The sequence below is a fragment of the Bufo gargarizans genome, chromosome 2 (genome assembly GCF_014858855.1).
Source record: "Bufo gargarizans isolate SCDJY-AF-19 chromosome 2, ASM1485885v1, whole genome shotgun sequence".
Taxonomy (NCBI): domain Eukaryota; kingdom Metazoa; phylum Chordata; class Amphibia; order Anura; family Bufonidae; genus Bufo; species Bufo gargarizans.
Window position 1 is genome coordinate 526,341,032 of NC_058081.1, and position 144,179 is coordinate 526,485,210.

Below are 144,179 nucleotides of genomic sequence, written 5' to 3' on the forward strand. Positions count from 1 at the left end.
TATGGGTACTGCAGGTGGTCCCGCCGCCTGGACACCAAGTGACGAGTGCCCATTACATAGCTAGCATTACACTGCCCCCATGACGCTCTTTGCCTTCTCTATTACAGGTGTGTCCTGGAGGTGTGGAAAGTGCAGGGGAAGAGTCCATATCTGCCAAACGCTGCCCCCTACAGTCAAGAAATGGTGCTGCTTGATAGATGGTGAGGCTATGCTGTGCGTGTCATCCGCTGCGTCAAAGAATGCCAAGCCCCACACTGGACAGCAGAGACACAGAGGATTAACATGATTGATAATGCTCTGTGCCTCTCTGTGATCTTTTTACTACAAAATCACGGTGACAACTTTATCTCCCTGTCATTTTGTAGTAAAAAGATCTCAGAGAGGCACGGAGCGTTATCAATCATGTTACTGCTCCGTGTCTTTGCTGTCCGGAACGGGGCTTGGCTGTCTTTCACACATCATTTTACTCATTTTGAGCTAAAAATATATTTTTCAATTGGTCCTTATTAAAAATTTTGAACCACTGTCTTTGTGCAGCCTTGAGTTTATCTAGTATCAGGAACTGAATTTTCACTCTGTTCTGTCAGGCAGGTCAGCTGACAGGCTCCTTATCTCTGCTCTCTGGCATTATAAACATTCATTATAGCTCAGTTCTAGCTAACTGATAAGAATGTGGCTTAAATAAGTGTTTATGACCTTTTAGTAATTTAGAGATAAGGTTTATTAGATGACCGGCACAAAGTAAAAGTACATTCACATAGTAAGGCCTCATGCACATGACCGTTGTTTCATTCCGTGTCCGTTGTTCCGTTTTTCGTGATTTTCTGCGGACCCATTGACTTTCAATGGGGCCGTTGAAAACGTAGCTAATGCACCGTTTGTTATCCGTGTCTGTGATCCGTGGTTCCAGTCCCTCAAAAAAATATAACCTTTCCTATTTTCTTCACGGAAAACGGTTCGCGGACCCATTCAAGTCAATGGGTCTGTGAAAAAAAGCGGAGGCACACAATATTGTCATCCGCGTCTGCGCGTCTGTTTTTTTCCTATCATTTGCATGGCAAACTTGACTTAGACTTTTTTTTACTTTTCTTCATGTCTGGTGATCCTCCAAAAATAGAGGAAGACACACGGAAACAAAAACAGAAAATGGATCACGGAACAACGGAACCCCATTTTGCGGAACGGAACACAACAACGGTCGTGTGCATGAGGCCTTAGACAGTTAATCCTTTGTAACAGAACCGCTCAATATTTTTTTATAAAGAACAATTGAAAAAAAAGTTTTTTAGCCCAAAATGAGTAAAATTCAATCACAAAAAACTTCCCCCAAAGGTGTACATAACTTTTATATTGTGAGCCCCATTGGGGACAGCGTGATGCTAATATCTGTAAAGCGCTGGGGGATATGTCAGTGCTATATAAGTGGGCAAAATAAGTAAAAATAAGAAAATGTTAAACATATACAACGTGTCAATCCGCAAACAAAAGTTGCCACTGATTGAGCAAAGATCTTATTCTGAACCACGATGTGGGGACCTCTTAGGCTACTTTCACACTTGCGTTCGGAGCGGATCCGTCTGGTGTCTGCACAGACGGATCCGCTTCTATAATGCAAACGATGGGATCCGTTAGGAATGGATCCGTCTGCATTATATTTCTGAAAAAAATCTACGTCTAGAAAGTTAGTCAGACGGATCCGTCCTGACTTTGCATTGAAAGTCAATGGGGGGCGGATCCGTTTGAAATTGCACCATATTGTGTCAATGTCAAACGGATCCGTCCCCATTGACTTACATTGTAAGTCTGGACGGATCCGTTTGGCTCCGCACGGCCAGGCGGACATGAAAACGCTGCAAGCTGCGTTCAGGTGTCCGCCTGCTGAGCGGAGCGGAGGACAAACGGTGCCAGACTGATGCAGTCTAAGCGGATCCGCATCCACTCAGAATGCATTGGGGCTGGATGGATCCGTTCGGGGCCGCTTGTGAGAGCGTAAGTCAGTGGTGTAACTAGAACTGATTGGGCCCCACAGCATATTTTTGAACGGGCCCCCCCCCAAAAAAAAAAAAACTTCTTTTCAACACCCTCCTCCCATACAGCCCCCACTACGGCGGTGGAGCGATGTGTAAACATGGCACCCACTCGCAAGTGCAGCGGGCGCCATGCCCGGCAGATCTCTGCTGCTAATTACCGTGACCGTCAATAATGCAGATTGCGGTAATTAAAGGCTTTAGACGCCGTGATCAAGCGAGATAAAAAAATGTTAAAAAATATATTTTTTTACATATTTTTTTCCGTATAATTAAAAAATAAATACCTAAATACCAATAAATATAAAAATCATGGGTATCATCGCGACCGAAAACGCCCATACTATTAAAATATTTTTAAAAAATTCCAATATGGGAATGGTGTAACGGAAAAAGGGGTCAAAATGGCCAATTTGCCATTTTTTCATTGCTTCTCTTACCCCAAAAAATGTAATCAAATATGATCAAAAAGTCACGCACATTCCAAAATGGTATCAATAAAAACTACAGATTGTTCTGCAAAAAATGAGCCCCTAAACAGCTCAGTAGACAAAAGTATAAAAAAGTTATGGGGGTTAGAATATGGTGATGTAAAAAAAAATTAAAAAAAATTCTCAAAGTTTACATTTATTTTTACACTATTTGGACATAAGAAACCGACACATATGGGGTATCGTTGTAATCGTACTGACCCAGAGAATAAAGGGCATGGGTCAGTTTAGCCTTAAACGAACCCGTAAAATGGTGGAGGAATTGCGTTTTTTTTTCCAATTCCACCCCATTTGGATTTTGTTTACTGCTTCCCACTACATTTTATGCCATAATTAATGCAAAAAAAATATGCAAAAATAATGCAAAAAATAAGCCCTCATGCAGCTATGTGACCAGAAATATAAAAAGGTTGTGGCTCAAGGAAAATAGGGAAGAAAAGTGAAAATGCAAAAACCTCCAGTAGCCTAAGGGTTAAAGGGGTTTTCCAACCCCTATAATGACCCCCCAAATGCTTAGGCCCCTCAGATAGGTTATACTTACCCCGCTTCCCGGCACCCGTGTCACTCTGGATCCCCGCACGGGCCGCCGCTGCATCTCCGCGATGCTAGGGAGGCTGCTATTTGGCTTCTCCCCCATTGCCGGGTGTTTTGATCTGCACGATGGGGAGATGCAGTGGTGGCCATGCGGAGATCAGAAGCGATGCGTGTGCCGAGGAGCGGGGTAAGTATAACCTATCTGAGGGGCCTGGGCATTATGGGGGTTGGATAACCCCTTTAAGATTGCTCTCTCAGGCGAGGCTGCTCCATCCATTTCTTACAGTGTCACTGTATATAAGGTCATTGTATAGTATCTTTTAGTTCTCCCCCTGGGTGGGCCCCTTCTGAGTGCGGGCCCCAAAACAGCAGCTTCCCCTATAGCTCCGCCCCTGCTCATAGTCTATATTACAGAATACACACAGCGTTATCACAGACTGAATCTGACAACCCCTCCCTACAGTATGGGTACTGCAGGTGGTCCCGCCGCCTGGACACCAAGTGACGAGTGCCCATTACATAGCTAGCATTACACTGCCCCCATGACGCTCTTTGCCTTCTCTATTACAGGTGTGTCCTGGAGGTGTGGAAAGTGCAGGGGAAGAGTCCATATCTGCCAAACGCTGCCCCCTACAGTCAAGAAATGGTGCTGCTTGATAGATGGTGAGGCTATAAGCCACAGAAATCATTTAAAGGGGTTGTCGTGCAGGAAGCTGACCAGGTATCTCCTGCATGTAGCGTTGGGTAATGGCCATTCTGCCTCCTAGGAAACTGTTACCGCTATGGACAACCCCTGTAAAGTATAATGCATGGGAGGCACTGACGCTCTAAAGTGAATGTGTCTGGATTACAGTTACTGATGGTTTAGCGCCATTGTAGTCCCTTCATGCTAGATATCTACTGGGGTCCCAGTCCTCCTGGTCCATAGGAGGGGGAGAATGAGGTCAGGGCCCAGTGCTGGTCATTTTATTTCCCTGCAATGGAGGGAATACCGGCAAATAAAATGTGGGATCTTTTTCTTCTGCCCTTGAACCGCACAATGGCTGCTATCTGCAATGTGGGGATTGTGGCTATTCACACACCATGTAAGGCCCAGTTCACACCTCAGTTATTTCCATCAGTTATTTCCATCAGTTATTGTGAGCCAAAACCAGGTGCGGGTCAAAACCCCAGAACAGGAGCGGATCTTTCCCTTATACCTGATCTCTGAGTAGCCTCCACTCACAACGGCCTAATGCACACGACTGTTGGGCTTCCGTGGTGTTTCTTTCCATGGTTCCGCCGGGCAAAAAAATATGACATACCACGGACCCATTCAAGTTGAATGGGTCCGGCCCGCTGCACGGATGTTGCAATTGCGGTCCCCAATGCACGGAACGGCCGTGTGCATGAGGCCTAAAACTGATGGAAATAACTGACCAGATAACTGATATGTGGACTTTTGTCTCTCCCAGTTGGGGGGAGGTGGGTGTGGGCAGTCGGTGTTTACCCTCTTCAGCATTTGTTTGCCGCCACACCCATCTCTTTGTAGAGGCCATTATTGTAATGTAGATAAGATGCCATACTGATACCATACGAGCAGGGGGATAACTACCTGGATAGCAGATATAGCACCTACTATGGGACCCAAAACATAAAGACGTCCCACCAAAAAGTGCAGGTAGTAATGCCTATGGACGATGGAAGGGGGTGTGGGGTAGTTTTACGCTGGAGCCCCACGGTTACCCCTGCTGAATTTATCATTACTTTTTGCATTAGCCATGTAGTGTGACATCATTGTGTGCATTATCATTTTACTGTGACATCACTGTGTGCATTGCTCCGATACTGTGACTTCACTGCATGCATTATCCCAGTTCTGTGACATCACTGTGTGCATTATCTCTGAACTGAGATAACTCTGGGTATTATCTCTGTACTGTGACATCACTGTGTGCATTATCTCTGAACTGAGATAACTCTGGGTATTATCTCTGTACTGTGACATCACTGTGTGCATTATCCCTGTATGATAACATTACTGCATGCATTATCCCTGCACTGCGACATCCTTGCGTGCCTTACCTCTGCACTGTGACATTACTGTGTGCATTATCCCTGTACTGTGACATTACTGTGTGCATTATCCCTGTACTGTGACATCACTGTGTGCATTATCCCTGTACTGCGACATCCTTGTGTGCATTATCCCTGTACTGTGACATCACTGTGTGCATTATCCCTGTACTGTGACATCACTGTGTGCATTATCCCTGTACTGACATCACTGTGTGCATTATCCCTGTACTGACATCACTGTGTGCATTATACCTGTACTGCGACATCCTTGTGTGCATTATCCCTGCACTGTGACATCACTGTGTGCATTATCCTTGCACTGTGACATCACTGTGTGCATTATCCCTGTACTGTGACATCACTGTGTGCATTATCCCTGTACTGTGACATCACTGTGTGCATTATATCTGTACTGCGACATCCTTGTGTGCATTATCCCTGCACTGTGACATCACTGTGTGCATTATCCTTGCACTGTGACATCACTGTGTGCATTATCCATGTACTGTGACATCACTGTGTGCATTATCCCTGTACTGTGACATCACGGTGTGCATTATCCCTGTACTGTGACATCACTGTGTGCATTATCCCTGTACTATGGCATCACTGTCCCCTTCATCCCACCACTGTAACATCACTGGGTACAGTATCCGTGTACTGTGACATCACTGGGTACAGTATCCTTGTACTGTGACATCACTGGGTACAGTATCCTTGTACTGTGACATCACTATAGTCCTAGTGGAGTTTGGGGTCCCATGGTTACTTGTGTACAAGGATGGCTGGCACACACGGGCACTACCAGGCAGCATCTTGGACCAATTCAGAATTCCTGCATCAAGCAGGTCCCGCTGAAAGGGTTAACACGTCACCTTAGCAATAGCCAATGGCGGGCGAGGCCGGGGAGAGGGCGTTGCAGGAAAACACACGTTAGGTGACAGCAGCTCTCTCCTCCCACTCCCTCTATCACAGCAGCACTGTAGGGGGAAGCCTGCGATCATGGCAGAGGGCGACTAGGATCGGCACCAGCCCAGGATCGCCTGGTTCCCCGGCTGGCACTGCCCTCACACCGTTCTCTGCCCGCTCCGGCCATTTTGCCTCTTTCCCCCGGGATAGCATTGTGCTTTGATGAGAAGAAGCGAGGGAGGCAGGGTGTCTGCAAGATCCTGGCATGAGGTGGACATGGAGGAAAGAGCCTGGCCCCTCCAGCCTGAGAGGTGAGGGGGCATGCAGTAGGCATCACTGATCCCTGTGTGTGACTCTGCCCTGGCTGGTGCCTCCATTGTGCTCTGCTGGAGGAGATCGGCTCTGCATTAGCAGCCATGCTGCCCGGGGTCGGGGTGTTTGGCACCAGCCTCACCTCCAGGGTCATCATCCCTTTGCTGAAAGACGAGGGCTTCTCCGTGAAGGCTCTATGGGGCAGGACGCAGGAGGAGGCTGAGGAGCTGGCCAAGGAGATGAGTGTCCCCTTCTATACCAACCGCATCGACGACGTCCTGCTGCACCAAGATGTGGACCTGGTGTGCATCAACCTGCCCCCTCCTCTCACCAAGCAGATCGCCGTCAAAACCCTAGGTGAGTCCTGTGCCCACAGCGGCTGGCACCCCTGCACCTGATACCACAGTGCAGGCCTTATTGCTGGAAGACTGGCATCATGGTTGGGTTTATTGTAAGGGCGTGAACCAACTGAGTATTAGTCCTGCCAATGGGGGTTTTTGCAGGGTAGTTTAGGACGCCTTCACACACTGCAGATTTTGTTGCAGAAAATTCTGCCACTGAAAATCCGTTCAATTTTCTGCGGCGTGTGAAGGCGCCCCTTATAGTTACTGGCACTTGTCACATGACATGATAATTGTGCCTTGTGTGTAGTGTTTATATTGTATTGGGCTGTAGTTTATACCAGCTCTGGAGACATGGATGACCGCATACTCCACTACTTTTAGTCACTTACCTGTGATCAGGTGAAATCCACAGAAAATATGTATATAACTGGTGCAGACTTTTCTGCCGATTTGTGGTGGAGTTTTCTGCCGCAGATTACATTGTGTGTGCACATTCGTTAAAGACGACTTAGGGTACTTTCACACTAGCGTTTTTGTTTTCCGGCATTGAGTTCCGTCCTAGGGGCTCAATACCGAAAAAGAACTGATCAGTTTTATCCTAATGCCTTGTGAATGGAGAGCATTCCGTTTAGGATGCATCAGTTCAGTCACTGTACGGTTTTTGGCCGGAGAAAATACCACAGCATGCTGCAGTTTTCTCTCCGGCCAAAAATCCTGAACACTTGCCGGAATGCCGGATCCGGCATTAATTTTAATTGAAATGCAAAACGGATCCGTTCTTTCCGTCCGCGCATGCTCAGACCATTAAATCTGTGGAAAAATAACTACCGTATCCGTTTTTCCAGATGACAACCGGAAAGACGGATCCGGTATTACAATGCATTTGTGAGACGGATCCGCATCCGGATCTGTCTCACAAATGCATCTGTTTGCGTCCAGACTGCCTGCCGGAATCCTCTGCCGCAAGCGTGAAAGTATTTCAAAAAGTGTTTAGAGCAATTTACACAAAGAGTTATTGCTGTTTAAGGCTACATGCACGCAAACGTTGTTTGTTTCCGTGTCCGTTTTGTTTTTTTGCGGATAAGATGCGGACCTATTCATTTCAATGGGTCGGCAAAAATGCGGACAGCACACTGTGTGCTGTCCGCATCAGTATGTCCGTTCCGTAGCCCCGCAAAAAAAAATAGAACTATGTCCTATTCTTGTCCGTTTTTTTCAGGCATTGTTACAATGGATCCGCCAAAAAAACGGATGGCATACGGATGTCAGCAGGTTTTTTTTGCTCTATCTTTTTGCAGAACGGAGGGATTGCGGACCCATTCAAGTGAATGAAGCCACGATCCCTATGCGGCTGCCACACGGCAGGTGCCCGTGCTTAGCGGACCGCAATTTGCGGTCCACAGCACGGGCACGGGCTTCACACGGTCATGATCTATATTCAGAATAGGTTATCAGTATCTGATCAGTGGGTGTCTGACTCCCGGCATCCCTCTTGTTTGAAGAGGCCATGGCGCTTCAGTAAATGCTGTGGCCTCTTCCTAGGCCATGTGACGTCACGTTTGTTAGTCACATGGCCTAGGCGCAGCTCACAACCATTCAGATGGATGGGACTGAGCTGCAATACCAAGCACAACCGCTATCCAATGGACTGCACTGTGCTTGGTAAGTTGCGATGAGGCCACGTCGTTCACCAAAGCATGGGGCCTCCTCAAACTACTGGTCCGACTCCTGGCACTCCTGTAATTCAGATACTGATGAGGTATCCTAAGAATAGATCATCAGTGTAAAACATTTGGAAAACCCCTTTAAGACCCCATCACCTAAACTCATTCACACCCCAGCCCTAAAATTCAGACCCCTAAGCAGACAGAAAAAAAATGAAAAGATATACACCTGGGACTGTGTGTGCATTAGTTCCTCTCTTGACAGTGGACCTGCTGTCATTTTTGCATTGGAGAAGACATTGCCCTCCCCTAATTCCTGTATGGCATGAAGCCTCGTCTGGACAACTAGCATCCTTACTTCAGATGCACGGTCTGCCAGTTGAGGACCACTGTTGAATCTGGCCTTTACAGAGAGAGTTGTTTCCATTGGTTTGTGATGGTCATCTGGAAGTTTCGACTTCAGGAGACTATATGCAAATGGTGGACATCTTGGTGTACAAACACAATAATGCAGAAGCCTGAAGGCCCAAATCTTCAAAAGGCAGGAGCTTTGAAGTCACAGATAAAAAAAACCGCTTTGTTATTAATTAAATGAGTTTGAGTATTCTTCTAACCTGAGACGGTTCTCCAACCGGTCTGAATCCAGCCTTCATCTTCCAGACTTCAACGCTGGAGCTCTGGTTGGTTGATATGAACAAGGACACGTTCTCTGAGACGGTTTACAGCATGTGACCAGGGTGCCACACACCGGTAGACCTCTGTCGTTACACCTGTGGCAAGAAGCCAACACTCAAAACCATTTTAGTAAAAAGCTGTAAATCTATGCCAACAAATGCCATCCTGGTTTCACCTGGGCACAACGAACGTCAATTCAGTGGTCAGTAATGAGGAACACAGTGAGAAGTTGCTTATGGCGGTGATACATGTTGTAACGCTGGACGGTTATTTCAGTAGTGTGACTAAATGTGGCACTTACTGTACTGTCTGGGCGTCACGTACAAGACTCACTGGGCTGCAAAATAGCAATGGCAGTGATGGTATTGTGACTGTAATACATATTAGCAGGTCATAAGCTGGCACACATGGTATGATTCCTAAGGTTTCAAGTCATTCAGGTAACTGTGGTGACTTTTTTATCATTTGCTTTGATTCTGTCTAAAGTTGGCCAAATATTGTACATTAGCTTGACTTCAGTCGGACCAGACATCCATATTATGTTGCCCCCCCCCCCCCCCCTCAACTGTTTCCGGGAGATGTCAGGGAAGAGGACATTGGATTTTAACCTTCATGAGGTTCACACCGCGGTAATTCACAGACGTGTGCTGTACCCATTCATTTTAATACGTGTATCTGTGATTTCAGCACAAAAGATTGCTCTATTTTGTCCGTGTTTACGGATCCATCACGCCCATTATAGTTTGAGTCTGAAAAAAACTGACCCAACACAGACGCCATCCGCGTTTCATCCACGTTTCACAGACCATTTATAGGAGATGCTCTGAAAATGAATTTTCAGCTGTGCAGTGTCTGTGGTACACGGATGACACACGGGCCAAACACGAATTCTTCACAGAAATGTTCACGGATGAATCACTGACCAACTTATCACGGATTTGAACGGATGGACACGGATGTGTAAAAAAGGCCTGATCCTTTTGTTGTCAGAGGAGATAAGCCACCGCTAGAAGTGTCTGGCAGCGGCTCACTCCCCACTCCTTAGTGAGAAGACATGCCTGCTCTGCTCAGTTCTGTAATGTGTATGGCCGGCCTAGCATCTATGTTATGGTGCCCACTGTTCTCCAGGGAAAAAGATTGAAATTATGATATCAGACTCCAACCAACATCATTCCACCTGCATGGCACAGTCACGTTGCGATGCAACTGCGCTGCAGGGGAGGACAGCGCTGGTAGTTGGTCCGCATTGTTAAAGGGTGCGCTGTATTGCGGGTGCTGCGCAGCGATTAACAGTACAGACTGATTAGTTCAAGGGGTATTCCCATCACATACAATGGGGGCATATCGCTAGGATATGCCCCCATTGTCTGATAGGTGCTGGTCCCACCTCTGGGACCCGCACCTACAACGAGAACGGAGCAGGGAGAGCTGTAGCTGGTGGATCCCGGATTTCCCGAGGGTCCGTCCACCACTAATCGCTGCTCCCTGCTGCTCCCATAGAAGTGAATGGGAGCGCACCGCGCACGCGCGGCCCCTGCTCCCGTTCATTTCTATGGGGCAGACGGAAATAGCCGAGCCACCATTTGGCTATTTTCGGCGGCCCCATAGAAATGAATGAAGGGCGGCTGCGCATGCGCAGTGCGCCCTCCGTTCATTTCCTCGCTCTGTTCTCATTATAGGGGCGGTTCCCAGAGGTGGGACCTGCACCTATCAGACAATGGGGGCATATCCTAGCGATGGTAAAACCCCTTTAATTGGAAATGGCTTGGGTTCGTGTGGTGTTTCTGTACTGAACCGCAGCGCAGCCGCAGCGCGCCGTGTCCTCTTTGTTCTCTTCGAAATCTCGTTTACATTTTTAATCTCTCAAGGACACAGCTGCTTTGATCCTTGAGGTGACAGATTTAGATTTTTGAATGGCACTATTTTGCGGTATGTAGAGTGTATAGTGGCAGTTATCTTTATTACACAGGTAATCGTTGATACGATTGTTCATCCCCATGCAGTTTTCACTTGCTTATGCATTAAACATGCGACCACTTGACAAATGAGCATCAGTTTGTGGGGTGTCTGCAGGTTTACACAGCGCAGTGACCTGGGGAGTGTTCGTCCCGATCATCGTACTATAAGGGCCCTTAGAAATGGTAGTGACTGCACAGGGTGGGATAGTTCGACAGGAACTGCAGTGACAGGAAATGAGCATGACAGGACAGGGACTCGCAGGGACTGTGTTCTATGTGGTGCTTTACATTAAAGGAAGTCTATCACTGGGAGATTCACTGTTACACCAGGCACAACGCCTTGTAGGGCTAGCTGTCATGATACCTAACTTAGCAATCAATTGCTCCATTCTGGAGGAAAAGTACTAAGCCATATGCAAATGAGAAGTTAAGTGCACTGAGGGCAGGTCCAAGCCACTCAGTGCACCCTGAATCCTCCTGCTTCCTCTGACAGGGTTTTCCTCTCCTTGATTGACAGGGCCAGGTTCCTGTATAGTCATCTTACCTAGCACTGTCAATCAAGAAGGAGATGGCGGGGCTAGCAGAGAAAGCAGAAGGAGCAAGGGTGCACAGAGTGGCTTAGGCCCGCCCTCAGTGCGCCTGATTTTTGATGCGTTTTTTTGTTCACTTCAGTACAAAGCTGCATTTTCAGCTTAAGTTTTGGAAGCAAATATGCGCCAAAAAGCATGTGGAAAACGCACAAAAAATACATGGACTTACATGGAGCATTTTTTTTTAGCTTTCTATTCATTTCAATGGGAGATTTATGCCCCAAGATAGGACATGCTGCTTCTTTTTTCTACAAGTGCTTCTTCCCATTGAAATGAATGGGAGGCTGTTCTGTGCTGATTTTGAGACAGAAACGCACCAAAATCAGCGCCAAAAGAATTCTATGTGAACTGGCCCTTACACAAAATAAACCTACTGGAACCTATACCAGTCTGTCATATACAATACGACCATTGATTTCATTAGCGCCAGGGAATCTGGGTTAAATAAATAATACATGCAGCCAGTCCATATGAAGGAGTTGCTATGCATGCGATTTTCCTCCGATGTAAAAGAATGGAGGTCAGTAAAGCAATATACACAGTGCTACTCTATTGAACCATGTACTGCAGGTGGAAGCACAATAATCCCTTGAAGGGGTATTCCATATTGCTATGATATGCTGCTATTTAGTGATGGGTGGGGGTCCGACCGCTACGTACAGTTATTAGGCTCAGAATAGGACCACCAAAACCATTACAATTATGTAACTGGCAGGACGACAAGATGTATACTGAAGATACGTAGTCGTATATCTATATCCCTTCCCCTGTATGTATACACCTGTAGCATTAGTTCATTCACTTGTCCATTGTCTCCTTCTGCATCACATGAGGCGATACCCTGCCGAGACCCTCCATATGCCAGGCTTCTATTATATGAGATACAGACCCTCTCCTCCCTGGAGCTTTGTGCAGATTACTTCCATTGAGGTGGAGAACACAGGATTTAGCCGTGGCTCGTGGCTCTACACATGGCAGGCAGCAGCTTTGTGTGAGATCTTCCGTCACCAGAAATTCCAGCTTTTCCACATTGCTTCCAGGCGATGGTGACTTGTGACCTAGTGCAGTGATTCGGTAGGTGTTTACTTTTGCATATGACCTTTTTGTGGTTATTTGTCTTTAGTCAGTCGCTAGTACTGTGAACTATTGGAAATGCTTAGATTGCCTCCTATTAGTCCTGCCTTCAAGAAGAAGATGGACCCTTGTAACCAAGACAGTCCTTGATTTAGTACAGCCAGTTGTCAAAGATATCAGGACCACCTAAAACTCCCACCACCATTGGTGAGCTTTAGAGGTCATCCCACCTTCTGCATTTTAGAATTATTGTTGTCTTCTGTCAGGGGTATAAAAAGTAACCGCAGGGTCCCATAGAAAAGCATGAAATGGGACAACAATCCACCACGAGCACCTTCACAGCGAGTTCAGAGTATGGAAAGTTTCATTATTATTTTGGTCTTTAAAAGTGATGTCTCAGTACAGGGATAATGTCTATAAGGCCTTTTTTTCCGTTCCATTTTTTGCGTTCTGTATACGGAACCATTCATTTCAGTGGATCCGCAAAAAAAAACGGAAGGTACTCCACATGCCTTCCGTTTCCATAATTTCAGTTTTTCCGTTACGTTCAAAGATAGAACATGTCCTATTAGGGCTCGTTCACAACAGACGTGTGCTGCCCGTTCTGCAATACACGGGCCCCGTTCCTTGTGCATTCCGCATCACGGATGCGGACCCATTCATTTCAATTGGTCCGCAAATCTGGAGATGCGAAACGGAGGCACGGAACACTACGGAAGCACTGCGGAGTGCTTCCTGGGGTTCTGTTCCATGCCTCAGCACCGCAAAAACATAGAAAATGCTCTATCTTTTTGCGGAACAGAGGGATCGCGGACCCATTCAAGTGAATGGGCCCACGATCCCCATGCGGCTAGGCCACGGTTGGAGCCCGTGCATTGTGGTCGTGTGAATTAGCCCTTATTGTCCGCATAACGGACAAGGATAGTACTGTTCTATCAGGGGTCAGCTGTTCTGTTCCGCAAAATACTGAAAGAGCCATATGGTCGTGTGCATGAGGTCTAAGGCCCGTGGCCGTGCTGCAGCCCGCAAGTTGCAGGCCACAATGCACAAACACCGACAGTTTGGCAGCCGCAGCGGATCGCATACCCATTCACTTTAATGGTTCCGCAATCCGCCCATTCAGCAAAAAGATAGTACATGTTCTATCTTTTTGCGGAACGGAAGTATGGGACAAAACCCCACGGAAGCACTCCGTAGTGCTTCCGTGGCTTTCCGTTCTGTGCTTCCGTTCCGCACCGTTCTGCATTTCTGGATTTGCGGACTCATTGAAGTGAATGGGTCCACATTTGTGATGCGGAATGGCGCCCATGTATTGCTGATCCGCAAATGTGGTCTGCAATACGGCCATGGGGCACACGTTCTTGTGCAGGAGGCCTAAGGGTCCATTCACACGGCTGTAGAATGTGTCCGGATCCGTTCTGCAACATTCTCTATAAGGCCGGAAGAGATGCGGACAGCACACAGTGTGCTATGTATACAATATATCGATCGGCACTGCGGGAAATAGAGTGGTGGTGCTCGTGTCCGAGGGCAGGCGTCCCATGTAGATAATAGGAAGAACGGACCGGCACTCGATGTTAGTATATAATCTTGTGATTTATTGTCACATTCCAGTGACGGCGTTTCGGCATACAATCTGCCTTTATCAAACTGTCACAGTTTGATAAAGGCAGATTGTATGCCGAAACGCTGTCACTGGAATGTGACAATAAATCACTAGAATCTAGATTATATACTAACATCGAGTGCCGGTCCGTTCTTCCTTTTAGCTCACAGTGTGCTGTCTGCATCCACATTTCCGGAGCGCGGCCCCAATCTTCCGGTCCGTGGCTCCTGAAAAAAATAAAACATGTTCTATTCTTGTCCCCAATTGCGGACAAGAATAGGCAGTTCTATGGGGGGACATTAATGATGTCACAGTACAGGGATAATGTCTGTAATGGTCTATAATGATGTCACAGTACAGGGATGATGTCTATGATGGTCTATAATGATGTCACAGTACAGGGATGATGTCTATGATGGTCTATAATGATGTCACAGTACAGGGATAATGTCTATAATGATGTCACAGTACAGGGATAATGTCTATAGTGATGTTACAATACAGGGATAATGTCTATGATGGTCTATAATGTTGTCACAGTGCAGAGATAATGTCTATAATGATGTCACAGAACAGAGATAATGTCTGTGATGGTATAATGATGTCACAATACAGGGATAATGTCTGTAATGATGTCACAGTACAGAGATAACGTCTATGATGATGTCACAGTACAGAGATAACGTCTATAATGATGTCACAGTACAGGGATAATGTCTATGATGATGTCACAGTACAGAGATAATGTCTATGATGATGTCACAGTACAGAGATAATGTCTATGACGGTCTTAATGATGTCACAGTACAGGGATAATGTCTATAATGATGTCACCATACAGGGATAATGTCTATGATGATGTCACAGTACAGAGATAATGTCTATGACGGTCTTAGTGATGTCATAGTACAGGGATAATGTCTATAATGATGTCACCATATAGGGATAATGTCTATGATGATGTCACAGTACAGAGATAATGTCTATAATGATGTCACAGTACAGAGATAATGTCTATAATGATGTCACAGTACAGGGATAATGTCTAGGATGGTCTATAATGATGTCACAGTACAGGGATAATGTCTATTATGATGTCACAGTACAGAGATAATGTCTATTATGATGTCACAGTACAGAGATAATGTCTATGATGATGTCACAGTACAGAGATAATGTCACAGTACAGAGATAATGTCTATGATGATGTCACAGTACAGAGATAATGTCTATAATGATGTCACAGTACAGGGATAATGTCTATAATGATGTCACAGTACAGGGATAATGTCTAGGATGGTCTATAATAATGATGTCACAGTACAGAGATAATGTCTATAATGATGTCACAGTACAGGGATAATGTCTAGGATGGTCTATAATGATGTCACAGTACAGGGATAATGTATATTATGATGTCACAGTACAGAGATAATGTCTATTATGATGTCACAGTACAGAGATAATGTCTATTATGATGTCACAGTACAGGGATAATGTCTATAATGATGTCACAGTACAGAGATAATGTCTATAATGATGTCACAGTACAGAGATAATGTCTATTATGATGTCACAGTACAAGGATAATGTCTATAATGATGTCACAGTACAGAGATAATGTCTATAATGATGTCACAGTACAGAGATAATGTCTATTATGATGTCACAGTACAAGGATAATGTCTATAATGATGTCACAGTACAGAGATAATGTCTATAATGATGTCACAGTACAGAGATAATGTCTATAGCGATGTTTCCTCCCTGGAGTTGGATCATTTTGCTATCTGTAGTTTGAACACTTCCTGTAGAATTGACCTTCTGGTGAATGTCACTAGCTTTATACAGAACATTAGCCATTTCCTTTTTTCTGATTTTGGTGGGACCAGCTGACCATTCAATGTTTGAGGACCTCCCGACGGCAGATGTTAGGGAAGAGAAGGATCGGGCAGGTGACAGCGACTTGCCCCCGTCTCCCCATTCAGAATACAAGCATGCTCTGCCAAATGAATGGCATTTTGACTTTTAAATTCATGCTGGTCCATAGAATAGTCCATAGAATAGTATAGACAGGCTACACCCAGCACGGCATTCATTTCCAATCATGCAGGTTGTAGACTAGAACGCTCTAGTCTAGTGAGGAGTGACTATGTAATCACACCCACCATGTTGTTAACATGAAGCTGAACTCCTGTACTCAGTATATACACAACCTTTTAGAAGCCCGCCGTCCATATTCTCTATATCTGTCCTTTTACATACTGATCAATTGGCCTGACCTGGTTTCCAAGAAAAGCTGGTTTGTGGTCTGTAACAACCAATCACAGTCCAAGTTTCATCGCCTTTCATTGTAGTTTAGAAAATGTGAATTGAGCTCTGGTTATTATGGGCATCAACGTAACTTTTCCTGTGACATGCTTCATCCATGAGACCCGTTTATGTATAGATTATCCACAAAAGTTACTCAACTTTTGTAAGGTCTGCAGCGTAACAAGGACAGTGAGGCCCTGAACTGAATCACCTTGCTGCCGCTACCTACTTGCAGTACAAGCCCTAAGCGGCAGGACCACAACTCGTCGATGTTCCCTACACTACTAAGTGCCGAGACAGACAAACAGACACGCAGACAGACAACACAATCAGGCAAACTCTAGAGAAAATGGCGCAAAACCAGACAAGCTACACGGTACTAAAATGTGAAGCAGAGAAGGGTCCAAGACAAGCTGAGGTCATAAACACAGGAAGCAATCAGGAACAAGGGTGTAATGGAATAAACGCTAGTGAGCCACAAGAGACTATCACTGGGAAGGGACACAGGCCTTTAAAGATCAAATGCAATAGGAGGTTTAAAAAGAGAGCCTGGTCCCCTGACCAGATTCTGGTCTGTGCGTGTCTCAGGGGTGCGTCTCATGTTCCCTCAGCAGCACAGGGGAGAAGGGAGCAGTCTCTCCCTCCCTCCTGTGCCGCTGCTGCCACCAATGAGGAGAGAGGGGCTTTAAGTTACCAGGCTACATAGAGCAGCGCCCAGGGATGTCCGTGTACTTACTATTATTCCTGGGCACCGCTCCGTTCGCCCACTGTGCCCCCATTACTGTCTCCTGCTCTGTATGCTAATTACTACTATCGGAGCAATGGGCTGGAGACATCAGCTTCTCTCCTGGGCGTTTCTTCTCCCTGGCTGTAGCGCTGTCCAATCGTAGCGCAGAACGTCATAGCAAGGAAGAAGGAACGCCCAGAAGAGAAGCTGATGTCTCCTGATTGCTCCAAAAGTAGTAATTAGCATACGGAACAGGAGACAGTAATGGGGGCACAGCGGGCGAACGGAGCGGCACCCAGGAATAATGGTAAGTGCAGGGAGATCCCTGGGCACCGCTCTATGTAGCCTGCTCATGAAAGCTCGTCTTTAACTTTTAATACAGGAGGCAGGTGCCGGCAGCTGAATCGCATAGCCGGCACCCTGCCTCTGACAGGAGGGTGGATCAACGGCAGTTAACCCCTCAGGTGCCGCACAGAAAAAATAAAAATAAAAACTGCGCGATTCGCCATTTTTTAAAATGCGGAATGCACGTGGCTTTTATGGTGTTTGTATTTTTTTCGCATGGTATCGAGTATCGCAATACTTTTTTATGGTATCAAAAATTTGGTATCACAGCAACTCTATGCTGGAGTAAAATGCACCAAATTTATGAAGGGACACAGGCCTTTAAAGAATGCTTAAAGCGTACCTGAGTTTTCAAAAAAAAAAATATTGCACAATGCCTGTGCTTCTTTGTACAATCATAATTGTGAAAGAGCAGTGATGGTTGGGCTTCCCTACTGTCTCTTTCAGCCATATTATTCCCTGTTTCAGGTGCACAGCTAGATGCATTTCACTCAGAAGCAGAGAGGCATCTCCTTTCTGCCCATGCTGTACTGCTATGACATCCTTTTCCTTACTTCCCACTATGTTTGTTTTCCGCAATGGAGCTAATAGAACAGATAAGGATATAGAAAGACAGAAGGCTCCTGTGATGTTCAGAAGCTGTGTAGAAGCAGTTTTACAAGGTCAGCTAGCTCTGACACGCTTCCTCTCAGCCGCCTTCTGTGTCACTGTTACTAGGGATGGATCTTGCCATGACTTTACAGTTTTTTTCCAGGTGGATCCAGGCATATTTTTTTAATTAAGTGATTAAGAGTCATTCTCTATTAAAATGAAAGGAAATTGTGTGAAAGTATAGTGACTCTTACACAGTAATATAATATTGTATATTCTACTAACATAAAACGCTAAATAGTGAAGATTGAAACTTTGGAATTGCTTGTAAAGCACAAGAGTGACTTTAGGATCATTACAAGCTGCCTTTGACGTTCACAAAGGACCGTCTGCCCTATGTAGTGAATGATGGTGACTAATGCCGGTATTTGTACTACGGTAATTCAGAGGTGGTAGTTTGCTCTACGTGTGGTTCTTCTGCCATTTCTACAGATTTATGATGGTTATCTTCACCTGTGCTCTACAAGGTTCATATGCTATACTCATACCGTGGGCTTAGGCTACTTTCACACTAGCGTTCGGGTGTCCGCTTGTGAGCTCCGTTTGAAGGGGCTCACAAGCGGCCCCGAACGCATCCGTACTGCCGTAATGCATTCTGAGTGGATGCGGATCCGCTCAGAATGCATCAGTCTGGCAGCGTTCAGCCTCCGCTCAGCAGGCGGACACCTGAACGCTGCTTGCAGCGCTCGGGTGTCCGCCTGGCCGTGCGGAGGCGTGCAGATCCGTCCAGACTTACAATGTAAGTCAATGGGGACGGATCCGTTTGAAGATGACACAATATGGCTCAATCTTCAAACGGATCCGTCCCCCATTGACTTTCAATGTAAAGTCTGGACGGATCCGTTCAGGCTACTTTCACACTTAGAATTTTTTTTACAATATAATGCAGACGGATCCGTTCTGAACGGAGCCACCGTCTGCATTATATGAGCGGATCCGTCTCAGACGGATCCGCTCTGAACGCAAGTGTGAAAGTAGCCTTAGTTCACAATTCAGTTATTTGCATCAGTTATTGTGAGCCATAACTAGTAGTGAAGGCACTCAATGATAAGGTATAATGGATAGCTTTCCTCCTGTTCTGGGTTTTTGACCCGCACCTGGTTTTGGCTCACAATAACTGACCAACTAACGGAAGTGTAAGAAAGCTTTCTCAAACTTTGAAGCACATGTCAACCTTTGAACAGCATTTATAGACTGTAGATAGTTATTTTTATTCTACATAAAAAGCTGGGTCACTATGCAAATTAATTGCATTACTTATCTTGTACCCATCATGAGTTACATTCTGCATTATACTCCAGAGCTGCACTCACTATTCTGCTTGGGGAAGGGGGTCACAGTGTACATACATTACATTACTTATACTGTACTGATCCTAAATTACAACCTGTATTATACTCCAGAGCTGCACTCACTATTCTGCTGGTGGAGTCACGGTGTGCAATAAATACATTACTTTTTCTGTACATCCTGTATAATACTCCAGAGCTGCACTCACTTTTCTACTGGTGGCGTCATTATGTACAGACATGACATTACTTATTCTGTACTAATTCTAAATTACATTCTATGTTATACTTCAGAGCTGCACGCAGTAGTCTGTTGGTGAATCACTGTATACATACATTACTTATCCTCTACTAATCCTAAATTATAGACTTTGTTATAGACCAGAGCTTCATTCATATTTCCTCAGGCTTTAGAACTGGCTCTCCAGCAATCTTTCCTGTATCACCGCCCCTTTCCTTAGGTGCTTTGCTAAGCTGTTAGTGATCTGTATGATGAGAAGTGTGCATTGTTTCCTATGACATCCAGCAGAATTGCGAATACAGCTCTGGACTATAATACAGGCCATAATTCAAGATAGTAAAAAACTTAATTTAGAATTACTTTACTTTCTTTGCTTACTTTACTACTTAGGATCGGCCATCGATATCTGATCGGGGAGAACTGCCCTCACCCCTGCCGATCAGGTATAGCTCTGTCGCTGGAAGCTGGAACTAACACAGCATAGTCATCCTTTTAGTAGAGGTAGCTTGTTTCTACAGTACTGCTGTTGGAACCCCACCGATCAGCTTATGATGGCCATCAATTAGTAAAGGCTGGACAACTTATTTAATATCGATTAAAACTATATGTGAAATTTTGTTTAAAGGGGTTGTCTCACTTCAGCAAACGGCATTTATCATATAGACAAAATTATAGGGGTTATGCCATGGCTAATGTAAAATCATCATATAGTACATGACAATACCTTTCTAACAAAGCTAGAACCAGCCTTGTATCTCACATGGATCCAGAGATCTCTCTAGTCATTGCTCTGCTAGATTTCTATCAAGCTGAAAGCTCAAGGTGAGTGTCTTTTCTACAGCAGCTAAGGAGGCGTGTCCATGCTCTCCTAATCACAGCTCAGGGGGCGTGTCTCAGCTCTCCCTATCACAGCTCAGGATGCGTGTCTCAGCTCTCCCTATCACAGCTCAAGAGGCAGTTGAAGGATGAAACTGAGCATGTGCGGCCTGCTCAGTGAGCCGGACAGAGGTATAAGAAAAAAATAAACTGCAGGTGGCGCTATATAGATACATTTTACTGAATAACTCAGATGCTATGCTACATTTTTAATTACATGCAATTACAAAAGTATTGAGATTCAGGTGGTGGTTTGAAAACTGTAGAATATTTTTCATTGGACAACCCCTTTAATACAAGACACTTACTAATGTATTGTGATTGTCCACATTGCCTCCTTTGCTGGCTTGATTAATTTTTTCCATCACATTATACACTGCTCGTTTCCATGGTGATGACCACCCTGCAGTCTAGCAGTGGTCATGCTTGCGCACTATAGGAAAAAGCACTGGCCTCTTTGGGAGCTTCCATCCCGGCCACCTTGTGCTGCAGCGGTGATCGTAACCCCTGGATATGTGCAATCTATAATGTGATGGAAAAATAAACCAAGCCAGCAAAGCGGGCAATATGGACAATCGCAATACATTAGTAATTAGTGCCTGGTATTCATGTTGTCTAAATGATTAATGTAATTTAACATAGTAACATAGTTTATAAGGCCAAAAAAGACACCTGTCCATCCAGTTCGGACTGTTATCCTGCAAGTTGATCCAGAGGAAGGCAAAAAAAACCTGTGAAGTAGAAGCCAATTTTCCTCACTTAAGGGGAAAAACATTCCTTCCTGACTCCAATCAGGCAATCAGAATAAATCCCTGGATCAACGACCCCTCTCTAGTAACTATAGCCTGTAATATTATTACGCTCCAGAAATACATCCAGGCCCCTCTTGAATTCCTTTATTGTACTCACCATCACCACCTCCTGAGACAGAGAGTTCCATAGTCTCACTGCTCTTACCGTAAAGAATCCTCTTCTATGTCTGTGTACAAACCTTCTTTCCTCCAGACGCAGAGGATGTCCCCTCGTCACAGTCCTCGGGATAAACAGATGATGGGATAGATCTCTGTACTGACCCCTGATATATTTATACATAGTAATTAGATCTCCCCTCAGTTGTCTTTTTTTCTAATGTGAGACACCTCCTTTAACTACCTCAGGACCGCTGTACGCAGGATTGCGTCCTGCCGGCGGTCCTGCTCTTCTGGGTGGACGCATATACGCGTCCTCCCGCGACAGCCGAGATTTCCTGTGAACGCGCGCGCACAGGCGCGCGCGCTCACAGGAACGGAAGGTAAGCGAGTGGATCTCCAGCCTGCCAGCGGCGATCGCTCGCTGGCAGGCTGGAGATCCGAATTTTTTAACCCCTAACAGGTATATTAGACGCTGTTTTCATAACAGCGTCTAATATACCTCCTACCTGGTCCTCTGGTGGTCCCTTTTGTTAGGATCGACCACCAGAGGACTCAGGTAGGTCAGTACAGTAGCACCAAACACCACACTACACTACACCCCCCCGTCACTTATTAACCCCTTATAAACCCCTGATCACCCATGATCACCCCATATAAACTCCCTGATCACCCCCCTGTCATTGATCACCGCCCTGTCATTGATCACCCCCCTGTCAGGCTCCGTTCAGACGTCCGTATGATTTTTACGGATCCACGGATACATGGATCGGATCCGCAAAAAGCATACGGACGTCTGAATGGAGCCTTACAGGGGGGTGATCAATGACAGGCGGGTGATCACCCATATACACTCCCTGATCACCCCCTGTCATTGATCACCCCCCTGTCATTGATCACTCCCCTGTAAGGCTCCATTCAGACGTCCGCATGATTTTTACGGATCCATGGATACATGGATCGGATCCGCAAAACACATGCGGACGTCTGAATGGAGCCTTACAGGGGGTGATCAATGACAGGCGGGTGATCACCCATATACACTCCCTGATCACCCCCCTGTCATTGATAACCCCCCTGTAAGGCTCCATTCAGACGTCCACATGCGTTTTGTGGATCCGATCCATGTATCCATGGATCCGTAAAAAATCATGCGGATGTCTGAATGGAGCCTTACAGGGGGGGTGATCAGTGACAGGGGGGTGATCACCCTGATTACCCTGATCACCCCCTGTCATTGATAACCCCCCTGTAAGGCTCCATTCAGACGTCTGCATGCGTTTTGTGGATCCGATCCATGTATCCATGGATCCGTAAAAAATCATGCGGATGTCTGAATGGAGCCTTACAGGGGGGGTGATCAGTGACAGGGGGGTGATCACCCTGATTACCCTGATCACCCCCTGTCATTGATAACCCCCCTGTAAGGCTCCATTCAGACGTCCGCATGCGTTCTGTGGATCCGATCCATGTATCCATGGATCCGTAAAAAATCATGCGGATGTCTGAATGGAGCCTTACAGGGGGGATGATCAGTGACAGGGGGGTGATCACCCTGATTACCCTGATCACCCCCTGTCATTGATAACCCCCCTGTAAGGCTGCATTCAGACGTCCGCATGCGTTTTGTGGATCCGATCCATGTATCCATGGATCCGTAAAAAATCATGCGGATGTCTGAATGGAGCCTTACAGGGGGGGTGATCAGTGACAGGGGGGTGATCACCCTGATTACCCTGATCACCCCCTGTCATTGATAACCCCCCTGTAAGGCTCCATTCAGACGTCCGCATGCGTTTTGTGGATCCGATCCATGTATCGATGGATCCGTAAAAAATCATGCGGATGTCTGAATGGAGCCTTACAGGGGGGGTGATCAGTGACAGGGGGGTGATCACCCTGATTACCCTGATCACCCCCTGTCATTGATAACCCCCCTGTAAGGCTCCATTCAGACGTCCGCATGTGTTCTGTGGATCCGATCCATGTATCCATGGATCCGTAAAAAATCATGCGGATGTCTGAATGGAGCCTTACAGGGGGGGTGATCAATGACAGGGGGGTGATCAGGGAGTCTATATGGGTGATCACCCCCCTGTCATTGATCACCCCCCTGTCATTGATCACCCCCCCCCCCCCCTGGTAAGGCTCCATTCAGACATTTTTTTGGGCACAAGTTAGCGGAAATTTTTTGTTTGTTTTTGTTTTTGTTTTTTCTTACTAAAGTCTCATATTCCTACTAACTTGTGTCAAAAAATAAAATCTCACATGGATGCACCATACCCCTCACGGAATCCAAATGCGTAAACATTTTTAGACATTTATATTCCAGACTTCTTCTCACGCTTTAGGGCCCCTAAAAAGCCAGGGCAGTATAAATACCCCACATGTGACCCCATTTCGGAAAGAAGACACCCCAAGGTATTCCGTGAGGGGCATATTGAGTCCATGAAAGATTGAAATTTTTGTCCTAAGTTAGCGGAAAGTGAGACTTTGTGAGAAAAAAACAAAAAAAAATCAATATCCGCTAACTTATGCAAAAAAAAATAAATTCTAGGAACTCGCCATGCCCCTCATTGAATACCTTGGGGTGTCTTCTTTCCAAAGTGGGGTCACATGTGGGGTATTTATACTGCCCTGGCTTTTTAGGGGCCTGAAAGTGTGAGAAGAAGTCTGGGATCCAAATGTCTAAAAATGCCCTCCTAAAAGGAATTTGGGCCCCTTTGCGCATCTAGGCTGCAAAAAAGTGTCACACATGTGGTATCGCCGCACTCAGGAGAAGTTGGGGAATGTGTTTTGGGGTGTCATTTTACATATACCCATGCTGGGTGAGAAAAATATCTTGGTCAAATGCCAACTTTGTATAAAAAAATGGGAAAGGTTGTCTTTTGCCAAGATATTTCTCTCACCCAGCATGGGTATATGTAAAATGACCCCCCAAAACACATTACCCAACTTCTCCTGAGTATGGCGATACCACATGTGTGACACTTTTTGCAGCCAAGGTGGGCAAAGGGGCACCTTTCGGATTTCGCAGGCCATTTTTTACACATTTTGATTGCAAGGTACTTCTTACACATTTGGGCCCCTAAATTGCCAGGGCAGTATAACTACGCCACAAGTGACCCCATTTTGGAAAGAAGACACCCCAAGGTATTCCGTGAGGGGCACAGCGAGTTCCTAGAATTTTTTATTTTTTGTCACAAGTTAGCGGAAAATGATGATTTTTCTTTTTTTTTCTTTTTTCCTTACAAAGTCTCATATTCCACTAACTTGCGACAAAAAATAAAAAATTCTAGGAACTCGCCATGCCCCTCACGGAATACCTTGGGGTGTCTTCTTTCCAAAATGGGGTCACTTGTGGCGTAGTTATACTGCCCTGGCAATTTAGGGGCCCAAATGTGTGAGAAGAACTTTGCAATCAAAATGTGTAAAAAATGCCCTGCAAAATCCGAAAGGTGCACTTTGGAATATGTGCCCCTTTGCCCACCTTGGCAGCAAAAAAGTGTGACACATCTGGTATCGCCGTACTCAGGAGAAGTTGGGGAATGTGTTTTGGGGTGTCATTTTACATATACCCATGCTGGATGAGAGAAATATCTTGGCAAAAGACAACTTTTCCCATTTTTTTATACAAAGTTGGCATTTGACCAAGATATTTTTCTCACCCAGCATGGGTATATGTAAAATGACACCCCAAAACACATTCCCCAACTTCTCCTGAGTACGGCGATACCAGATGTGTGACACTTTTTTGCTGCCAAGGTGGGCAAAGGGGCACATATTCCAAAGTGCACCTTTTGGATTTCACCGGTCATTTTTTACACATTTTAATTGCAAAGTTCTTCTCACACATTTGGGCCCCTAAATTGCCAGGGCAGTATAACTACGCCACAAGTGACCCCATTTTGGAAAGAAGACACCCCAAGGTATTCCGTGAGGGGCATGGCGAGTTTCTAGAATTTTTTATTTTTTGTCGCAAGTTAGTGGAATATGAGACTTTGTAAGAAAAAAATAAATAAATAAAATCATCATCATTTTCCGCTAACTTGTGACAAAAAATAAAAAGTTCTATGAACTCACTATGCCCATCAGCGAATACCTTAGGGTGTCTACTTTCCGAAATGGGGTCATTTGTGGGGGTTTTCTACTGTTTGGGCATTGTAGAACCTCAGGAAACATGACAGGTGCTCAGAAAGTCAGAGCTGTTTCAAAAAGCGGAAATTCACATTTTTGTACCATAGTTTGTAAACGCTATAACTTTTACCCAAACCATTTTTTTTTTGCCCAAACATTTTTTTTTTATCAAAGACATGTAGAACAATAAATTTGGCGAAAAATTTATATATGGATGTCGTTTTTTTTGCAAAATTTTACAGCTGAAAGTGAAAAATGTCATTTTTTTGCAAAAAAATCGTTACATTTTGATTAATAACAAAAAAAGTAAAAATGTCAGCAGCAATAAAATACCACCAAATGAAAGCTCCATTAGTGAGAAGAAAAGGAGGTAAAATTCATTTGGGTGGTAAGTTGCATGACCGAGTGATAAACGGTGAAAGGAGTGTAGTGCCGAAGTGTAAAAAGTGCTCTGGTCATGAAGGGGGTTTCACCTAGCGGGGCTGAAGTGGTTAAAGGTACTTTCACACTAGCGTTGTTCTTTTCCGGCACTGAGTTCCGTCAAAAGGGCTCAATGCCGGAAAAGAACTGATCAGTTATATCCCTATGCATTCTGAATGGAGAGTAAGGGTACTTTCACACTTGCGTTGTTTGATTCTGGCAGGCAGTTCCGTTGCCTGAACTGCCTGCCTGATCAGGCAAACTGTATGCAAATGCATGTCATTTTTCTGACTGATCAGGCATTTTTCAGACTGATCAGTATCCTGATCAGTCTGAAAAATGCCTGATCAGTCAGAAAAATGCATAGCAATACCGGATCCGTTTTTCCGGTGTCATCAGGCAAAACGGATCCGGTATTATTTTTTTTCCTCATTTTTAAAGGTCTGCGCATGCGCAAACCAAAAGGACGGATCCAGCATTCCGGTATTTTGAATGTCGGATCCGGCACTAATATATTCCTATGGAAAAAAATGCCGGATCCGGCATTTTAGGCAAGTCTTCAGTTTTTTTTGCCGGAGATAAAACCGTAGCATGCTACGGTTTTCTCTTTTGCCTGATCAGTCAAAATGACTGAACTGAAGACATCCTGATGCATCCTGAACGGATTACTCTCCATTCAGAATGCATGGGGATATGCCTGATCAGTTCTTTTCCGGTATAAAGCCCCTGGGACGGAACTCTATGCCGGAAAAGAAAAACGCTAGTGTGAAAGTAGCCTAAAATCCGTTCAGGATGTCTTCAGTTCAGTCTTTTTGACTGATCAGGCAAAAGATAAAACCGTAGCCAAAAAAACTGAAGACTTACCTGAATTTTTTTCCATAGGAATGTTTTAGTGCCGGATCCGGCATTCAAAATACCAGAATGCCGGATCCTTTCTTCTGCGCAGACCGAAAAAAAGGTGAATAAAATAAATGCCGGATCCGTTTTCCCGGATGACACCAGAAAGACGGATCCAGCATTTCAATGCATTTTTCTGACTGATCAGGCATTTTTAATACAGATCAGGATCCTCATCAGTCTTATAAATGCCATCAGTTGGCATATACGTTTTGCCGGATCTGGCAGGCAGTTCCGGCAACGGAACTGCTTGTCGGATCACTCTGCTGCAAGTGTGAAAGTAGCCTGAATGTTTGAGATGGAATTTCTGTGGTCCTGTAGTTTGTGGAATTTTTAAGATATACATTGTGTCATGAAGAAAGAAGATTGGGTGTTGTTAAAATTAGGCCTGTTATTTTCCAGCACTTGTGTAATGAATACATTAGTGACAGTGCTGTAGAAGTAACCTGTCCTTTAGGAACTTTACTATTTTTACTGTTTATGTACAGCACTATTACTATGTGTCTCTGCTACTTCACAGCGGTTATAAAATTCTTTCACATTGAAGTGACTCATCGCTATAAAGCCTTAAAAGGAAGCTTTGTGTATGGGGTGTACGCCGCATGCCAGATACCAGCATATTTGTGTATATGGATGTCTGTGTGGAGCTGAGATAACACGGTCTGTTATTCAGACTCGAGATATATACACACTGCATGAACAAAACTGCTGGGGCACCTACATCTTACACCTACAGGAGCTTTTATGACATCCCAGTCATTAAAGGGGATGTCCGCTTTATTTATATTGATTACTTTTCCCCCGAAAAGGTCATCAATATCAGATTCGCAGGGGGCCAACTGCCGGCACTCCTGCTGATCAGCAGTTCGAAGAGACCGCAAGGTGGGTAGACGTGCTGCCTTCTCTTCATTGTTTACCTGCTCGCCGTCCAATTGCAGTGGTGAGCAGGTGTAATTACAGCTCAAGTGATTAAGGGGTGTCCTAATACTTTAAAGAGCCTATGACCGCATGATCAACCCAATGAAACCAGGCATACTGCCTGGTAGGGTTGATCATGCTGATTAAAACAATACCTTTCTTTTGTGTGTATGATAAACAGCTGCAGAGATATCTGTGTTTTTAGGGCTCAGGCACACGAGCGTGTGTGCCCCATGCCCGTATTGCAGACTGCCCACGCTTCTGTGGGATTTCAGTCTGTGCCTCTACAGTAGAACATATCCGGAACATATTTTGCAGAATATGGGACTGGAGTGGGACTCGGCCGGTACCTGTGCATTGCGGATGACTATTTGCGGTCCGCAGTATGGTGCACATATGCTTGTATGCATGAGCCCTTATTGATATGTAGATTATTGGAGCATTGCTTTTGTAACACCCTTCTGCTCTGCAATCTCCTACCCTCCACTTGGTGAGAATGGAGGTTTTCTATGCTTAGAAAGCTAATACATATTACTAGTTTAGAGACAGGCTGAATTTATGATTATAAAGACACCAGTAATATATATTAGCTTTCTTTGGCTACTTTCACACTAGTGTTAACGTTTTCCGGTATTGAGTTCCGTCATAGGAGCTCAATACCGGAAAAAAACGCTTCAGTTTTGTCCCAATGCATTCTGAATGGAAAGCAATCTGTTCAGGATGCATTAGGATGTCTTCAGTTCAGTTACTTTTGCGGTATTTGGCTGGAGAAAATACCGCAGCATGCTGCAATATTTTCTCCGGCCAAAATTCCGGAACACTTGCCATTAAAATGTATTAATGCTGGATCCGGTACCAAGTGTTTCGGAAAAACGGATCCGGTTTCCCGGTCTGCTCATGTGCAGACCTTTAAATCTGTGAAAAAGATAAATACCGGATCCCTTTTTCCGGAGAGATCCGGTATTGCAATGCACTTGTCAGACTGATCCGCAAACAAATAATATCCGTTTGCATAAGGATTTCCGGATCCGGCAGGCAGTAACAGAACTGCCTGCCGGATTTTTCTAACTCTAGTAAGTACCCGAAGTATAAAAAAACACTCCTCTCAATATGATAAGATTATAGCCTGGAGGTAAGTGGTCAGCCTTGCATATAGATGTCTCAGGTTCAAATCCTAGGAGAGACTTAGGCTACTTTTACACTAGCGTTGTTTGAATCCGGCGTTCAATTCCGACACCGGAACTGCCTGCCGGATCCGGAAAAACGTGTAAAAACTGATTACATTTGAATCCTGATCAGGCTTTCGATCACAATGGAAAAATGCATTGGAAAAAACGGATCCGCCATTTATGGACTTTAACATTTTTTTCCTATTTTTCGGGTTTAACATGCAAAAGCCGGATCCCTTTTGACTGAACACATGGCGCCGTTAATGCAAGTCAATGGGAAAAAAGCCTGATCAGGCGTTCAGTCAAAGTGTTCAGGATTTTTGTCCGGAGGTAAAAATACTGCATGCTACGTTTTTCTGAAAAGCCTGATCAGTCAAAAAGACTGAACAGAAAACACCCTGATGCATCCTGAACGGATCGCTCTCCATTCAGAATGCAATAGGATAAAACTGATCAGTTCTTTTCCGGATTTGAGCCCCTAGGACGGAACTCAGCGCCGGAAAAGAAAAACGCTAGTGTGAAAGTAGCATTTTTTTCTTTAGTTATTATCTTTCTTCCTCATTTAACCCACAATAAAATAGCTATAGCCTTACTATATTGAGAATAGAGGTTTTCAGTACTTAGAAAGCTAGTACATATAGCTTGTGTAGCCACCTTTAGAGGAACTTGTACAATGTGCTTTTGACTATTTATTACAACTGAATCCTATGATTATTAGCGTTGCTTCCAACAATGGATGTATACAATATGACTGAAATATGCATCACACGACTTATAGACCGGTCATACGATCTGCATCTGCAGTGTGATGACATGTGGGGGAAAAGCATGAGTGTATTGTCACCAGTCTCATTTTGACCACATAGATTATGGCCATAGATCCAAGAATTGTGTCAGGACATAACACTGGAGCAGGGTCATATTGCTGTGTCGTCTTATGCAGCCATTACCATAGCTAGTTTTTGACGTGGAGATGCATGACAGTGAAAAAACCTGATGTTTGTGTAAATTACGTTAATTTATCAAAGGGTTTTTCCAGTTTTGCCAAATATTGCCTATTCGTTGTATGATGTAAGATTAACACAGCTTTCTAATACACAGTGGGGGAGGATTTATAAAGGAAACTGTTATAAAGGAAAACTGGCTTAGTTTCCCATAGCAACCAATCAGATTACACCTTTCATTTACCAAAGGAGCGCTGAAAAATGAAAGGTGGAATCTGATTGGTTGCTATGGGCAACTAAGCCAGTTTTCCTTTACACCAGTTTAGATAAATCGTCCCCACTGTGTATGAATTTCTCATCTCAGATCTCCGCTTGTTGGCACTGAATTGGGAATCCTTGCTGTTTGCAGTACTTTTAGAGAATAAAAGGTCTGTCCTGCAATCGCTTTACATGACCAGGACGGATTTTCATCCTTTGAAAGGAAAGGGTCAAGTCAGTGAAGTAATCTTTTTCCACCATTGTTTTATTTACCTCAGAGAAGCCCCAAAAAACTGTCTAGTCTGCGGCAGGTCCGTCTTTTTAAGTAAGTTTCCCTGGGGGAATTTATGAAGGCTTTTACACTCGTTTTTTGGGGTATATAAGCTGCAAACTCTTCTTTTATGCCTTTTTTGTGACTTTTTGTTTATTTGTCGTGTTCACCACTTTCCTAAAAAATAGATGGGAGTGAGCGGGGCCTATGCGGGCCAACAAATGTAGCATTACTTTTACACCAGAAATCTACGCCAGCACAAGCGCCAAATGTATTAGTAGGCATGCCAAAAACAGTTTGGGGAAGATTTATCAAAACTAGTGTAAAGAAAAACTGGCTTAAAGGGGTTGTCCACTGTTTTTATATTGATGACCTTTCCTCAGAATAGGATATCAATATCAGATCGGCGGGAAGCGACTCCGGCTGCTTGAAGAGACCGTAGCGCTCATATGAACGCTGCTTTCTCTTCTATGTTTACCTGCTCAGCTCAGACGTCCCTATTCACTTCTATGGGATGGCTCTTTCCTAGTTAAGTGACTACAGAGCCGTCCCATAGAAGTGTAATTACACTTGCTCACCACTGCGGTTGTGATGGCGAGCAGGTAAATAGAGAAGAGAAGTCAACTCTGACAAACGCTGCCTTCTTCGCCTGTATGATGGTCTACTAAAGTCGAATTAGTGAAGTGCCAGTCAATGGGCTGATGAAGTTCCACTTCTGAAAAGGAGCAAAGGATGCACGGTATTGAAACATAGAAACATAGAATGTGTCGGCAGATAAGAACCATTTGGCCCATCTAGTCTGCCCAATATATCTGAATCCTATGAATAGCCCCGGCCCTATCTTATATGAAGGATGGCCTTATGCCTATCCCATGCATGCTTAAACTCCTTCACTGTATTTGCAGCTACCACTTCTGCAGGAAGGCTATTCCATGCATCCACTACCCTCTCAGTAAAGTAATACTTCCTTATATTACTTTTAAACCTTTGCCCCTCTAATTTAAAACTGTGTCCTCTTGTGGTAGTTTTTCTTCTTTTAAATATGCTCTCCTCCTTTACCGAGTTGATTCCCTTTATGTATTTAAAAGTTTCTATCATATCCCCTCGGTCTCTTCTTTCTTCCAAGCTATACATATTAAGGTCTTTTAACCTTTCCTGGTAAGTTTTATCCTGCAATCCATGTACTAGTTTAGTAGCTCTTCTCTGAACTCTCTCTAGAGTATCTATATCCTTCTGGAGATATGGCCTCCAGTACTGCGCACAATACTCCAAGTGAGGTCTCACTAGTGATCTGTACAGCGGCATAAGCACTTCACTCTTTCTACTGCTTATACCTCTCCCTATACATCCAAGCATTCTGCTTGCATTTCGTGCTGCTTTATTACATTGTCTTCCCACCTTTAAGTCTTCTGAAATAATTACTCCTAAATCCCTTTCCTCAGATACTGAGGTCAGGACTGTGTCGAATATTCTATATTCTGCCCTTGGGTTTTTACGCCCCAGGTGCATTATCTTGCACTTATCCACATTAAATTTCAGTTGCCAGAGTTCTGACCATTCTTCTAGTTTTCCTAAGTCCTTTTCCATTTGGCGTTTCCCTCCAGGAACATCAACCCTGTTACATATCTTTGTGTCATCAGCAAAAAGACAAACCTTACCATCGAGGCCTTTTGCAATGTCACTTATGAAGATATTAAACAAAATTGGTCCCAGTACAGATCCCTGTGGAATCCCACTGGTAACATGACCTTGTTTTGAATGTTCTCCATTGACTACAACCCTCTGTTGTCTGTCACTCAGCCACTGCCTAATCCACTCAACAATATGGGAGTCCATGCTCAATGACTGCAGTTTATTGATAAGTCTTCTATGTGGGACAGTGTCAAAAGCCTTACTAAAATCTAGATATGCGATGTCTACTGCACCTCCACCGTCTATTATTTTAGTCACCCAGTCAAAAAAATCTATAATATTTGTTTGACATGATCTCCCTGAAGTAAACCCATGCTGTTTTTCATCTTGCAATCCATGGGATTTTAGATGTTCCACAATCCTATCCTTTAATAGGGTTTCCATTAATTTGCCTACTATTGATGTCAGACTCACTGGTCTATAGTTGCTCGATTCCTCCCTACTACCTTTCTTGTGAATGGGCACGACATTTGCCAATTTCCAATCTTCCGGGACGACTCCTGTTACTAATGATTGGTTAAATAAATCTGTTAACGGTTTTGCCAGCTCACCACTAAGCTCTTTTAATAATTTTGGGTGTATCTCATCAGGCCCCTGTGACTTATTTGTCTTCACTTTAGACAGCAAACTTAGAACATCTTCCTCTGTATTGGGTACTGAGTTTATACCTCTAACTCATTATTATTGGGGTATATTCCACTTAAAGGGCTCAGTTCACCTGTCTGCAGCAGTGATGTCACGTCAACAACACATGATCGCTGCCGCAAATCACTGGTGTCTTCAATGCCCTGCTGAGGCCAGTGATTGGCTGTAGTGGTTGCGTGTTGTTGATGTGATGTCACCTCTGAGGGTGGAAACAACAGAGCCCTGCCTGGAGAACGGGAGCAGTGGCACAGGATCTACAGGGTAAGTAATCATCTATTCTTTATTACAGGTGGATCCCCAGAGTTGCCTGGTTTTCTCTTGAAACTGGAAAACCCCTTTAAGACACCTCAATGTGATTAAGATTGAATTATGTAATGAAGTGACCATTTGCCAGATCATTATGACAAATTTACTAATCCTGTAGATGGGGTAAACGTAGACAGGCTGTCTAAAGATGCTTTACATTTATCCTAGGCTCAGGCTGGATGATACTTGTGGTTCATGGTGAGACACTTTTGTTTATCCCGTATACCAACTATTGGTTTGATTTGCGACAGATATTTGTGCCAAAATTTTGGAACAAATTTGGTGCAAAATGTCCCATGTTAGGCCACACACTATTAGCAAATTTGCACAGTTTATTTTACCAAAACTTGGTGCACCAAATAGCGCCATATTTTGTTGCATTTTACAACGCGGTCTAGATGCAATCACATTAGTAAATGTGGGCCATTGTGTCTTGTTTCTGAGGTCTTGTCTTCCTACCTCCTCTAAGATACTGTGTGACTGACTGGCACCACGGTAATGTGCGTGGCCAGACAGATAGCCTCAGGTATGTAGTCCATCTCTGATGCTTACATTAAACATTAACTAATGATGTGAAACACTTCATTTTCCTTTTCTCCATGGACCCAGTGTCTGGTAATTACTTTCGACGAAAAAATAGAAACATCTATGTTGGACGTAGTTCCGATTGTCTTCTGGATTCCTGTACATGAAATAAGGATGATGGAAAGAGCCCATTTAGTAGTACACGGTCGATGTGCGGTTAAAACTGCGTCAAAACCACATCGGAAAAACACCTAATGCGTTTATAATGCGGTAAAAGATTTTAGAGGTAACAAAAATGTGTTTGTCACGCCCTGCCCTGTGGTAGGCCTGAGAAGATCTGACAGACTTGCTACACGTGAGTGTATCTGACAGATTGTTCTTTTTGTTGTTGTTGTGGTTTTGGGCAGGATCCCACTTCCCCACAGCTGCTCATCAGCTATTTAGTGGTGCTATTTATACCCGCCTCTTACTATAGCCCTTGTGGTTTATATTTGCTTCTGGATTCTCAGCTCCTGCTCCCCGTCCGTCTTAAGCTAAGTCCTACTCCTTCCCTTTTGTTGTGTGTTCTGGCTAGGCCTCAGGAAGACGCTGGTTCCTGCACCTTGTGCTAGGAACCGGTTATCTTATCTCCAGCTCCCTAGCTGAGGGTTTGCTTCAGTTTCAGCTAGGCTTAGGTTCCTGCGCATGAGCACTTCCAACCTAAGGATTTGCTCATGTTGTCAGCAGTCAGCGAAAGGTTCAGGGATTGTCAGCTGGTGACCTTTCCCTGTTCCCTAGCTTTGGGGCCTAGCCTAGTGTTTTGTTGTATTTGGTTTTCTTCCCTTCCCTCACCTACCGTGACATTATAAACTGCCCATACCGTCATTTTTCTTTTCTTGCTCTGTGCAAAATGGAAGCTGATGATGCACTGGTGGATCGCATGCAGGAATTATCTTGGAAGGTAGCTGACCTCCGTAATTCTGTTGTACTGTGTCAGAGATTCCTAGCATCTGGCTCCGCTGGTGGGAACCAGGCCAGCCTTGAACCTAAAGTCGCTCTCCCAGATAGGTTTTCTGGGGGAAGTGATAACTTTGTTCGGTTCAGGGAATCTTGTAGATTGTATTTTCATCTACGTCCGATCTCATCTGGAGACGAAAATCAAAGAGTGGGGATTATCATTTCTCTGCTAAAAGGTGATGCTCAGTCTTGGGCCTTGTGCCTTTTCTCTGGCGATCGGTTCTCAGTCTCTCTGAATTTCTTAGAACCCTGGGCCTGATTTATGATGATCCAGACCAGGTCTCTTTGGCTGAATCTAAGCTGCGTAACTTGAGTCAGGGAGAATGTTCTGCTGAGTCATATTGTGCTGAATTTAGAAGATGGGCGACTGACTCGGAGTGGAATGACCCAGCACTCTGTAGTCAGTTCTGTCAGGGGTTGTCTGAGAGACTCAAAGACGCCCTTGCATTTTATGAAAACCCTGATTCTTTGGAGGCGGCCATGTCCCTAGCCATACGGATTGATAAACGCCTGAGGGAGAGGTGCAAGGTTCCCCTCAACCAGGATGCACTATCATATGGGGAAATTGTTCCTCCTGTCACTCGGGGCACAGTGGCACTTGAACCAGTGCCTGTGGATGAACCTATGCAGTTAGTTCAGGTCTCTTCTTGCCCTGGTAATGGGAACTCTAGAGGTCAGAGAAGATTCTGTTTCTTCTGTGGTAAAGAAGGACATTTCATTAATGTATGTCCTTTTAGGAAGCTTCAAAGTGGAAAAGAAATAAAACAAGTTCCATTACCCTTGGTAGCGTGAATGGGGAGTCACAAAAGGTATATTTGTATTCTACCTGCAGTACCCGATTTCTCCTGTCTGCCATGGTAGCGCTAGACTCTGAAAATATTGAGTTAAAAGTATTTGTGGACAGTGGTGCAGTGGTTAACCTTGTTGATTATCAATTTTTTCAGAATCATGGTTTTATAACAAGCGCATTAAGCAAAGGGATGTCAGTATTTGCTATTGATTCCGCTCCTCTCTCGCAAAAGTATCTAACTCATATTGTGCAGGATATTCATTTGAGGGTGGGTGATTCTCATGTTGAGTCAATTTCTTGTTTTGTTCTGAAAGGTTTGCCTGCTCCTCTGGTGCTGGGTTTACCATGGTTGATCAAACATAACCCTACCATTGATTGGCAAACTAGACAAATCAGTAATTGGAGTGATTTTTGTATGGACAACTGTCTCAGCGCATCTATTTCTGTGGTTTCCACTATGGTGTTACCTTCGTTTCTTTCTGATTTTGCTGACGTTTTCTCTGAGGGTGGAGATCAGGAGTTACTCCCTCACCGAGAGTATGATTGTCTGGTCAATCTTATTCCCGGAGCTAAATTGCCCAAATCTCGGCTATATGATCTTTCCCAACCCAAAAGAATAGCTATGCGGGAGTATATTGCCGAGAGTTTGTCAAAAGGGCGTATTAGGCCATCTAAGTCACCTATGGCAGCCGGCTTCTTTTTTGTTAAAAAAAAAAAAAGACGGGACCCTTAGACCATGTCTAGATTTCCGGGAACTGAATCTCATTACTCTCCGTGAACCTTATCCTCTTCCCTTGATCCCGGATTTATTTGATTAGATTGTCGGAGCCAAGGTGTTCTCTAAGTTGGATTTAAGAGGGGCTTATAATCTGATAAGAATCAGGGAAGGGGACGAATGGAAGACTGCCTTCAATACCTCTGAGGACCACTTTGAGAACCTGGTCATGCCCTTTGGTTTGACTAATGCCCCGGCAGTCTTCCAGCACTTTATCAATGAAATTTTTCATCATTTGGTGGGGAGCTTTGTTGTTATCTATCTCGAAGACATACTAATTTACTCACCCGATATGGAGACTCATCAGGATAATTTAAGACAAGTAGTATCGATCCTTAGGGAGAATAAATTGTATGCTAAGTTGGAGAAATGTGTGTTTGCTGTCCAGCAGCTGCAGTTTATGGGTTACTTACTTTCTGCCTCAGGTTTTCGCATGGATCCTGAAAAGGTCCGTGCGGTACTAGAATGGGATCGGCTGGAGAATCAGAAAGCTCTTGTGCGGTTTTTGAGTTTTACTAATTACAACAGAAAATGTATCCTGAATTATTCCACTATTGTCAAGCCTTTGACTAATATGACTAGGAAGGGAGTGGACTTCTCAGTCTGGTCGGAAGAAGCATTACAGGCTTTTTCTGCTGTAAAGGAATGTTTTGCTTCCGCTCCCATTCTGATGCAACCCGAGGTGTCTCAACCCTTCATTGTTGAGGTTGACGCGTCAGAAGTGGGAGTCGGAGCAGTTTTGTCGCAGGGTCCCTCTCCTAGCAAATGGCGCCCGTGTGCTTTTTTTCAAAGAAACTTTCTGCTGCCGAAAGAAATTATGATGTTGGGAATAGAGAGTTGCTGGCCATTAAATTGGCCTTTGGGGAGTGGCGTCATTGGCTATAAAGAGCGATTCATCCAATTACGGTAATTACTGACCATAAGAATCTGGCTTACCTGATTCCTGTCCTTTTAGGGAAGTTTCTTCCTTCTGAACTTCGACACTAGGTGTTTAAGGAACATTATGATACTGTACTTGCGGGACACCCTGGGAGTCGATTCAAGCTGAGCAGAAATGATGGCCACCAACGATGTTCGAGATGTCAAGAAGAGCGCTATGCATCTGCCACTATCGTTACCAGAAGAGCCTTTGGTGGTGGTGTTACAGTGTGGACAAGGGTGTCTAGTCAATACCTAACTGCCATACACTTTATGAATGGTACAGTGATAAGCCCATACTACTTGAATAACATCATTAATCCAATCATTGTGGCTCTGCATAAGCAACATATCCATCTTCATGGATGACAATGTGCCAGCTCATCGAGGTTGCATCATTAGGGAACAGCTGCTGGAGACTGGGGTACCTCAAATGGTGGGGTGTATCTTATTTCACAGAAATTCTAATGGCCAGGTTTGTATAAATGTGTTGAGGGCTATGTAGCAGCTTGTGAGACCTGTGCATGTGCAAAGGTGGCTCACATTCGGCCTTCAGGATCTCTTGTTTCTTTGTCCATCCTGCCTCGTCCTTGGACGCATTTGTCCATGGACTTCATCACTGATTTACCGAGTTCCTCTGGGAAAACTGTGATTTTGGTGGTGGTGGACTGCTTCAGTAAGATGGCTCACTTTGTACCATTGTTGGGTCTGCCCAATGCTAAAACGCTCGCTCAGGTGTTTGTTGATAACATTGTGAAATTACACGGCATCCCTTCTGATGTTGTGTCTGATAGGGGGATGCAGTTTGTTTCCAGGTTTTGGAAGGCATTTTGTACTCGTCTGGGTATTCAGTTGTCTTTCTCTTCGGTTTTCCATCCTCAGTCGAATGGACAAACTGAGTGCACTAGCCAGAACCTGGAGACTTATTTGAGGTGTTTTGTTGCCGAGATTCAGGAAGAGTGGTCTTCGTTTTTGTCCTTGGCTGAGTTTGCCTTGAATAACCGTAGACAGGAGTCCACTAATAAGTCACCATTTTTTGGTGCCTATGGTTTTCACCCTCAGTTTGGTCCTTTTCTGGGACTGAATCTTCTGGCATATCTGAAGAGGAGAGATTCTCTGTCATGGAACCATGAACCAGACGTACAACAAGAGATAAGTGGAAAATAAGAAGGTTTTATTGAAGAGCAAGCCGTAAGCAAAGTCCGAACGGATGGCTAAACCGAAGCAGGGTCTTGCGGAGACAGAGGTCAGGAACCAGAAGGGTAGTCAGACGAAGCCAGGAACAGGAACCAACGGGGTAGTCAGACGAAGCCGGAATCAGGAACCAACGGGGTAGTCAGACGAAGCCGGAATCAGGAACCAACGGGGTAGTCAGACGAGGCCAGGATCAGGAACCAGAAGCAGCAGCAGTCTTGGAAGCGTGTGAACACAGGAGGACCAAGCAAGGAACTGAAGCCACAGACCTCCTATATATATGAGCTGGGCATCCAGCTCCTCCCAGTGGGAAGGAGGAGCCGCAGGGTGGGAGGCTACAAGAAAACCCAGAAACCAAGATGGCCGCCAGCACATGTCAAACGAAGGGAACAGCAAGGAGGTAAGACCATGACAGTACCTCCCCCTCAAGGGCCCCTCCTCCGCGGAGTAAGGAACGGTTTCTGAGGGAAGCGTGCGTGGAAGGCTCGGAGCAAGACAGGAGCATGGACATCTGCGGAGGGAACCCAGGAACGCTCCTCTGGACCATAACCACGCCAATGGACCAAAAACTGCACCCGACCGCGGACCAGGCGTGAGTCCAGGATATTGCTCACCTCATACTCCTCACGATTGCCCACTTGGACCGGACGAGGCCGAGGAATCGAGGAAGTGAAACGATTACACACCAGTGGCTTCAACAGGGAGACATGAAACACGTTGGAGATCCGCATGCCAGGAGGAAGCGCAAGGGCATAGGCTACCGGGTTTACCCTGCGAAGCACTCGGAAGGGACCAACAAAGCGAGGCGCCAGCTTGGGAGTGGGCACTCGAAGGTTGAGGTTGCGGGTGGACAACCATACGCGGTCTCCGACCTGGTAGGAAGGAGCGGGCGCTCGTCTGCGATCAGCCTGGAGTTTCTGGCGCTGCGCAGAGACCTCAAGGGACCTCTGGATCTGTACCCAAGAAGCACGTAGGACGGAAAGGTGATCCTCCACAGCCGGAATATCCTGGGGAGAGAATACCTCCGGTAACACGGCAGGTTGGAACCCATAATTGGCCATGAAGGGAGACGTCCCAGAGGAAGAGTTCACCGCCGTGTTCCTGGCAAACTCAGCCCAAGGCAGGAGGTCAACCCAATTGTCTTGGTGATCGGAGACATAGCAACGAAGGAATTGCTCCAAGGCCTGATTGGATCGTTCTGCGGCCCCATTGGACTGAGGGTGGTAGGCCGAGGAGAAAGAGAGATGAATCCCCAACTGGGAGCAAAAGGCGCGCCAGAACCTGGACACAAACTGACTCCCCCGATCCGACACAATCTCCTTGGGCAAACCGTGCAACTGGAAGACCTCCCTGGCAAAAATCGAGGCCAACTCTTGTGCAGAGGGTAACTTCTTGAGAGGAACACAGTGGCACATTTTGGAAAACCGATCCACAATCATGAGAATGACCGTATGGCCTCGGGATGCAGGGAGGTCCACAATGAAATCCATCCCCAGGTGTGACCATGGACGCTCCCCGGTGGCTATGGGTTGCAAAAGGCCCAACGGAAGGTGCCGAGGGGACTTACTCTGGGCACAAACGGAGCATGCCGCTACATATGCGGCGATGTCGGAACGTAGAGAAGGCCACCAGAACAGACGTGAAACCGCCCAGGACAGCTGATTCTTTCCAGGGTGCCCCGCGGCCTTGGAGTTATGGTAGGTTCGCAACAACCGAGTGCGCAACTCCTCAGGCACAAAACATCTGCCGTTGGGTCTCCCAGAGGGAGCACCAGATTGAGCCGCCAAAATCTGCTCACCCAGAGGAGAAGTCAGGCTGGTGCGAATAGCGGCCAGGATCTGATTCGGGGGTATGACCGTAGTCGGAATCGACTCCTCCCCGGACAGCTCGGAGTACTGCCGTGATAAGGCATCCGCTCTGATGTTCTTGGAGCCGGGTAGGTAGGAGACCACGTAATTAAAACGTGACAAGAACAGAGCCCATCTGGCCTGACGTGGTGTCAATCTCTTGGCCTCAGAGAGGTAGGTCAGATTCTTGTGGTCCGTCAGGATGAGAACCGGAACCACCGAGCCCTCGAGCAAGTGCCTCCACTCTTTAAGGGCCTGCACGATGGCCAATAACTCCCTGTCACCAATCTGATAGTTGCACTCCGCGGAAGACAGTTTCCGGGAGTAAAACCCACAAGGAAGCAGAGGACCCTCTGGTGTTCTACGCTGAGACAGGAGGGCGCCTACTCCCGTCTCAGACGCGTCCACCTCGAGGACAAAAGGCAACCCAGGGTTGGGATGCGACAGAATCGGAGCCGACACAAAGGCGGACTTTAGAGCCTCAAAAGCTCGGATGGCCTCGAGCGGCCAGACCTGAGGATTACTGCCCTTCCTGGTCAGATCCGTGAGAGGCTTGGCTAGCATGGAAAAGTCCCTGATGAACTTCCGATAATAATTGGCGAAGCCCAAAAAGCGCTGCAGGGCACGAAGCCCACTGGGCTGGGGCCACTGTAAGACAGCCGAAACCTTCTCAGGATCCATGGAGAACCCCTCAGCGGAAATGATGTAACCTAAGAAGGTTACCTGGGATCGGTGAAATTCGCATTTCTCAAGCTTACCGAACAGCTTGTTCTCTCGTAAGCGTTGCAACACTCGTCTGACATCCAGAATGTGGGCCTCCATGGATGCAGAATATACCAAGATGTCATCCAAATAGACCACCACACACTGCTGCAACAGGTCACGGAAAACATCGTTGATGAATTCCTGGAAGACTGCGGGCGCATTGCACAACCCAAAGGGCATAACCAAGGATTCATAATGACCGGTCCTGGTGTTAAACGCGGTCTTCCACTCATCGCCCGCCTTGATCCTTACCAGGTTATATGCCGCCCTCAGGTCGAGTTTGGTAAAGACCGTGGCCCCTTTGAGGCGATCGAACAGCTCGGAAATCAAGGGTATCGGGTAAGCGTTCTTGATCGTGATGCGATTGAGACCCCTGTAATCGATGCAAGGCCTCAACTCGCCGCCCTTCTTTTTCACAAAGAAAAATCCAGCCCCTGCCGGGGACGAGGATTTGCGAATGTGTCCGCGTGAAAGCGCCTCCCTCACGTACTCCTCCATGGCCTCATTCTCCGCTACCGACAGTGGATAGACTTTGCCACGAGGAGGAACGGCACCGGATTGTAACTCTATGGCACAATCGTATGGGCGGTGCGGAGGTAGGGCAACCGCGCACACCTTATCGAATACATCCCGGTACTCTTCGTATTCAGGAGGCAACAGAGAGTCCGAGGAAGTACACAGCAACTTGACAGGCCCATGGATGCAACTAGCCCCACACTGCGGTGACCACGAGAGGATCTCGACCGATCTCCAATCGAAAGTCGGATTATGCTTCTGGAGCCAGGGGTACCCCAAGACCACCGAGTAGTGTGGAGACGAAATAACCTGGAGACAGACCGACTCTCTGTGAACGGCACCAATGGCTATCCCCACTGGAAGGGTCTCATGAGTCACGTGTGGCGGCAGAAGGGGTCTGCCGTCTATCGCCTCAAGAGCCAGTGGGGAACTTCGAGGCTGCAGAGGAATGGAATTGGCGGCAACGAACACTCTATCAATGAACAAACCACCAGCACCAGAGTCCACCAACGCCTGGGTCGTCACCGAGCCCCCGACCCAGGAGAGGACAACCGTGATCAGTGGTTTGTCAACACGGGAAACCGGGGACGAGGAGACTCCACCCAAGATCTGCCCCCGACAGGACCTCAGGTGCGAGCGTTCTCCCGGACGGTTCGGACATGCCAACCGAAAATGCCCACCGAGACCACAGTACATGCATCGGCCCTCGCGTCTCCGGAGTACCCTCTCCCCCTCAGACAGGCGAGCAAACCCCCGCTGCATGGGTTCACCCCCAGACAAGTCATCCCCAGGAGGCGTGGGAGGAGAGGGAGGCACGGGTGGGACAGCAAACGTAGGCGCCAATCTGTTGGGAGACCTCCGCAGGCTCTCCTTAAAGGAAGGTCTCTCCCTGAGTCTGGTGTCAATCAAAATCAGGAAAGAAATAAGAGACTCGAGCTCCACTGGTAGGTCCTTAGCTGCAACCTCATCCTTCAAGGCATCCGAGAGACCATGAGAGAAAGCAGCGACCAGAGCCTCATTATTCCAGCCCACCTCTGCTGCCAGGGTACAAAACTCAATGGCGTATTCAGCTACGGATCGTGAACCCTGTCTGATGGACATAAGGAGCTTCGCAGCAGAGGCAGCACGAGCCGGCACATCGAATACCTTCCGAAGAGAAGCAACAAAACCGGAAAACTCGGCAACCACCGGATTGTTGTTCTCCCATAAAGGGCTGGCCCAGGCCAAGGCCTTGTCCGAGAGCAGCGAGATCAAGAAGCCCACCCTTGATCTCTCAGTAGGAAAGGCATGTGGCAGCAACTCGAAGTAAATGCCCACCTGGTTAAGGAAACCTCGGCACTGAGTTGGCTCTCCCCCAAAGCGCTGTGGAAGGGGGGCAGAACCGGTCATACCCTGAAACACCACAGGCGCAGCAACAGGTGTCAGTGTAGACTCTGGCGCAACAACCGGAGCGGCAGTAGGAGCGGGCCCAGGAGCGACAACCGACCCATCGGCAACGGAAGCTAAATGAGCCGTGCGTTCAAGCAGGGTTTGCAACGCCACAGCGAACCGACCCAACAGGTGATCCTGCTGATCAAGTCTGGCAACCAGCGTAGGTAGCGAGGGTGGCCCTGTACCGTCAGAATTCATGGCTTGGTCCTAATGTCATGGAACCATGAACCAGACGTACAACAAGAGATAAGTGGAAAATAAGAAGGTTTTATTGAAGAGCAAGCCGTAAGCAAAGTCCGAACGGATGGCTAAACCGAAGCAGGGTCTTGCGGAGACAGAGGTCAGGAACCAGAAGGGTAGTCAGACGAAGCCAGGAACAGGAACCAACGGGGTAGTCAGACGAAGCCGGAATCAGGAACCAACGGGGTAGTCAGACGAAGCCGGAATCAGGAACCAACGGGGTAGTCAGACGAGGCCAGGATCAGGAACCAGAAGCAGCAGCAGTCTTGGAAGCGTGTGAACACAGGAGGACCAAGCAAGGAACTGAAGCCACAGACCTCCTATATATATGAGCTGGGCATCCAGCTCCTCCCAGTGGGAAGGAGGAGCCGCAGGGTGGGAGGCTACAAGAAAACCCAGAAACCAAGATGGCCGCCAGCACATGTCAAACGAAGGGAACAGCAAGGAGGTAAGACCATGACATTCTCTTCTTCGTTGCCTTCTATCTGGCGGAAGATTCAATCTAATTTGAAAAAAATGGGTGAAAGATATTCTGAAAGATGGCTGACAAGAGATGTATGACTGGTCCGGACCTGTGTGTGTGTGATTTGGTGCAGGTGTCCAGTAAGAACATTAAGTTGAAAGGGACTTCTTGGAAGTTGGGCCCTAGATTTTTTGGTCCTTACAAAATCTCGGCCATTGTTAATCCGGTTGCGTTTCGTCTGGAACTTCGGCAGGCCTGGAAGATCCATAATGTGTTTCACAGGTTTTTGTTGAAGAAGTATGTTGAACCTGCTGAACCATCTCCTTTGCCATCTCCTCCTGTCTTGGTAGATGGTAATCTGGAGTTTCAGATCTCCAGAATACTCAACTCCCGTGTTCTTCGTGGCTCCCTTCAGTACCTTGTGCATTGGAGGGGATACGGCCCTGAGGAAAGAATGTGGGTTCCGGCGACTGATGTCAATGCTAGTCGCCTTGTGAAGGCGTTTCACAGGGCACACCTGAATAAGGTTGGTCCTTGCTACACGTGAGTCTATCTGACAGATTGTTCTGTTTCTCTTTGTTGTGGTTTTGAGCAGGATCCCACCTCCCCACAGGTACTGCTCATCAGCTATTTAGTAGTGCTGTTTATACCCGCCTTTAACTATAGCCCTTGCGGTTTATATTTGCTTCTGGAGTTCTCAGCTGGTGTTTGGTGGATCTTCTGCTCCCTGTCCGTCTTAAGCTAAGTCCTACTCCTTCCCTTTTGTTGTGTGTTCTGGCTAGGCCTCAGGAAGACGCTGGTTCCTGCACCTTGCGCTAGGAACCGGTTGTCTTATCTCCAGCTCCTTAGCTGAGGGTTTGCTTCAGTTTCAGCTAGGCTTAGGTTCCTGCGCATGAGCACTTCTACCCAAAGGATTTGCTCATGTTGTCAGCAGTCAGGGAAAGGTTCAGGGATTGTCAGCTGGTGACCTTTCCCTGTTCCCTAGCTTTGGGGCCTAGCCTGGTGTTTTGTTGTTTTTTTTGTAATTGGTTTGCTTCCCTTCCCTCACCTACTGTGACAGTGTTTTACCTGAAAAAACTTTAACCATAACAACAACACATTTTTTCATTGCAGTTTTAATCACACCTACGTGTTAACATAGCCTTACATTTGCTCTGACTGATTCACACACACAGGTTTTCTATCACATCTGTGGACAAGTCCACTAATTCTAGTGGTACCAGACAGCTATGCATGCTCACCTGAACCTGTTTTGTGATGTCGCAGTGTGCATGGTGACCTTTAGCCATATGACATTATGGTCTGCAGTGTCCCTGTACTGTGAACTGTTTTGTCACTGACTCTATGAACATATACTGTGATATCACTGTGTGTAGTATCCTTGTACCATTGACTGTATTTATTATACACTATTCACGTTACAGTGATATTATATCATGGAAGTAGGGCGTTTAAGTAGAAGCAGCAATGGTGATTTCCTCATCTCAAACTATTTATTGAAACAAATGCCAACAACAATGGTGTGTATACCCTAAAAAAAGTCAATGTCTCAATAACTTGTCATGTTGCCTTGAGCATCAACTACAGCTTGACAACGACGTCTCATGGTGTTCAAAAGTCGCCTTATGTCTGCTGAGGTATGGCATCCCACTCTTCTTGAAGGGTAGCCCTCGGGTCATTGAGGTTCTGGGGTACAGAGTTTCGAGCCTCTACACGGAGACGCATCTGATCCCATAGGTTTTCAATGGGATTCTGGTCTGGAGAAAGTGCAGGCCACTCCATTTGAGGTACTCCAGTCTCCAGCAGCTGTTCCCTAATGATGCAACCTCGATGAGCTGGCACATTTTCATCCATGAGGATGGATGTGTTGTTTATGCAGAGCCACAATGATTGGATTAATGATGTTATTCAAGTAGTGTGGGCTTATCACTGTACCATTCATAAAGTGTATGGCAGTTATGTATTGACTAGACACCCCTGCCCACACTGTAACACCACCACCACCAAAGGCTCTTCTGGTGACGATAGTGGCTGATGCATAGCGCTGTTCTTGACATCTCCAACATCGTTGGTGGCCATCATTTCTGCTCAGCTTGAATCGACTTTCATCAGTGAACAGCACTGAGACCCACGCGTCCTTCGTTCAGTATAGATGCTACCTGGCTCATGCAGGACGATGACGCCTGATGTAAATGGTTATGAATGGTCTGACATGACACTTGGTGCCTCTCACCTCCCTTAAATGTGCCTGGAGTTGTTCATCCAGTTCTGCAGATCATTTTTCTCAATGAAGTGGTCATCAGTGTGGGATGTGGCCAAAGGACGTCCACTTCTATGCTTTTCCTCCAGTCTCTTTGTATCTCTGTTGCAACCTGCTGATTCCACTCTGTGAGACTCTAAGCTCAGTGGCCACTTTCGTCTGGGAACATCCTACTTGAAGCCTCGCAATGGCAGGACACTGTTGATCAATTGTTAGGTGTCGTCTTGGTCTCATGATGTCAAAATGTGAACAGCATGATGAGGAGGACTATTTAAATACCAATTCTAATTGAACCAGGAAATGTATTAGGTGATTCGTTAATCAAACACCTGTTGTGAATTTTGCCGTTAAGCTCCTTGTTAGAGAACAGAAAGTTGTACTAAAACATTGAACAGCTGGACATGTGCATTCAAAAGTTTACAGAAGGTCACATTAAGTTCACCTGTAAAGGTTTGAGTGCATTTTAGGTTCACCCACAAGCCAAATATCCCTAAATTTTTCTGAGTACATGTACTGTTACATCACTGCATGGGGTATCCTTGTACTATATTATACATGTACACATGTACTGTGACATCAGTGCATGGGGTATCCATGTGTTATATCACTGTGTTTATTATAGTGTACATGTGCTGTTACATCCTTGTACTATATCACAGTGTTTATTATACATGTACTGTGGCATCACTGTGTGTAGTATCCTTGTACTATATCACTGTGTTTATTATACTTGTACTGTGACATCACTGTGTGTAGTATCCTTGTACTATATCACTGTGTTTATTATACTTGTACACATATATTGTGACATCACTGTGTGTAGTATCGTAGTATGTTTACTGTTTTTATTATACATGTACACATGTACTGTGACATCACTGTGTGTAGTATCCTAGTACTATAGCACTGTGTTTATTATACTTGTATACATGTACTGTGACATCACTGTGTAGTATCCTAGTACTATAGCACTGTGTTTATTATACTTGTATACATGTACTGTGACATCACTGTGTGTAGTATCCTAGTACTATAGCACTGTGTTTATTATACTTGTATACATGAACTGTAACATTATTTCTGCAGAGACATGCTGTCATTTTACCTCAATGATGACATCTTTATGTTTTTTTCCTGTTCTATGATATCACTGTGTATGTGTGAACCTCTGACATTACTTTGTGCATTTCTCTTGCACTGTAACACCAATATGCACATTATCCCACTGTTGTGACATCACGTTGTGCATTATCTCTGTACAGTGACATCAGTGTCACACTACCATGGCTGACATGTAAAAGCAAACATGCAGTATATGTAGCAGCACCCTGCTCCAAGCGTAAGAAAACATGGATTAGTCTGAATTGCATTACTATTGTACTTACTGTATATGAAAATGTGAAACTATTTGTGCATATTTTTTATCAAAATTGTGTTGAGCCCATCTACCAGCGACAAGGTGGCTTCTGCAGATGGGAACCTAACCCTATCAGAACTGCCTCTACTCGGACTAAGCCTACAACATTCAGGGCAGTGTAGGATCCAGCTATAGTATACTCTAGCTTTTGTGATATCACTGTGTGCATTATCCCTGTACTGTGACATTACTTTGTGTATTATCTCTGAACTGTAATGGAGGATTTAGACGAGCAGATAATCATTTAAGTGGTCACCGACATGAGCGACTACCAACCGAACGCTCTAGCAGATAACTAGCATTTAAATAAAAGGGTTATCGTGTAGAATTTAAGGGTTATCGTATAATCGTTGTTACGCCTGCCTACACAGGGCTCTCTATCATCAAGAATGTACACAATGCCCATTTTACAGAACGTAATTCATTAATGACAAACAGTGATTGTACTTGTACGATTTCACAGATGTTGAACGAGGGTTTTTTGGTCAAATCGCTCAATCGCGCTTCTCGTCCATCTTCCTTCGCTTGCGTTCAAATAGTAACCATTTTCTGCTTGTCTAAAGCCACCTTAACATCATACGCACATTATCCCTGTTCTGTAACGTCAACATGCTCATTATCCCACTATTGTGACATCACTGTGTGCATTACTGTGCTATCCAGCTTCTACAGCAGTTTAAATATGCCCTTGACAGCACTGTACATAACAGAAAAAGAACACTCCGAACCGCTCCGTTCCAGCGCTGAGGGTCCAGGTCCTGCTCTTTCCGTCATGCAGCACACATGACTCTGTCCAGAAGTTTACACACTGTGGACCGGAAGAACTGGCCCTTTGGCGTTGGAACGGAGCAGTGGGAAGCAGGTTAGTGCCTTTTTTAGGTTATGTACTGGACTGTCTGAGACATAGGTAAAAGTGGAAGCTTGATATCACCTTCATCAGAAACCAACATAGTCCTAAGCTTTTCCTGGACTGACCATGCTAATGAAGGTAGTCATGATTGAGAGAGGCTCCATTTACAGTCTGCTGTCGGGACCCATGGGTACTGGTTACGCTGTTGTTATAAGTCACAAGGGGATGGCGGCAGCTACCGTATGTTTGACTTTGAAGCTAAATAAGCCATAAAAATAAATACTGCCATAGGAATCCTAATTTCTTAGCTGCTCGTGTCAGAGAACAGTGCTGTGTCATTTTAAATTGGCACAAGCCCAAATAAATGTGTGCCAGACTGTACTGAATGCTGCGTGCTTGCCCTAGTTCTGCAGCTGCATGGCATGCTTGGATATAGCTTCATGTTCCACGTACAACCTGCTCATTCTCCGATCTCATCCACAGCATAGAAAGAACTCTGGAAAATGGACTTACTGATGAAACCTATTTGCATGGTCACCTATACCATATATACATAACCAAAACACGTACTGCAAAAAGCTACACAAATGAGATCAGAATAAAAACTGCTAAAACATATCAAGTGGTTTCTGTTGCTGAAAAGCAAATAAAAATGTATTGAAAAATACTAAAAAATCTATCCACTGCAGATACTTTCAGTAGGACCATCACTTGGAGATCACTGTTTTGTTTTCTGTTATTTTGATATGTCAGAACAACAGAAACATTAAAAAAAATAAAAAATGGATGCTTTATTTTGCATCTGTTTGTTTCAGTTCTGTCAGATCAGTTCTTTCTGTCAGTCCCCTTGAAGTGAATGGAGTGGTGGTCGTACATGTTCACCACTGCTCCTTTCTCACTGGAGACTCTGGGACCTCTGTTCTCGTAATCGCTGGGGTCCCCCGCATTTGAACCCCCAGTGATCAGATACTTGTCCCCTATGGATACAGGCTGTTGTTACTGACCTTTGTTTTTTACTGCTGTAGAGGCAGGTTTTCAGTAAGTGGCCACTTACTGCTGTGCGACCTTCAGTATCAGACAATGAATCGGGACCTGCGTAGATGGATGGTCAATAATCGTGTTTTACTGTAAGTGGTCGCACAAGTGAAATTCCCTAAGCCGAAGTCATTCTTTCCAACTAAACAGCACTATAGGATATGTCTGTCTATTAGAGTATATGACAGTCTGTTAGTGTATATGACAGTCTGTTCGTGTATATGACTGTGTGTTAGAATATACGACTGTCTATTATAGTATATGACAGTCTGTTAGTGTATATGACTGTGTGTTCGAATATACGACTGTCTATTAGAGTATATGACTGTCTGTGTATAACATTTATAGTATATGACTGTATTTTATACTGTATGACTGTCTATTTGTATATCTGATTGTTTATCAGAGTATATGACTGTCTTTTAGGCTCCATTCACACGTCCGTGGTGTGTTGCGGACCCACAAATTGCGGATCCGCAACACACCCGCCCGGCACCCCTATAGAAATGCCTATTCTTGTCTGCAAGCTGCGGACAAGAATAGGACATGTTCTATCTTTTGCGGACTGTGGACCCGAAGATCGGGGCCGTGCTCCGCAAATGCGGACAGCACACTTCCTCCTAGTGCCCCCCATAATGTACCAATATAAAATGCCCCATATATAGTGCCCCAGTAGATGCCCTCAGTGTCCCCCATAATTTGCAAGTATAAAATACCCCTTCTTAGTGCCCCCCGTAGATGACCCCATAGTCTTCTCCCCCCTTCCCTATAGTACCCACCATTCCGTCCCCATAGAAAATGAATGGGTCCGCACCCGTTCCGCAAAATTGTGGAACGGATGCAGACCCATTTGCAGACGTGTGAATGGAGCCTTAACCGTTGCATTTACAATCACGAAATTGGCACACAGGTAGATCAGGTGTCCGGGAAGGTTTTAGACCAGGTCTTAGCTCTCTAGGACGTACCATTCCTGAGATATTCCCAAAAAATGCATTGGCCAATGGAAGCTTGGTCACATGACCCTTATCAGCCAATAGAAACTCATAAGCCGTTAGCCTCCAAATACAATTTTACTCCAGGTTTCCATAACAACCCAGCCATTTATCTTCACTGCTGTAGGAGAGCTTTAAAGGAAATCTGTCACAAGGATAATCGCTATTGAAGTAAAGCCTTGGCCTAATAGCACTTAGTACCTTATTTCCAGATGTGCCTTTGTTCCAGCAATAGATGTTTTTATCCTTTGAAAATCCAGTTTATTTGGTATGCAAATGAACTAGTAAGATGTCCAGAGGGGCGTCACTCTTGCAGGAAGGAGCCCAGACACGCCCCCTGCCACAATGTGTCCATTCTCAAAAGACAAACGTAAAACCCGCCCCAGGTCCCACAAAGCCACTCCCCTGATCCAGTTAAGCCACGCCCCCTCCAACTTCTCAGCCAACAGGGATTGGAAAAAAAATGAAAGTAAAAATCAACTTCTGTCAGATGCAGGGGTGGGAGGGACAGTGACTTTCTTCCTGCAGCTCACACTCAGACAGCACAGTGCTGCTGTCTGAGAGTGAGCTGTTCAAAAGGACACCTTTTGTGTCCGTCCAGGCCCTGCGCCAGACGATGGACAGGAAGTCTGAAGGGGGTGGGGTGCTGTAGATGTCACTGTTATAGTGGATAGTGTTCATATCTTTTAACGACACACACAAACATTAAATAAAATAGATTAAATATACCCGAGCGAAGCCGTATCCTTTAGCTAGTATGTTACATAATATGACACAACTATCTATTAGTGTACATGATCATTATAGTATATGACTGTCTGTTAGAATTAATGACTAGTATAGTATGACTGTCTAATAGAATATGACTATTAGTGTATGTGACCGTCTCTTATACCATATGATTGTCTTTTAGTACATATGACTGTTTATTATAGTACACAACTGTCTATTAGTGTGTGACTATTACAGTGTGACTGTCTCTTATAGTATGACTGTTTGTCTTTTAGAGTATATGCCTGTCTATTAGAGTATGTTACTGTATAACTGTCTATTAGTATACATGACTATTAGTGTATATTACTGTCAGTATCTATAGCTGTTTATTATGGGACATTCTTATAGTACACCACTGTCTATTAGTGTATATGGCTATTATAGTGTGGCTGTCTTTTATAGTTTATGACTATTATAGTACATGTCTGTCTCGTATAGTATATACCTGTCTATTAGAGTATATCACTGTCTCTTATAGTATATGTCTGTTCTTAGGATGTTTGGAAACCTTTATTGGCATGTTAATATATATTCCCAGTTTCAGAACTATTATGAGAACCTATCACCAGTCAGACCCTTTTAAGGAGGTCCCATAAGCTTTCCTTACATGTCTGTTTTATTGAATACTTCTATTCTTTGTGAAATAATACCCCAGAAGCATATTTTCTTAGAACTCCACATTGTATTGTTCCTCTGTTATTCCTCTTAAAAATGTATGATTAAACGGGTAATTGGGGTGTTGCCAGTTGAGGGGGGTGGGGGGGGGGGGAGGGGTGTCTCTTTGCAGTCTGACACTGCCCAATCAGTGCTTGCATTATCTTTCACAGGATGAATAGTAGCACCCAGTCAATGTATTCATAAATATTCAGAAGGAGTAACAGAGGAACATTAGTGAATTATACAAAAACATGCTCCAGAATTGTTATTAGATGGGGAAGGGTATTTTTTAAAACAGACATGTTAGGAGTGGTGACACATCCTTTTAAAATTTCCTAATTAACAGATTTTGACCACATGCACATGACCGTATGTGTTTTGCAAACTGCGGATCTGCAAAAATTGGATCCCGGCCATGTGCATCCGCATTTTTCGCAGGCCCAGGAGTAAGAATGCCTATTCTTGTCCACATACAGACAAGAATAGGACATGTTCTATAATTTGTGGGACGGACACATCAATGACATGCATATGCTGTCTGCATTTTTTGTGTTTCCACAGAAATAAATGGGTCTATGTCCGAAACACAAAAAATAGGGATCGGACATGGACCAAAAATGAAGTTGTGTGCATGAGGCCTTCAATTGTACTATGTAATGCGTCTCCCTCCATCTATTTAACCCAGTTTGAGGTGTCCTGAGAGCTCATGTGTTAATGTCTCCTGTCCCTTAGACTAATACAGTGGGGAAGATGTATCTAACTGGTGTAAAGAAAACTGGTTTAGTTGCCCAAGGCAACCAATCAGATTCCAACTTTCATTTTCAAGAGGAGATATGAAAAATGAAAGGTGGATTCTGATTGGTTGCTATGGGCAACTAAACCAGTGTCCTTTACACCAGTTTTGATAAATCTCCCCCAGTAAGTCTCATGTTTTGGGTGCACCATTGGGTCCATTAAGACATCTATGGTGGACCAAGGGAGGAAGAGGGATGGTTACAACCCAATAGAAACAGACCTGAAAACTATTTCTCAAACATTTTACTACCTTATCTGCAGTAACACCTTGAAGGTTAAGATAAAGCCATAGAGGAAGGGAACTCTAGCTGTCCAGTATGTGTGGTATGACCGCTGGTGCGGATACGTTGTACTTTGGGCACTTTGTTGTAGTATTATTTACGGTAGTCACTATAATGCACATTTGTTTATGCATTGTGTGAAGGCACTATGTGGTGGCATTATGGTGTGTGGCATATTACATTGTTTTTGGGCCCTCTATGGTCGTATTATTTCCCCAAAAAAGAGGAGAGGGCTCCCCCAAAATACAGTCCTCTCAGGGGCCCACCAATAACTTGATTCAGATAATAAAACGTTCAGTGCATTGACAAGTACCTGTGCACGTCTACTACAAATGTCAAATTCACGTAAAGGCCTCCTGCAGTAAACGTGGCTTGTGTGAATAATATCAGCGCGCGTTTCCAGGAAATGTAGACTGTGCATTCAGCCCATGTTCTGTCACATCAGAATACCGGGCTGCATTTTTCTGCTGTGGAAGTCAGCATTACATAACATGCAGGAAATTAAACACTGACCACCTTCCTCCACCTACTTCCTAACCAATTGTTCAGATGTTTCTGATAGAAAAAACAATAGTACAGCGTGCTCGTTTCATTTTGTGCCAACAAACCCTGGGATGTACTTATGGGTTGTGCTCCTTCACTTCATTATTCCTTTATGCCAGGGGTACTCAATGAATTTTAGCGAAGGTAATTAAGAACATGAAAATACTTAAATATTACTTTATTATAAATATATTTCCAATCACCTTTCATTAGTTATAATGGCTTGTTTTATCAAGGGAGCAATCATTAGGAGATTAAACATGACGCCATCCTATTAGTACACACAAAACCTGTCCTAATCACACAGGAGGACAAGTTACTTCAGAGCAGTGAGCTAAAGAGCTGCCTCATCCTCCTCCCTGCTCTACTTGTCAGGGATTATTGTCCTGAAAACAGATAAGATCTTCAGGTGAATCTCTGTAGGAATTAAGTTCATGAGGAGACATGAAGTACAGAGAGGACGGTCAGGACAGGCTGTGGTAATGTGGGGCTATGGTAATGGAGATTGCATACAAGTGCTGCTGCTCATTATCCTCACCCCCACCTCTCTGTACTTCATGTCTCCTCATGAGCTCCATTCCTACAGAGATTCAGCTAAAGATCTTATCAGCTATATTCAGGATCATAATCCCTGACAAGCAGAGCAGAGAGGAGGATGAGGCAGCTCTTTAGCTCAGAATTGTGAAGTAATAACTTGTCCTGTGTGATTAGGACAGATTTTGTGTGTACTAATAGGACGGTGGCCATTTTGTTTCCCCTGATGATTGCTCCCCAGACAAAACAAGCCATTATAACTAATGAAAGGTATTTGGGATTATATCTATAATAAAGTAATATTGAAGTATTTTCTTTTTTTAATTCCCAGAGAACACCTTTAATCCTTTCATTTTTTTAAGAAGCTCTAAAAAATGAAAGGGGGAATCTGATTGGTTGCTATAGCAAACTAAGCCAGTTTTGTTTACAGCAGTTTTCATAAATTTCCTCCTTGGTGATCTCGATCTCATACATTTCACTTGAAAGAAGACCAGCGTTAGAGAAACCATGCGGTAGTAAAATAGCCATCTAAGGCTACTTTCACACTAGCGTCAGGACGGATCCGTCCTGACGCTATTTTGCCGTGGCACCGGACTGATGCTCCGTCCCTACTGACTATAATGGGGACAGGGGCGGAGCTCCGGCGCAGCACGGCAGTGCACGGCGAGAGGCCGCTAAAGTCGGACATGCAGTACTTTTAGTCCAGCGGCCTTTCGCTGTGCAGCGCCGGAACTCCGCCCCCGTCCTCATTAAAGTCAATGGGGACGGTCTGACGGCATGGCGAAATAGCGGCAGGACGGATCCCACAGGGTCAACAGCCTGTCAGATCCGTCCTGCCGCTAGTGTGAAAGTACCCTAAACCAGATTAACTGTATCCAGGGGAACCTAAAGTGGCCCTGTAAAAAAAATATATATAAAAGCGGCCCCATATTGTAGGAGGGTCTAAATTGACAGGAGGCAGGGCAAGTAGAGGGATCAGCAATACTATAGCGCAAAATACTACATACCACAGTGCCGGACAATATATTGCCCCAAAAGCTGTAACTCTGAGTTGGTCATCAATAGAGGCTGTTTTCTCTCCTCCTCTTCCAGTTGTCTCTGATTAAGATATGGAGCAGGGGTTTAGGAGGTGAAATGCGGGACATAGTTGAATTCAGGAGGGCATGTCGCTGGCCTGGTGCATCAGTACCTGATTACCACTGATAGATTATTATGTACCCAGCAAGTGGCAGCTTGGGCAGCCCCCTGGTCATCGGCCCACCGAGAAATGGCCAATCTGCCCCTGACTGTATCAAATGTTTTACTCTAAAGGATCATACCATACTAATTGCTCATGAGTGGAACCTATCGGAGGCTTCTGTAAAAGGTAATAATATATGCCTTTATGAAAACTTTAAATACTAATATTAAACCACCATAAATAACAATGTTTTATCATTTTCCAGAAAAACACAAAATTGCAATTCTCAGTTCAAGTAATCCAATGTGGTGAACCAATAGACCTCATGCTGTAATAGCCGGACCATTACCTGCTCCCTGTAAGGGGTTTTCCGGCAGTGTAATATTGGTGACCGATGATCGGTCATCAGTATCAGATCGGGGAACGCTGTTGCCTGGCTGATCAGCTGTTTGAAGATGTTGCAGAGCGCCGGTGAGCGCTGCGGCCTCTTCCTAGGCCAGTGATGTCACATTCATCGGTCACAAGTCCTATGTACAGCTCCGTCCCATTAGAGTGAATGGTCCTGGGCTTCTGAGGAGGCCATAGTGCTCATCGGAGCGCCGTGACCTGTTCAAACAACTGATTGACGGGGTGCTGGGGAGTCGGACCTCCACCGATCAGATATTGATGACCTATGTTGAGGATAGGCCCTCAATATTGTACTCCTGAAATTTGTACTCCTTTATTTCAGGGCAAAAACTTTTTCTCTTGCTCATCTTGTATCATTTCCTTTTTTTTCTTTTTCTAATTGAAAAACTGATCGATATTAATTTATTCTTAATTTTACTGCTCGGGATGTCTGTCCTATGAAAACCATCCCACAGGGACTCTTCAACACGTAGATCATGTTACTGCTGTTACAGGGAAAGAATTCTGTCCTTGTGGAGGATGGCACACATAATCTCCTCTAATAATAATAGATGAGCAATTTGGGCAATTTAAACAGGGAAAAGTCCCTTTCTTCTGTGTCATTAGAAAGGTATGTCGTGTCATCTTCCTCTCTCTCAAATCTGCTGTAATTAGGTGATTACCCATTGAACGTCTCTTTCTGTGCACAAAACAGGGATATTGATGAAACAACACCCCAAACTTGGCGTCTCTTCGTAACAAATCCCACATTTTCTTAATGACATGTTTATGTTGTATGCTTATTATATGTGGATAAGAACAATAGGCCAGATTTATCATTAGCTCAAGTCAGAATAATAGAGTGAAAAAGTCTAAAATTTTTGCACAATCGCTAAAACTGCGCACAAATTTGAAACTTTTTTCTGCTCTGCACTGTGATCGCCAGTTTTCTGAAAGTGGGCGTGTTTTCTTATGTAAATGAATCTCTAGACAGATTTACTATTGGGACTATTTAAAAAGTCGCAAAAAAATGAGCAATTTCAATCCAGTGAGGACCATGCTTATCTCATGAGACTTTTTAATAGAACATGCAACTTTTTCGTAAAGACGTGCGAGTTTTGTAAAGCTGCTTACTAACGGATAAACTGCTACCGTCAAACCACATTTATCACAGTCTTAAAGGGCCGATCATAAATCTGACTTTAGATCAATATGTTTTTATTGACTTTTGACATATTACTGATCATCAATGAACAGTTACAAAGTTGGCGCTTCACATAGCCACATTGGCAGCGCCATAAATCTGACTTTAGCCATATGTGAAAGTGGAGTGAGCTGTCAGTCATGATAAATCTGGCCCAATGTCTTCTCTTTCTGTGCTCTTCTTGTCACACCTATTTCCAATCTTACCTTTCTAACCTCTTTATCATACGTTTAGTTGATGTCCCACACGTCTCTGCACAGTGAGATGAGAAGGAAGGTAGCGGGGTGAGAAGGATTATATCACAGTGATAGGAATAGCTGGGGGAGAAGAGCCTGAAATGACACTGAAACCCGAAACTCAGTGCCGATGGAGCTCAGTGGCACCCGGTGAAACCCCATTGATTTATGATGATGCCTGTCGAATTGTTATATAAATGAACACTGGTCTTCAACCCTTATAAGTAAATTGTAGTTATTTTTTATATAAGTATTCCATAATATATCATAATCCAGCACCTTTCAAACACCATTACTGTCAGATTAAATAATGTATATGTAGGTATACTATATGGAACACAGTATTGGACACACCTCATAATCATTGAATTCAGGTGTTTCCATTCAGTCCCATTGCCACAGGTGTATAAAATCCAGCCCCTAGCCATACAGTCTGCCTTTATTAACGTTTGTGAAAGAATGGCTCATTGTAAAGAGCTAACTGAACTCCAGTGTTACGGTAATAGGTTGTAACAAGCTAGTTCAATTTCCTACTAGATTTTCCACCATCTACTGTGAATGGTATTATTGTAAATTGGAATTGTTTAGGAACCACAGAAACTCAGACATGAAGTGGAGACCACATAAAAGTAGAGAGCAGGCTCACCGAGTGCGGATGGACATAAGGGGGTCATTTACTAAGACTGGTGTTTTAGATGCTGGTTTTAATAAGCCCTGTGCTGTCGGTGGTTATGGAAGTTATGTAGAGGTGCATCCATCGCCAGTCTAAATGTAAGCCAGCCTCCTTGCTGATGTAGATTTAGACCATTTTCTACGCCTAAAACAGGCTTAAAAAATGATAAATGAGATGGGCCTTCCTGGCTTGTCCTCTTTTTTTTAGACCAGGCGTGAGCTGGGAAAAGTCAGACTGCGGCGCAAATAGCCATCTGTGCCAGATATACACCAGAAAATTGGCGGATATCTGATAGTAAAAGACCACCATAATGCAGAAAAGTCACCGCCGTTCTGCTGACTCAGTAACTGCAGAACGCCAAACCTCCTCTGCTATTAACTGAGGAATCACACAAGTCTGATGGACAAGCCTGGGTTTGGTGAATGCCAGGAGAACATTACCTGCCTGACTGCTTTGTGCCAACTGTAAAGTTTAGTGGAGAAAGGATAATGCTGTGGGGTTATTTTTCAGGGGTTGGGCGAGGCTTCTTGGTTCCAGTGAAGAGAAATCTCAATGCTTCAGAATACCCAGACATTTTGGACAATTGTATGCTTAGAACTTTGTGGGAACAGTTTGGAGAAGGCCCTTTTCTTTTCCAGCATGACTGTGCCCCAAAGCACAAATTAAGGTCCATAAAGACAGGGTTGGATGAGTTTGTTGTGGAAGAACTTGACTGGCCCCCCACAGAGCCCTCACCTCTGCCCCATCAAACCTTTGGGATGAACTAGAATGGAGATTGCAAGCTGGGCTTCTCATCCAACATCAGTGTCTGACCTCACAAATGCTCTTCTGGATGAGTGGGAATAAATTCCTACAGACACACTTCATTTTAATGTCTATGGATTTAGAATGGGATCTCCATATAGTGTACATTTTCTTATTGTTTCAGAATTTTTTCTACATGTAGACGTTGCTAATGTTCCCCTTTGCATATTATCTTTAGGCCTCCACGTTCTAAGTCCTGGTGTATGGGCAAAACAGGAAGGAAGGATACTACATTCATTACCCATGTCCAAGAGTGTGTCCTTTAGTTTAAAATAGCATTACATTAGTACAATGAGCGCTCATGTCAGATGTCATCTGGTTCCTTTCCTCGCACAGAAGGGTGTGTATTGTGCATTGCATCACTTGTGGCAAGCATTGACACGTTAAACACCAAATTACCAATACTTCTTTTAACTTTATGTGCTTCCTCCCTATTACAGCATGTATCAGCAGTACAGTCTACAGTCTTTAACCAGTTCAGAACCAGGGTAATTTCAGTCTTTAGGACCAGACACGTATTAGCCATTTTTCACACACCAGTTAAAAGTTTATTTTTATTTTTGTGGGGCTAGCAACATGATTTTTGCAGTTTTATTTTTATATAATTTTGATTCAATCTGCTATTCCAGTTGTGTGGCATAAAAATGGGGTATGCAGTCACATGCAACATTTTGGTGCATTTTTTTGTGACTTTTAGGCCTCATGCACACGGACGTTTTTTTTCACGGTCCGCAAAACGGGGTTCCGTTGGTCCGTGATCCGTGACCGTTTTTCCGTCCGTGGGTCTTCCTTGATTTTTGGAGGATCCACGGACATGAAAAAAAAGTCATTTTGGTGTCCGCCTGGCCCTGCGGAGCCAAACGGATCCGTCCTGAATTACAATGCAAGTCAATGGGGACGGATCCGTTTGATGTTGACACAATATGGTGCCATTTCAAACGGATCCGTCCCCATTGACTTTCAATGTAAAGTCTGGAGTTCTGTTATACCATCGGATTGGAGTTTTCTCCAATCCGATGGTATATTTTAACTTGTAGCGTCCCCATCACCATGGGAACGCCTCTATGTTAGAATATACTGTCGGATATGAGCTACATCGTGAAACTCATTTCCGACAGTATATTCTAACACAGAGGCGTTCCCATGGTGATGGAGACGCTTCAGGTTAGAATATACAAAAAAACTGTGTACATGACTGCCCCCTGCTGCCTGGCAGGTGCTGCCAGGCAGCAGGGGGCAGACCCCCCCCCCTGTTTTTAACTCATTGGTGGCCAGTGGGCCCCCCCTCCCCTGTTGTTAACTCGTTGGTGGCCAGTGTGCGCACCCCCCTCCCTCCCTCCCTCTATTGTTTTAATACATTGGGGCCAGTGTGCGCGCGCCCCCCAACCCCCCCTCCCTCCCTCTCTTGTTTTAATACATTGGGGCCAGTGTGCGCGCGCCCCCCCAACCCCCCTCCCTCCCTCTATTGTTTTAATACATTGGGGCCAGTGTGCGCGCGCCCCCCCAACCCCCCCTCCCTCCCTCTATTGTTTTAATACATTGGGGCCAGTGTGCGCACCCCCCCACCCCCCTCCCTCCCCCCATTGTAATCATCATCGGTGGCAGCGGAGTAGAAGATTTTCATACTTACCTGCTTGCTGCTGCGATGTCTGCGTCCGGCCGGGAGCTCCTCCTACTGGTAAGTGACAGCAATGCGCCGCACAGACCTGTCACTTACCAGTAGGAGGAGCTCCCGGCCGGACGCAGACATCGCAGCAGCCAGCAGCCAGGTAAGTATGAAAATCTTCTACTCCGCTGCCACCGATGATGATTACAATAGAGGGAGGGGGGGGGGGGGGGGGTTGGGGGGGTGCGCACACTGGCCCCAATGTATTAAAACAATAGAGGGAGGGAGGGGGGGTTGGGGGGGCGCGCGCACACTGGCCCCAATGTATTAAAACAATAGAGGGAGGGAGGGGGGGTTGGGGGGCGCGCGCACACTGGCCCCAATGTATTAAAACAATAGAGGGAGGGAGGGAGGGGGGTGCGCACACTGTGCCACCAACAGTTAACAACAGGGGAGGGGGGGCCGCACAATGATATTCAAACTGGGGAGGGGGGGGGTCTGCCCCCTGCTGCCTGGCAGCCCTGATCTCTTACAGGGGGATATGATGGGGTTAATTGTACTATCATATCCCCCTGTAAGAGATCGGGTGCTGCCAAGCAGCAGGGGGCAGTCTTGTACACAGTTTGTAGTGTATTCTAACTAGAAGCGTCCCATCACCATGGGAACGCCTCTGTGTTAGAATATACTGTCGGATCTGAGTTTTCACGAAGTGAAAACTCAGCTCTGAAAAAGCTTTTATGCAGACGGATCTTCGGATCCGTCTGTATGAAACTAACCTACGGCCACGGATCACGGACACGGATGCCAATCTTGTGTGCATCCGTGTTCTTTCACGGACCCATTGACTTGAATGGGTCCGTGAAACGTTGGCCGTGAAAAAAATAGGACAGGTCATATTTTTTTCACGGCCAGGAAACACGGCTCACGGATGCGGCTGCCAAACGGTGCATTTTCCGATTTTTCCACGGACCCATTGAAAGTCAATGGGTCCGTGAAAAAAAACGGAAAACGGCACAACGGCCACGGATGCACACAACGGTCGTGTGCATGAGGCCTTAGCAAAATTTTGCAACTTTTGATAAGCTTCGCCACTTTCAAAAGTGAAGTGAAAATTTGGCTGGGATTACAGATTAGAACACCTTTTATGTCTCATTTCAAAAAATATATATAATGTTGCATCTCCATGCCAGTCACCCCCGGTGTAATTTCAGTGAAGTGCTATCTTCATAAATTTGGATCAGATTCACAAAGCAAGTCCAGCCTCAAAAAAAGCCTCAAACATACCTAAAATGATAAATATCCCCCATAGTTTATGCTTTTTTTGTGTATAGTTTGAAAACAATAGTAAAAAATATGTTTTTGTGCAATTTAGCAATCTTGTTCTGGTTATATATTAGCCTATGGGCTCATGCACTGACATCGATCGGCTGTTCTGTGTATTGGGGTCCCCAATGCACGGGCAACATCCATGCAGTTTCCGCAGCTGGATCCAGACCCAGTCAACTTAAATGGGTCCGTGGTCCGTCCACACTACAAAAAAGTAGTGCTTGCACCAGGGAGTGCTTCCATGGGGTTCCGTGCATCCATTTCGCACCGGACCTTCTTGATTGTGGACCCATTCAAGTGAATGGGTCCGCATCTGTAATGCGGGGTGCAGTGGCCGGTGCCTGTGTTTTGCGGACACTCTGTTTGGGGGCCACAATACGGGAAACTGCCGTGTGCATGAGGCCTAAAATATATATATTTTTTTGCATTTGTGATTGTCTACCCTTTTTTTTTTATATATATATTTCCTGCTGTTTTGGGTAATTGGGTTTAAGCTAGCGTTGTGACTTATTAGCATAAGGAAAGTTTTTTGGGTTGTTTTTTGTGTATTTTTTATTTTTACTTCTATACTCAAAAAATACATTTGAGGGGTCTTTATTACCATTACTGTTTTTTACTTTTATTTTTACATTTTTGTAGTTCAAAATGACCAGTTGCAGTCACAATAGTCACTGTTAGGGCTGTGTTGAATCTAGTTTGTCCTAGCAGCAGGCTCCTAGAATCCGCATCTCGGCAATTGCGTGACCAGTCCTATGGCCACTGGGACGAATAGAGGCAGCTTCACCGCGCTGTTTTTCCTCCTGCAAATGGATGCCTTAATTGACAGCTGTTTTTTTGCAATTCCCCTTGCCAGTAGGATGTGTACCTGCAGACACTTGACTCTAAGGACTTTTTCATACGAGCGTGTCCTGTGCGGACATCGTGCTGTATCTGTGAGTATGATTTCCTGGATGCTGCTCATTTCGCAGGATCGCACAGCATTATAATGATTTATAATGCTGTGTCTCTCTGCAGGACCTTGCATCTACTGAATTGTACTGGCATAATGCTGCCATTATAATTCTGTAAGGTCATGCAAAGACACACAGAATTATAAATCATGCGATGCCATGCAATCCTGCCAAAAGGAGCGGTGTCCACAACGGGGAATCATGCTCACACATGGAGCTTAATTTCCGCACAGGACACGCTCATCTGAAAGAGGCCTAAAATAGATCCCCTGAAATATTAGGAAATTGTAATTCTGTAATAAACCATCAGTATCAGAATTGCTCCTGGAGTGATCTACTACTACTACTACAAGATGGTCACCATGAAAGATCAGGTTTCCCACTGCAAATATTTGGGCTCATTGAAAAAGGAAAACGGCCGTATTTAGCGTACTTTCACACTTGCGGCAGAGGATTCCGGCAGGCAGTTCTGTCGCCAGAACTGCCTGCCGGATCCGGCAATCTGGACGCAAACTGATGCTATTTGTCAGATGGATCCGGATGTGGATTTGTCTGACAAATGCATTGCAATACCGGATCCGTCTCTCCAGTCTCATCCGGAAAAACCGATCCAGTATTAATTTTATTTTGCATTTTTAAAGGTTTGCGCATGTACAGACCAAAAAGCCGGATCCGTTTTGCTGTGATATTTTATCCGTCCAAAAAACGTAAGAGGGACTGAACTGATGCATCCTGAACAGATTGCTCTCCATTCTGAATGCCTTAGGATAAAACTGATCAGTTTTTTCCCGGTATTGAGTTCCTAGGACAGAACTCAATACCGGAAAACAAAATTGCTAGTGTGAAAGTACCCTTAGCCTATGCAGTTCAGAATGTAGTCTAAGGCCTCATGCACACGACCGTTGTATGCATCCGTGGCCGTTGTGCCGTTTTCTGTTTTTTTCCACGGACCCATTGACTTTTAATGTGTCCGTGGAAAAATCTGAAAATGCACCGTTTGGCAGCCGCATCCGTGATCCGTGTTTCCTGGCAGTGAAAAAAATATGACCTGTCCTATTTTTTTCACGGCCAACGGTTCACGGACCCATTCAAGTCAATGGGTCCGTGAAAAATCACGGATGCACACAAGATTGGCATCCGTGTCCGTGATCCGTGTCCGTTTTTTCCTTTCATTTCAATGGCAAACTTGACTTAGATTTTTCTTTTCATTTTTCATGTCCGTGGATCCTCCAAAAAACAAGGAAGACCCACGGACGAAAAAACGGTCACGGATCACGGACCTACGGACCCCGTTTTTGTGGACCGTGAAAAAATACTGTCGTGTGCATGAGGCCTTATACTCTGTGACCTGTTGAGAGACTGCAGGAAAGATGGGGAGAAGTTGGCTTCCCTTCAGTAGCTCTACACTGCACTTTCTAGCGTCTATTCAGGGTTGCATCACTGTTTGTGAAGGTTCACACGTAGGTCGACATGACATGATCAGCCAGCTACTTACCGCACATGTCAGTTTCACATTTCCCACACGTTTACTTTGTAAGACAGGTACTGGCCTGTTTCCTTCTGGTTTTGTCATGATTTCAGCACAAGAACAAGGCAGAATGCAGCTGCTTGTCTGACCGCACATTTTCTTTCAGTTGTAGTTTTCATCAAGGCGCTAAGATTTAGGCCTCATGCCCACGACCGTTGTGTGTTTTGCGTTCCGCAAGTTGCGGATCTGCAAAACATGGATAGCAGCCGTGTGTGTTGCGCATTCTGCCCTATGATAGAAATGCTTATTCTTGTCAGCAAAATGGACAAGAATAGGACATGTTCTATATTATTATTTTTTTGCGGGGCTTCGGAACGGAGCAACGAATGTAGACAGCAGATGGAGTGCTGTCCGTATCTTTTGCGTACAGCGCTGGCCGGGTCTTTAAAGATCGCGACCGCTCCTGAGTGCTACGGGCGCCATAGCTGCGGGTGGCTGCCTGCTTCTTATGGCAGACACCCATAGCTTATGCCCGCAATCGGCAGTAATACCAGTCGCAGACATTTAACCCCTCAGATGCCGTTATGCGGCGATCGGTGGAGCCGGAGCTTGTGTGCAGCAGCCCCTGTTTTTGTGAATGACAGTAGGCTGCTGCATAGTATTTCCTATGGAGCCCTTGTCTGTTATAGGACTCCATAGGAAAGTAGTAAAATCATCATAGATTCCAATGCAAGTGCATCTATGATAATAGCAATCAGATGATTGATTGTTATAGTTCCCTATAACTATAAAAAATAAAATATTTTGAAATAAAAAAATATAAACATCATAAAAATATATTCCCCATACAGCAAAATGTAAAAAAGCGTCCAAATGGCCGATTTGCCATTTTTTGGTCGCTTCATTTTCTACAAAAAAATTAAATAAAAAGTGATTAAAAGGTCATACACACCTCGGTGTTCAGATCACCCCGCAAAAAATTAGCCCCTATACAGCTCTGTACACATAATTACAAAAAGATTATAGGGGGTCAAAATATGGCGACAAAAAAATAAAACAGATTTTTTTTCCCACTTTTTATTTTTTGGGCACTATCTAAATGCAAGAAAAACTATACATATAAGATATCGCCGGATTCGTACTGACCTGTAGAATAAAAGTATCTGGTCAGTTTTATCGTAACATCGAACATCTTAAATAAAAAAAAAAAACGTAAAACAGTGGTGGAATTGCTTCTTTTTTTTTTTTTTGCAATTCCACCCCATTTGGATTTTTTTTCCTGCTTCCCACTACATTATATGCAATATTAAATGGTGGCATTGGAAAGTACAACTTGTCTTGCAGAAATCAAGCCCTCATATGGCTATGTGAACAGACAAATAGAAAAGTTATGGCTCTGGGAAGGCAGGGAGTGCAAAACAAAAACTCTGGGGCTGAAAGGGTTAATGGTCGTGTGCATGAGGCCTAAGGGTTAATGGTCGTGTGCATGAGGCCTAAGGGTTAATGGTCGTGTGCATGAGGCCTAAAGGTGGTTTTCCATGGGCCGATGCTGGGCCATAATGAGCGCCATTTGATAAAACAAGTCATTTGGGGCATGCTTAGACTGGAGCTACTGTGTCTCCCCTGGCCAAAAATATTTGTGTCTTATCTGCAACTTTCTGTTGTGTGACTGTGTTAGGACTGGGATTAGGCAGTGAAAACACAACCAAGTCGCGGTCAAACGTGACTTGCATTGTGATCTGTGATGGCAAAATCGCCTGCGACTTGTGTTGTCTTTTTGGTGACTGTTACTTTGCAGCCCCATTGACAGTCATTGATGCATTATCACAGTACGACATCGTAGTCTTTATGTTACACGATGGCAGCTGATGTTAACTGCATGAGGGATGAATGATCCTTACTGCGATCATTTGTCCCCCATGCAGTTAACATTATGGAAACGCCACCGAAAACATGTTACTTGGCTGCTTACCACTTTAAAAAAACACTTTTTATATACTTTTTTTTTAAGGCAGTGTGTTATAGAGACCATAAAGGGGTTGGCCATCACCATGGTGATGGACCATGTGACGGACAATGTGATGAGCGCAGTGACGTCACCACAGGTCCTTTTCCTCCTGCACAGCAAAGAAGAAGAAAGAAGAGAAGCCGTGCTGCGCGAACAAATGGATTAAGGTGAGTTTCCCGCGACACACCCTCATTTTATCCGGCCCAAATCCATGACGCCTGTGTGAAAGAGGCCTAAGTGTTGAATGGTGGATATTGTTAGAATCTGCCAGATATGTCGACCAAATAGACTTTTACTTGGTAAATAAACTTTACAATCCACCCTAAAAATAAGAAACTAGGAGTTTTCTCTATAGCAGTGGTTTTTGGAGGTTTTAGGATCACCAGGTAAAATCCTGAAGCGAGACACCAGCTCCACATTGAAATGTCATATGCCAGCTTATTTTCTTGAATCCACGAAGCTCTTGTGAAATGTGAAAACTATGCAAAGCTCTTAAATCCTCCTGTACAGTATCTTTGTGGAGCCCTTGCTGTTTGTGCAGCAGACTGCCATGGGGCAGGTATAGTGGAGCTGCCACCCAGTCACTGGTCACTAGTTCTGCAAGCTTCCCCTACACTCTCCTTACCTCTCCCAGAGGGAGAGAAATATGCCAAAAATCTAGCACTACCGTGCCACCAAAATACAGTGTGGATCCCTCATTAATGTCTGGGATCCACACAATCTTTTCTTTTTTAGAATTGATATGAACACATCAAACCCCAGTATATTGCAGATTAATGGGACTCTGCCCTAATGAAGGGCAGCATAAGCTAGTGACCGTTCCTCTTGGCAAGACACTGGTCTAGGCGTTTTGTCAGTGGGATAGTGGGATTTATGTTTTTTGCACCATTTTTCCGTATAAATTTAAATTTGTAAACAAGTGCATAACCCCCCAGCCCCTGTCTGGCGTATGTTACTGCACCTAGTCAGATCTTTTTGTGGCTCAGATGATGGTGAAAGTGGCATCATTTCTCTTTGTTTTGCAACTTTTTAAACCATATTTGCAACTTTTCAGGCCAAAAAATTGGACTTTTGAAACCATTAGATTTGCGGCTTTCAAGATCCACAGCAGGCATAAATTACACGTACAAATTACGACACGCCTTTAACCAATCTAAAGGTGCGTTCAAACGACCGTAAGTGTTTTGCGGTCCGCTCATGGCTGGCACTATGATAGAAAATGATGGCAATTGCAGACAAGAATAGGACTTGCTCTATCTTTCTTGCTGGGACACTGTGTGCTGTCCGCATCTTTTGTGGCCCTATTGAAATGAATGGGTCCGCACCTGTTCCGCAAAATTGAACGGATGGAGACCCATTCATACAGTCGTCTCAATGAGCCCTAAAAAGAATGGAAACAGACAAATTTTTCAACCCGAATAGAATCACATGATACTTTGAAGAAAATGAAACTTTCTAACAACAGAAAAACAAGCGCAAAAATAGATGTACAATTATACTAGCATGATAAATGTGCCCCTGGGTCTCTTTCTATAATTGACCCATCTTGTATTAGGCTACATGCACACAAATGTTGTTTGTTTCCATGTCCAGTCCGTTTTTTTTTTTGCGGATAGGATGCGGACCCATTTATTTAAATGGGTCCGCAAAAAATGTGGACAGCACACCATGTGCTGTCCGCATCAGTATGTCCGTTCCGTAGCCCCACAAAAAAAAATAGAACATGTCCTATTCTTGTCCGTTTTAAACACTGTTACAATGGATCCGCAAAAAAAACGGATGGCATACAGATGTCATCCGTTTTTATTTGCGGACCGCAAAACACATACAGTCGTGTGCATGTAGCTTTAAACAGCTCAATACACAGCAGGAGCCGATGAGGCCTGATAATCCTGAGGTCCTGGCTCTCCTCGCTGAGTTATATATTTTTTCCTATAAATGGAATTCACACAAAGGGGTCTTTTATCGGAGCCTCATATGATCTGAGCACCTTTTATTTCTCAGTGTTGGTTATTATTACAGATAAGCAGTTGAAATGCTGTCTGCATGAAATGAGAAGCCTCCGGAGCAGACATCAGTACTTGCGTCATCAGTGCTCACATTGAGCGAAGGCATTAGCCCCCATTAATATTCAGAGGCGGCCTCCCTCCTGCTATGTCTAAATGAATGAATATGCAGTATTGTTTCATTGACGATATGACATTGTAAGGGACAATAAAATACACGGTCATAAAAAGAGATATTTGAGGTCTGATACTTATAGCAGAGGCAAAACTGGTAGTAATGTGAATTGTACTTAGTATCTACGCCAAACCTCATTCCAGAGCACATCTTCCATGACTGTGCCGCCCACAATGCCATTATAATATTTTATTATTATGGACACCCAGTTATTTGATGGAGCCTCTGAGAATAAGCTGATTACAGGGGGATACTGGGATCCCTTGTGTTCTGGTGTTATCTCCGGGGGATGCATTAAAGGGATTCTCTGTTTTGTTATATATATATATATACAGACGTGGACAAAATTGTTGGTACCCTTTGGTCAATGAAAGAAAAAGTCACAATGGTCACAGAAATAACTTTAATCTGACAAAAGTAATAATAAATTAAAATTCTATAAATGTTAACCAATGAAAGTCAGACATTGTTTTTCAACCATGCTTCAACAGAATTATGTAAAAAAATAAACTCATGAAACAGGCATGGACAAAAATGATGGTACCCCTAGAAAACACAGAACATAATGTGACCAAAGGGACATGTTAATTCAAGGTGTGTCCACTAATTAGCATCACAGGTGTCTACAACCTTGTAATCAGCCATTGGGCCTATATATATGGCTCCAGGTAATCACTGTGTTGTTTGGTGATATGGTGTGTACCACACTCGACATGGACCAGAGGAAGCAAAGGAAAGAGCTGTCTCAAGAGATCAGAAAGAAAATTATAGACAAGCATGTTAAAGGTAAAGGCTATAAGACCATCTCCAAGCAACTAGATGTTCCTGTGAGTACAGTTGCACATATTATTCATAAGTTTAAGATCCATGGGACTGTAGCCAACCTCCCTGGACGTGGCCGCAGGAGGAAAATTGATGACAAATCTAAGAGACGGATAATCCGAATGGTAACAAAAGAGCCTAGAAAGACTTCTAAAGAGATTCAAGGTGAACTTCATGCTCAAGGAACATCAGTGTCAGATCGCACCATCCGTCGTTGTTTGAGCCAAAGTGGACTACATGGGAGACGACCAAGGAGGACACCATTGTTGAAAACGAATCATAAAAAAGCAAGACTGGAATATGCCAAACTACATGTTGACAAGCCACAAAGCTTCTGGGAGAATGTCCTGTGGACAGATGAGACAAAAATCGAAGTTTTTGCCAAGGCACATCAGCTGTATGTTCACAGACGAAAAAATGAAGCATATCAAGAAAAGAACACTGTCCCTACTGTGAAACATGGAGGAGGCTCTGTTATGTTCTGGGGCTGCTTTGCTGCGTCTGGCACAGGGTGTCTTGAATCTGTGCAGGGTACAATGAAATCTCAAGACTATCAAGGAATTCTAGAGAGAAATGTACTAGCCAGTGTCAGAAAGCTTGGTCTCAGTCGCAGGTCATGGGTCTTGCAACAGGACAATGACCCAAAACACACCGCTAAAAACACCCAAGAATGGCTAAGAGGAAAAAATTGGACTATTCTAAAGTGGCCTTCTATGAGCCCTGACCTCAATCCTATTGAGCATCTTTGGAAGGAGCTGAAACATGCAGTCTGGAAAAGGCACCCTTCAAACCGGACACAACTGGAGCAGTTTGCTCATGAGGAGTGGGCCAAAATACCTGCTGAGAGGTGCAGATGTCTCATTGACAGTTACAGGAAGCGTTTGATTGCAGTGATTGCCTCAAAAGGTTGCGCAACAAAATATTAAGTTAGGGGTACCATCATTTTTGTCCATGCCTGTTTCATGAGTTTATTTTTTTACATAATTCTGTTGAAGCATGGTTGAAAAACAATGTCTGACTTTCATTGGTTAACATTTATAGAATTTTAATTTATTATTACTTTTGTCAGATTAAAGTTATTTCTGTGACCATTGTGACTTTTTCTTTCATTGACCAAAGGGTACCAACAATTTTGTCCACGTCTGTATATATGTATCAAGGCCGATTTATTGGCCTGAATTTGTGGGAGGGGCGCCCTGCCCTATATCTGCTGCTCACCTCTCACTACAGGGGACGGACGGCAGCAGTGTTCCTGTTCCAGCCGGCGGCGTCAGCAGCTCCTAGGCAACAGTGCGTCACTTCCGGTCAGCGCTTCCCCCTGCAGTCCGGCGTCCTGTGCCTCCTTGGGCGGCGGGTAAGTGGCCGCTGCCTCAGCGCAGCATCAGCTCGGTTGTCCGGTCGGTGGGGTCGGTCCCTTTAAGGTATGAAAGGGACATCCCCACACCGGAACGACAGTCTGGCAGCACGCCCCGCTCCCACGTGACTTGCAGCAGGTAGCGGGAGGCAGCGGGACTCCGTTCGCATATGCGCAGGAACTCGGGTTGAGTTTCATCTGTCTGCTAGGGGGGAGTCTTGTAAGGGGCTTAGGAGGAGGGGGGGGGAGATTGAGACGGCATGGGCAACATATCAATGAGGCTGGATGCTCCACATGCACGTGTAGGAGAGGTTCAGTCACATATTTGTGTGATGGGCTGATTAACTGGTTACATCAGTCTGGGCTATCCAAGAAGTGCATGTGTCATTCAGCCTGGCTGGGTTTTAACCTTATCTGACGACCATAGTTTTGCACATCACCTTTAATGTTACATGTGGGGGGCAAAGTCTGGCACGGGCCGCCGTGCTTTTAGTTAGGTAGGGGGATTGATTCCATACAGTATGTCTGTGGTAAATTATTGGGGGGGGGGGGGGGTAGTGCTCCCAGTTACATGCGCTCCTAGACTTACGTCAGTAGGGGCGCCTCAGACCCTTCACATTGCATGGCATTTTATTTCATTGTTTTGGTTCAGTTTGGCAGGATTTCTAATTTGCCTGTTTTCATGCACTTGTCGCAAGTTGCATATGTTACTACATAGATAGCTGCCTTTTTTCGCATGGGCCCGTCAACCGTTCAGCCGACTGCGGCGACACCCCACGGTGATGTTTATGCACGTGGTTCAGATCACTAATGTCTATGCTTTTCCTTTAGGTCTGGCTCTCGTTTTAATTGCTTATCGTCACTGTAAGGTCATCCAGGTATGGTTTATTGTCAAAGAGAGTCATGGTTAGGCAAGTCCCCGAGTCATACTGGTGCTGCATGAGTGGTGAAGAAAAAACCCCAAAAAACAAAAAACAAAAACATAAATCCGCCATTCTCCGCCATTACAGTTTCACGCATGGCTTCACCATTAGAGTCTCTCACGCATGGCTTATCCGTTTGAGTTTCACACATATGACTCTGCCATTAGTCTCACGCATGGCTTCTCCCTTTTACTGTTACATATGACTCCGCCATTAGAGTCTCGCAGACATGACTCCGCCATTAGTCTCTCGCATGGCTTCTCTGGTTTAGTGTTACATATATGGCTCTGCCATTAGAGTGTCTCACGCATAGCTCCGACTTTAGAGTCTCTCACGCATTGCTTCTCCGTTTTTAGGTTTACACATATGACTCCGCCATTAGTCTCTCACGCATGGCTTCTCCCCTTTCAGTGTTACACACATGGCTCCGCTGTTAGTCTCTCACGCATGGCTTCTCCGTTTTTAGGTTTACACGTATGACTCCGCCATTAGTCTCTCACGCATGGCTTCTCCCCTTTCAGTGTTACACACATGGCTCCGCTATTAGTCTCTCACGCATCGCTTCTCCGTTTTTAGTGTTACACATATGACTCCGCCATCAGAGTCCCTCTCGCATAGCTCTGCCATTAGAGTCTCTCAGACAGGACTCCGCCATCTGTCTCTCTCGCATGGCTTATCCGGTTTAGTTTTAGACATATGACTCCGCCGTTAGTCTCTCGCATGGCTTCTCTGGTTTAGTGTTACATATATGGCTCTGCCATTAGAGTGTCTCACGCATAGCTCCGACTTTAGAGTCTCTCACGCATTGCTTCTCCGTTTTTTAGGTTTACACATATGACTCCGCCATTAGTCTCACGCATGGCTTCTCCCCTTTCAGTGTTACACACATGGCTCCGCTGTTAGTCTCTCACGCATGGCTTCTCCGTTTTTAGGTTTACACGTATGACTCCGCCATTAGTCTCTCACGCATGGCTTCTCCCCTTTCAGTGTTACACACATAGCTCCGCTGTTAGTCTCTCACGCATTGCTTCTCCGTTTAGGTTTACACATATGACTCCGCCATTAGTCTCTCACGCATCGCTTCTCCGTTTTTAGTGTTACACATATGACTCCGCCATTAGAATCCCTCTCGCATAGCTCTGCCATTAGAGTCTCTCAGACAGGACTCCGCCATCTGTCTCTCTCGCATGGCTTATCCGGTTTAGTTTTAGACATATGACTCCGCCGTTAGTCTCTCGCATGGCTTCTCTGGTTTAGTGGTACATATATGGCTCTGCCATTAGAGTCCCTCACGCATAGCTCCTCCGTTTTTAGGTTTACACACATGACTCCGACATTAGTCTCTCGCATAGCTCCGCCATTACAGTCTCTCACGTATGGCTTCTCCCTTTTTAGTGTTACATATATGACTCCGCCGTCAGAGTCTCTCACGCATTGCTTCTCCGTTTTTAGGTTTACACATATGACGCCGCCATTAGTCTCTCACGCATGGCTTCTCCCTTTTCAGTGTCACACACATGGCTCCGCTGTTAGTCTCTCTCGCATGGCTTCTCTGGTTTAGTGTTACACATGACTCCGCCATTAGAGTCTCAGACAGGACTCCGCCATTAGTCTCTCTCGCATGGCTTATCCGGTTTAGTTTTAGACATATGACTCCGCCATTAGTCTCTCGCATGGCTTCTCTGGTTTAGTGGTACACATATGACTCCGACATTAGAGTCTCGCATAGCTCCGCCACTAGAGTCTCTCACGCGTGGCTCCGCCACTAGAGTCTCTCACGCGTGGCTCCGCCACTAGAGGTAGGTTCTTTCACGCATAGCCCCGACCACAAGTATCAAGGCCGATTTATTGGCCTGAATTTGTGGGAGGGGCGCCCTGCCCTATATCTGCTGCTCACCTCTCACTACAGGGGACGGACGGCAGCAGTGTTCCCCTCCCAGCCCGCCCTTTTTCTTTTACTCTGCTACAGGGTATGCCCTCTTTCAGGTGTACTCTCGACGGAAGCGGTTATGGCACAACTCAGACCGCTTAGTTCTGTTGTGGGTGAATGAAGAGGTAGGTTCTTTCACGCATAGCCCCGACCACAAATATATATATATAAAATGTATTAGGGTCTTCTTGCTGATGGAAGAAAGATCTTCTCTTCAGCACTTAGACTACTTTCACATCAGCGTTTTTGCTGTACGTTTTGGCAGGGGATCTCAAAACCACAGCAAAACGCTTCCGCTCTAATAATACAACCGGCTGCATCCATTCAGAACAGATCTGGTTGTATTATGTCGAATATAAAGAAACCGGATGCAGCACTAAAACAATTGTAAGTCAATAGGCGCCGGATAAACCGGATCTGGCACCATTGACGTACATGGTTTTTGGTGCCGGATCCGGTTTGTTCAGTTTCCCATGCTGCACTCAAAAACGCTGCTTGCAGCGATATTGTGTCCGGCGTAGGAACGCAACAAACCGGAACACAATGCATTCTGGTGCACTCCGTTCTGGTTTTTTCAATGGATGGGGACAAAACAGAAGCGTTGTGCTGTGGTTTTGAGAGCCTACGCCAGATCTCAAGACCGGACAGCACAACGCTGATGTGAAAGTGGCCTTACCCACCCGTTGTGCCGCTAATGCTGTTGTCCCCTCTGTGCTTAGACCTGCGACGGGCACTTTGGCTCAGGTCCGGACTGGATTTGTTCCTGAGTCTTCCTGTTCAGCTACATACACAGTATATGCAACTGAACAGCAGACAGTGGCATCGGCGGGATGATGGAGGGGTTAGGCTGAGTTCACACTTCAGTTATTTGGTCAGTTATTGTGAGGCAAAACCAGTAGTGAAGCCTCCACAGACCTGCTCTTGTTCTGTGTATTTGACCTGCACCTGGTTTTGGCTCACAATAACTAATGGAAAAAACGGACCGAATAACTGAAGTGTAAACTCAGCCAAAGTACTGAGGAAACAAACTCTTTTGTAGGTGAGAGGACTCTGGGATTTCCTGAATACTGAAAGGCCAGTGCTGCTGGGGTTTTAAAAGCCTCATTCAGGCGTAGTGCAAACAATTTGCAGATAATACAGTCTACACACCTCTGTTAAAATGTCAGGGTTTTGTGACTCAATTGAAAAAGAAACTGAAATCTTTTAGGTGGATGGAAGAAAACAAAAAAAACTAAATAAGGTGGTTGCATAAGTGTGCACACCCTCTTATAACTGGGGATGTAGCTGTGTTCAGAATTAAGCAATCGCATTCAAAATCATGTTAAATAGGAGTCAGCATACATCTGCCATCATTTAACCACTTCAGCCCCGCTAGGTGAAACCCCCTTCATGACCAGAGCACTTTTTACACTTCGGCACTACACTCCTTTCACCGTTTATCGCTCGGTCATGCAACTTACCATACAAATGAATTTTACTTCCTTTTCTTCTCACTAATAGAGCTTTCATTTGGTGGTATTTCATTGCTGCTGGCATTTTTACTTTTTTTGTTATTAATCAAAATGTAACGATTTTTTTGCAAAAAAATGAAATTTTTCACTTTCAGCTGTAAAATTTTGCAAAAAAAAACGACATCCATATATAAATTTTTCGCCAAATTTATTGTTCTACATGTCTTTGATAAAAAAAAAATGTTTGGGCAAAAAAAAAATGGTTTGGGTAAAAGTTATAGCATTTACAAACTATGGTACAAAAATGTGAATTTCCGCTTTTTGAAGCAGCTCTGACTTTCTGAGCACCTGTCATAATTCCTGAGGTTCTACAATGCCCAAACAGTAGAAAAACCCCACAAATGACCCCATTTCGGAAAGTAGACACCCTAAGGTATTCGCTGATGGGCATAGTGAGTTCATAGAACTTTTTATTTTTTGTCACAAGTTAGCGGAAAATGATGATGATTTTATTTTTCTTATTTTTTCTTACAAAGTCTCATATTCCACTAACTTGCGACAAAAAATAAAAAATTCTAGGAACTCACCATGCCCCTCACGGAATACCTTGGGGTGTCTTCTTTCCAAAATGGGGTCACTTGTGGAGTAGTTATACTGCCCTGGCAATTTAGGGGCCCAAATGTGTGAGAAGTACCTTGCAATCAAAATGTGTAAAAAATGACCGTGCAAATCCTGAAAGGTGCACTTTGGAATATGTGCCCCTTTGCCCACCTTGGCAGCAAAAAAGTGTGACACATCTGGTATCGCCGTACTCAGGAGAAGTTGGGGAATGTGTTTTGGGGTGTCATTTTACATATACCCATGCTGGGTGAGAGAAATATCTTGGTCAAATGCCAACTTTGTATAAAAAAAATGGGAAAAGTTGTCTTTTGCCAAGATATTTCTCTCATCCAGCATGGGTATATGTAAAATGACACCCCAAAACACATTCCCCAACTTCTCCTGAGTACGGCGATACCAGATGTGTCACACTTTTTTGCTGCCAAGGTGGGCAAAGGGGCACATATTCCAAAGTGCACCTTTCAGATTTTGCAGGCCATTTTTTACACATTTTGATTGCAAGGTACTTCTCACACATTTGGGCCCCTAAATTGCCAGGGCAGTATAACTACGCCACAAGTGACCCCATTTTGGAAAGAAGACACCCCAAGGTATTCCGTGAGGGGCACTGCGAGTTCCTAGAATTTTTTATTTTTTGTCACAAGTTAGCGGAAAATGATTTTTTTTTTTTCTCTTTTTTCCTTACAAAGTCTCATATTCCACTAACTTGCGACAAAAAATAAAAAATTCTACTCGCCATGCCCCTCACAGAATACCTTGGGGTGTCTTCTTTCCAAAATGGGGTCACTTGTGGCGTAGTTATACTGCCCTGGCAATTTAGGGGCCCATATGTGTGAGAAGTACTTTGCAATCAAAATCTGTAAAAAATGACCGGTGAAATCCGAAAGGTGCACTTTGGAATATGTGCCCCTTTGCCCACCTTGGCATCAAAAAAGTGTCACACATCTGGTATCGCCGTACTCAGGAGAAGTTGGGCAATGTGTTTTGGGGTGTCATTTTACATATACCCATGCTGGGTGAGAGAAATATCTTGGCAAAAGACAACTTTTCCCATTTTTTTATACAAAGTTGGCATTTGACCAAGATATTTTTCTCACCCAGCATGGGTATATGTAAAATGACACCCCAAAACACATTCCCCAACTTCTCCTGAGTACGGCGATACCAGATGTGTGACACTTTTTTGCAGCCTAGATGCGCAAAGGGGCCCAAATTCCTTTTAGGAGGGCATTTTTAGACATTTGGATCCCAGACTTCTTCTCACGCTTTAGGGCCCCTAAAAAGCCAGGGCAGTATAAATACCCCACATGTGACCATACTTTGGAAAGAAGACACCCCAAGGTATCCAATGAGGGGCCTGGCAAGTTCATAGAATTTTTTATTTTTTTTTGCATAAGTTAGCAGAAATTGATTTTTTTTTTTTTTTTTTTCTCACAAAGTCTCACTTTCCGCTAACTTAGGACAAAAATTTAAATCTTTCATGGACTCAATATGCCCCTCAGCGAATACCTTGGGGTGTCTTCTTTCCAAAATGGGGTCAGTTGTGGGGTGTTTGTACTGCCCTGGCATTTGAGGGTCTCCGCAATCATTACATGTATGGCCAGCATTAGGAGTTTCTGCTATTCTCCTTATATTGAGCATACAGGTAATGAGATTTTTTTTTCCGTTCAGCCTCTGGGCTGAAAGAAAAAAATGAACGGCACAGATTTCTTCATTCGCATCGATCAATGTGGATGAAAAAATCTCTGCCAAAAAAAAAAAATGGAGGGGAAAGGCGTCTGCCAGGACATAGGAGCTCCGCCCTACATCCATACCCACTTAGCTCGTATGCCCTGGCAAACCAGATTTCTCCATTCGCATCAATCGATGTGGATGAATAAATCATTGCCGGGATTTTTTATTTATTTTTTATATATATATACAAAGTGCTTGCCAAAGCATAGGAACGCCGCCTCCTCCTCAGCTCGTATGCCTCGGCAAACGTATCTGTCACTGCAGAGGAGAAAATCCTGTCTTGCAGCGCCGCATACACCGACTTGCGTGTAATCTGACAGCAGCGCAATGCTTCTGTCAGAATGCACATCGGTGCTGCAGCTAGTAGATCGGTTGGTCCACCTGGAAGGTAAAAAAACAAAAAAAAAAAAAAAAAGAAAAAACCAGGCCACAACGCAATAATTTTATTAACTTTGCAACAGAACATGTAACTTTAAAAAAAAAATTTTGTCACTGCGGTGGGGCGGGTGTGGGCGAACGCACGTGTGGGCGACCGATCAGGCCTGATCGGGCAAACACTGCGTTTTGGGTGGAGGGCGAACTAAAGTGACACTAATACAATTATAGATCTGACCGTGATCAGTTTTGATCACTTCCAGATACTATAAAAGTACAAATGCTGATTAGCGATACGCTAATCAGCGAATAACGGACTGCGGTGCGGTGGGCTGGGCGCTAACTGATCGCTAACTACCTAACGGTCAATAACAGTGAAAAAAAAAAGTGACAGTTTGCACTGATCACTTTTTTCTTTTCACTTGTGATTGACAGGGGTGATCAAAGGGGTGATCAAAGGGTTAATTGGGGTTCAGGGGGGTGATCAGGGGCTATAGTGTAGTGTTTGGTGTACTCACTGTGAAGCCTGCTCCTCTGCTGGATCCAACCGACGAAAAGAACCAGCAGAGGAGCAGGCAGCCATATAACAGATCATCTTTACAAATATGATCTGCTATCTGGCACTTTGATTGGATTTTTTAAAAATCAGCAACCTGCCAGCCACGATCATTGGCTGGCAGGTTGCTGACGAAATACTTCTGTGCGAAATGCCTGGCGCGAACTGCGCATGCGCGCGCGCATAGAGACGCGTATATGCGTGACTGTGCGCAGCGCTGCCACCTCCGGAACGCACATGTGCGTTAGGCGGTCCGGAGGTGGTTAAAGGGGTTGTTCGGGTTCAGAGCTGAACCCGGACATACCCTTAGGCCCCTTTCACACGGGCGATGTGAAATGCATTGCACCCGCACTGAATCCTGACCCATTCATTTCTATGGGGCTGTGCACATGAGCGGTGATTTTCACCCATCACTTGTGCGTTGCGTGAAAATCGCAGCATGCTCCTCTTTGTGCGTTTTTCACGTAACGCAGGCCCCATAGAAATGAATGGGGTTGCTTGAAAATCACAAGCATCCTCAAGCAAGTGCGGATGTGGTGCGATTTTTACGCACGGTTGCTAGGTGACGATCGGGATGGAGACCCGATCATTATTATTTCCCCTTATAAAATGGTTATAAGGGAAAATAATAGCATTCTGAAAACAGAATGTATAGTACAATAGCGCTGGAGGGGTTAAAAAAATATATATTTAACTCACCTTAATCCACTTGTTCGCGCAGCCGGCTTCTCTTCTGTCTTCATCTGTGAGCAATAGGACCTTTGATGAGGTCACTACGCTCATCACATGATCCATCACTGCTAAATCGCGCAGAGCACGGGCTCTTTATCATAACACACGTTTATCATAACTCACTGCCGGGCAGAAGCTTCCGCCCGGCAGTGTGTTCAGTGATGTCTCTGGCTCTGATGGGCGGGCTTTAGCGCTGCCCTAGCCGTTTTACTGGCTAGGGCAGCGCTAAATCCCGCCCATTAGTGCCAGTGACATCATCGGGCTTCCTGGTAGCCTCATGGAGAGCCCGGTACGTCACCGGATCTCCAAAAAATGCCTTTGCCCTGCGCGGTTTAGCGCAGGGCAAAGGAGAACATCGGAGCCTCAGGGGGGCTGCCTGGGTGAAAATGGAGTTATGTCCGGGTTCAGCTCTGAACAACCCCTTTAAAGTTATTAACCCCAAATAAAGTTCAGCTGCTCTAGTTGGTCTTTCCTGAAATTTTCTTAGTTGCATCCCACAGCAAAAGCCATGGTCCACAGAGAGCTTCCAAAGCATCAGAGGGATCTCATTGTTAGGCCGAATGCACTATGATCTATACCAGTGTATTAATGTACTGTGGCGGCAGCAGGGAGCGCACGGCGTCATAGCAACCAATGACGCCGTGCGCTCCTGCTCTCAGCAGGAATCCAGCCCGTTCCACGGACCGCTCACGGCCATGTGCATTCGGCCTTAAAAGGTATCAGTCAGGAGAAGGGTACAAAAGAATTTCCAAGGCATTAGATATACCATGGAACACAGTGAAGACAGTCATCATCGAGTGGAGAAAATATGGCACAACAGTGACATTACCAAGAACTGGACGTCCCTCCAAAATTGATGAAAAGACAAGAAGAAAACTGGTCTGGGAGGCTACCAAGAGGCCTACAGCAACATTAAAGGAGCTGCAGGAATATCTGGCAAGTACTGGCTGTGTGGTACATGTGACAACAATCTCCAGTATTCTTCATATGTCTGGGCTATGGGGTAGAGTGGCAAGACGAAAGCCTTTTCTTACGAAGAAAAACATCCAAGCCAGGCTACATTTTGCAAAAACACATCTGAAGTCTCCCAAAAGCATGTGGGAAAAGGTGTTATGGTCTGATGAAACCATGGTTCAACTTTTTGGCCATAATTCCAAAAGATATGTTTGGCGCAAAAACAACACTACACATCACCAAGAGAACACCATACCCACAGTGAAGCATGGTGGTGGCAGCATCATGCCAAGGGGCTGTTTTTTTTCAGCTGGAACTGGGGCCTTAGTTAAGCTAGAGGAAATTATGAACAGTTCCAAATACCAGTCAATATTGGCACAAAACCTTCAGGTTTCTGCTAGAAAGCTGAACATGAAGAGGAACTTCATCTTTCAGCATGACAACAACCCAAAGCATACATCTAAAAGGTGCTTCAACAAAGTATTAGTTTAAGGGTGTGCACACTTATGCAACTATATTATTTTATTTTTATATTTTTTCTTCTCTCTACCTGAAAGATTTCAGTATTTTTTTCTATTGAGTGGTATAGTTTATAAGTCACATTAAAGGTGGAAAAAGTTCTGAAATGGTTTATCTTTGTCTCTTTTTTTTTTTTACAGCACACAAACCTGACATTTTAACAGGGGTGTGTAGACTTTTTATTTCCACTGTATATTCGTGTAAGACTGGTTCCACTCACGAGAAAATTTTACTATCATAAGGGGGGTTTTCTGGTGCCATTTTTCTGGTGTTCATGTCTGAAATTGTTGTACAAATTGTGCCAAAGAGAGAAAAAAACTAACGTCAGAAAAGTAGCACCAAAAATGCCTCTGATGATAAATACCACCCTTGATTTGTATGTCACCCATGTAGTGGAGTAGCACTGTACGAATATTTTCTATTTTACTTGTTAAGAAGTCATATATAATAATGTCGCAAACACTTTCTGAAATGAAACAATATCCATAATGCTCCCAGAAATGTAAAAATAAGGCCTCATGCACACGACCGTTGCCCAGACATGCCTATATTGCAGTCCACTATATATGGGCAGGCACCAGCTGTGTGCACACACTGTTTCATGAATGCAGGCTCATTTATTTGCGGATCGCGCAACCCATTCAAGTGAATGGGTCCGCAAACGGCAGCCACACGGTCGGCAGCATGGGCAAGGCATGAGGCCTAATAATTTTTTTCTTAAATTGCAACATGCTTTAGGCATGTTCTTTTTATAGGGTTTTTTCCATTGGCTTCTCTTCAGGACTGTGAAAACACAAGTACAAAATAACACTAGATAAAAATGTCTCCAAACCCCCCCCAAAAAAGTCCTTATTAGGGTCCATTCACACGTCCGCAAAATGGATCCTGATCCGTTCCACAACGGATCCGGACCCATTAATTTTCAATGGGGCTGGAAAAGATGCGGACAGCACACAGTGTGCTGTCCGCATCTGCACTTCCGTTCCGCATCCGCACTTCCGTTCCGCAAAAAATAGAACATGTCCTATTCTTGTCCGCAGACACGGACAAGAAAAGGCATTTCTGTTAAAGTGCCGGCAAAATGCGGAACACACATGTCCGGTGTCTGTGTTTTGCGGATCAGCAATTTGCGGACCGCAAAACACTTGCGGACTTGTGAATAGAACCTTACATTTAAAAAAAACTCATGTAGTTTAAAATGGCCGTAAAAACCACTTGTCAGTCTAAAAGGGGTGTTCTACCTTTTCAGTAATTAATATCAGATCGGTGGGCATCCCATCCCCACCAATCAGCTGTTCAAACACCGACCTGATAGTGATGACAGATCTGGAGGGTAGGTTATCCATATCTAAGAGGTAGACAACCCCTTACAGCACCAGGAGAAAGGGACGTACAACATAACGCAAAATGAAAAAAGAAGCTGCCGTTTAAAGATGCGTTTTATCCTACATTGGGAACCAGCAGAAAAGAAGTCATGGCCTTGGCCTTTGTTCAGCCTGAGTAACCATGTAGCTGTGAAGAGCGGTGACCATAGTACCAGGTACTAAGTATCCGTGTAAAGTGCATGTAAAATTGATTAGCAGAATACAAAAGAATGCCATCCAACAAACATGCACATTGCGTTTGACGTTGGAATGACTCGCGCAGACATCCAGCGCTCTTTACATAGTGTCGTCAGTGTAACATGCCCTTATCTCACAGCCAAGGTCACAGAATAGTCTTCCCTGTGATGTGACGGTCCAGTTCGCCAGGTATCGCAGTCAGCAGGAAGTATTCCAGCGGGATTTCAGACTTCAGAAGACCCCAAAGGCATCATTAAAATGGCTTGTTATTGCAGACTCCTCTATCAGCAGGTACAAGTCTGCCGGTTACTGAAATGAAAAGCTGCATCAATGAGCCAAAAATGTCTACAGGATGTATTTGTCTGGATATGCTTTCAGAAGCAGTCTGGGGGATTGGGCACTTACCGCTGGGATTCATTTACAAATTGGCGATTTATCTTCTCAGTGCTCCAGGCTGAAGAAAAATGACCTGGCCGTCTATTTCTTCTAAATCGAAAAATACAGGAGCCAAATAATTTTCTGAGTTGTCGGCTTTAACTACGTATCATTAAAGGGGTATTCCAGTTACGACAAGTTATCCCTATCCAGTAGAAGCAGTTTCATAGGTAAGGGGATACCTGATATCACTGGCGATCTCGGCAAGGACGAGAGAATGGGTTTGCCAAAGATGGCCAAGCTCTTAACTCGTCTGTTTTGGTAGTTAGACTTTGAATGGAGTGGTGGTGCTCATGCTCAACCACTGCCCCATTCAGGTGGGAGCACAGGACTCCAGTTCTTGTGATTGGCAGAGTCCCAGCAGTCACATCACCCACTGGTCCAAGTTATCTATCCATTTGATAAGGGATAACTTGGACTTATCCACATTTTCACCCCTCCGGCCCCCCTAACATGAGCATTGGAGTATTTCATGCTCCGATGCTCTCCCTTGTCCTGTGCTGTATCGCGCAGGGCAAGGGCTGTTTGTTTATATTTTTACACTGCTAGACAGAGGCTTCCACCTAGCAGTGTTGCCGGTGACGTCACCAGCACTGACTGGCAGGCTTTAGCGCTGCTCTAACGGTTTTACAGGCTAGGTCAGCGCTAAAGCCTGTCCATCAGTGCCAGTGACGTCGCCAAGCTCACTGCTAGGCGGAAGCCTCCACCTAGCAGTCCCCATGGAGAGCCGGTACATCACATAATATAGAATAAACAGTACAATTATATGGGTGTAATATTCAATGGTCTGACTGTAAATTATAATATAGAATAAACAGTACAATTAGGGGTATAATATTCGGTGATCTGGCTGTAAATTATAATATAGGATAAACAATATTATATAGGTATATCATCTATCAATTTGGATAATCAGTACAGTTATAGGGGTATAATATTGTGTGATCTGTAAATTATAAGATAGAATAAACAGTACAGTAACATAAGTATAATATCCAGCAATCTGTCTGTAAATTATAATATAAAATATACAGTATTGTTATACAGTAGGTATAATATCTATTGATCTGTCAATTACAACACAGGGTTAACGGTACAGTCTTGACTTGGAGCTGTTAGTACACCTTTATTTAATGTTAGTACACACATATTTTATGAGTAATACATACTGTAAATGGTTGTATTGGAAAAGATTATATAACTTCTGCATTTTTAAAAGGGTTGACCGGTTTAGAAACTCTATTTTCATATACCCTATAAGGGAATTATGAGTTAACAGAGTTGGGTCTTCTGTTATCCTGAGTGGAGGACCTGTCCTGTATTACACAGACAAATGTGTAATGCTTAATTCCACCTGTGGGGGAGCTGCAGTGTTTCTGAGCACTTAGGTTTTCCCATAGATTTCATCATATTTCTGTGGGCCACAGCAGGTGAGCACTTTGTAATCTGCTCATTATCTAGGGACCCTTGTATTAATTAGACATTTTTCTTTAAACACAGTACATTAATCAATGGCTGGAATAGAGACAGGGTACAAATTAGAAGTAAACCCTCTTGTGCAGTGTCCAGCAGGTGGGTTGTATAAGAACTCTGTGAATGTGGTGTCCAGGACGTCTTCAGTGCAGAAGGGTCTACATTAGAGAATAAGTGTAGGAACAGAATACAGGCTGCATACATAGACGACTCTCCCCTCCCCCTCACAACCAGCTCTATCTAACCCATAAATGCTGCACTACACTGAAATAGGGAGTAGTATTTAGGAAAGTTGCATCCCCTCTGAATTCCAGACTGTGGGTGTCACAGTCATCAGCTGTTAATTTAGTGATTTATAAATGTTTGCACTATATGTATAGGGTGTGTGTACCCCAGAGCAGTTCATAACAGGATTGTCTGGAAAAGCTAGTCCTGCATAGGAAATCTTCCTGTCAAATCCTCAGAGCTGAATGGAGAAGGCTCCATGCACACTTGTATAAAGCCAGACATACACATTCAAAAGCTGTCAGACAAATGATCGTTTAGCCAACAGCTATCTCTCCCAAGTCCCCCATAGGCATTCACTTTGGCCAAGCATGTGTGTTGTCAGTGGGGAGAGAGGAGAACAAAAGGATCAGGCAATAATATGTACTTTGACCTGATCTTTCTGGCTCCCTGACATCATCTGTCAGGAGAGAGCCGGGAGCTCGACATACACATTAGATTGTTAGCCAGACCCCCCGTTCTTGATGGTTTTGGCCGACAATACACTAACGTGTATGGGGGCCTTTAACTATCCAGTAGGGGTGCTATTTCTGCTAGGTCCTATATTTGGAGCAGATAATCTTTGCCCACCAATAACCAGCAGGGTGCATAGATACCAGTGGGCTTTCCAAGCCATAGCATTTTTGTTTTTTTGTTATTGTTCTTTTTTTTTTATACCGGGGGAAGGTGAAAAAAAATAACAAAAATCACTTTTAAGAAAAAATCACTTGTTTTTTGTGTCCCCATAATCTGAGAGAAAAAAAACTTAAAATGTTTCCATCAACTGAGCTGGGTTGCAGCTTGTTTTTCATAGGGTAAATCGTAAATTGATACCACTTTGGGGTACATACGACTTTTTTTTAATCACTTTCATAGTTTGTTCGTTTTTTTTTTCTTGAATGCAAAAAATCTGGATAAAAAAATTCTACAGATCTCTGACTAATCAAGCACCTGTGGGATGTGCTGGCAGAACAAGTCCAATCCATAGGGGTCTCACCTCACATCTCCCAAAGGGGTATTCCCATCTGGGACACTGATGGCATATCACTAGGATATGCCATCAGTGTCAGATAGGTGGGGGTCCTATGTCTGGGACCACCGAAGTGAACAGTGAGCAGCCGCTTATGCGCAGCCACTGTTCACCGCTATAGGAGTTCTGAAAACAGAGGACCGCTGTCCAAGCTATTTCCGGTAGTCCCCTAGCAGTGCATGGGGAGGTGGCCGCGCTTGCGCGGTGCACTCTCCATTGTTCGCTATGGGACTCCCGAAAATAGCCGAGTGCACTTGCTCAGCTATTCTCGGAACTCCCATAGAGTGAATGGACAGGACACATGCACAGTGTCTGCTCCTTTATTTCAGAGACCCCTTTCTGTAGGTAGGACAGGTCCCAAAGGTGGGACCCCCACCTATCTGACATTAATATCCTAACCCAGATGGGCCAACCCCTTTATTAAAAGGATCTGCTGCTAAAGTCGTAGGCCACAAGACACCATCAGAGGTCTTGTGGAACTGTGCCTTGATGGGTCACACACAGCTGTTTGCAGGGGGTGAAGATACCTACACAATATAAGGAGGGCGGTTATCGTGGTATGGCTGACCAGCGTATATGTACAGGTTAGGGGTGAGGTGTTGCTAAATGTGCTGGTGTATAGCTTGCTTGGTCTACAGTGCCGACAGTGGTGGGAACATTTAACCGTGGCAAATAAAACCCACTCCTTTGCTATAAAAAGACAATGTCCTACTACTGTTTCCAGCCATGCACTTTAGCTAGTCACTGATGGATTGCTTGTTTGACAGCCTTTTTTATTTGACTCTACTAATACGTCTGCTGAATGTAGAGAAACGATAAGGAGCTGCCGGACACATCTGAAGCTTCTCCTCTAAAGAAGAACAGGTTAGGCAGGGTAAAAGTCCCATTTGTTGGGCCCTTCTTTTCCCTGACTTTGAGGGACAGTCGGGTCAGCCCCAAACACATTAGCTAGGTATTCAATATGTATAGGCAGCATGTTTTTGTATGCCTTTTTTGCCTTAGTGCCCATTTCTTTAGAGGTTTAATTATCGCTGTCTTTGAAGAAAATGGTAGGTCAAGTATATTTCCCCTTGTAGCATGCACGGAGTGGAAGGGCATTCTTCTTGCTTCTTTAATGAGACCTTGTAAACTAATTGTTTTGTGGAGTGGAATCCTGTATACATCTTTTTAGCGGGCTATTGCCTGGTGTTACCGTTTCTTTTATTGCTGCCTCTTCCTGCCATGGAAATTTGTGGTGGTCGCCTAGGACTTGAGGCAGTAAATAGCGCAATGAAGAAGCCTAGTGGTAGTGGAGCTTGAGGATTATATTAACACTTTAATGAACAGGTCTATATTAAAGGGGTTTTCTGAGAGTAAAATAATGATAACCTATCCTGAAGGGGTCTGACTCCTGGCAGTCCTATTCTCAGGATAGGTGATCAATATCAGATTGGTGGACGTCCAACTGATGAGCTGTTAGAAGGTTGTGGTGACTGCTGTGGCCTTTACCTAGGCCAGTGAGGTCATGTTAATCTGTCACATGGCCCATGTGCAACTTCAGTCTCATTCAAGTGACTGGGCTTAGGTTGCAATACTAGGTACGGCCACGATAAAATGTGTGGCACTGTGCTTGGTATGCCGTCCTGAGACCTCAGTGCTCATTGGAGCACTGCTGCCTCTTCAAACAGCTGATAAGCGGTGGTGCCAGGAGTCGGATCCTCTCAAATCAGATATTAAGAGGATAAACCATCAGTGTTGTACTTCTGGAGCACCCCTTTTAACCTCTTCATGACATCCGCCATACACGTACAGCAGATGTCAGGTCTTTAAAGATGGCGTCCGCTCTGGGTGCATGCTGTTTCATACAGCAGACACCAGCGGCTAATGTCCACGACCAACTGTGGACATTTAACCCCTCAGATGGCGTGGTCAAAAGTGACCACAGCGTCTGAGAGGGCTAAAACCCAGAAGCGCTTACGGGGTACTGATGCTTTCCCCCCGGCAGAGAACGGGGAAAGTGTTCTATGCTAATAATGAGCCAGAGCCTGTACTAGGCTTCCAGGCACTTTACTTGTATGTTACAGTTCAGGCCAGCAGATGGCAGCACTGAACTGTAATATACCTATTTCTGTATAGAATAATGGAGCAAATTCCATTATTCTTTAAAAATTGCAATCTGATGATTGCAATTTGGAGTCCACTTGGGTACATAAAAAATAATTAAAAAAGCAAGTAAAAAAAAAAGTTCTACAAATATAAAAAATGATAAAAATTCTAATCACCTGCCTTTTCCCAAGATCAAAATAAATAAACAGTAAAATAAAATAGCATCACGGGCATTGCCACGTACGAAAACGACGTACATATTGTGAATGGTGTAACAGGAAGAAAAAAAGGCAGATTTGATGTTCTTTTATCACTTTACTTTCCCCCCCAAAAAATTGAATAACAAGTGATCAAGAAGTCGTACACACCCCAAAATTGTATATAAAATTGTGACAAAAAATAAATAATTTTCAGTATTAGGCCTCATGCACACGACCGCTGTGTGTTTTGTGGTCCGCAAACCGCGGATCCGCAAAACTCAGATGGTGTCCTGTGTGCATTCCGTAATTTGAAGAACGGCACGGACAGCCTTTAATATAACTGCCTATTCTTGTCCGCAAAGCGCGGACAAGAATAGAACATGTTATATTTTTTTTGTGGCCCACAGAACGGAGCAACGGATGCGGACAGCACACAGAGTGCTGTCCGGCCCCATTGAAGTGAATGGGTCCGCATCCGAGCCGCCAAAACTGCAGCTCGGATGCGGACCAAAACAACGGCCGTGTGCATGAGGCCTTAAAATGCAAGAAAAACTATACTAGTGTGGTATCGCCATAATTGTACTGACCTGGAGAATGAAGAGCACAAGTCAGTTTTACTGCATAGTGAACGCTGTGAAAACAAAACCCATAAAACGGTGTCGGAATTGCGCTTTTTTCCATTCCACCTCATTTGGAATTTCTTTCCAGCTTCCCTCTACATTGTATGCCATATTAAATAGCTGCATTAGAAAGTACAACTTGTCCCTTAAAAAACAAGCCCTCATACATGACTTAAAAAAAAGGATGGGGTTAAAAAAGCAGGTGTGCCATTTTTTATCCTTTTTTGCAGGGTTCTCAGTGTGGTATAAATAATGTTATTCTCTGGGTTGATACTATTATAATCATGCCAAATTCAGATGGATTTTTATTAGGCTACTTTCACACTCTCGTCTTGGCTTTCCATTTGTGAGATCCGTTCAGGGCTCACACAAACCGCAGGGCCAGTGACGTCACGACTAGTATCAACTGGCCTGGGCGCGGCTAAGCTCCATTCAAGTGAACTGAGTTTAGCCGCGCCCAGGCCAGGCCGGGTGTCGGACCCCCGCCAGTCAGATGCTGATCTATCCAGAGGATAGATCATTTAAAAAAAACTGTTGAACCGCTTTAACTCAGACAATCCCTTTAACGGCTGCTGAAATTAGACATTTATTAAAGGGGTAAATAGTGAAATTTTAAACATTTCCTGCTAGTTTTCTATCCTCTAGACTGGAGTATGAGTTTTCAGCAGTGCATGTAAGAGAAAGTGTATTTTCCTTATAAATAAGGACAAACCTGATGTAAAGTAACCAGCAGAAAAAGTGGAAATGGTTTCTTAGGTCCTGAACAAAGCAACATCCTGAAAGTAATCAAGGCCGGAAGAACCTGCATTTTTTCTTTGTCTCAAGAATACTAAGTAGACCTATTTCCCACTTTTTCACGTGACCGGTTGTAAATGAAAAGAATGTTATCTAGAAAGTCACCAAATCTCACTCTGGTGAACGTGCTTCTCATTGTAAATGGTATCTTATCAAGCGGTCAGACACAGGTCCAGTGTGTGGTCTAAAGCTTCTGTATTGGGTATTTTATACATATGAGTAACTAATCCTATGATGCCAGGCTGCATACCTTACAGCAGGGGTGTCAAACTCAAATTCATCGGGGGCCGCATCAGCCGGATCCCGCAATATTCACAATTCTCATAATAATTCTCAGAATCAGCCCTAATATGCTTTAAAATACTGTACCAAAAGCTGCGTATTCTTGGAAAGATGACAAACTGGTCTCAGGTCAGTGAGGAATACATAACAAGCCACTGGATATAAGAAATACATGAACGACTAAATGGTGGACACAGCAAAGAGGCCTCAACAAGCACACTCAGTGCTGAGAGTTGGGCGTCCCCGGTCAATCTGATATTGATGACCACTTTTTAGTCCAGCGGCCTCTCACCGCAAACTTCCTTACTGCACCGGAGCTCGGCCCTGTCCCCATTATAGTCAATAGGGACGGAGCAGTGCTCCGGCGGGACTGAGAAATAGCGGAAGGACGGATCCGACAGGTTGAACAGCCTGTCGGATCCGTCCTGCCGCAAGTGTGAAACTACCCTTAGAAAGGAAAACCCCACATCCTGAGAAAGGACACATCCCCTGACTTACCAGCTTAAAAAAAAGAGGTAGCAAAGCATCTAGAATTCTACAGCAATAAATGGGGGAACCTCTGGATCCATGTGAGGTACAGGGCTGGTTCTAGCTTTGTTAGAGTAGGATCAGGTTGTCATGTCTAACATGATGTCTGATTTTCATGCTTTACATTACTCATAGGATGATCCCTTTCCTACTATACCAAGCACAGTGCCATACATGGTATAGTGGCTGGGCCTGGTATTGCACCTCAATCCCATCCCACTACTTGGAGGAATCCTTTCTATTGTTTTAATACTTTGGAAATGCACTCCAATGGACATGGCGTCACATGCTGAGGAAGAGAACGCAGCGCTTGCCAGTTAGTCTTAGTATATTTAGCATATTTCTGCACATGATGGGGATGGGGTGAAAAGAGTGCACTACGCCAATGTGGTAGAACTACTACTCCCAGCATCATCTGCAAAAGCCTGAGTGCCTATGGAAAAATTTCAACACATTCACTCAACTATCCCTCTACAACCCCACCTCTGACATTGCAGCTGTGTAAAACTACAACTCCCAGTATGTCCTGACAACTGCTGCCAGGCAACATCCATTTCTCAAATCCCCAGCTGTTGCAAAACTACAACTCTCAGTATGCTCTGATAGCCGCAGGCCATAAGATGGAGTCACACAGCAATCGCTCCTTATCTGGTTCTTTATCTATAATTACCCCCCTTCTTTTCCTTGATTAACTCAGTTTCAATCACAGCGTCGTCTCAGGTTCTGGGTTGAAAACTACAACTCCCCACCGGATAAGAGAAATGCAAACCTTTAAAACACCACAGAGCAAAATGGGTACAGTCAGGCTTCCCTCACTAATTTCCCACAATTCAATGGGGTCGGTAATCAAGTTGAAGAAATGGATCAGAACTGATGCATAAACAGCACCTGCATCCATCTATCATACCGCCAACTGGCCAACAAAAGGGGCGTGGCTATGTAAATCTGCACTAAAAGCGCCGTCCTAACAGACATATTGCCAAAGAAGGGACGAACATCATCAATCCGTTTAGGCAGGCGACATCAATAGGCGACAGTGAGGGTTTAGCCACCGAGAGGTGGGGTCGCCCCTTTCGGGGCGGGTGCTCCGCCTGTAGGCAGGGGTACATTGAGGGTTGTATTAGGGATATTGTTCCCTTCCCCTCATCCACCACCTCTACCGTTTGGCCAGGTCCACAGTCATCTAACTGTAAGTTGCCGCAAATTTTTCTATACATCGGACTTCAATATCCTGATACGTCCAAGTAAGGCCTTGTCTAATTATTTGACGTAGCCTAATATATATACTAAGAAGGGGTATTATTTTAACCAACAACAGTAAAAGTTATGTTTTATATGAAAAGTCATTTTCTCTGTGCGTATATATAAGAAACAATATATACATCTCTTTTCCATAAGACATGATGTAGTAATATATGTGCCTAATGAATTTCTTTTTGCCTTGCAGGAATTGGTAAGAACGTCATCTGTGACAGGACAGCAACACCCCTTGATGCCTTCCGAATGATGTCGGCTGCCCACTACTATCCCAAGCTTATGAGCATCATGGGAAATGTCTTGCGATTTCTGCCTGCTTTTGTGAAGATGAAGCAGCTGATTCAAGAAGGATACGTGGGGGAACTTCAAGTGTGCGAGGTCCAGGTCCACAGTGGAAGTCTACTAGGAAAGAAATATAACTGGAGCTGTGATGATCTCATGGGCGGCGGTGGACTACATTCTGTCGGTAGCTACATAATAGACCTCTTGACTTTCCTAACCAACCAGAAAGCAGTGAAGGTCCATGGACTCCTGAAAACCTTTGTGAAGCAGACAGACCACATCAATGGAATCCGACAGATAACCAGCGATGATTTCTGCACATTTCAGATGGTCCTTGAAGGTGGCGTGTGCTGTACGGTTACCCTCAACTTTAATGTTCCTGGGGATTTTAAACAAGACGTATCAGTTGTCGGGTCATCTGGTAGACTCATTGTAACGGGGACAGATCTCTATGGACACAGAAACGACTCCTCCGAGCGAGAATTACTTTTAAAAGACTCCACGCCCATCAGCAACTCCCTCTTACCTGAAAAGGCTTTTAGTGACATTCCCTCCCCATATCTGAGAGGGACTATCAAAATGGTACAGGCGGTGCGGCAAGCGTTTGAAGACCAGGAAGACAGGAGAACGTGGGATGGCAGGCCACTGACCATGGCCGCTACCTTCGATGACTGTCTTTATGCTCTTTGTGTAGTAGACACGATAAAAAAATCTAACCAGACTGGTGAATGGCAGAATATAGTAATTATGACCGAGGAGCCAGAGTTAAGCCCGGCTTACTTAATAAGCGAAGCTATGCGCAGGAGCCGCATGTCCTTGTACTGCTAGTAGACTTGGTCTGATGGGGGGATGTATGCTGCTTTGTAGGGCGTTGACGTACCTAGGCAGGTGGTACCCGTCTATGTTATACTGTAACTTAAGCATCTTTCTATTAGTGCTGTGGTTGGAAATGAGCTGAATCCTCTCTTTCCGCAGCACACAAGCTGTGAACATTTATCAGAATGTATTTTAGCACAGGATAAATATCCAGGATTATAGAACATCATTCGTCTTTGGGTTATATATAGAAATTGGTCTTCATTGCACATTTTCATGGATGCTGTTTTACCTGTAGAAAATGTGAACTTCAGTTCTATGCTAAAAGTGGTCATCTGTGTCCTGTATCCAGAGTGTGCTGGCTATTACCTTATCAAAGCACATTGCACAAACTCTCACTTGAACCTAGTCCAGTCTGCTGTTAGGATGTGTACTGCTAATTGTAGTTCTGAAGTTCTTTACCATTAACAGGGTTTTCCCCACTATTAATCATTGAACAGATCAGAAAAAGTCAACATTTGCCATTTACATTTGGTAAGCAGTGAAGAGTTACAACATTTACTTGCATAAGGTGGCACCACCCGGTGTTCAAATATAAGAATGTGGACGTCCGTTTACTGAGCCGAGCGCTGGTGGACACACATGCTCAATCACTCTTCCCACAGCTAGGTCTCTACATAGTCCTCCTCCGTTCCCTGCGGAGCAGCCAATAGTAATAGCTTTCTTCTCCTTTGGAGTCTCTGGAGTACCATGGTTGTATAGATCAGAAGGTTCCTTCTGCAGGGGAATTAAGAAGAGACTATATTAGGAGCAGCACCAAAGGGGACACATGGAAGCGACAAAAATTCTTAGGCTACTTTCACACTAGCGTTTGGTGCGGATAATATAGTACAGATAATACAACCGTCTGCATCCGTTCAGAACGGATCCGTTTGTATTATCTTTAACATAGCCAAAACGTCTTAAACACCATTGAAAGTCAATAGGGGACGGATCCGTTTTCTATTATGCCATATTGTGCCAGTGAAAACGGATAGATTCCAATAAGGTCATCCCAGGATAGGTCGTCATCCTCAAAACTTACAGTTAAAGCCACATCCTATAAGTTCCCATATTAAAAAATATTGTATTGTGACCTACATTTGGGTTGTCTCCCTCTCCCTCCTTTTCATGGGAAAGATAGGAATAACCACAGTAAGCACGGCCTTGGGTGGTCGGAATTACGGAGACATCCAGACGACCAGTGCTCTGCTGTTTCTGTAACTCCCATAGCAGTGAATGGGAGCTAAAGAAAACAGTGTAGTACAACAAGTTACTATGTTTCCGTAACTCAGGAGTTCCAGAAGTAGTGTATCTTGCTCTACTATGCTGTTTGCCTAGCTCCCATTCACTGCCATGGGAGTTACAGAAACAGCGGAGCACCAGCCGCTCGGCCATTTCCATAACTCTTCTTACTGTGGTTCTTCCCATCTTGGCCATGAATTCCTGCTGGCCAGCCTTATTAATACAATTACGAAATAGTCTGGAGCAAAGTACTGAATGCATACTAAAAAGACCCTATAGAAGAGTTTCACAAGGCACATCCTACCATGACTTGGAAGCCTTTGCTCCTGCCACAAACGATGAGCCTTAGGGTCCATTCACACATCCATGTGTGTTTTGCGGATCTGCAAAACACGGACACCTGCAATGCACCTTCCGCATTTTGCGGACCGCACATCGCCGGCACTTAATAGAAAATGCCTAATCTTGTCCGCAATTGCGGACAAGAATAGGACATGTTCTATTTTTTTCGCGAACAGAAATGCAGACCCCGAAGTGCGGATGCGCATTTCCGGATCCGGGCAGCACATCATGCGGCCCTATAGAAATGAATGGGTCCGCAATTCTGTTCCGCAAAATGCGGAACAGAATTGCGGACGTGTGAATAGAGCCTTATGGTGGTAACACCCTGATCATTTCCTTCACTGTCTTTCAATAGGCCCAGTAGTGACGGAAGAAAATGGTTCCCAAAAAGAACGGGCCAAGCAGCACGTAGAGTGCCCAGACCCTTTGGCACCGCTGGGAAAATTCCCACCTTATTGTGCAGCCAACCCATTCACCTAATATGCCTTTTGTAGAATGAAGCCTTGGCGTCAGCATAGCCCTATGCAAGTGCCCACTCTGAAATTCACCTTGTGTACAGCCTTGGCCTGTTGTCATATAGATTTATTGAGAGTTCTCTGTCATGTTGAACTGATGGCAGCATAGTGCAGAACTGGAGGAGCTGAGCAGATTGATGTATAGATTATGCGAAAAAGATCAGTATAAGGCCTCATGCACACGACCGTTACCGTTTTGGTCCGCATCCGAGCCGCAGTTTTTGCTGCGGACCCATTCGCTACAATGGGGCCGCAAAAGATGCAGACAGCACTCCGTGTGGTGTCCGCATCCATTGCTCCGTTCCGTGGTCCGCCCCAAAAATATAACCTGTCCTATTCTCGTCCGTTTTGCCGACAAGAATAGGCAGTTATATTAATGGCTGTCTGTGCCGTTCCGCAAATTGCGGAACGCACACGGACGCTATCCGTGTTTTGCGGTCTGCAAAACACACAACGGTTGTGTGCATGTAGCCTAACGATGTTCATACAGGGCTTAGGAGTCCAGTGGGTGGTCTTACTGATTGATCATTATATAAACAGTCAGAAAGAGCTGTCAATCACTAATAGGACTGCGCACCTGACTTCTAAGCCTAAAGTAAGCAAGAATCAAAATGAAGGAATGCCGTCATATGGAATATTTTCCTACAAACCTACATATCGATCTGCTCTGTAATACGCTGCCCACAGACCGCATGTTCAGCATGATGGGTTCTTTTTTAAGTATTTTCTGTGTCCGTACCTCTAGGGTACATGCACACGTTCAAGATTCATGTGCGGAGAATCCGCACTGAAATCCGCAGGTGTTCGCAGGCAAATCTGTGAGGTCAATCCGCATTAATTGGTGCGGATTTGCATACGGATTCGGTGTGGATTTTCTGCATGCGCATTTCACTAAGTGAATGAAGAAAATCCGGTCAGGAAAAATAAAATAAATTGACATGCTGCGGATTTTAAAATCCGCACCGCAGGTCAAAATCCGTGCGGAAAAAATCTGCATCATGTGCATTGAGAATTTCAAATTCTCATAGCATACAATGTACATGACCTACGGAGCGGATTTTCCGCACGCAAATCCGCGTGGAAAATCCGCACGCAATCCTGATTGTGTGCATGTACCCCTAAAGTACTTGTGGCCAGTCCAGCTTCCTTTTGTTTAGTGGATGCTCTGTGGCAGTAGGACATGGCTGCCCTTCTATAGGAAACAGTATAGGACATTGTATAACCTGCGTGTGGATCCGCCTCAGGCATATGCATGTGAGTCGTGGGCTCGGACTTATTTATTGAGGCGCTCATTTAGTGACTTGTAGAGTGAACCTGTCGTATAAGCATTTAGAATAGCTTGCTAATACTTATAAGGTTTATCACCTAAAAGTAGGAATACAAAGGTAAATTCACAGCAAGCAGATTTTTTTGCAGAAATTCGTTTTATATATGTTAAGCCTCATTCACACGTCAGTGTTTGGTCAGTGATTTCCATCAGTGATTGTGAGCCAAAACCAGGATTGGAGCCTCCACAGACATCAGGTATAAGGGAAAGATCTGCTCCTGTTCTGTGTTTAGAGCCGCACCTGGTTTGGGCTCAAAATCACTGATGGAAATCACTGACCGAACACTGACGTGTGAATGAGGCATTAAAGGGGTTTTCTCTGCAATACGTGCATGGATGTCCTCAAGCTCCATTCCAGTCACAGAGATTTCTGCATCAAATCTGCTGTGTGTGAATATATCCTAATTGGGACAGTATACTAATTTGTTATGTAAGGCCTGCTTTACCGATATCAGTTGTGTCTGGCTCTTGGCCTAAAACAACAGTTTTTCTGTCCGGGAGCCGGACGCAACTGATATACACTGCGCTTCTGTGCACAGCTCCATAACCTGTACACTGATAGCGTCAGACAGAAAACTATGGGATCAGTTCTAGCTTCAGTTCCCCTGCGGCATTTTCTGCATCACGCCAGAGAGGAACTGAAGCGGATCGCCGGACACAGGTGAAGCGGTCTTCAAAAACAACAACTTCTTCTGTAGAAGTGAACTGTATGCGTGAGGATGGTATGTTCTGTTCTGCTAAATATGGAGACAACTCGGTTCATTTTTAAAAAATTCCAGATTAAGGCCTCATGCACACGGCCATTGTGGTTCCATTCCATGAATGGGTCCGTGATCCGTCTGTTCCGCAAAAAGATAGAACAAGTTAAATTTTTTTGCGGAACGGAAGCACGGATCGGAACCCCACGGAAGCACTCCATAGTGCCCCGTGTATTGCGGAACCGCCGTATGCGGCCCGCAATACGGCCACGGGAGCACAAAGGTCGTGTTCAAGGGGCCTAAGGGTAAAGCCTCATGTGCACCGGCATTGGACTGGCCGGGAGAACCGCACCAAGATGATCGCACAGTTTTGTGGATGGAACAACTGTTTTCTATGCAGAGTATGTCTCGGGCACATTTCTTGGCCACATCTCTGCCACCCTGATGCCGCTCCATATGGCCTTACCCTAACATGCATCTCTGACTAAGCATTACAGGTCCTTGCACTCTGTACAGCTGTCCGTAGAGTAATTGCATGACTGTGGAATGCATTTTGAAGTTTATATGAACTCGTATAACACAAGGGAAATCCTGGCTCGTCTGTAAGTGGTAAATACCAGCGGCTGCACATCCTAAAGGCATTGTCCATCTTTGGATCCATTCTTTTTATTACTCCAATGCAGCCATAATTTGTAAAAAAAAAATTGTCAACTTTCTCAAAATCTTTAATGAAAAAATCTACTTTTTGGGGTCTGCAGTTCATATAAAGATCTGCGTCTCCATGGTAACAGACTACAATCAAAGTCTTTGTAGTCAGACTCCCACCTGTGACTGCAGCATCAGACTTCACAAGGTTTCAAAAAACTGCCACATACATTTCATTACATTTAACAAACATGTATTTCTCAGCAAGTGGAATAAGAATCTGGATTTCTTCATTGGTTATTACCAGAAGAATTGAAAGTTTGGAGTGATAAGTACCGTAAGTTATAATATTTCTTGATGTAATGTGGGACCTCATAGGAGCAATGAAGGGAGGATATTGTCAGTCTAGTGTTTAACCCCTTAAAGACATTCGCACCATTCAAGAGCCACCATTCTCTCGATGTAGTTTTGTAGAATGAGTTGAATTTTTTTATTGCCACTATTTTGGGGTACACATAATATATTGAATAAGTGCAAGTCTGCAAATGTTGGGGTTTTCTTTTTGGGCTCCATTTTTACTGAATTCACCGTACAATATAAATGACATGTGAACGTCATTTTAGTGGGTCAGCATGATTACGGTGATACCATTTTTATATAACTTTATAGTGAATCGTGCCTCTACATTCTGAGAGACATAACTTTTTATTCTTCTGCTGACGTTGCTGTAGGAGTGCTTTTTTTTTTTTTGTGGGATGAGTTGATCTTTTTATTGGTACCATTCTGGGTTACCTATGACCCTTTTTATTGTGTCTTTTGGGGCGCTGGATGTACAAAACCTAACTGTTTTAACATATTTTTACAGTGTTCACCAGGCATGGTGATCCAAATTTTATTTATTTTTTATAAAGTAGTTTTAATGGGAAAGTCTTTATGCTTTTTTTTTAAGTCCCACTAGGGGACTTAACCATGCAGTCACTTGATTGCTGGTATAATATACTGCAGATCTATAGTCAGGCATCCTTATTATATTCTGCCTCTGGCAGGGCCTAGCAGGTGTTCAAATGGATGGCAAATCTGGGGGCCTCCATTAGATCATTGGATGCCCATCAGCACCCTGCGCACACTTCCCAGGACAAGTGATGGAGTGACAGAGGGGGCCTGCTTCCTCTGTTTAATCATTTAAATGCTGCAGTCTCTGTTGATCGTGGCATCTAAGGGGTTAAATGGCAAGGCGAATCTGGGGGCCTTCATGAGATCATCGGATGCCCATCAGCACCCTGCGCACACATCCCAGGAGGAGTGATGGAGTGACAGAGGGGGCCTGCTTCCTCTGTTTAATCATTTAAATGCTGCAGTCTCTGTTGATAGTGGCATCTAAGGGGTTAAATGGCAAGGCGAATCTGGGGGCCTTCATGAGATCATCGGATGCCCATCAGCACCCTGCGCACACATCCCAGGAGGAGTGATGGAGTGACAGAGGGGGCCTGCTTCCTCTGTTTAATCATTTAAATGCTGCAGTCTCTGTTGACCGTGGCATCTAAGGGGTTTAATGGCAGGGCGACTGCTGTATCATATGGGCACATCGCTGTGGCGTGCTATTACCTCAGTTCATGAGGTGGGAAAGGGTTAAAATGCCTTTCAGTACAAAGTATTATCTGACTGCAGAGATAATGACCGATTTGCCTACAACACCATTAAAACCGTACATGTGACTCTACTCTAAACCTAGCAGAGCCTCTGGAAAGCCACATTACTGCAGGAAGATGCGATTCTTACTGCTGTTACTTGTCAAAATGTAATTTTATTAATAAAGAGAACATTTAATTATGAACAAAATGTTCTCCGCTAAATAGATCACGTTACCGCATACAGACAAGCCAGGGTTTCATTCATTTCTCTTGCAGTGATAAACTGGTCTCCGGTTTCTATTCTATTTATCTTACAAAGTGTCTGTCTCTGAAGAGTTAATGAATGTACCACCATTTTGTGATGGCAATCAAGCCTTTGCAGAACAGAAAAATGAATATTTGCACCAGTTATTTACCAAATGAAATTTTGTTCTGCTTGTAAAATATGACCGATATTTTGGTAAGGCATCAGCGACCTTACAGGGGTGTATTTTGTATCCTTTCTGGTTCCTGTGGACATCTGTTTTAATGCCACATGTCTGGTTAATAATTCATGGAATGGACACAATAAATTCTGTGCTTATCTGGTGTTGAAGTCCAAGGCTCTTGTAGCTTCTTCACTATTGTGATATGGGTGCTCAAGTAGCTGGGTGTCGGGGCACATTTAATAAAAACAGATGTTTCATACATCGGTCTTAGTGAAAAGTCCACTAGAGAAAGCGGCGGTAAATGTATTAAGAGATGCTGGTAATAAATTGGTTGCATCCTGTGCTGTCAGAAGGCCAGGAGCTAGAGTAGGTTTCAGTTGTCATTTCTATTCGCCAAAAATGATTCTAAATGTGTTGAGGTGCAGTGGTCCAGACCCCTTCTGCTAAGATCCACCTAAGACAAGTGCAGAAGAAAATCATAATTCTCCCCAAAATGCCATTTATGCAAATATTTGCAATTCTTGTACATGAACATCTTACACAAATATGAACTGTTAAACCACGCCAGACCCCAAAATAAATTGATCCTAAACCAGATCCCTAAAATGAATTCAGACCGCAAGACTTCTGACATTCTTGGCTGTTTTATGCTGACCTCTTGGGCTACTTTCACACTAGCATTAATATTTTCCGGTATTGCGATCCGTCATAGGGTCTCAATACCGGGGAAAAAAACTCTTCCGTTTTGTCCCCATTCATTGTCAATGGGGACAAAATGTAACTGAACAGAACGGAGTGCTCCAAAATGCATTCCGTTCCGTTCTCATACCGTAGAGCAAACCGCTGCATGCTGCAGTTTGCTTTCCACCCTGGGATGCGGAGCAAGACGGATCCGTCATGACCCCCTGTTTTCTCGGACACAATCTGACACAATAAAAAACTGTTCTGTCCCCCATTGACTTAGAATGGAGTTCATGATCTTTGGCTATGTTAAAGATACTACAACCGGTTCTGCTCATAACTGATGCAGATGGTTGTATTATCAGTAACGGAATGGTTTTTGCTGAACCCTGCCAGATCCAGCAAGAAATGCTGGTGTGAAAGTAGCCTAACACATGTAACTGAAGATGCTTCTCACAAATATCTCTTTGGATAAATAACCAAACCAACAACCACATCTGTGATTTCATCGCTATTTCCAGTGTTGACCATGTTGACTTTTTTCTGTCTAAAAAAACGGATCTCGGATGGAATTGAGTCAAATGGATGCCAAATGTGCAACATGATCCTTCTTTTTTTTACAGGATCTTTTTTTTCTGCTCTTCTGATGGATCAGAGGAACAGAAAATGAAACGGAGATGTAAACTCTCCCTAATCAGTGCTTAGAGTTTATCACAATTTCTCTGTTTTTGTTTGTCCACATGCTTTTTGAGGACTGACCTCAGGTTCTCAGTGGGATAGAGATGTGCATAGTTTCTGGCAGTGGACCCAAAGATTGAATGTTTTAAAAATTCCCCAGGCCACTTAGTTATCACTTTTGCCTTGTGACATGGTGTTCCTTCATGCTGGAAAAAGCACGGTTCATCACAAAATTGCTCCTGGATCGTACGGAGAAGGTGCTCTTGGAGGATGTGAAAATTGTAAGTGAGCCCACCCTCTTGGGTCAGAAGCAACCCAGTACATGAATGGTCTCAGGATGCTATACTGTTAGCATGACGCAGGAGTCATGGTAGTGCTCACCCTTTCTTCTCCGCACAATCATTTTTCCAGATGTCCCAAACATTCTGAAGGTCTTCATCATAGAAAATAATTTTACCCCAGTCCTTGTACTTCCTGCAGAATGTCAGTCTGACCTTAATGTTTTTCTAAGGCCTCTTTCACACTTGCGTTGTCCGGATCCGGCGTGTACTCCACTTGCCGGAATTACAAGCCGGATCCGGAAAAATGCAAGTGAACTGAAAGCATTTGAAGACGGATCCGTCTTCAAAATGCATTCAGTGTTACTATGGCAGCCAGGACGCTATTAAAATCCTGGTTGCCATAGTAGTAGTGGGGAGCGGTATACTTACAGTCCGCGCGGCTCCCGGGGCGCTCCAGAATGACGTCAGAGCGCCCCATGCGCATGGATGATGTCACTCTGGAGCGCCCCGGGAGCCGCACGGACGGTAAGTATACTGCTCCCCCGCTCCCCACTACACTTTACCATGGCTGCCAGGACTTTAGCGTCCCGGCAGCCATGGTTACCATTCAGAAAAAGCTAAACGTCGGATCCGGCAATGCGCCGAAACGACGTTTAGCTTAAGGCCGGATCCGGATCAATGCCTTTCAATGGGCATTAATTCCGGATCCGGCCTTGCGGCAAGTTTTCAGGATTTTTGGCCGGAGCAAAAAGCGCAGCATGCTGCGGTATTTTCTCCGGCCAAAAAACTTTCCGGTCCTGAACTGAAGACATCCTGATGCATCCTGAACAGATTTCTCTCCATTCAGAATGCATTAGGATAAAACTGATCAGGATTCTTCCGGCATAGAGCCCCGACGACGGAACTCTATGCCGGAAGAAAATAATGCAGACCATCCTCCAAAAGCCTTCTTCTCACTGTGTATGTAGATGCACTAACATCTGTCTGCCGCCAATCCTCAGCAAGCTTTGCACTAATGCTGACCCTATTCTGAAGCTGAATCCTCTTTACGAGACAGTCATGGCACTTACTGGACTTTCTTGAGCACCCTGAGGTTTTCTTCAAAGCAATTGAACCTCTTGATGTTCTTGAGGATCTTATTAATAGTTTATTTAGGTGCAATATTACAAGCAGTAATGCCTTTGCCTGTAATGCCCTTTTGATGCAAAGCAATGGTGACTGTATGTGTTTCCTTGGAGGTAACCTTGCTTCAGCAGGGCTGAAATGCTGTGGAAATTGATATATTTTTTTTGTGATTACAGAGGTTGGCTACTTGTGACCTCTGTGTATGTAAGAAGACTATATGGCACTTATATGTCCTGTCCATAATAAGCTTCGGATGGAGGGGTATGTGACCAGGCAAATCACCACCATGTGATGTCTCTTGCATTCAAACACCCTGCCCTGCATTAAACTTCCAACAGTACAAGTGTATGTGGCAGACATCACGGGTAGGTGATTTGCCTGATCACATGACCCTCCGTCAGCAGCCATTTTTTGGACAATATATCTGTGTGGACAGCACAAAAGGCAAACAAGGGGACATATATTTTGAAATATAGAAAATGCATAATTTCAGGCCCTGTGTAGGGAAGCATACTATCCTGCTCCCCACCGCCAGGTTTCAGTTCCCATTGCCGCGCTCTGATCCTGCTCATCGTCATCACGTGTGCTGCTGCAGCCAATGACTGGCCACAGCAGTGACATGTCCCCCATGCATTACATGATCCTTTGATGTGACACAGACACATGGGGAAGGGGGGGTTGTCCAGCAATTTAGTATATTTAAATTTAAAAGCTGGTGTAAAATAATAAAATAATTCAGTACTCACTGTTGGGATCTGCCCATGGGTGGATTTTGCTAGGGTTGCCCTTAAAAACAGTGACAGCCCCAGCAAATTTAGGACAGTTGACAACTATGCATTACCTAATATTGAAATATGCCTACAATTTCTTATTAGTTTTATGTCAAGAGGTAGATTGTCATAGACATTTCAGCATAACTTTGCTTGAGATAGGCATATGCCCATGATGGGCAAACATCTCCTTGCTCTGAGGTCTAATCGACTTGGATTGTGCTGGGGAACACTTTGAAGGGGCATGTGAATAGATAGGATAGGCTATAAATGTCTGATAGGTGCAGGTCCTACCTCTGGGACCTGCTCAGGCTATAAATGTCTGATAGGTGCAGGTCCTACCTCTGGGACCTGCTCAGGCTATAAATGTCTGATAGGTGCAGGTCCTAACTCTGGGACCTGTTCTTATCTCAAAGAAGTTGGCCCCGCCATGAATGGAGAGTACTGCTATGGAACTAACAAAACTAGTTGGTACACTAAATATCCCAGAATACCCATTAAATGAATCAAACACCCACAATGCAATGTTTTGTGAAGGTTCCATAAGCTGTAACTAACCAACAAAATCAAAGGTAGGCATGTGCATAGACCCTATGTGGTTTCCATACAACTGAGCCATATTTGGTCTTTTTTCTGCTATACGATGATTCCATACAGCACAGTACGACAATACTTACAATATGACAGAATTAGGAGAAAAAAAAACTGCCTTCCCCCATATGAAATCATAAGCACAGTATGGGTCTATAGACCTCTGGGCAGCATGGTGGCTCAGTGATTAGCACTGTTACCTTGCAGCACTAGGGTCCTGAGTTTGATTGTAACCAAGAGCACTTCCATGGAGTTTGTTATGATCTCCCCATGTTTCTGTGTGATTCTATCTTCTCTACAGGGGGGCCCACAAAATGTATATACACTTCAGTAGTGGAATTTTTGCCCTAAAAATTCCGAATAAAAAAAGCAAAGATCGGAGAGGCATTCCACAGCAACAAGTCCTGCTTCTTTAAATATGGTGTTGGAACAGTCCATCAAACGTGCATGTGATTGAGTAGATCAAGCACACAACACGAATGAAGAGGACCCTGATCAAAGAATGTAGTACTGTGTGTGGTTTTGACATATGGTACATGAGAATGAGGAGTTTGTGGAGAAAATTATTTGGTCTGATGAAACACAATTTACACTAAATGATACAGTACATCGTCAAAATTATGTTTATTAGGCTCCAGATAATCCTCACATTCATGTGGATAAAGGAGTCAATTTACCAGGGCTCAATGTTTGGTGTGGACTGTCATCCAGGGGTTCAATTGGACCATTCATTTTTGAAGGCACAGTCATTGGCCAATGGTACCTCGAGTTGCTTCGCACATCCATTTTACCAGACATTCGCATGCTTTATACAGACGAGCAAATTTTACTTCCAGCAAGTTGGCGCACCACCACACTACCACCATTAAGACGTGAGAGCTTATCTCAATGATATTCTCCAAGGATGCGCTTCATTTTTATTTCTTATTTTTAATTTTATATTTAATACAGATTTTTTATTTTTCTCAGGGACAACAGAGATGCCTGGACCTCTCTGTTTCTCCCGGGGTCGAGTTGCGCCAGTGCCGGTCATCCGCACTGCTGCCTCCCCCACAGAAGACAAGGTGGACCAGGGCAGCCTAGCGTAAGGGTCGCCCGCACGCCAAGTCCCTCTTCCAGCATACTGCCACTGCGGTGTCAGTCGCTGAAGGGGCGACCCTGCTGCAATGGACCAAAGGTGAAGACTGCAGGACGATAAGAGGTGGCTGCTCCAGCCCAACCCCCTCTTTCCTCTCTTCAACTGGCCGGCAGCACATATAAGCGAATAAGGGAGCACTTAAACCTAGGGGCCTACGGTTCCCCTCTCCCTTTATCTTCCTGGGACCTTCCACTGGCCGGCACCTAATATGTTCCCACTATTTGCCGCAGATTACCTCTGGAACTCTGACGCTGCGGGGGGCCGCCACGCTCTCTCTCTCACCATCTCCCTCTCCCCCTCGGCCGGTATCCAGGACTGCATCTGCGGTCTTTACAATATACCCCCTCCTGCGGCGGTCAAGCGCCCCCCTCCGCAACTCCGCTGAGACTCCCAGCGGACCGGCTCTCTTGCTCGTACTTCAGCACCTCAGCCCCGGCGCTTGCCTGCGAGGGGCGCCTCCGGCACTTCAAGGGTTAATTTTGCATGTCGGACCCCACCGGGGCCTCTAAGCCCTGGTATCATGCCTGTACTGCCTGTAAAGAACCCTTTCCCTGTGGGCAATCCGATCCGCATTGTTCTGCATGCCAGGCCCCAATGCAGGGTCCACCACCGGCTGTAAAGCTCCCCGTTCCCTCTGGTCCGCCTGACTGGGCCAGATCCCTGTCCCAGGCTGTGGAAAGTCTCACCCACATAGTAGGCCGCCTGGTAGATAAACCACCTACCCCGCAGGCTGCCACACCTCCTATTGCACCCTCTGGCTCTACTGCTTCTGCCACCCCCACTGATTCACTCACACATAGCGAATCCTCCAGGGCCCAGCAGTCTAAGAATCTCTCCAGGAAAGAGTGCGCATCCTCCTCAGATGCGTCTATCCCCGCCACGCGTGCAGACTCAGTCGGGCCTCTCCTCCCCTCTGGACACGCCCTCTGAGAGAGATCCGGCAGATTCAGATTGGGACATGGACTCTGCACTACCGTCCAAACTAGCCTCTGCAGTAGGTCATCTCATCACCAACATTCGTGATACTTTTAATATACACAATGACACTCCCAGCACTGATTAGGCCGGCGTGTCTTTTTTCCGCTCCAAACAGGCATCCAAGGTTTTTCCTCTCCACGCCGACTTCTCTTCAGTGGTCTCTAAAGCTTGGGCTCGCCCTAAAGCCCGCTTTACCCCCCCCCCCCCCAAAAAGCTGGACATATGTTATCCATTTCCAGTGGATTGTGTTGCCACATGGGCGTCCCCGCCTAAGGTTGACCCTCCTGTGGCCCGCCTGTCTAAGAGCATGGCCATTCCTGTAGCAGACGGTTCCTCACTTCATTCCACTGAGGACCGTCATATGGAGTCCCTCTCCAAGGCCATCTTTGCTTCCTTGGGTTCAGCCCTCAGACTGGTCTTTGCCTCTGCCTGGGTGGGGAAAGCAGCTCCCAGCTTGAACAGGATTTGGGATCGGACGTCCTCATTCAGGACCTCCAATCCTTGACCCAACTGATAGTTCAGGCAGGAAAATTTATCTGTGAGGGTTCTCTCGATGCGGGTGCCCTCATAGCGTGCTCATCTGCCTTAGCTGTTTACGTCAGAAGGGAACTTTGGCTGAAGGTTTGGGCGGCCGCTCTCGTTTATTCACGGGGAGCCGCCTTCTCTTTTTCAGGGACGTCTGGCGGGCTCACGTCTCCGATGCCTGGGCGTTCGAAATTGTATCCTCCGGATACAAAATCAAGTTTGCTTCTCTCCCTCCGGATCGTTTTTTTGGGTCCCGTTCTCCGCGGGAACCCGTGGTTGCGGCCGCCTTCTCCGCAGCCATTCACACCCTACTGGACAAGGGAGTCCCTGATGCCTCCAGCGGACCGATTCAAGGGGTTCTACTCGAACCTCTTCGTGGTCCCCAAAAGAGAAGGCTCGGTGTGGCCGATCCTAGACTTAAAATGGCTAAACCATTTTCTCCGCCTTCGGTGGTTCTGGATGGAGTCCCTCTGATCCGCGGTGGCCTCCCTGGAGAAGGGGGACTTAATGTCATCAATCGACATTCAGGATGCCTACCTCCACGTTCCGGTCGCTCTGTGTCACCATCATTTCCTTCGCTTTGCAGTGGGGAACGATCACTATCAGTTTGTTGCCCTTCCCTTCGGCCTGGCGACGGCTCCTCGGGTGTTCACCAAGGTCCTGGCCCCTGTCCTAGCTTTGCTCCACTCCAGGGGTGTTTTTCTTCTGCCTTACTTGGACGAAGTCCTCATCAAGGTGCCCTCCTTTCCTCAGATGTCCGCCAGCGTGGACCTCACTCTGGAGACCCTGGGACGGTGCGGTTGGCTTCTCAACCTTCCCAAGTCTTCCCTGATTCCCTCCAGACGGTTGATCTTCCTGGGGATGCTGCTGGATACGGAGGCGGCGGAGGTCCATCTTCCAATGAACAAGCGTCTGGCCCTCCACTGGTTGGTTCGCAATCTTCTTCACCACCACCGTCCGTCCTTCGGATCCAGCATGCGGGTGTTGGGACAAATGGTTGCCTGCTTCAAGGCGATTCCTTTGGCACAATTTCATTCCCGTACCTTTCAAAGGGCGATCCTCTCTGCCTGGGACAAGTCACTGGAGAGTCTGGACCGGCCTTTCCTTCTAACTCCCCAAGTTCGGAGCACCCTCTGCTGGTGGTTGCGGACCCCTCTCCAAGGGAAATCCTTACCACCAACGTCAGTCTGCAGAGTTGGGGGGGAGGGTTTCCTCCCCGGTCCATCCAGGGCACTTGGTCTTCATCAGAGTCCAAGCTTCAGATCAACGTCCTGGAATTGAGGGCAATCTTCTTGTCACTCTGACACTGGACTCCCCTGCTAAAAGGCCGTCCCGTCCGTGTCCATTCGGACAATGCCACGGCCGTGGCATACATAAACCACCAGGGGGGCACTCGCAACGCCGTGGGAATGCGAGAGGTTACCCGCATTCTCCTCTGGGCGGAAGCTAATTTTCCGGCCCTTCAGCGATTTATATTCCAGGGGTGGAGAACTGGACGGTGGACTTCCTCAGCCGGACCACCATCGACCCGGGCGAGTGGTCGCTACACCCGGATGTGTTCGAGTCAATTTGCCTTTGTTGGGGTCATCCGGATGTGGACCTTTTATGGCCTCCAGGTTCAACCACAAGCTTCCCACCTTTCTGGCCAGGGCAAGGGACCGAGGGCGTATGGCGCAGACACCCTCGTTCTTCAGTGGCAAGAATTTTCCCTTCTGTATGTGTTTCCTCCCATTCCCCTACTGCCTCGGGTTCTCCGGAAGATCGCGGCAGAAGGCATTCCGACGATTCTGGTCGCTCCGGATTGGCCTCGCCGGTCTTGGTACACTGATCTGATGCTGCTCCTGGGAGATGCACCGTGGCCGTTACCTCTCAGAGAAGATCTCCTCTCTCAAGGGTCGATCTTCCACCAGCATTTCAGGTCGCTACGTTTGACGGCGTGGCTGTTGAGACCGCAGTTTTTACGCAACGGGGGTTTTCCGCGGATGTGGTTCGCACCATGATCCGCGCCCGGAAGTCTGCCTCGTCCAAGATCTATTATTTGGGATTCTGTGAGAATCTGGGTGTTCCCCCTCTCCGTTTCTCTCCCCACGGTTCTGTCCTTCCTCCAGTCCGGCCTGTACCTGGGGCTGGGTCTCGGTTCCTTGAAGGGTCAGGTATCGTCGCTGTCCATCCTCTTCCAGCGTCCCCTGGCTCCTCTCGGACCTGTCAAGACCTTCATCCAAGGAGTGTCTCACTCGGTTCCTCCATACCGTTCCCCGATTCCGCCCTGGGACCTGAATATTGTGCTCTCGGCACTACAAGCTTCCCCCTTCGAGCCGTTACAAAAGATCTCCCTACGACTTTTGTCTTGTAAGGTCGTGTTTCTTGTGGCCATCATGTCTCTCAGACGGGTGTCTGAATCGGTGGCCCTTTCTTGTTACGAGCCTTTTCTGGTCTTTCACCAAGATAAGGCTGTTCTCCATCCCATCCCTTCCTTCCTTCCGAAGGTGGTCTCCGCCTTTCATCTCAATGAGGACATAGTCCTCACCTCTGTGTGCCTATCCCCTTCCCACCCCCGGGAAGGGGAACTTCACCGCTTGGACGTGGTTAGGGCCTTGAAGATTTACTTGGAGATCACCGGCCCCTTTCGCCGCACGGACTCTCTTTTTGTAGTTCCGGAGGGTCTGGCAAAGGGATTGGCGGCCTCCAAGGTGGCTATAGCCAGTTTAATCAAATTAGCTATTGCTGAGGCTTACCGCGCCAAGGGCAGGGTTTCGCCTTTCAGTGTCACCGCTCATTCCACCAAAGCGGTCGGTGCCTCTTGGGCCCAGAGATATCAGGCTTCGGCTGAACAATTGTACAAGGCGGCCACTTGGTCTTCCTTGCACACCTTTAGCAAGTTTTACAGGGTGCACATTCATGCATCGGCGGATGCTGCTTTGGGCCGCCTGGTCTTGCAGGCGGCGGTTTCATGATGCTTATGGTGGCTTCGCTTTGGGCTGTGGTCCCTCCCTTCTTGGACTGCTCTCGGACGTCCCAAGGTCTCCTGTGTCCCCAAAGAAAATGGGCGAGAAAACAAGATTTTTGTTTAACTTACCAGTAAAATCTCTTTCTCGCTCTTCCTTAGGGGACACAGCACCCACCCATCATTATTTAGTAACATAGTACATAAGGCTGAAAAAATACATTTGTCCATCCAGTTCGGCCTGTTATCCTGTAAGTTGATCCAGAGAAAGGTTAAAAAAAAAAAATACCCTGTGAGGTAGAGGCCAATTTTCCCCATTCAGGCAATCAGAATAACTCCCTGGATCAACGACCCCTCTCTAGAAGCTATAGCCTGTAATATTATTACGCTGCAGAAAAAAATCCAGGCCCCTCTTGAATTCCTTTATTGTACTCACCATCACCACCTCCTCAGGCAGAGAGTTCCATAGTCACACTGCTCTTACCGTAAAGAATCCTCTTCTATGTTTGTGTACAAACCTTCTTTCCTCCAGACGCAGAGGCTGTCCCCTCGTCACAGTCCTGGGGATAAATAGATGATGGGATAGATCTCTGTACTGACCCTGATATATTTATACATATTAATTAGATCTCCCCTCAGTCGTCTTTTTTCTAAAGTGAATAACCCTAATTTTGATAATCTTTCAAGGTACTGTAGTTGCCCCATTACAGTTATTACTTTAGTTGCCCTCCTCTGGACCTTCTCCAGCTCTGCTATGTCTGCCTTGTTCACAGGAGCCCAGAACTGTACACAGTACTCCATGTGTGGTCTGACTAGCGATTTGTAAAGTGGTAGGACTATGTTCTCATCACGGGCATCTATGCCCCTTTTGATGCAACCCATTATCTTATTGGCCTTGGCAGCAGCTGCCTGACACTGGTTTTTGCAGCTTAGTTTGCTGTTTATTAAAATTCCTAGATCATTTTCCATGTCAGTGTTACTGAGTGTTTTACCATTTAGTATGTACGGGTGACTTGCATTATTTCTTCCCATGTGCATAACTACATTTGTCAGTGTTAAACCTCATCTGCCACTTACTTTACACAGTTTAGTGTCATCTGCGAAAATTGATATTTTACTATGCAAGCCTTCTACAAGATCATTAATAAATATATTGAAGAGAATAGGGCCCAATACTGACCCCTGAGGTACCCCACTAGGGACAGTGACCCAATCTGAGTGTGTACCATTAATAACCACCCTCTGTTTTCTATAATTGAGCCAGTTACTTACCCACTTACAGACGTTTTCACGGAAATCAGAAGAGTCTGGATTTTAATGGTGACCACTTTGACCACCTAATGTGATTGCAAAAGTCAAACATGACACAGTTACCCTTTGATGTCTATATAAATCTAGTATTCAGGCTTTTATTTTTCATGTTGAAGTGTGTATACACTTCTCACAGGCTTGAGACTGGGTCTGGGGATCGTTCTAGAGATAGATATGGCTCTCAGAGATGGGACCCACATCTACTGTAATAGTTGTTAGAAACATCACACACACAGCATGTGTATGTCTTTTTGGTTTCTTATGTTACTCCTATGTTGTTATGTTACTCTTATTAGTACTGAGTGCCCTCTAGTGGACATAGACAGACATTACTGTTAAATGTGGGGAGGTATTGGTTGATTTTAACATACATTTTCAGTATACTGTTTATTACAATTCTCTGTCCTCTTCTGTACTGTCACCATTTTAGGTTCTAAGTACTTACATGGACAAAGTTACAACTTCAGCAGGGAATGTCACCCAACTTTTCTACTGTCCTAAGAGACACATGTGTCAGGGAAGATGATAAAGGAGTGGGGCATGTATTCCTGTTTTCCTGTTCAAACACTAAGGAAACATAGATGACAACCACTGGAAACCACATTGATGTTCACACAATTTTCTATTAGAAGCATTTACAGTAATTGACCTCATTATTGGTTTCTCACAGCCAGACCATAGTAAACCAGCGATTGGCCAATGTAATGGACTATGGTCACAGTTTTACTATTATGCCCACATAGCAAGCACATAATCACCCAAGTAATCATGCCTAGTATCAGGTGCTATTCACTGACAGAAAGCCCTGGTTTCCTTCTGCAGGTCTTGACCTAATCCAGCCGCTCATTATTTATGGTGCACTGTGTCAAAGGAGTTGTCTGGGTTCAGAGTGTAACCGGGATATAACCTCTTCTTAACTCATCCGTCCATTTGTGCCGGTGATGTGCAAGGCAAGGGGGAGCATCGGAGAAAGGAAACAATCCGGACAACCCCTTTAACCCTTTTAGGATCAAGTGTCGGCCCCTAACAAAGCTCACTTGATCTTTATGAACTAATTGTGGGAGCCAAAATGCAAGCCTATTGGCCAGAGTTTTAGTAAATATTTTTAAATCTGAATTTAAAAGAGCTATCGGTCTGTAGTTTGTGGAATCCATTGGATCTTTTCCCGCCTTGGGGATTAGCGTTATGTAATAATGCAAGATAGATGGAGGTATCGGAGTGCCCTGCAGGAATGTATTAAAAAGAGTTACCATATGGGGCAGAAGAATAGAGGAAAAGGTCTTGTAATATATATAAGGTAAGCCATCAGGCCCAGGGGATTTATTGTTTGGTAGATTTTTTTAAAACCTCCTGTAGTTCTTCAATTGTTATCTGTGCAATTGAAGAACTACAGGCTTACCTTATAATATATATAAGGTAAGCCATCAGGCCCAGGGGATTTATTGTTTGGTAGATTTTTTTAAAACCTCCTGTAGTTCTTCAATTGTTATCTGTGCATTTAGTGTGGATATGGCCTCTTTAGATATCTGCGGTAAGTTGCATTGAGTTAGGAAGGAGTGGAAACGTTTTTGGCGTTCTGTTTGACCAGACGGTAGCTGTTGTGGAAGGGAATACAAAGACGCATAATATTCCTGAAACATCGCTGAAATGGTTTTTGGATCATAAATCAGTGTACCATCAGTTTTTCTCATAACCGATTGGGATCCCAATATTTTAGAATCCTGCAACTGGCGTGCTAGAATAGTATGCGATTTATTGCCCCAGCTATAAAACTTTTGTCGCCAGAACAGCAGCTGTTTTTCAGTTTTTTGATATGCCAATTCACGCAGCCTAATATGTAGCAAAACAATGTGACATAGTAGATGGTGCGAGGTTTTGTATTGTAATTGGGGTTCTAATTCTTTCAACTGTGTGGTGAGAGTGCGGTGTTGGAGGTTACGGTCTCTTTTTAGTTTAGATCCCACAGCAATACATTGACCTCTGAAAACCGCCTTAATGCGCCTCCCATAATGTAGATGCAGAAGACACAGAAGATTGGTTCAAAGCTAAATATCATGAAGTTCCTGTCTAGAAATTGGGTTGGCTAGGAGGGTTTAATTTAGCCGCCAATTACATATTTTCATGTGATATCCAGATGTTTTGATATTGATAAAAATAGGAGCATGATCAGACCAGGAAATATTACCCAGCTCTGCCGAGTCTAGCATTCGAAGAGTCGGGGTGTTCCCCAAAAAATTGTTTATGCGTGCGATGCAGATGGGAATAAAAGGTGTAACTCTTAGGCTGGGTTCACACCTGAGCGTTTTACAGCGCGTTCCTACGCGCTGTAAAACGCTCAACAAGGAGAAACCAATGATTCCCTATGGGAATGGTTCACACTTGGGCGTTTTACAGCGCGTACGATCGCACTGTAAAACGCCCGACGCTCCAAAAAGTACATGAGCGACTTTTGGGGCGTTTGTGGCCATAGGACACTGTAGTGAATCACACAAACGCGCGTCAAACGCGCGTTTACTATTACAAAAACGCGCATAAAAATGCGCGTCAAAAACGCGCGTAAAACGCGCGTTTGCGCAACGCTCAAGTGTGAACCCAGCCTAAGAGGTAGGGTAGTTTATTCTCCAAAAATCATAAAGCACATGCTTTCTGATCAGTCGTCTAAACCGCTGTGAAAGCCTACGTTGTGTGGGTGAGAGCGGTGCTGCATGTGGAGATAGCCTATCCCAATGATCAGAGAATGAGATATTAAAATCTCCACTGATGATCATTGTCGCTGGCAAGTAAGTAGATAGTTTCCCAAATACCTTGTTAAGGAATGGGATTTGAGCAGAATTAGGTGCATATGTTACACAACGCCAGGGGGCACCATGAAGTGACGCTTTGAGAATAACATATCTACCATCAACATCAGATATATGGGAGTCCACTTGGATAGGGCAATTGGCGGACAGAAGTATAGCGACTCCCGCGGTTTTCCTGCCTGCATTGGCAGCATAAACTTGTGGGTACAATTTAGATGCGAGTTTGAAGGAACCCTCCTTGTCAAAATGCATCTCCTGAAGGAAGACCACATCCGCCCTCTGGGAGCGGCATTCATTTAGAGCCAATCTTCTTTTCCAATTAGACTTTAGGCCTTTCACATTCAATGACATACACTTAAAGGGCTTCTGTCAGCCCACTAAACCCTTTTTTTTTCCCCGTTAATATTAATCCCTACACTGCAAGCTCCCTGTACATATGCTAAATATTAGTTTTCGTTCAGTAGATATTGTTAAAAATCAAGTTTTATAATATGTAAATTACCTTGCTACCAGCAAGTAGGGCGGCTACTTGCTGGTAGCAGCCGCATCCTCCTCTCATCATGACGCCCCCTCCGCCGTTTGATTGACAGGGCCAGGGAACGGGTTCGTTCTCTGCTGGCCCTGTTCTAATTCAAAATATCGCGCCTGCGCCGTACCTTTCTTTAATCGGTGCAGGCGCACTGAGAGGCGGCCTCTCTCCCAGCCGCTCCATCCTCAATGCGCCTGCGCCGGGTGTAGATGTGACGTCATCAGCGCAGGCGCATTGAGGATGGAGCGGCCGCCTCTCAGTGCGCCTGCGCCGATGACGTCACATCCACACCCGGCGCAGGCGCATTGAGGATGGAGCGGCCGGGAGAGAGGCCGCCTCTCAGTGCGCCTGCACCGATTAAAGAAAGATACGGCGCAGGCGCGATATTTTGAATTAGAACAGGGCCAGCAGAGAACGAACCCGTTCCCTGGCCCTGTCAATCAAACGGCGGAGGGGGCGTCATGATGAGAGGAGGATGCGCTGCTACCAGCAAGTAGCCGCCCTACTTGCTGGTAGCAAGGTAATTTACATATTATAAAACTTGATTTTTAACAATATCTACTGAACGAAAATGAATATTTAGCATATGTACAGGGAGCTTGCAGTGTAGGGATTAATATTAACGGGGAAAAAAAAGGGTTTAGTGGGCTGACAGAAGCCCTTTAACCACTTCAGCCCCGCTAGGTGAAACCCCCTTCATGACCAGAGCACTTTTTACACTTCGGCACTACACTACTTTCACCGTTTATCGCTCGGTCATGCAACTTACCATACAAATGAATTTTACCTCCTTTTCTTCTCACTAATAGAGCTTTCATTTGGTGGTATTTCATTGCTGCTGGCATTTTTACTTTTTTTGTTATTAATCAAAATGTAACGATTTTTTTGCAAAAAAATGACATTTTTCACTTTCAGCTGTAAAATTTAGCAAAAAAAACGACATCCATATATAAATTTTTCGCCAAATTTATTGTTCTACATGTCTTTGATAAAAAAAAAATGTTTGGGCAAAAAAAAAAAATGGTTTGGGTAAAAGTTATAGCATTTACAAACTATGGTACAAAAATGAGAATTTCCGCTTTTTGAAGCAGCTCTGACTTTCTGAGCACCTGTCATGATTCCTGAGGTTCTACAATGCCCAAACAGTAGAAAACCCCCAAAAATGACCCCATTTCGGAAAGTAGACACCCTAAGGTATTCGCTGATGGGCATAGTGAGTTCATAGAACTTTTTATTTTTTGTCACAAGTTAGCGGAAAATGATGATGATTTTATTTTTTTTATTTTTTCTTACAAAGTCTCATATTCCACTAACTTGCGACAAAAAATAAAAAATTCTAGGAACTCACCATGCCCCTCACAGAATACCTTGGGGTGTCTTCTTTCCAAAATGGGGTCACTTGTGGCGTAGTTATACTGCCCTGGCAATTTAGGGGCCCAAATGTGTGAGAAGAACTTTGCAATCAAAATGTGTAAAAAATGACCGGTGAAATCCAAAAGGTGCACTTTGGAATATGTGCCCCTTTGCCCACCTTGGCAGCAAAAAAGTGTGACACATCTGGTATCGCCGTACTCAGGAGAAGTTGGGGAATGTGTTTTGGGGTGTCATTTTACATATACCCATGCTGGGTGAGAAAAATATCTTGGTCAAATGCCAACTTTGTATAAAAAAATGGGAAAAGTTGTCTTTTGCCAAGATATTTCTCTCACCCAGCATGGGTATATGTAAAATGACACCCCAAAACACATTCCCCAACTTCTCCTGAGTACGGCGATACCAGATGTGTCACACTTTTTTGCTGCCAAGGTGGGCAAAGGGGCACATATTCCAAAGTGCACCTTTCAGATTTTGCAGGCCATTTTTTACACATTTTGATTGCAAGGTACTTCTCACACATTTGGGCCCCTAAATTGCCAGGGCAGTATAACTACGCCACAAGTGACCCCATTTTGGAAAGAAGACACCCCAAGGTATTCCGTGAGGGGCATGGCGAGTTCCTAGAATTTTTTATTTTTTGTCACAAGTTAGCGGAAAATGATGATTTTTTTTTTTTTCTCTTTTTTCCTTACAAAGTCTCATATTCTACTAACTTGCGACAAAAAATAAAAAATTCTAGGAACTCGCCATGCCCCTCACGGAATACCTTGGGGTGTCTTCTTTCCAAAATGGGGTCACTTGTGGCGTAGTTATACTGCCCTGGCAATTTAGGGGCCCAAATGTGTGAGAAGTACTTTGCAATCAAAATCTGTAAAAAATGACCGGTGAAATCCGAAAGGTGCACTTTGGAATATGTGCCCCTTTGCCCACCTTGGCATCAAAAAAGTGTCACACATCTGGTATCGCCGTACTCAGGAGAAGTTGGGGAATGTGTTTTGGGGTGTCATTTTACATATAACCATGCTGGGTGAGAGAAATATCTTGGCAAAAGACAACTTTTCCCATTTTTTTATACAAAGTTGGCATTTGACCAAGATATTTTTCTCACCCAGCATGGGTATATGTAAAATGACACCCCGAAACACATTCCCCAACTTCTCCTGAGTACGGCGATACCAGATGTGTCGCACTTTTTTGCTGCCAAGGTGGGCAAAGGGGCACATATTCCAAAGTGCACCTTTCGGATTTTGCAGGCCATTTTTTACACATTTTGATTGCAAGGTACTTCTCACACATATGGGCCCCTAAATTGCCAGGGCAGTATAACTACGCCACAAGTGACCCCATTTTGGAAAGAAGACACCCCAAGGTATTCCGTGAGGGGCACTGCGAGTTCCTAGAATTTTTTTTTTTTGTCACAAGTTAGCGGAAAATGATGATTTTTTTTTTTTTCTCTTTTTTCCTTACAAAGTCTCATATTCCACTAACTTGCGACAAAAAATAAAAAATTCTAGGAACTCGCCATGCCCCTCACGGAATACCTTGGGGTGTCTTCTTTCCAAAATGGGGTCACTTGTGGGGTAGTTATACTGCCCTGGCAATTTAGGGGCCCAAATGTGTGAGAAGTACTTTGCAATCAAAATGTGTAAAAAATGGCCTGCGAAATCCGAAAGGTGCACTTTGGAATATGTGCCCCTTTGCCCACCTTGTCTGCAAAAAAGTGTCACACATCTGGTATCGCCGTACTCAGGAGAAGTTGGGGAATGTGTTTTGGGGTGTCATTTTACATATACCCATGCTGGGTGAGAGAAATATCCTGGCAAAAGACAACTTTTCCAATTTTTTTATACAAAGTTGGCATTTGATCAAGATGTTTATCTCACCCAGCATGGGTATATGTAAAATGACACCCCAAAACACATTGCCCAACTTCTCCTGAGTACGGCGATACCAGATGTGTCACACTTTTTTGCAGCCTAGATGCGCAAAGGGGCCCAAATTCCTTTTAGGAGGGCATTTTTAGACATTTGGATCCCAGACTTCTTCTCATGCTTTAGGGCCCCTAAAAAGCCAGGGCAGTATAAATACCCCACATATGACCCCACTTTGGAAAGAAGACACCCCAAGGTATCCAATGAGGGGCCTGGCAAGTTCATAGAAATTTTTTTTTTTTTTGCATAAGTTAGCGGAAATTGATTTTTTTTTTTTTTTTCTCACAAAGTCTCACTTTCCGCTAACTTAGGACAAAAATTTAAATCTTTCATGGACTCAATATGCCCCTCAGCAAATACCTTGGGGTGTCTTCTTTCCAAAATGGGGTCAGTTGTGGGGTGTTTGTACTGCCCTGGCATTTGAGGGTCTCCGCAATCATTACATGTATGGCCAGCATTAGGAGTTTCTGCTATTCTCCTTATATTGAGCATACAGGTAATGAGATTTTTTTTTCCGTTCAGCCTCTGGGCTGAAAGAAAAAAATGAACGGCACAGATTTCTTCATTCGCATCGATCAATGTGGATAAAAAAATCTCTGCCAAAAAAAAAAAATGGAGGGGAAAGGCGTCTGCCAGGACATAGGAGCTCCGCCCTACATCCATACCCACTTAGCTCGTATGCCCTGGCAAACCAGATTTCTCCATTCACATCAATCGATGTGGATGAATAAATCATTGCCGGGATTTTTTTTTTTTTTTTTTTATATATACAGTACGCCAGATGACCTGACCTCCAAAGTCACCGGACCTGAACCCAATCGAGATGGTTTGGGGTGAGCTGGACCGCAGAGTGAAGGCAAAAGGGCCAACAAGTGCTAAGCATCTCTGGGAACTCCTTCAAGACTGTTGGAAGACCATTTCAGGTGACTACCTCTTGAAGCTCATCAAGAGAATGCCAAGAATGTGCAAAGCAGTAATCAAAGCAAAAGGTGGCTACTTTGAAGAACCTATAATATGACATATTTTCAGTTGTTTCACACTTTTTTGTTATGTATATAATTCCACATGTGTTAATTCATAGTTTTGATGCCTTCAGTGTGAATCTACAATTTTCATAGTCATGAAAATAAAGAAACCTCTTTGAATGAGAAGGTGTGTCCAAACTTTTGGTCTGTACTGTATATATACAAAGTGTTTGCCAAAGCATAGGAACGCCGCCTCCTCCTCAGCTCGTATGCCTTGGCAAACGTATCTGTCACTGCAGAGGAGAAAATCCCGTCTTGCAGCGCCGCATACACCGACTTGCGTGTAATCTGACAGCAGCGCAATGCTTCTGTCAGAATGCACATCGGTGCTGCAGCTGGTCGATCGGTTGGTCCACCTGGAAGGTAAAAAAAGAAAAGAAAAAAAAAACAGGCCGCAACGCAATAATTTTATTAACTTTGCAACAGAACATATAAACTTTAACTTTTTTAACTGAACATTAACGTGTTTGCTTACTGGTGTGTTTTTTTGTTTTGTTTTTTTACCTTTATAGAACAAACCTCTCCTTCCCCATGGGTCAATGTGCAAAGCGCAAATCGCCCAAAGATGTGGCGAAGTGCGTTATGCACTTTGTCCCATGTGAAAGGAGACGTTTGCAGCAGCAGTGAGTGAATGGGCCCTAATAGCCCTGTGTGCCTGTCCTGGTGAGATGATCCCTATGCTAATAGTGTACCTGTGAGTGGTACTTCCGGAAACACTCTCCAAAGCATAGGGCAGGGTGGTCCGGACAGTCAGGACAGAAATAGCGGGTGTCACGCCTTATTCCACTCCTGCTACAGACACGACATCTTTTTCGGGGTGACTGTTGGGTTGAGGTACCAGGAACGACATTGGGGAAATGTCGCTCGTGTAGACGGCTAACTACACTGGTGGTTGGGGCCACGGAACCTCCTGGATACAGGAGGTTCTCGATGATCTCTTCCTGAAATTTGAGGAAGGATCCAGTTCTCCCAGCCTTACTGTAGAGAACAAAACTATTGTACAGAGCCAATTGAATTAAATATACAGACACCTTCTTATACCAGCGTCTGGTGCGTCGGGAAACTAAATACGGAGACAACATCTGGTCATTGAAGTCCACCCCTCCCATGTGGAGGTTATAGTCGTGGACTGAGAGGGGCTTTTCAATGACACGGGTTGCTCGCTCAATTTGTATTGTCGTGTCTGCGTGAATGGAGGAGAGCATGTAAACGTCACGCTTGTCTCTCCATTTCACCGCGAGCAGTTCTTCGTTACACAGTGCGGCCCTCTGCCCCCTTGCAAGACGGGTGGTAACGAGCCGTTGGGGGAAGCCCGCGCGACTAGTTCGCGCGGTACCACAGGCGCCAATCCGTTCTAGAAACAAATGCCTAAAGAGGGCCACACTTGTGTAAAAATTGTCCACATAAAGATGGTACCCCTTGCCGAATAAGGGTGACACCAAGTCCCAAACTGTCTTCCCACTGCTCCCCAGGTAGTCAGGGCAACCGACCGGCTCCAGGGTCTGATCTTTTCCCTCATAGACCCGAAATTTGTGGGTATAGCCTGTGGCCCTTTCACAGAGCTTATACAATTTGACCCCATACCGGGCGCGCTTGCTTGGGATGTATTGTTTGAAGCCAAGGCGCCCGGTAAAATGTATCAGGGACTCGTCTATGCAGATGTTTTGCTCTGGGGTATAAATATCTGCAAATTTCTGGTTGAAATGGTCTATGAGGGGCCGAATTTTGTGGAGCCGGTCAAAAGCAGGGTGGCCCCTGGGACGGGAGGCGGTGTTGTCACTAAAGTGCAGGAACCGCAGGATGGCCTCAAAACGTGCCCTGGACATGGCAGCAGAGAACATGGGCATGTGATGAATCGGGTTCGTGGACCAATATGACCGCAATTCATGCTTTTTTGTCAGGCCCATGTTGAGGAGGAGGCCCAGAAAAGTTTTAAGTTCGGAAACTTGGACTGGTTTCCACCGGAAAGGCTGGGCATAAAAGCTTCCCGGGTTAGCGGTGATAAATTGTGTGGCATACCTGTTTGTTTCGGCCACAACTATGTCTAAAAGCTCCGCAGTCAAGAACAGCTCAAAAAATCCCAGGGCCGAACCGATCTGAGCTGTCTCAACCCGAACTCCAGACTGGGCAGTGAAAGGGAAAACTACGGGTGCGGCTGAAGTTGGGGACTGCCAATCAGGGTTTGCCAGCACCTCTGGGATTCTAGGGGCTCTACGGGCACGTCTTTGCGGTGGCTGCGACGGGGTCACTACTGCACGTGCCACTGTACCAGCTTCAACTGCCCTTCTGGTGCTCGCTACTTCACCAGGTTGTACGGCAGTGCTGGTACTAGGTCCAGAGAGGGCTGGGCTGCTGGTGTATGCCTCACCACGTAATCCGACAGCACCAGCCCCACTCTGCTGCTCTTGAAGCGGATCCTGCGCAACCTGCGGTCTAGCGACACGGGGCCGGGTACGCCTGGTGGTATCAGGGACCTCAGCCTCCTCGTCCGAACTTTGGGTCAGAGAGCCACTGCTTTCTACAGGTTCGTATTCTGACCCGCTGGATTCATCAGATGAGGGTTCCCACTCCTCATCCGACTGGGTCAGAAGCCTGTAGGCCTCTTCAGAGGAATACCCCCTGTTAGACATGTGGGCAACTAAATTTAGGGGTATTCCCTGAGACTACCCAAGAAAAAAAAAGCAAGCCTGTCTTACAAAGGGGAGGCTAGCAAAGTACCGGAGGCCGCTGCGGTTGATAAAAAATATCAAAACTGATTTTTTTATCGCCGCAGTGCGTGTAAAGTGAATGTGCAGTGATCAAAAAAAAAATTTTTTTTGTCACTGCGGTGGGGCGGGTGTGGGCGAACGCACGTGTGGGCGACCGATCAGGCCTGATCGGGCAAACACTGCGTTTTGGGTGGAGGGTGAACTAAAGTGACACTAGTACTATTATAGATCTGACCGTGATCAGTTTTGATCACTTCCAGATACTATAAAAGTACAAATGCTGATTAGCGATACGCTAATCAGCGAATAACGGACTGCGGTGCGGTGGGCTGGGCGCTAACTGATCGCTAACTACCTAACCAAGGGACCTAAACTATACCTAAAACCTAACGGTCAATAACAGTGAAAAAAAAAAGTGACAGTTTGCACTGATCACTTTTTTCTTTTCACTTGTGATTGACAGGGGTGATCAAAGGGGTGATCAAAGGGTTAATTGGGGTTCAGGGGGGTGATCAGGGGCTAAAGTGTAGTGTTTGGTGTACTCACTGTGAAGCCTGCTCCTCTGCTGGATCCAACCGACGAAAAGAACCAGCAGAGGAGCAGGCAGCCATATATCAGATCATATTTACTAATATCATCTGATATCTGGCACTTTGATTGGATTTTTTAAAAATCAGCAACCTGCCAGCCACGATCATTGGCTGGCAGGTTGCTGACGAAATACTGCTGTGCGAAATGCCGGCGCGAACTGCGCATGCGCGCGCGCATATTCGCGTCATCTCGCGTCTCGCGAGATGACGCGTATATGCGTGACTGTGCGCAGCGCTGCCACCTCCGGACCGCACATCTGCGTTAGGCGGTCCGGAGGTGGTTAATCATTGTAACAGTAGGTTAAAAGCACCAAGTTTGCTAATAAACTTATATCCCAAATACTACTGACCATCCGGCGAGAAGCAGTCTCTCATGTTTGTGATAAGCCTGAAGTGGAACCATGGTACCTAGAAAAGAAGAAGGGGAGGGAAGACACAGAAGGGAGCGGGAAGACATAGACACATACCAACACTTATCCAAAAACCACCATAGTGTTAGAACCTTGGGCAATAGTGCCCAGTAAGAGATCAATATAGTGCAATAATTAGATGCCAACAAACTCTGCACTCTATTCCCTTCCCAAAAAAGAAGAAGGGTAGTCAAAAAAGAACCTTTTTGGGGGAGAGCGGATGGACGCTCCCTTGGAACGGGCGTTCTGAGAGGGAATGCAAAAAATAATTGAGAACAGGCAAAAAAAAGTAAAACAACATTGTAACATTTTATTTTTCAATGGAGTTGCCGCCTAATAAAGGAGCAGAGATAGGAGATGGGAAGTGGGGATCACCCCACATTAGATAGTTCACGGGGGAGCAAAGCGGGAGCTAGATGCAAGCAGTTCATCTTGTGGAGGAGAACGGTGTCTCTTCTTCCGGACTTCCCGCCATACCGGAGCTGGAACAGGTGGCGGATCAGGTACCTCCCAGTCGTCCATTGATGGGATGGAAATGTCCAGATCAGAGCAAAACATTGGTAGATCTGTGTGAGGCAAGGTAACAAAAAAAGTTTTTATTTTTAGTTCTTTACAATATTCATCTGACAAGTTAGATCATGTGGTATTTTTATAGAGCAGGTTGTTACGGACGCTTTAGTGTCTCCATATTCTGAAAGCCATAGTTTTTTTTGGTTTTTTTTGCGACTGTCTTGTGTAGGTTCCATTTTTTTTTTGGAATTAGATGACGGTTTGATTGGTACTATTTTAGGGTGCATATGACTTTTTGATCGCTTGGTATTACACTTTTTTTATGTAAAGTGACAAAAAAAAGCATTTTTGACACAGTTTTTATTTTATTTTATTTTACGGTGTTTACCTGAAGGGTTAGGTCATGTGATATTTTAAATAGACCTGAACTATCTGTCTGCTGCACGGAAACAAACCACAAATGTGAAAATAAAAATAGGATAATTTATTCAAAAGTGATAAAATACATTTAGACCTAAGGGAGCATATATATATGTATATACAGTCCTGATCAAAGGTTTAAGACCACTTGAAAAATGCCAAAAAATCTTATTTTACATTATTGGATCTTAACAAGGTTCCAAGTAGAGCTTCAACATGCAACAAGAAGAAATGAGAGTGAGACAAAACATTTTTGGAGCATTCAATTAATTGAAAATAACAATTAAACTGAAACAGGCTGTTTTTCAGCTAATCCAAATTTTAGGACCACATGCCTTTAAAAGGCCAAATCTGTGCAAAGATGTGGATTCATTGTCATTTTCTGTCAGGTAGTCACACGTTGTGATGGCAAAGGCAAAAAAACTCTCTTTTTGAATGTGGTCGGGTTGTTTAACTGCATAAGCAGGGTCTCTCACAGCTAGGGTGACCCGGGTCCCGGTCACCCTCATTCTGGGACAATGTAGTGTCCCGGAATGACCTGAGCCGCCGACCACTGCTGTTGTGACAGTCATGGCCGGCGCTTCCATAGAGGCAAGGGGCCGGAGATAAGCGCTTCCAGTGTGGAAGCGCTCATCTCCAGTCATCTGTATCGCCGTCCTCAGGACAGCAATACAGATGGCTGTGCAGCAGGGCAGGGGAGGGAGAGGTGTGTCCCTTCCCCTTCCTCTGATAGGCTGCAGGCACTAGGACCTAATCGCGCCGCCTGAGCCGTACAGCGCGGGACACATGCCGGAAGAGGCCTGCATCACATCGCTGCCAAGTAGGTAAGTAAATAAGTGGTTTTTTTGTTGTTGCTGTCAATACTGGTGGCTACTGGCACATGATGGGGGGGGGGCGGGCTATGGCTACTGGGACATGATAGGGGGGCCCTATGGCTACTGGCACATTATAGGGGGGCCTATGGCTACTGGCACATGTTGATGGGGGGGCTCAGGCTACTGACACATGTTGATGTGGGGGGCTCAGGCTACTGGCACATGATAGGGGGGTCTATGGCTACTGGCACATGATAGGGGGGGAGCCCAGGCTACTGGCACATGATATGGGGGCTCTGGCTACTGGCACATGATATAGGGGGGCTCTGGCTACTGGCACATGATATAGGGGGGGCTCTGGCTACTGGCACATGATGGTGGGGGGGCACATTATTGGGGGACATCTATGGGGGCACTTATTACCGACACATGATAGGGGGGCTCTGGCTACTGGCACATTGTTGGGGGACATCTATGGGGGCACTTATTACTGGCACATTAGGGGCACTTCTTACTGGCCCATTATTGGTGGGCACTATAGGGGCATCTGCTGAGGCCACAAAGAACGGTAATTTTATATGGGGGCTCTGTATAGGGGCATTTTATACTGGGACACATTATGATGGGTACTATGGGGAAGGTGGGAGAGGAGTACTATGGGGTCATCTACAAGGGCACTGAGAAGGGGTATTTTATACTTAAAAATTATGGGGGACACTGAGAGCATCTACTGGGGCGCTATATATGAGGCATTTTATACTGGTACATTATGGGGGGCACTAGGAGGGAGGGGGGAGAGGAGCACTATGGGGGCATTTACTGGGGCACTATATAGGGGTATTTTATACTGGCACGTTATGGGGGCACTATGGGGACATTAGCTCAACTGGGGGCATTACAAGGGGGTATTTTTTGCACTGTCACATTATAAGGAGAATTATTTCTACTTGGGGGGCATTATGGTGGGCTTTATTACTCCCCCATGGTATGAACCCCTAGTAGCAGCACCAGCCTCTCCCTGCTCTGCGACCCCACTGCCCCTTCTCCAAATCCTTATTATGAAATCTTTCTCATTAGGATAAAACACATCAGCTCCGCCGAGCCCCCCGGCCAAAGTGTAGAAGTGGTGTACGAGATCCCCAAGGGTCAAGCCAAATAATTGTAAGTTTTCATATGAAAGTTTGACGAAATGCACTTGTGAAAGTAAGTGTCCCTGAATGGCAGTTAGGAAATGTGGTCACCCTACTCACAGTGCGCCATCGCTGCTGAGGTGGGACGCAGTAAAACAGTCATTTGGAATTTCTTAAATGATCCTGAGGGTTATGGAACAAAAAGGTCAAGTGGAAGACCCAAAAAAACATCATCAGCACTGAGTCGGAGGATCCAATTGGCTGTCCATTAAGACACTGGACGATCCTCGACCCAAATTAAGGCCCTTACTGGTGCTGACTGCAGCCCCATAACCATCAGACGGCATCTGAGACTGAAGGGCTTTAAAAACAAAAAACGTCTTCAAAGACCTCGTCTCCTTGAATGCCACAGAACTGCATGTTTGGACTTTGCAAGAGAGCACCAAACATGGGACATTCAAAGGTAGAAGAAAGTTTTATTCTCTGATGAGAAAAAATGTAACCTTGATGGTCCTGATGATTTCCAACGTTACTGGCATGACAAGCAGATCCCACCTGAGATGTTTTCTATGCGCCACAGTGGAGGGGGCGCCATAATGGTCTGGGGTGCTTTTTCCTTCAGGGGAACAATGGAGCTTCAGGAAGTTCAGGGGCATCAAACGGCCGCTGGCTATGTCCAGATGTTGCAGAGAGCATTCCTCATAACTGAGGGCCCTCGTCTGTGTGGTAACGACTGGGTTTTTCAACAGAACAATGCTACAGTACACAATGCCCGCAGGACTTCTTCCAGGAGAATAACATCACTTTTTTGGCCCATCCTGCATGTTCCCCTGATCTAAATCCTATTGAGAACCTTTGGGGATGGATGGCAAGGGAAGTTTACAAAAATGGACAACAGTTTCAGACAGTAGATGGCCTTCATGCCACCGTCTTCACCACTTGGAGAAATGTTCCCACTCACCTCATGGAAACGCTAACATCAAGCATGCCCCAAAAAATTTTTTAGGTGATAAACAATAACGGCGGAGCTACTCATTCCTGAGTTCATGTTTGGAAGTTGGATTTCAGTTTTTTTTTGTTTTTGTTTTTTTTGGACGGTGTGGTCCTAAACTTTTGATCAGCTGAAAAACAGCCTGTTTCAGTTTATTCGTTGTTTTCATTAAATTGAATGCTCAAAAAATGTTTTGTCTCACTCCCATTTATTCTTATTGCATGTTGAAGCTCTACTTGGAATCTTGTTAAGATCCAGCCATGCTAAATATGATTTTTTGCCATTTTTCAAGTAGTCTTAAACTTTTGATCAGGACTGTATATATAGATTTAAAAAAAGGTAAAAATATAACAATATATTCCAATTTCTTAAAAAGGCATAGTTGATATACACTCGCCTAAGGCTACTTTCACACTAGCGTTCGTCGGTCCGCTCGTGAGCTCCGTTTGAAGGGGCTCACGAGCGGACCCGAACGCAGCCGTCCAGCCCTGATGCAGTCTGAATGGATGCGGATCCGCTCAGACTGCATCAGTCTGGCGGCGTTCAGCCTCCGCTCCGCTCGCCTCCGCACGGACAGGCGGACAGCTGAACGCTGCTTGCAGCGTTCGGGTGTCCGCCTGGCCGTGCGGAGGCGTGCGGATCCGTCCAGACTTACAATGTAAGTCAATGGGGACGGATCCGTTTGAAGATGCCACAATATGGCTCAATCTTCAGGCGGATCCGTCCCCCATTGACTTTACATTGAAAGTCTGGACGGATCCGTACGAGGCTATTTTCACACTTAGCTTTTATATGCTAAAATAATGCAGACGGATCCGTTCTGAACGGAGCCTCCGTCTGCATTATTATGATCGGATCCGTTCAGAACGGATCCGATCGAACGCTAGTGTGAAAGTAGCCTAAAGAATTATTAGGAACACCTGTTCTATTTCTCATTAATGCGATTATCTAGTCAACCAATCACATGGCAGTTGCTTCAATGCATGTAGGGTTGTGGTCCTGGTCAAGACAATCTCCTGAACTCCAAACTGAATGTCAGAATGGGAAAGAAAGGTGATTTAAGCAATTTTGAGCGTGGCATGGTTGTTGGTGCCAGACGGGCCGGTCTGAGTATTTCACAATCTGCTCAGTTACTGGGATTTTCACGCACAACCATTTCTAGGGTTTACAAAGAATGGTGTGAAAAGGGAAAAACATCCAGTATGCGGCAGTCCTGTGGGCGAAAATGCCTTGTTGATGCTAGAGGTCAGAGGAGAATGGGCCGACTGATTCAAGCTGATAGAAGAGCAACATTGACTGAAATTGGCACACTTTAGGCTCCTTAGTGCCAATTGGCCATCGTTTAAATGCCACGGGCTACCTGAGCATTGTTTCTGACCATGTCCATCCCTTCACGACCACCATGTACCCATCCTCTGATGGCTACTTCCAGCAGGGAAAATGCACCATGTCACAAAGCTCGAATCATTTCAAATTGGTTTCTTGAACATGACAATGAGTTCACTGTACTAAAATGGCCCCCACAGTCACCAGATCTCAACCCAATAGAGCATCTTTGGGATGTGGTGGAACAGGAGCTTCATGCCCTGGATGTGCATCCCTCAAATCTCCATCAACTGCAAGATGCTATCCTATCAATATGGGCCAACATTTCTAAAGAATGCTATCAGCACCTTGTTGAATCAATGCCACGTAGAATTAAGGCAGTTCTGAAGGCAAAAGGGGTTCCAACACCGTATTAGTATGGTGTCCCTAATAATTCTTTAGGTGAGTGTATAGTCAATTCCACAACAAACTCTTTCAATTTGTAGCCATATATGTTTGACCACAAATAGAAAAAGAAACAAAACAGTAATTATTGAAGTGAACGAGTACTCAGCAGTGCTCTGTATCAAAATGTTGTTATATTGCCTAAGGCCTCTTTCACACTTGCGTTGTCCGGATCCGGCGTGTACTCCACTTGCCGGAATTACACGCCGGATCCAGAAAAACGCAAGTGTACTGAAAGCATTTGAAGACGGATCCGTCTTCAAAATGCTTTCAGTGTTACTATGGCACCCAGGACGCTATTAAAGTCCTGGTTGCCATAGTAGGAGCCGGGAGCGGGGGAGTGGTATACTTACAGTCCGCGCGGCTCCCGGGGCGCTCCAGAATGACGTCAGAGCGCCCTATGCGCATGGATGACGTGCCATGCGATCACGTCATTCATGTGCGTGGGGCGCCCTGACATCACTCTGGAACGCCCCGGGAGCCGCACGGACGGTAAGTATGCTGCTCCCCCGCTCCCCGCTACACTTTACCATGGCTGCCAGGACTTTAGCGTCTTGGCAGCCATGGTAACCATTCAGAAAAAGCTAAACGTCGGATCCGGCAATGCGCCGAAACGACGTTTAGTTTAAGTCCGGATCAATGCCTTTCAATGGGCATTAATTCCGGATCCGGCCTTGCGGCAAGTCTTCAGGATTTTTGGCCGGAGCAAAAAGCGCAGCATGCTGCGGTATTTTCTCCGGCCAAAAAACGTTCCGTTCCGGAACTGAAGACATCCTGATGCATCCTGAACGGATTTCACTCCATTCAGAATGCATTAGGATAAAACTGATCAGGATTCTTCCGGCATAGAGCCCCGACGACGGAACTCTATGCCGGAAGAAAAGAACGCAGGTGTGAAAGAGCCCTTAGGAACGCAAAATGTCCAGTTTCTGTTGAAATAACGTCCTTGCACCATGCTTAATTCCACCTGCTACTTTGTGTCGATGTTGTATTCTAAACTCAGTGCCGGAAAAGAAAAACGCTAGTGTGAAAGTACCCTAAGGTTTTCACTGCGGCCGCTGTATCTTTGATACCTCTGTTGTTCTCGGCACCCCAAGTGTTGTGGGGATGCCGATCCTTCCTGCTCCAAAGTGCTTGACTGGTCAATGGAAGTTACGGAGTGCTAGTATTTACCATGAGGGAATATAGTTGTACACAATGCAATATTTTATCAGATGGGTATTAGTGTTCCCATGTATATTGTCTCTTCTTTAAAACCAAATTTGTATTGGAGCCTCATGCTCCTTCATCAGTGGTGGACAGTGCACTGCTTATTTGGGTCTTTTGAAGATAAATCTTTAATTATAGAGGAGGTGTTTATCACAATGGTGAAAATCAATACACGGGGTGGACCTTGTTTGTCCTGCATTTGCTGCCACAATTCCACATTACTTCAATAGATGAGATAGATGAGACAACTTCACCATTTTTCCACATCAGAATAATGATCACTGCTGGCCTCAAAATTAGGGTACTTTCACACTTGCGTTCTTGGATTCCGGCAGGCAAATCCGTCGCCGGAACTGCCTGCCAGATCCTGAAATCCCTATGCAAACTGATAGCATTTGTTTCCAGATCCGTCTCTCCGGTGTCACCCGGAAAAACGGAACCGGTATTTATTATTTTCGCATTTATAATCAGATCCAGTTTTCCGGAACACTTGGTACCAGATCCGCCATTCTGGCGAGTGTGTACCAACTCCCGTCCGCACCTTGACTATGAACGTCCGGGAGGTGGTTCTCTATCTCTGAATGGACGTTTCTGAACGTATTGTATTTATGGTCAGGGCTAGGACAACGTCGGCGCACGCAGAGACACCTGCCCTGAACATAGTGGCTGAATTGTGCCGGGAGCCACGGCGCGGGTACACCAGTGAAAAAAGGGGGCATACCTGAAGGGAGTTTAGAGAAAAAGGGCGGGAGGGAGGGGCGTGAGGCTCGGGCGCCTGGCTGAGCGGCAGGTAGGGGGGATAAATAGCCAGACGCCCCTCCCACAAATGCAGGCTGTTAACAGCCTTATTATTTATGGTCAGGGCTAGGACAACGTCGGCGCACGCAGAGACACCTGCCCTGAACATAGTGGCTGAATTGTGCCGGGAGCCACGGCGCGGGTACACCAGTGAAAAAAGGGGGCAAAAAACATCAGTTAGGTACAACACTTTTTGCAAACTACAAAGCCAGTGATCGAAAGGCGCGAGAAATCTCTACTCGAGGATTGGGAATATACTTAGTGAAGCAGGAGGGCCGCCACCGCCCCATGGACCGGATGACATGAGCTGGCACCTGATGCCGAGTAACAGCGGAGTCTGCCCCTAGCGACATGAGTGGCCCGAATTTACCCTGGGGTCATAGCCTAGACCCTGGGCGAGGGCACGGATGAAAGATATAAATTGAGGGTGCTGAGAAGCTTGCCTGCGTGTGGCAGGAGCGGGCTATCTGGTGATGAACCTTGGATGAGGCCTAGCAGTTGATGCAGCACCTGAACCGGGCACCAATCGTTCAACGTGGGATAGAATTTACCTCGGAAGGGGGCCCCGTCTGAATGGTTTTTGGTGGAAGGTAGCAGGGGAGTGTAATGGCCCTGGCCCCGTAACAGATGCTGCTTCAGAGGATGGTTATGGCGATTTGAACCCGCCAGAACCTCACCGGGCCGGAGGAATCCATAAAAGGTGAGATACATGGCCGCTTTCAAAATCAGGTTAGTGAAGGGCCCAAAAAGGATTACCATCCAATGACGAAAAAAGATCCCTGAACAATTTACCGGACACAGGTTGCCTATGGCTCACGGACCCCTTCCCCTCCTTTTGAATACCCCGAAGGGTGGCTTTTAGAAAATGAAGACAGAACCTGGGTGATCCAGGAATGCTGACCACCTGGGCGATCCGGGAACGCTGACAACGTGAGCGATCCGGGAACGCTGACAACCCGAGCGATCCGGGAACGCTGACAACCCGAGTGATCCGGGAACGCTGACAACCCGAGCGATCCGGGAACGCTGACAACCCGAGCGATCCGGGAACGCTGACAACCCGAGCGATCCGGGAACGCTGACAACCCGAGCGATCCGGTAACGCTGACAACCCGAGCGATCCGGGAACGCTGACCACCTGGGCGAAGCGGGAACGCTGACCACCTGGGCGAAGCGGGAACGCTGACCACCTGGGCGATCCAGGGACGCTGACATTTAAACGAAGACAGAACCTGGGCGATCCAGGGACGCTGACCACCTGGGCGATCCAGGGACGCTGACCACCTGGGCGATCCAGGGACGCTGACCACCTGGGCGATCCTGGGACGCTGACCACCTGGGCGATCCAGGGACGCTGACCACCTGGGCGATCCAGGGACGCTGACCACCTGGGCGATCCAGGGACGCTGACCACCTGGGCGATCCAGGGACGCCAGGACACTGACCACCTGGGCGATCCAGAGACACTGACATTAAAACGTAGACAGAACCTGGGCGATCCAGGAACGCTGACCACCTGGGCGATCCAGGGACGCTGACAACCTGGGCGATCCAGGGACACTGACAACCTGGGCGATCCAGGGACACTGACAACCTGGGCGAACCAGGGACACTGACAACCTGGGCGATCCAGGGACACTGACAACCTGGGCGATCCAGGGACCCTGACAACCTGGGCGATCCAGGGACCCTGACAACCTGGGCGATCCAGGGACCCTGACAACCTGGGCGATCCAGAGACACTGACATTAAAACGTAGACAGAACCTGGGCGATCCAGAAACGCTGACCACCTGGGCGATCCAGGGACGCTGACAACCTGGGCGATCCAGGGACACTGACAACCTGGGCGATCCAGGGACACTGACAACCTGGGCGATCCAGGGACACTGACAACCTGGGCGATCCAGGGACACTGACAACCTGGGCGATCCAGGGACACTGACAACCTGGGCGATCCAGGGACCCTGACAACCCGGGCGATCCAGGGACCACGACAACCCGGGCGATCCAGGGACCACGACAACCCGGGCGATCCAGAGACACTGACAACCCGGGCGATCCAGAGACACTGACAACCCGGGCGATCCAGGGACACTGACAACCCGGGCGATCCAGGGACACTGACAACCCGGGCGATCCAGGGACACTGACAACCCGGGCGATCCAGGGACACTGACAACCCGGGCGATCCAGGGACACTGACAACCTGGGCGATCCAGGGACACTGACAACCTGGGCGATCCAGGGACACTGACAACCTGGGCGATCCAGGGACACTGACAACCTGGGCGATCCAGGGACACTGACAACCTGGGCGATCCAGGGACACTGACAACCTGGGCGATCCAGGGACACTGACAACCTGGGCGATCCAGGGGTACTGACAACCTGGGCGATCCAGGGATACTGACAACCTGGGCGATCCAGGGACACTGACAACCTGGGCGATCCAGAGACACTGACATTTAAACGAAGACAGAACCTGGGCGATCCAGGAACGCTGACCACCTGGGCGATCCAGGGACCCTGACCACCTGGGCGATCCAGGGACCCTGACAACCTGGGCGATCCAGGGACCCTGACAACCTGGGCGATCCAGGGACCCTGACAACCTGGGTGATCCAGGGACCCTGACAACCCGGGCGATCCAGGGACACTGACAACCTGGGCGATCCAGGGACACTGACAACCTGGGCGATCCAGGGACACTGACAACCTGGGCGATCCAGGAACACTGACAACCTGGGCGATCCAGGGACACTGACAACCTGGGCGATCCAGGGACACTGACAACCTGGGCGATCCAGGGATACTGACAACCTGGGCGATCCAGGGATACTGACAACCTGGGCGATCCAGGGACACTGACAACCTGGGCGATCCAGAGACACTGACATTTAAACGAAGACAGAACCTGGGCGATCCAGGAACGCTGACCACCTGGGCGATCCAGGGACCCTGACCACCCGGGCGATCCAGGGACCCTGACAACCCGGGCGATCCAGGGACCCTGACCACCCGGGCGATCCAGGGACCCTGACAACCCGGGCGATCCAGGGACCCTGACAACCCGGGCGATCCAGGGACCACGACAACCCGGGCGATCCAGAGACACTGACAACCCGGGCGATCCAGGGACACTGACAACCCGGGCGATCCAGGGACACTGACAACCCGGGCGATCCAGGGACACTGACAACCCGGGCGATCCAGGGACACTGACAACCCGGGCGATCCAGGGACACTGACAACCCGGGCGATCCAGGGACACTGACAACCCGGGCGATCCAGGGACACTGACAACCCGGGCGATCCAGGGACACTGACAACCTGGGCGATCCAGGGACACTGACAACCTGGGCGATCCAGGGACACTGACAACCTGGGCGATCCAGGGACACTGACAACCTGGGCGATCCAGGGACACTGACAACCTGGGCGATCCAGGGACACTGACAACCTGGGCGATCCAGGGGTACTGACAACCTGGGCGATCCAGGGATACTGACAACCTGGGCGATCCAGGGACACTGACAACCTGGGCGATCCAGAGACACTGACATTTAAACGAAGACAGAACCTGGGCGATCCAGGAACGCTGACCACCTGGGCGATCCAGGGACCCTGACCACCTGGGCGATCCAGGGACCCTGACAACCTGGGCGATCCAGGGACCCTGACAACCTGGGCGATCCAGGGACCCTGACCACCTGGGCGATCCAGGGACCCTGACAACCTGGGCGATCCGGAGACACTGACAACCTGGGCGATCCAGGGACACTGACAACCTGGGCGATCCAGGGACACTGACAACCTGGGCGATCCAGGGACACTGACAACCTGGGCGATCCAGGGACACTGACAACCTGGGCGATCCAGGGACACTGACAACCTGGGCGATCCAGGGACACTGACAACCTGGGCGATCCAGGGACACTGACAACCTGGGCGATCCAGGGACACTGACAACCTGGGCGATCCAGGGACACTGACAACCTGGGCGATCCAGGGACACTGACAACCTGGGCGATCCAGGGACACTGACAACCTGGGCGATCCAGGGACACTGACAACCTGGGCGATCCAGGGACACTGACAACCTGGGCGATCCAGGGGTACTGACAACCTGGGCGATCCAGGGATACTGACAACCTGGGCGATCCAGGGACACTGACAACCTGGGCGATCCAGAGACACTGACATTTAAACGAAGACAGAACCTGGGCGATCCAGGAACGCTGACCACCTGGGCGATCCAGGGACCCTGACCACCTGGGCGATCCAGGGACCCTGACAACCTGGGCGATCCAGGGACCCTGACAACCTGGGCGATCCAGGGACCCTGACAACCTGGGCGATCCAGGGACCCTGACAACCTGGGCGATCCAGGGACCCTGACAACCTGGGCGATCCGGAGACACTGACAACCTGGGCGATCCAGGGACACTGACAACCTGGGCGATCCAGGGACACTGACAACCTGGGCGATCCAGGGACACTGACAACCTGGGCGATCCAGGGACACTGACAACCTGGGCGATCCAGGGACACTGACAACCTGGGCGATCCAGGGACACTGACAACCTGGGCGATCCAGGGACACTGACAACCTGGGCGATCCAGGGACACTGACAACCTGGGTGATCCAGGGACCCTGACAACCTGGGCGATCCAGGGACACTGACAACCTGGGCGATCCAGGGACACAGACATTTAAACGAAGACAGAACCTGAGCGATCCAGGGGCGCTGGCCACCTGGGCGATCCAGGGACGCTGAAACAACTGCCCAATCTAAAAGAAGGAACAACCGACATCAGAATAGGTGTAAAATCCTAGAAAAAGGGGACAACACCTGGGCGGTCCATGAACACTGACAACCTGGGCGATCCAGGGACACTGACAACCTGGGCGATCCAGGGACACTGACAACCTGGGCGATCCAGGGACACTGACAACCTGGGCGATCCAGGGACACTGACAACCTGGGCGATCCAGGGACACTGACAACCTGGGCGATCCAGGGACACTGACAACCTGGGCGATCCAGGGACACTGACAACCTGGGCGATCCAGGGACACTGACAACCCGGGCGCACCAGAGACAAGTGATGGAGACGGAAGCAACGTGAAATAAAATTACTAAATTGAACAGTAAAGTAACACCAACTTCACGGCGCCAACTCTGGCAATGTGATGCTGATGCAGAGATGAAGGCGGAGTGTTGTTTTTTTTTTTTTTTTTCGGAAAAACATAGCTCATTTCTTTCCCAGGAACATTACAACTTGGCCGATCCAGGAGGCACGGGACCCCGGATGATCCGACAGAACACAGAAACCGCTGGTGAAGCCATAAAGTGAAATCTCCAACTACACATAAACCGCACATTCTGGTATTGTGATGCAAATGGCAGGGCTAGGCAGGCTTTCATCCTCTTTTTTTTTTTTTTTTTTTTTTTTTTTTTGACCGGTGTCTTAACGCAAGGAACAGCGCCCCCCTAAAAACAGGAGCACTACCTGCATCACAGGACCAGAACTTGCCAATACCCCCTGTGCAGCAAAACCTTGGAGTGAATAATGAGATAACCGGTAAGTTCCTGAATGGTGCAAGTGAAGCGCGACTGCCAACCTAAATAAGACTCAATTATGATTCCCCAATCGTGTCGGCGTGTGACCGGCAGAACAGTTCAAACCAGATGCCGCTTCCCCTGACATGCGTGCGGATCATGCTGGGGAAGAGCAGCCCCTAACTCAAACCACCAGGGGCCAGAGGCCAGGCGTGAGGCACAGCTAGAGCGGAGCCAGCTGTGCCCCTGATACCTGATAGCCTGGCGAGCGGCAGTCCGGACGTCGGCGGTGCGTGCGCACGGGATAGTGCGTGCGCACGGGATACCGGAAGCAAGGACTCGGGTCGGAAGTAGAAGTATACTGCAGGTATGCGTGAGGCTCGGGCGCCTGGCTGAGCGGCAGGTAGGGGGGATAAATAGCCAGACGCCCCTCCCACAAATGCAGGCTGTTAACAGCCTTATTATATGTATTGACATTCCCCATTCTTGCATAATTGCTGTACTATGTATCTTACAGATTGCAATACTAATGACCGCTATATTTGTTTTCTTTTTACTATTTTCTATATTTTCTCTCCCATTCTTTTCTGCGTATCTATACTAAACCCTTCTTTCCTGATTACAACTACTGTCCCCACTTGTTCTTGTCTGTTTCCACTTATCAGAGTTACTAGAAAGAAAGAGGGAGGAGGAAAAAGGGGAAAGGATAGTAGAAGGGTTTAGTATAGATAAGCAAAGCAAAAAGAAGAGAGAGAAAATATAGAAAATACTAAAAAGAAAACAAATATAGATGTAATTAGTATTGCAATCTGTAAGATACATAGTACAGCAATTATGGAAGAATAGGGAATGTCAATACATATGTTTGAGATCTTTTTGTAAATTATTGATGTTATGTATGCCACTCTCTCAAATTTAGAGTGAAGTCCTTCTTATCCATATTTGTTACTATACCCTTCATATAACTCTGATTGATTGTAGATGTGAGCTGAATTCATTTAATGTGGTAAATGAACTATATACACAAAAAAGAAAAAAAACGCACATGAAACGCAGGTGCGTTTTTTCCTAATGGATAGATCAATGCTTTACATATAATCTGTATATACAGTCAGGTCCATAATTATTGGGACATCGACACAATTGTAACATTTTTGGCTCTATACACCACCACAATGGATTTGAAATGAAACGAACAAGATGTGCTTTAACTGTCAGCTTTAATTTGAGGGAATTTACATCAAAATCAGGTGAACGGTGTAGGAATTACAACAGTTTGCATATGTGCCTCCCACTTGTTAAGGAACCAAAAGTAATGGGACAATTGGCTTCTTAGCTGTTCCATGGCCATCTGTGTGCTATTCCCTCATTATCTCAATTACAATGAGCAGATAAAAGGTCCAGAGTTCATTTCAAGTGTGCTATTTGCATTTGGAATCTGTTGCTGTCAACTCTCAAGATGAGATCCAAAGAGCTGTCACTATCAGTGAAGCAAGCCATCATTAGGCTGAAAAAAAACACAACAAACCCATCAGAGAGATAGCAAAAACATTAGGCATGGCCAAAACAACTGTTTGGAACATTCTTTAAAAGAAGGAATGCACCGGTGAGCTCAGCAACACCAAAAGACCCGGAAGACCATGGAAAACAACTGTGGTGGATGACCGAAGAATTATTTCCCTGGTGAAGAAAACACCCTTCACAACAGTTGGCCAGATCAAAAACATTCTCCAGGAGGTAGGTGTATGTGTGTCAAAGTCAACAATCATGAAAAGACTTCACCAGAGTGAATACAGAGGGTTCACCACAAGATGTAAACCATTGGTGAGCCTCAAAAACAGGAAGGCCAGATTAGAGTTTGCCAAACGACATCTTAAAAAGCACAGTTCTGGAACAACATCCTATGGACAGATGAGACCAAGATCAACTTGTACCAGTGTGATGGGAAGAGAAGAGTATGGAGAAGGAAAGGAACTGCTCATGATCCTAAGCACACCACCTCATCAGTGAAGCATGGTGGTGGTAGTGTCATGGCGTGGGCATGAATGGCTGCCACTGGAACTGGTTCTCTTGTATTTATTGATGATGTGACTGCTGACAAAAGTAACAGGATGAATTCTGGATGAAGTGTTTTGGGCAATATTATCTGCTCATATTCAGCCAAATGCTTCAGAACTCATTATACAGCGCTTCACAGTGCAGATGGGCAGATGACCCAAAGCATACTGCAAAAGCAACCAAAGAGTTTTTTAAGGAGAAGAAGAGGAATGTTATGCAATGGCCAAGTCAATCACCTGACCTGAATCCGATTGAGCATGCATTTCACTTTCTGAAGACAAAACTGAAGGGAAAATGCCCCAAGAACAAGCAGAAACTGAAGACAGTTGCAGTAGAGGCCTGGCAGAGCATCACCAGGGATGAAACCCAGCGTCTGGTGATGTCTATGCGTTCCAGACTTCAGGCTGTAATAACTGCAAAGGATTTGCAACCAAGTATTAAAAAGTGAAAGTTGGATTTATGATTATTATTCTGTCCCATTACTTTTGGTCATTTAACAAGTGGGAGGCACATATGCAAACTGTTGTAATTCCTACACCTTTCACCTGATTTGGATGTAAATACCCTCAAAATAAAGCTGACAGTCTGTAGTTAAAGCACACCTTGTTAGTTTCATTTCAAATCCATTGTGGTGGTGTATAGAACCAAAAATGTTAGAATTGTGTCGATGTCCTAATATTTATGGACCTGACTGTATAAAGAAAAACATATATATGTATGTATGTATGTTCCGCGATCACTCAAAAGCGCAACCATCGATTTCAACTAAACTTGGCATACACTTCCCTTGCTACCTGGAAAGAAATCTTGTGCTTTTTAGCACGTACCGTTCCTGAGATATTCCCAAAAAATGCAAATATGGCACCATCACATGACCTACATTAACCAATAGAAGCCTGCAGGTCTTTCTCTTCATATCCCAACTGACATACACACGGTCACATGTCCCTTATCAGCCAATAGAAGCTTGAAGGTTCTTAGTCTCCACATACACACAGTTTACACCAGGTTTCCATAACAACCCAGCCATTTTTCTTCACTGCTGCAGGTCAGCTTTAAAGGGGCCGGGAGCTGTGTAGGACACTGTTGAGGGAGCAGAGTACTTTGAGGAGGCAGGTAGGGTGGTCATTCAGTCCGCCCTCAAAAGATTGATTAAACCCCCCCCCCTCCAGGACCCACTAAGTCACACCTCCAATCTAGATAGACCACACCCCCTCCCACTCCGCAGCCAACAGGGATTGACAAAATGTAGGTAAAAATCAACTTCTGTCAGCTTCAGGGGTGGTAGGGAGGGTGACTTTCTCCCTGCAGCTCACGCTCAGACAGCACAGTGCAGCTGTTCCTCAGCACAGCGCAGCTCCCTCCTCATGCACCGCCTGCCTACTTATCTCACTTTATGAATGAACAGGCAGGCGGCGCATGAGGAGGGAGCTGCGGCAGGCAAGGCAGGCAGCGCATGACCAAGGGAGCTGCCGGTCTGCGCCATCTTAATGCTATACTTACGGTACCACAGTAAGTAGCGAACAGTGCGGTATACATTTAGATATAGATTGGATTGAATGTATTTAACAGTTGCGGGGCCCGGTGTATTAGAGTAGAGTCACTGCACCGGGCCCCACCATGAGTGTCTCCGCCTCCTCCCTCCACACTGATACTTCGCTGGCCGCACTGTGCAGCATAGCGGCCAGCAAAGTATCCGCTTTATAAGACGCACGGCCATTTTCCCCCCACTTTTGGGGGGAAAATAGTGCATCTGATAAAGCGAAAAATACGGTACACTAAAGGGGTTCTCTGAGCTTTTCTGAAAATCCAGCAGATTTCTGACCTGTGCAGGCAAAATGGGTTCCTCAGTACTTACCTCTCTGTCGCACCGCTGACACCATCGTCTGTTAGACTCACGTGGCCACCTGGAGTTTTCGAGCAGAGTTTTCCTGTTCAAGTGCATACTGTAATTGGGAGCACATTATGTGGCACTGATCTATGTGGACACTGATTAATGGGGGGCACTGTGTGTGGCACTGTTATATTCAGGGGGGGCCATTGTGCTCAGTATGTGATGAGCTTGGTTCTGGTGCTATATTTACGTGACTTGAATTCAATATTGTATTGGTGCAAAGAACATTAATCCTTTGTATTTTGGAGGTAAAAAAGGCACTCTGCACGTAAAGTAGGGAATCTGCTTTAAAAAATGTTGAATCTCTCTCTTCCTGTATCCAAAGAATTCTTCTCACAGACAATATCCTCACTTCAACTAGACGGTAAAAACAGTATAAAACACTGGAGCTTCTCCTGCAAAGGTAGAATTATTCACTCATATGGGACTCTCTCATACTACAAGGTTAATGAGGGTAAATCTCAGGCCCTTCCCTTATGGCTTTCGAGCAGATCCTAAACTATTTCCCTTAGATTGGCAGGAGTCTGAAGTGCAATACTTGGGATTTAAAGTAACCGCTACTCCCCAGAGTTTATATAAAGCTATTTTCCCTCCTCTCCTTCGGTCACTGGAAGCAGAGCTAGACAATATGGCTAAGACTGAAATGTCATGGATGGGACGCATTGCTGCTTTCCAACGCTCCCGAAGCTGTTGTACTTATTTAGGACAATACCCATACCGATCCCTTCTTCCTTTTTTAATGCAACCAATAGGATGTTAAACAAATTTGTCTGAAACAAAGGCAGACCACGGATAGCTAAAAGCATTATGTGTAAATATAAAAGGAATGGTGGTCTGAGTCTACCCAATATTTTTGATTACTATTTAGCCTCAAAAATAAACCAACTGAGGGACTGGTGGGTGATACGGGCAAACAGTGGGTACACATTGAGCAGTCACAAGCCCCAGTGCGGAAACTGCTGGCACGTCTCATGGCCTCTAAAGAGGTAACGGCACAACGGTTTCTATGGCCCACCTTACACCGATTGAATCCCTACAATGCATTGTCCCGGACTTGTCTTTGAAGTCCTGGAGGGACAGAGGAATCAGTAAAGTGGGTGACTTGCTAACTCACTCCTCCTTACAGTCCTTTGAAGAAATACAAAGAACATATAATATTCCACACCAAGAATTCTACAAATACCAAAGAATTAGGCATCTTTTGTCAGATAACCCCTCGTTCAAAACTAAGGGGAACCTGCAACTTCTAACACAATGGTCCCTGACAGGTGTTGTTCAATCAGGGATCAAACCAATCTACTCATATTTGGACGATAAAGAGTCCTTTACCAAAACGGCCCCTTTCTTAGCGTGGGAAGCAGACCTGAAGCAGAATTTCTCCCCAGCTCAATGGTCCACGGCAATCAGATTTGCAGTATCCAACCTTAAATGCACATCACACTTTGGATCTTACATGAAAACCGTGCTCACCCCAATGAGACTTAGCGCAATATTTCCAGGTTCGTCTTGTATTTGCTGGAGGGGATGTGGTGGCAAAGGGTCGCTTGATCATATACTATGGGAATGTTCTCAGATATCTGCATTGTGGTCCCAGGTGTTTAATGCTGTTTCTGATGTGGCTGGATGTCAGCCCCAGACCCTGCCCTGGCTCTATTGCTGATTGATCTCACAAAAATACCATACAGATTTAGGACAATCGCCATGTACCTATTCCTCGCCACCAAGCTTCCAATCACAAGTGGAAAAGCACAACTACCCCTGATTATCAGGAGATAGTGAGAGCTGCAGAAGTAACCAGATTGTACGGAAAAATGTTAGCTCACAAAAATGTTACAATCAGTAAGAATGAAAGGGATTGGTCATCCTGGAGCTGTCTGTACCCAACATCAACCACGGCGTCAGGCTCTGAAGGCAGGGATCCTCGGGAGGTGGTGAGGGACATGACAGAGCCAACGGACTCTATAATAACAGTTTAGGGTTATTATACATCTCACAGATCATTAAGGATTTGTTGATGGCACTGCTCTATATGTTCTTGTTTCCTCCTGTTTATTTATTTTGTTTATTATGCTGAAAAAAAAATAAAGAAGAATATTGCTCAGATGTAATCCCCTCAATTCGGGACTCGGATGATACCATAGGCTTATTGTACATGTCCATGTGACAGAGCATATACTTTAATAAAAAACTATTGATCATAAAAAAAAGAATCAGCCTGGGATTTAAGGTGAAAAGTGGCTCGCTACTGAAGGGGTTAAAGGGGTTGTCCGTTTTCAGAGCTGAACCCGGACATAAGCTCCCCTTCACACATTTAGCCTGTATCAGTGGAGCATCAGCCAATACACTATACCAGGCTGAGGTGACCCAAGCCCTGGAAGAATACTTCCAGTTTAATGCCGGATCAGTGTCAATCCCGGCAGTAGTCTGGGTGGCTCATAAGGCCTTCATCCGGGAGAAGTTCCAAGCTGACCTACTCTCACAAATCCAAATCACTGAATCTCTAAATAAACCCTCCCCATTATCGGAGCTTTCAGAAAAGCTGAGATCCCTTAGGCTGCAGCTTAGGGAAAGTTTTCTACATAAATATGAACTTTCACTGAAGAAAGTAAAAGCTATCTACTACTTCCAAGCTAATAAGGCTGGCGGCTTACTAGCGAAGAAAATTAAATCCAGAACCCTAAAGTCACGCATCGCATATCTTTGGGACCTCTCTAAAACCCAAAAGATCTATGACCCTAAGGCTATCGCCAATAGATTTATGTCCTATTACTCCCAACTATACAACCATGGATGTCGTTCACTAAACCGCACGGACGGACAGAGTGCTTACTGCTTTGCCGCTTGTGTGAAATCTTGCACAAGCCCGATCCCAAAGGAACACCACTTTAGCAGGATATCACCGAACTCCACACTCTTCAAGGTCTCGGAGAAAGGATGTCAACCAATAGTGAGGTACGTACCACAGTGTTGAATGAAAAAGATTTATTATACTCACAAAAAACACAAGTATAGGAGCAAGTAAAAAAAAAGTACACAGTGCCCGACCCGGGTTTCGCCATGATGCTTTGTCTGGGGCGTGTATTCCTAAGTGGATGCAGCTGAAAATAAAGGATCCAGGGATCCTCCCCTGTTGGGTGTCATAAAACTTTTCAAATAACAAATTCTTCTAAAATATATATATACACACATACATACTATCCTCCCCCGTATGCAAACGGGCTAGAAAAGTAAATAAACATATAAAAATATAAATAATTACTAAAATATAAAATTAGGATCTAAAACCTAGTACAATCGTATTTCAGACCTACATCTCCCTATCATAGACAAAGCGGACCTGTTTCTTCACACATCATCTGAAGGATTTTAAACTATGCAGGCGTTCACATCACACTCAATATTAAGTCCCTGGGGTTGAATGGTGTTTAGTAAATACATCCACTCCACCTCCCTTTTATTTAGTATTGAAATAAACCCCCCCCCCCCCCCCCGTATAGAAGTGCGGACCAACTCAATACCAGTGAAAAGGAGCCCCCTGGTTTTTTTTGGTGGTGGATTTTGAAATGGAGGGAGACGCTATGGGTCTCCAATCCTTTTTTGATGTTGCAAATATGTTCTTGCACTCGGGTTTTCAAACTACGTGTGGTTCTCCCCACATATTGGAGGCCACACGGGCACTCCAACAAATAAATGACACCCACATTATTACAGGACAGATTGCCTTTTATTTTAAAATTAGTACCTGCTCTTTTTTTGGATGCTACCGAGTCCACAAACATTTTTCGATCTTTAAAGATGCGGCTTTTGCAGGGTATGCAAAAACCGCACCATGTGAACTTACTCTTGTGTGCGGTCTTGTGTTTTTTATTTGTAGCAAAGCTAGCACTATGCACTAACCTATTGGTAAGATTACTAGCTCTTTTAAAAACTAAAGGGGGTTTATCTGGCAGATCCTTGCTCAAGACGGGGTCATTTTTGAGTATGTGCCAGTTTTTATTGATCATCTGTTTGATATGGCCCACTTGGTTATTATATTGTGTTACGAACATATATCTAGAGTCTTTTTTTTGTTCATCGCTTTTTTTATCCATTAGAATTGGGGTGATGTGTCGCTTATCTTCTATTTCTCTAACACAATGATCCAAAAGGTCTTCTTGGTATCCCTTTTCAAGAAATCAGTTTTTTATCATCTGTCCTTGTTCCCTATAATCTTCTAGTTTAGTGCAATTCTTTGAGATCCGTTGAAACTGGCTTTTAGGAATATTCCTAAGCCAGGAAGGGTGATGGCAGCTATTTAATTCAATATAGGTGTTAACATCTACTGTCTTAAAAAAGGTTTTGGTTTTGAGTCGATTTTCTTCTATAAAGATAACTAAATCTAAAAAATCAACAGAGGTGTCACTAATATGGCTGGTAAATTAGAGGTTGAAGTGATTCTTGTTAATGTCTGTCATGAAGGACTCGAGTCCCTCTTTTTCGCCTGACCAGATGAGGAGGCAGTCATCGATGTATCTGCGCCATATTAAAAGACGTCCCCTTCCAAGATCTTTATTGAGGATCGTATCTATCCTCCCTCTCTCCCACATAGTCATGAACAGATTTGCGAGAATGCAGGAGATAGAACAGATCACTATATAAAAAGTAATTGTGGGTGAGACAGAAGGTAACGCAGTCCAAGACAAAGTTCTTTTGTGCTGTCCCCATCTGGGCATCTCTAGCTAGGGCTTCTCTAACTCCTCTTATGCCTAGATCTTGTGGTATGCAGGTATATAGGGAGGAAACATCAACTGTGGCCAGCCAGGTGGTACCTTGTAGTAATCCCATTTCCTCAATTAGACCGATAACGCTGGCAGAATTTTTTAGATAAGAAGGGGCCATTGTTACATATTTTTGCAAAAAAAAAAGTCAATATATTCCGAGACTCTGCTGTTCAGGGAATCTATCCCCGAAACGATAGGTCTCCCGGGAGGATGTACTGGATCTTTATGTATTTTGGGTAAAAAATATATAACCAGTGTGACCGGGTTTTTAATGGAAAGATAGTCGAACTCCTTTTTATTTAAAACATCACTCTGCAAACCCCTCTTCAGTATGGTATCAAGTTCTTTTTTATATATATATAACGGGTTATTTTTAAGTACTAAATAGGTGTCCTTATCGGACAGTAGTCTATTCATTTCTGATGTATATTGTTCCACATCCATTAAAACCACCCCTCCCCCTTTATCGGCAGGTTTTATGACAATTTGGTCATTTTTTTCTAGTTTTTTTAAAGCTTCCTTTTCTTTATAGGAGAGATTATGTTTTGTTGGTTTGTTGTTAATTTTTTCTAAACCATTTAGAAGGCTCCTTTTGAAGGCATCTATGCATTCATTGTTTTTATTCTTAGGGCAAAATTTAGATTTGTTGCGGAGGTCGGTGTGTGCGACCCCCACTGTCTTTTCACTTTTAGTCACCATTAAAAATGGCAGCAACCCTGCCAAACTAGTAGTTTCGGATAATTCCAATGTATGTGAAAATATACCGCGCAGTGTGCAACAGAAAAAACAAAACCAGAAGGAGACAGAAGGTGTTAAAGATATTAAAGAGGACCTTTCACCTAAAAAAAAAAATTAAACTAAGACCATAGCTTAACTTACATGCCCCCATGAAGTCTTGATCGTTTTTTCTTTTTTCAAACTGTGCCCCCGTTTGTCCGCTATGCCCTCCGGAATAATTCCCGCCGTCTATGCTAATGAGCCAGCCTCAAATGGGCTGGCTTTAAAAGTTCTCCTCGGGGTGCCTTCTATCTTCTCCCTCCACGGAGCGCATCCAATCAGCGTTACCTTCTGTCTCACCCTCAATTACTTTTTATTTAGTGATCAGTTCTATCTCCTGCATTCTGGCGTGGCGATGGGGGCGAAATTCGCCCCCAGCCTCGCAAATCTGTTCATGACTATGTGGGAGAGAGGGAGGATAGATACGATCCTCAATAAAGATCTTGGAAGGGGACATCTTTTAATATGGCGCAGATACATCGATGACTGCCTCCTCATCTGGTCAGGTGTTTTTAGAGCTAGTAATCTTACCAATAGGTTAGTGCATAGTGCTAGCTTTGCTACAAATAAAAAACACAAGACCGCACACAAGAGTAAGTTCACATGGTGCGGTTTTTGCATACCCTGCAAAAACCGCATCTTTAAAGATCGAAAAATGTTTGTGGACTCGGTAGCATCCAAAAAAAGAGCAGGTACTAATTTTAAAATAAAAGGCAATCTGTCCTGTAATAATGTGGGTGTCATTTAT

At 45.5% G+C, this 144,179-nt stretch overlaps 2 protein-coding genes across 4 annotated transcripts in view; one reads left to right on the forward strand and one right to left on the reverse strand.

Annotated features, from left to right (window-relative positions):
* The first annotated feature begins 6,072 nt into the window (after positions 1 to 6,072).
* On the forward strand, positions 6,073 to 93,478 carry LOC122928525 (glucose-fructose oxidoreductase domain-containing protein 1). Its single transcript, XM_044281451.1, has 2 exons — positions 6,073 to 6,688; positions 90,563 to 93,478. The coding sequence occupies exons 1-2, from the start codon at positions 6,436 to 6,438 to the stop codon at positions 91,480 to 91,482; spliced, it is 1,173 nt and encodes a 390-aa protein (XP_044137386.1). The 5' UTR covers positions 6,073 to 6,435; the 3' UTR covers positions 91,483 to 93,478.
* Positions 93,479 to 121,023: 27,545 nt separating this feature from the next.
* The window catches only part of LOC122928531, a 75,646-nt gene continuing 52,490 nt past the window's right edge, over positions 121,024 to 144,179 (reverse strand). For all 3 annotated transcript variants that reach the window (XM_044281457.1, XM_044281459.1, XM_044281458.1), the window contains one exon: positions 121,024 to 121,299. In XM_044281457.1, the coding sequence (XP_044137392.1) occupies positions 121,105 to 121,299 (195 nt within the window). In that variant the 3' untranslated portion in view covers positions 121,024 to 121,104. The remainder of the gene's footprint in view (positions 121,300 to 144,179) is intronic.

Coding starts and splice junctions, on each gene's coding strand:
- LOC122928525 (XM_044281451.1), top strand. CDS start 6,436: ATGCTGCCCGGGGTCGGGGTGTTTGGCACCAGCCTCACCTCCAGGGTC. Junction 6,689..90,562: donor GATCGCCGTCAAAACCCTAG/GTGAGTCCTGTG, acceptor TTTGCCTTGCAG/GAATTGGTAAGAACGTCATC.